The 111,608-nt window shown below is 47.8% G+C and overlaps 3 protein-coding genes and 1 long non-coding RNA gene across 4 annotated transcripts; 2 read left to right on the top strand and 2 right to left on the bottom strand.

Moving 5' to 3' along the window:
• Positions 1–6,644: 6,644 nt before the first annotated feature.
• LOC144178510 (uncharacterized) lies at positions 6,645–19,056 on the bottom strand. Its single transcript, XM_077706424.1, has 5 exons — positions 18,912–19,056; positions 18,629–18,825; positions 15,864–16,137; positions 11,827–12,014; positions 6,645–7,009 (listed from the first exon to the last, which is right to left on the bottom strand). The coding sequence occupies exons 2-5, from the start codon at positions 18,794–18,796 to the stop codon at positions 6,728–6,730; spliced, it is 912 nt and encodes a 303-aa protein (XP_077562550.1). The 5' UTR covers positions 18,797–18,825; positions 18,912–19,056; the 3' UTR covers positions 6,645–6,727.
• Positions 19,057–19,192: 136 nt separating this feature from the next.
• Positions 19,193–46,391, top strand: LOC144179713 (AP-4 complex subunit epsilon-1-like). Its single transcript, XM_077708156.1, has 17 exons — positions 19,193–19,444; positions 19,509–19,577; positions 19,645–19,768; positions 22,817–22,890; positions 23,356–23,477; positions 25,167–25,332; positions 26,526–26,689; positions 27,909–27,982; positions 28,971–29,096; positions 33,644–33,756; positions 36,092–36,231; positions 36,708–36,820; positions 36,940–37,034; positions 39,853–40,077; positions 42,014–42,109; positions 45,771–45,873; positions 46,387–46,391. Exons 1-17 carry the CDS (start codon positions 19,322–19,324, stop codon positions 46,389–46,391), a joined length of 1,932 nt encoding a protein of 643 aa, XP_077564282.1. The 5' UTR covers positions 19,193–19,321.
• Positions 46,392–46,579: 188 nt separating this feature from the next.
• LOC144178509 (uncharacterized) lies at positions 46,580–59,480 on the top strand. Its single transcript, XR_013324020.1, has 4 exons — positions 46,580–46,718; positions 48,046–48,139; positions 50,504–50,569; positions 59,129–59,480. It is a non-coding gene; the product is annotated as an uncharacterized LOC144178509 (long non-coding RNA).
• A 35,719-nt stretch (positions 59,481–95,199) lies between these two features.
• LOC144180310 (uncharacterized) lies at positions 95,200–101,526 on the bottom strand. Its single transcript, XM_077708679.1, has 2 exons — positions 100,447–101,526; positions 95,200–96,368 (listed from the first exon to the last, which is right to left on the bottom strand). Exons 1-2 carry the CDS (start codon positions 100,529–100,531, stop codon positions 95,398–95,400), a joined length of 1,056 nt encoding a protein of 351 aa, XP_077564805.1. The 5' UTR covers positions 100,532–101,526; the 3' UTR covers positions 95,200–95,397.
• Between the last annotated feature and the right edge of the window lie 10,082 nt (positions 101,527–111,608).

Raw genomic sequence — 111,608 nt, 5'->3', positions numbered from 1 at the left:
GACAAAGGGGTAGCCAAAACGAAGCCACAGCACCAGTGCGTCTTACACCCTGATTGTAGCAGCTTGTGAAAATTTGATTTGATTTGTGAATCCAAGCACCCTACGCCCCGAACTTCTAATATATATTCAGGAAAAAGAATCCTGCTAATTAGTCACTTGTGTCACTGCAAACTGTGTCGGGGAATAAAAGAGGGACAGATTGATAGCCAGTTGTGCTGTCTACGTCAAACATTTTTTTCATTTCCATCTATGGGACTAGCTCCAGTATGGCCGCTTCCCCATTCGAGACAGACGTATGAGGTAAGCTTGCTGATGATGATGATGGTTGGATGTTTATGGCGCAAGGCCAACTGGGGCAAAGAGCGCCAAAACAATAGTCGTATATGAGGGGTGAAACCTTAAACACTAAGTAAAATCAGCAAAAACAAAAGTAAAATCACAAAACGACAATGAGCATGGCTGGTGTATAGGGCCAGGGAGTGATCACGCGTGGTTTGAAATGAGGTCTAAAAATTGAACTTCTTCTAAATATTTAAAAACGCACTTGATAGAAAACATGGGATTGTCAGAGAGGAAAAACGCTGGGTGTAGTGGGACGTGGTCTGTATAGCTGTGGGAAGTGTTTGCGTCGTGTTGTGTGAAGTGCGTTGCATTGAATGAGTATGTGAACTACAGATAGGGCCTCTCCACACCTGCCACACTGGGGTCTTGAAGACCCCGTGAGGAGATACGAGTGTGTGACATGTGTGTGCCCTATCCGTAGCCTAGCAAGGGCAACTTCTGTGTATCTGTTGCGTGTGTCAGTGGTGTATGGTCCCAAGCGTGGTTTAATAACGTGTAACTTGTTATCTGTTTGTTCACTCCAGTGTGTTTGCCATCTGTTGCGAAGTTGGTGTCTGATGTGTGGCATCATGTCTGTGTATGGCACTGTTGCTATGTCCATTGTATTCAAGAGTGTAGCTGCAGTGGCCATTCGATCTGCGGTTTCGTTCCCGGCAATTCCAGAGTGCCCTGGAACCCAACAGAAAGTTATTTGAAGGTTTGATGCATATGCAGACATGATAGCCTTAAAACCATGATTGATGACAAAGTTTTTAGAATGCTTTCCTGATGCAAGTGCTTGTACAACGCTAAGAGAGTCCGTGTACACGATGGATTTTACGATTTGATGTTGGACTATGTGATTTATTACCATTAAAATACCGTATGCTTCCGCTGTGAATATACTGCTACAAAGGTTCATTGTTTTACTGACGTTAAAGTTTGGCCCATGCGCAGCACAAGCCACAGCAGTTGCAGTCTTAGACGCATCGCTGTAAAACTCTTCACAGCGGTACTTATGCTGCACAAACAAGAAATGCTGCAGAATCGCAATCCTTGATGACCTGTTCTTGCTTAACTGCATAAAAGAAAGGTCACATGACACAGGGCAGAGATGCCATGGTGGAATTGAATCAATGATGGGCGTCTTGTGAATGCCTGAAAACGAGACTTCTAGCTCAGAGGCTTCTTCTCGCACTCTTAGATGAAACGGCATGGAGATTGATGGACGATTTAAAAAGAGTTGCTGTGAGGATGCATCATTAATGGTCGGAGTAAAAGGATGATTTGTCATAGACATGATTTTTGAGGCATATAAAACGTCCATGTACACCCTCTGGTGATCTAGGGACCATTTATTGCATTCTACATAGAGACTTTGGACAGGGCTAGTGCGAAAAGCACCGCATGCGAGGCGTAGCCCTAAATGCAGCACCGGGTCCAGCATTTTTAGTGCCGTTTTTGTTGCGCACCCATATACAACACTGCCGTAGTCCAAGCGGGATCCCACTAGGGCGCTATAAACCCGAAGAAGGAGTTGCCTGTCTGCACCATATGACTGGTGGGAGAGAACTTTGAGAATATTCATAGTTTTTATGCATTTTTGCTTAAGATGTTTCAAGTGTGGGACAAATGTTAGCTTGTTATCGAATATTATGCCTAAAAACTTGTGCACCTTTTTGACAGGAATTGAAACGCTATTCAGAGTAATATCTGGGTCCGGATGGATCCCGCGCTTTTTGGAGAACACAACACAAGAACTTTTTCCTGGATTGAGTTTAAAACCATTCATGTCTGCCCAGCTGGCAAGTTTTTTAACACCAAGCTGGACCTGACGTTCACAGATTGACATATTACAAGATTTAAAAGATATCTGTATGTCGTCTACATACATAGAGTAAGAAATGGTAGGTGGCAATGCCTTCCCAAGAGAGTTCATTTTAATTATAAAAAGAGTACAGCTTAGAACTCCACCTTGCGGCACGCCGTTTTCTTGCACATGGATCGTTGACAGTGCGCTACCAACTCTCACGCGAAACGTTCTGTGGGACAGATAACTAGCCAGAGTGTTGAGCGTATGGCCCGAAACACCGAAAGACTTCAGGTCACCGAGGATCCCGTAGCGCCAAGCGGTGTCGTAGGCCTTCTCGAGGTCGAAAAACACAGTTACGACATACTGTTTATGCACGAAGGCATCCTTAATATACGATTCAAGAGCTACGAGTTGATCATTCGTGGATCGCCCCGCCCTGAAGCCTAGCTGCCTGGCAGCCTTCGAGAAGACCGTTGTACTCAAGGAAGTACACGAGCCTGCGATTTATCATCTTCTCGAAGAGCTTGCACAGGCAGCTCGTCAGGGCAATAGGACGGTAACTTGAGGGGGACGACAGGTCCTTTCCCTCCTTCAGGAAAGCTACAACTATAGCCTCCTTCCAAGAGTTTGGAATGTGCCCCGAAAGCCAAATCTTGTTATATAGGTGTAAGAGTGTTAGAAGAGTGTCTGCGTGCAGGTGTTGTATCATTGTGTATGTGATGTTGTCTGGGCCTGGAGCTGAGGGTTTACACGTGCTCAGAGCAGCCCTCAGCTCATGTAGTGAAAACAGGGAGTTGTAAGAAGTCTGTGATTTGTTGTTGTCGTGTAGGGACTTCTTTTCACAACAGGCTTTATGTTTCAGGAAAGTGTTCGTGTAGTGTGCTGAACTGGACACGTGTTGGAAGTGTTGTGCGAGTGTGTCAGCCTGGTCTTCCAGAGTGTCCCCTGTTGTACATGACCAGGGGCAGGCTGTGTGTCTGTTGTCCTTTGAGTTTGCGTATACGTGTCCATACTTTCCGTGTGTCTGTGTAGGAGTTTAAGGTTTCCCGACGTGGGGTACCGACGAAGGATACCCCACGCCTTGTTCTGGGCCTCTCGCGCCCGCCTACAGTCCTCATTCCACGACGGCCTCCGCTGGTTGCGCGGGGCACCAGAGGCGTGGGGAATGGACTTTTCGGCGGCGTCGAGGATGTGCGCCGTGAGCAGTTGGGTAGCTTCTTCAACGTGTAGGTGTCCTATGGATGTGTGGTGTAGTTTGGATGTCTCTGTAAATGTATTCCAGTTAGCTCGTGCTTCATTGAACCTATTATGGGAAGATGGACTGCATGGGCCTTTACCTATGTATGTTAGTGAGGTGGGGAAGTGGTCACTGCCATATGGGTCAGTGCCCACACCCCACTCGAGAAGAGGAAAGAGAACTGCAGAGCCAATCGCCAAGTCAAGATATGAGTATGTGTTGTGTCCTATGTTATGGTATGTAGGCTGTTTATTGTTGAAAAGGCATGCTCCTGAAGATGTAAGAAATTTCTCTATCAGGCGACCTCGGGCATCCGTGCGAGAAGAGCCCCAAAGAGAGTTGTGAGCATTAAGGTCGCCTGTAAGAATGTATGGTTCGGGCAGCTGGTCAACCAGTGCCTCGAAGTCAGAGCTTGAAAGTGCAACATCAGGCGGAATGTATATGGAGCATACCGTTATTAACCTATTAAATATTATTGTTCGAATTGCCACAGCCTCAAGGACAGTGTTCAGAGCGACAGGGTGGCATGCTAAGGATTTCCGGGCAATTATGGCCACACCCCCAGTGCGTGCAGCCATCCCTGTCCTTTCTGTATATCAAGTAACTGTTCAAGAAATTTGTGTTCTTGAAATTCAGGTGTGTTTCCTGAACACACATTACACTTGGCTGATTGGCATGCAGAATCTCATACACGTCATCAAGATTATTCAGAAGGCCTCTGCAGTTCCATTGAACAATATTTTCTCTTCCCATTATGATGTGTTCGGAGCTACTGGAGTGTGACTATTTATGTAGGGTCTTTTGGGGCTTGGACTCTTGGAAGGGGTTTTCTGGCCTTCTCTACTGACCTGGACGTCGCAGCCCGTTCCTTCCGCTGGGATGGAAGCCGGAAGGGCTCGACGTCCATGTCGTCATCTGAAGGCAAGGGGGTGCCCAGTGGACTGGGCCCCTTGATTTGGTACTCTGTCGGGTGTTTGCCTGCGCCGCGGGCGCTGCTGTGGGCCCTCCCGTCTCCATCTCCCTGCACTCAGGTGTCCCTAGGGCAGGTGAAGAGGAAACAGTGAGAGCGGCAGAGCTCCCAGCGGCGATCCCAATCGCCACATTTGCTGGAGTCGCCACACTGGGCGAGTCCTGACACCGCTGGACTACCGAAGGCAGTCCAGCAAGAGACGGGGTCCCCGCAGCCTCTACAGGTGTTGTAGAGGCAGCAGGTGGCTGCTCAGCTGGGGGCTGGGACAGCAACACATCAGCAGCAAGGCTGCACTGTGTGGCTGTGCTGACCAAACGCCGCCCCAGCCCCCGGCGGGCAGCGTCTGCATAAGATGTGGCCAAAAGCAGCTTGTGCTTTCGGCGGGCCTCAGCAAAGGTGATGTTTTCTGTTACTTTCATCTGTAGAATTTCTTTTTCGGCTTTGAATTTTGGGCAGGTTCGCGAATAAGCAGCGTGTGGGCCACTGCAATTCGGGCACTTCACTGTGCTGTTTGGACAGTCATCCGACGAATGGTCAGACTCTGAACATTTAGGACAAGTCAGCTTTCCTCGACATGATAAGAGTTCCATGGCCGTATCGTTGGCATTTGAAGCATCGCCTGGGATTAGGGACATATGGTCGTACATTGCAGCTTAGGAAGCCCACTTTGACCTTTTCAGGTGGGGTTGTGAAATCAAATGTTAGGACAAGATGCTTTGTTGGGATTTCTTCATTTGCTCTACGGATTACAATTCGTTTGACAGAGGTCACTCCTTGAGGTTGAAGCGCCTGAAGAAGTTCCACCTCTGTCTCAGACTGTAATTCCTTTTCTGAGATTACACCTTGAGAGGAGTTGAGAGTTCTATGTGGAGTCACAGTAACAGCCAGGTCAGCCAACGTGGTCTGTTTCAGGAGGTTTTCGCTTTGATTTTTTCTTTTTACTTGAACAAGTAGGTCACCGGATGAAAGCTTCTTAGCATCATAGTCTGAGCCGACAACAGACTCAATGCATTTGGCCAAAAGAATGACTGACTTCTTGCCAACAGGGGTGTCCCCTGTGGAATGAACTACAAGATGTTTATAGAAATGTTCTGCCTTCTCTTTAGCAAGTACTTCGGTGCGGCCTCTTTTGGGAGGCCGATCATTGGAGGGGGGGGTTTGAGAAAATATCATACAGTATGTATAAAAGCAGGGAGACGGGGGTACTTTCTCCTTTGACGTTACCCTGGTAGTCAAAGAGGTCCCGGAGCTCCCTGCCTGGTAGACAGGCAGGGAGCCCATCGGCCGGAGCTTGACCAAGGCTCCGACGGCCACCGTTAGAGGTTTCTACCCTTCACCTTAAAAACACATCACCACGGTAGGTCACAGCTTATGTTGGGGGGCTCGGGGTCCGCGGTATCGCCAGTACCGTCACCATGAATACTCAAGGTGCCCCGTGCGGGGTGAGGTAAGCTTGCATTTCAGAGCAAACATTCCTTGGCGTCAACCTAAAAAGGATTGTAGACTCCTGTGTCCACCATATACCTGCTTAGAAAAAGGTCACAATTACCATTGCATATTGGCCCAGGGGCAATAGCCAATGGTTGACAAGCTTAGCAGACAACACCTGAGTAATGGCAGAAGAGTGCGGGTCATCACCACGGCCTTTTCGTTTCTTTTTCATCCGTAATCAACCTCATCTGTGTCAAGCTCTACATCGCAGTACATCATCCCTCAAATCAACGTCCCGTACATTATCCCTCCATGATGCCAGCCATCAACCTCATCTTCGTAAGGAAAAATTTAATGTCTTCCTGAATATGGTCCAATGACTACAAAGAAAAGTTATACAGCTTTCTCAGAAAACTTCCTTGTTTGAAGAATTAGTCTTGACCTTAACTCGACTGCCTGTCAAGGGAAGCCTTTCTGCCAAAAAAAAAACAAACTAGGCTAAGCGTCCATTTGTAGCGCAGGTAGCGCAAACAAATGGACGCGAGTTATCAAGTTGCGTTAAGTAGTCGAACATTTTACAGGCATGCAAATACACTCTACTCCACCGGACCTTTGTACGTTACAGTTGTCAACGAAACAAATAACTGTACTTGGCTACTGTTAAGTTCCTCCTACTTAAAAAAATGACAAACTGAATTGAGAAATGAAACTGAAATGACACTAAAAATGAGAGGCCCATTAATTTATTACTCGGTTAATGGAGCTGATTGCAGCTATGTTCAAATTTGACTCGGTTCTTTTGCCTGTAGCATTTTTAAGCAAGTTTTTCAGTGCTTTATTTAACACTAAATAAACGAAATGAGCAAAGACAATCCTGTTGGCACCACAGTGTATTTCAGTGGGCACAAACATTAAGATGAGCACAAGTCAATGCACTAAGCCACTAAACACAACGTCAAGCTTCAACTGCTGCTGGCTGGCCTCCGGCGGTGGCTGGTTGGCCTCCGGCAATTGCTGGCTGGCCACCAACGGTTGCTGGCTGGCCTGCAACGGTTGCGGCCTTCGAAAGTAGCTCCTGCCGTGTGGTCTCTTGCCATATGCACTTCAGAATGTCCAATGCTTCAGATCGCATTTCTTTGGGCTCCTTTTCGTCGAGGACAAGATCTTGCAGTTTCAGAAGGAACTCCTCCAGCTCTTGAGGGTTGTGTCGCACAAAAAACTTGACCCTACTCTTCAACTGCAAAACGGAACAAAACACGAGTGAGTTAAAAAAAAATGCACACAAAAAATATCTACTCGGCAGCAGTCATGGGCCCGTTACCAGCAAAAAGTAACAGTGTTACAGTTGCAGTTACCAAAGCCAAAAAAGTAACTCTGTTACTGTTACAGAATTTTAGATGCAAAGCATCTCTTGCTCTCGGCTCTGTCGTCCGTCTGTCGTTCGCCCGCACCTCTCCCCCTCTCCCCACCAGCTGTGCGATAGCGCGTGCGCTTCTCCTCTCCCTCTCTCCACGCCAGCTGTGTGATAGTGAGCACGCTGCTCCTCCTCTCCCCCTCTCCACACCAGCTATGCGGTAGTGCGCTACTCATCACCGCAGCTGTGCGATAAGCGCGCATGAGCGTCTCCTCTCTCCACTCCATCTGCTCTATATAATAAACCCAGTCCGCGCGCCGCTCCCTCAGTTGCTGCTTTGGTTGAGTCACGCTGCGCCGTCCGGAGTTCCGTCATTTTCCGTTATTTGGATACCCAATCTCGTGAATGTTTCGGAACCTCCGAGATGCTTTGCATCAACTCAGGGTTCCTGCGCGGGAAGGTGGTGTCATTTTTTTTAAAGTAACTTGTTACTGTTACAGTTACTGTGGAAAAGTAATGCCGTTACTTTTCCGTTACAGTATAAAACTAAGCAATAAATCACAAAACAAATGATATAGTTAATTTCTTGTTAACGTACGAAGGGGTGCAGGTAGACAAAGGTACGCGTGGTAAAACCTAAAAAGGGCGCGCTCAAGCCCAACACCAACAATCGTTCTGCCCGCCTCATCTTGTTGCACCAACCTCTTTTACTTATGCACCCTTAGTGTTGGGAAATATTTTTGCATAACTCACTCTAACTTAGTATGAGTTCTTTCTCAAAAGTTGGCACCGAGAGCTTCCCTCTTTTCAAAGGTCTACTTTCCAGTTTTCTTTTGTTTGTTTTTGCAAGCTCAAGACGAAGGAATAGTTTTAGACATCCTCTCTAAGACCGACCTCCGACCTCGGTCTCCTGCACGAAAGATAATACACCCTTGTAGCGTCCTTCTTTCCTAAACTGCAAAAGTGCAAAAGCAACCGTGTTGCGGAAAAATGACAGGCGGAGAGATAAAAGTCCGAAAAAGGAGAAAGCACAATCTGTACATCGGCCTTCATTCTGTGTACCTAATGGATATTTCCTATCAAAAGAAGTAACCAATGGTATTTCCTGTTACAGTTACTCTGTGAACCCGCCGTGGTGGCTCAGTGGCTAAGGCGTTGCGCTGCTGAGCACGAGGTCGCGGGTTCGATTCCCGGCTGCGGCGGTCGCTTTTTTAATGGAGGCGAAAGGCAAAAATGCCCGTGTGTACGAGATTTTGGCGCACGTTAAAGGAGCCATGAAGAGAAAACAAAAGTTTGTTTTATTCGAAAGATTAGGTGTTTCATAGTACCCCAAGCGCTTTCCCGGAAGCAAATGATGCTTTATTCACTGAGAAATAAGGCAATTTAAGCCAAAATTTTAAATCTCCCGCTAAAATTGCACATTCCGTGACGTGAACAATGGCGTCATACGAGCCGGTCCATGAAACAGATACTTAGTATGTCGACTCCATATAGCACCCACACGCGGGAGTCGACCGAGACGGCGGCCATTTTAAAAATACTAGTAAAACCTAGTGCACCCGCAGCCCTAGTCATGAAATCGCCTGATCCAGAGAACAAAACTCTTGCAGAGGAGCTCGGGCTTGCATTTAACAACCTCACACCACTTGAACGCTCAATGCTTCTAAGTGCACGAGCGGCAAGAGTTGTGGGAAACGCGGTGGACGGGAAAACGACCATTCCGCGATAGCCACAACAGACGAACGCCCAGCCGTTGGCACCGCCGCCTCGTCAGCCCTGTCGCGACGGACGAATACAGACTGGTACGTATGTGCCGTATTTTCAATTTCAGTAGCAGTATCGCTTATGCCAGTTGGCCGGTATCGTGTATGGAAAGCCGTTCGCTCGAGCTCTCTGCTCCGACCAGAAAGATTCAAGCGTCAATGCGCGGTGTGTACGGCAATTTTTTTCCCCAAGGTCAGAGCGCTTTTGACGAAGTCGGCGACGAGTGCCAGCATGTCCGGGTCCCTGCCGTAATCACTTCCTAGGAAATGAAGCGAGCACACTCGTACTTCCTTTAGCTCTCTTTCTCCTTCGTTTGCAAAGTTCACAAAACGTAGCCACTTGCTTCGCCGAGGTTCGTCGTTGGGCAGCACATGAAAGGAGATCTCACCGACAGGGATGTCGCACTCCCTCGACGATTTGCCCGTACTACATGGGCATTTCAAAACACAAATTTCATTGTAAAGTACTCGAACAAACTGAAGTTTTCAGTGGTTGTAAACTGTAAACGAGCTCGTAACGACAGCAGCAAGCCAACACGACCTCCATATTGAAACCTGTGCGACGAGTGGCACTATCTCGTTGCTGCTCTGTGTTCCTTACTCCCCTTGTTTCTATTTTTACCTTTGCTGGTTGGCGATATGACGGCCAACCTCCTGTGAAGGGATTACGATACCAAGCAAGGTCGCGGCTGTGCGTGCTGGGACGGTTCGTTGGCCCCGAAGAGCCTTGTACCCGAAAATTCGTCTGCGCGACGGTGGTGACGGCGAGATGTCGAGTTTGGCTGGCGGTAGTTTCGTACGCATTGGCATACACGCTTGCGTGTTCGTTCGGAACTTCAACCGTTTACTCCACCGTTCTTTGTCATAAAAAGAATGTGCAGTATGTTTCACGGGCATTTAGCTCGCTATGCAAACTGTAAGCCCTGCCTAACATGCGTTTGCTTTTGCCGGCCTCCGCCAATCGCAGAGCATTCTCGAGTGACATCATAGGTTCTGTTGCGGAAAATGAGCTGGTGGGTCGCATGGTCATTTCCTTTTTTCCTAATTATGGAGCTTATTTGAGCGAAGTTTGCGTTATAAGTGGTGTCGTTATGGTTCTAACGAGGCAATCTTTCGAATGAACCAAACTTGTGTTTTCTCTTCATGGCTCCTTTAACCCAAGTGGTCAAAATTAATCCGGAGCCCTCCCCTACAGCGCCTCATCGCCTGCGTTGCTTCAGCGCATTAAACCTTACAATTAATCAATCAAGTTACTCTGTGAAAAATAACAGTGTTACAGTTATAAGTTCCTCCAACTTAAAAGTAACTAGTTACAGTTACAAGTTACTGAAAAAAGGAACTAGTTACCGGTAACGCGTTACTAGTAACTAGTTACAGCCCAAGACTGCTAGGCGGCAACTTGGAAGGCTGCTAAGGTAGTAGTGTGCCCACATCATTCCTGCCAAAATGACAGATATGAGCCAGATTTCGACAACTGAGGCATGTGTTATGAGTAAAAATGTGGGCACCAAGTTTTTACCTGCGTGCATTCGTAAAGAACCAAACGTAAGTCCACATCTGTTTTCCCATTTCAATTACAGTGGCGTTACGCGTAGAGCAGAATAGAAGTCGGAGTCCCCAGGTGGTAAAAATTAATCCGGAGCCCTCCAAGACGACGTGCCTCATCGCCTACGTTGCATTGGTACGTTAAACCCTATAATCAATCAATCAACGAATATTTGTTTGCACATCCGTATTCCAAGTGTCTATTTCTAAAAAAACTATTTAAGATAGAAATGTCCTGCCTAGCACTGTTCTTTCCACCCCTACGAAATGTTTCCTGTTGCACTTTGACCGCTTTTACACACAAGCACAACATGACCTGTGGCTGTTTCCACTGAGTGTGCGGCTGTAATCTGCTGTGTTCACTGCTAATTGTGTATGCTGCTGTTCCCGCCAAAGATTTTATTTTTTATTCTTTATAATAACGGTGTGTAACAGTTTATAAACGGTGTGTTTATAACAACCATGGTTTAGAGGGAATGTGGGCTTTTAATAAGCAAATGAATAAATAGGGCCCCAGCATCTTTATCGCAGCAGACGCAAGCGGCAATGACGTGGGGAGCTGGGGTGCTCAGCACTGACCGTCGAGATAGACGGGGAGAGTGTGGAAGCAGGCAGCAAGCCCGCCAAAGGAGAGCGAGGGCACCAACAATACGAAGGGCAATTTTATATAAGTGAACTGACGGCAATCTCCCACCTTGTTGCATCGAAATTGAAATTATTCCTGAAATACATTAACTTCCCACTCAAACTGAAAACCGAAACAAATTTTTTTTCAGTTTCGCTCCTGAATGAAACAATAAATAACGTTGCGTTTTTATTTTAGTTCCAGTCAAAAAATATCGTGTTCTTCATTTTTATGTTCTGGTTTTCGTTCTGTTCCAACATCTTGGGTGAAGTACCAGAAGTAAAGAAAAGACACGAGTTATGCAAGCTAAACGGGATTTTTATCATGTGCAATTATAATTGTCACTGTGATCCTGTTTGATGGTGCTTGTTTGTTTTTTTTTCTGTTACACTAAATGTCGCAGGCGGGGAAGGGGCAGACATCTTCACATCAGACTGGCTGCAAGCTTTGTGACACTTATTCAACCATGTTAAGTACTGCCACTACTGCTGTTCGAAAGCAGGTCAGTTGATGCTTCCAGACATCTCATGACCGCAACAATAGAAAGCAATTACAGATAAGTCTCAAGCAATGCCCGATGACCACAGTTGTGAGAAGGGAATGAGACTTCTGGTGCCACTAAATCCCCAAGCAAGCTTGCCCTCCATGCACACAGATTCACAAATCCAGATTCCGGCTTCATAAGAAGCACTCAAAAGGGCATGCACTGCCTGCTTGCGGTTTCGGTTGAAAAAAGAAAACAAGACAAGAAAAAGAATGTTGCATACCAGTTGGAAACAATGTTTCAGGAACAACTGCTTGCGACTTTCCAGCATGTATGTGAGGTACTTCCAAGTGGGGGCTCTGAGGGGATTTATTGGCTTCCCATGTAAGAGGCATCGAGTGTAGAAACCGCACAAAAGGATGGCGTTGCAAAGCACTGCTTGAGGTGACGACACGGCTTTCTCTTCAAATCCTGTAAAGCAAACAATAGTGAACGAGCCACCGACAATACATAGCCACTGGTTTAAGCCACCATTTACAAAGCTTTTTCTCCAATTAAGCAGCTCGTTTCCCTTAGCCATAGCATCAATGCTGTGTTCTAAAACCACAAAGGCAATAAATAAACAAACAAACAAACAAACGAAAAAACATAGAACAATTGGAAGCAATGACTGAGATAGCAGTGACTAATTACTCGCCTTTAAACGCTACGAAGGCTTTTTTCTCAATCGTTTCAGAACACACCTGGAGTGTCCAAACAACACGCCATAACAATGCGTGCAACGGGTGGAAATTTAACATGGCAACGCCCCTCAAAATCCCCACACTAGACCATCGCTGGTTAGTTTTTCAGCAGACCACAGAAGGAGAACGTTTTGCCTGGGAAAAGAAAATCCCGCAACCAATAAGGCTTGCAGTAATGTGATTGGGTCGAGCAGCTTTCGGAGCAGCCAAACGTAGGCTTTGCAGCAGCAAAATCCGCTTCTGGAGGAGCCAGAACCAGCATTAAGATTTGAGAAATATTCTTCGAAGGGGAGGAAAACAACCAACAGGACCACCAAAAGCTGCATCCTGGGCACACAGAAATGTTTAAACAAGCAAAATGCCTGCGGTGCAGACGAGTTTCTGCCACACAGATATCTTTTAACAGTGATTATGAATGCCCTAAGCACCAAAACCCTTCGTGCAAGTGTGTACATTCACTACATGAGCCAACAAATCACGAAAAAACCTGACTTTTAATTAAAAAAATGACTATCGGGATAGCATTCGATTCGGTAGGCTACAGAACTTCTCATAAAACCACTACCAACGAAACACAGTCACACAATGCGGACAGTTTGATGTACATACAAAAAATTAGAACATTTTGAAGCTAAAAACGACTACATAGCAATAAAACACATTACTAGATCCACTGAAAACGCCTTTGAACTTGTTTAAGTAAGCAGAACTTGTTATGATACGAAACAGGCACTTGTGCTAAATCCATGTTTCTCAAAATAAATATGCTTGAAAGTAGTACTATCGTGACTGGTCTAAACTTTTCTTTTGTGCCATTTTGTCCAGTGCTGCCGCCATTCTTGTTTTATCCTCAGCTAGAAGAGACTGTCTGCTTTCGACATCACTGAAGCTCTTATGCTGTGGCTAATTAGTAGCTCCGCATTCGTGAGCATTTTTTTTTTTTCGGTCTTCACCTTTTGCTGAAGCCTCTCTCCCAACGTGACTAGGACCAGCCTTGGTTGGGTCAAGACACCGCTGCTTAGCTGCCTGAGCTTCTTCAGCTGCAATGCACTCTCAGTATTTTTTGCTCGACGTTTGTACTGCTCTTACAACCTCTGGTGTCACATTGAGGCGACTTGCATCTCCTTCAAAGCGCTTGGAGAATGGAACGATGTGCCTGATGCCATTAACATTTGCATCGTCAACCGAACCTTTTCATTAATGTGCCGGCGATACTCACTGAAGCCCTTGCCCACATTTGCATTTCTATGTGGAATGCAAAGCAACGCCTTCACTTGCCTGGCCAAGAGAGGTAATTTGGTTTTTTGTGAGCCTCCTCCTGCTCAAAATCTGCTGCTAATACTCGTCAATCCGTGTAGGCAGATCTGGTTCAACATGTTCAAGCTGGAGGAGCGTGTATTCATCCATCAAAGTGAAGACATCGCAGGGTTTGATCCCTTTCGGCAGCCTGGTGGCTAGAGCCTCCTCAAATGAGCGCAAGAGGACTCCTCTTCCCTCAACTGTGGGCTTAAGAGCAGGCTCTGCAAGATGACATTGTCGAATGGCAGCCGCGACAGGAGGTACTCAGTGCATTTTATGTGAAAGGTTCTAGCACCCAACCTAAATGTCTGTTTTGTAGCGTAAGCTACACTGGCCGAGGTTGAGCAATTTCGCGTGTGCCGTTAAGGGCCGTTCTGCACAAGCGCGAGGAACATTGGATTGGCTTGGATTGGATTATAGTGGATTGTGTTGCGTCATAGCCGCGGCAGACGCAATGGCGCCGGCGCGTGCCCAGGTGTGCGCCTAAATTGTGCAGTAGCCAAGTCTGACGCTGCACTGGAGCCGCTTGATAGCCGTTTCGCATGGCTCGTGAAGAGCCGTGCTGAGCATGCGCAAGGAGAAGTGACTGGACAGGACTGGACTGGATTGCTAAACCCTAGCTCACGCTACGTATATCCTGGCATTTCAGAGCTAAGCCACTACTAATTTTTCTCTGGGTTCACAAGACGAATTTGCACGCTACATGTCATCTCCAACTTCTCAACTCTCGCTTTCCAATTTGCAGGGGACTAGGTTTGCAACAACGGCAACTCTCTGGCTTTCTTTGAGAGGTAAGCCTCTGTCTTCATGAAGCACCCCCAAAGTTTGTGAACGACTGCCACCATGCCATCATAGAGTAGGTAGACCAACGGCTCACTTCTTTGAAACCAAGGAAAAAAATCAGTAAAAACTTCGACCACATTCTTCACGAAGAGTAGCTTTGCAAAGGAAGTTTTATCAGAAAACGCTTTCCTCAAGCGCTCTTGTAGCTGTCCTCCTGAACGACATGCTGAGTAAGACAAGATGACTTTCTTCAAAGCTGGAAACAGCTTGTTTTGTCTTTCTTGTCCTTGCATATTTTGCGCAAACGCTGCCATGGAAGGCTTAGTGTTACTGTGTAGGGCCTTTACAGCACAACTCGCATTGCTGTGAAGCTGCACTAAGGGAAAAACCGCGCCTATTATCTGCACGCCTACCTTGCCACTGAAATTTTTGGTGTGGGTTATACGCGCAAAAATACGGTAGTAAGAGATTCCTTCCTCTTGAACGCCCGTGGTGTAAAGAGCACTTCTCCCACCAGACCGTGCCTCATCAAGGAAGCCCGGTTTAGCGCAAGATTGGTGCAGATTGCTTCAAATGTAGCAGGATGTAGCAGGATTTACCTCTCGGCACAGTTAGGCACGACTGGCGCAGCTATCACATCACTGGGCTTGCAGCAGCGCTGCAGACGGGGCAAACAGCCCCGATGCAGAAATCCATTCCAAGTTAAATTTTCAGGCACCAATAGCTGGAAACCTGCTGAAGGGACCTTGTAACTACTGCCTCGGGCTTAGATAGAATGCTTCACAAGTCCCCGCCCCAAGTTGTTGCAGCCATGAACCATGTTATACTTCCACGTAGTGTTAAGAGTCCAGAAATAATGCATCTTTTCAAGCAGTTGCAGCCCTTTCTCAGTGTTCGCTAATCTTTGTAAATTGAAGTACCTGTGAAAGGTAGCATAGGTCCCAACAGCATTTGTAGATGAGGGTAGTGTGATGATTTTTTTTTCCCCTCCCGTCTCCTCTATGCGAATGTTCTAGGTAATCAGCTATGTTAAGATGAGTGACAGTGCCTGACACACTTGGTGATCCTGACGTCACGACATTATCACAGCACTTACTCACAACAGGGTGACATTGGCCAAAGCATCCCCCCTCAAGCTCTCGCACTTTTTCATCAAGTCATTCACACTGAACTCTTTCGAAGGTGCTCATGCCTGCTCCAAATGTTAAAAACTGCCCTCGCACAAGCAATGCTTCTTGGCGACATAGTGGATTACGGCAGTTTTTGTTTGCATAAAACTGGTTTGGTGCGCGACAAAAAAAAAAAAAAAAAAAAAAAACGTAATAGTGAGGTTTTAATGTACAATTTACTAAATAGTGAGCGTTAAAAAAAATGTAAGAATGCTTGTACTTTGTTGTGCAACCCTCCAGGGATTGTTAAAAGGGAGAATAAAAAAAGAAAGGTAGGGGGGGGGGGGCACAACCAGGCCACCTCCACAAGAAACAACAGTTGTTACCTTCGAACTCCAGTTGCATTCTCGTCAGCAGTTTGGTTCGCAACTTGTAGCCATCAACTTCCATCTCCGCCATGAATACCAGCGCACGGCAGGCCACCTCAGCTTGCTCCGGCCCCAACTGACACACCTCGTACATTCCATTCGCAACTTCGTCTACATCCTTCTGCAGCTTCACTTTGTCCAGAAGCAGACCCAGCAGTATGGGGTATTGCGAGTCTCCGAACGTGAGGTTCTGAAACTGCAGGCAAACTCCCCTGATCACGCCATCTTCTTGCTGAAAGGGAGTGCACACTCATTGTTACCATAAACTCACCCAAAGCAAAGCAAAAAAATTTAAAGAAAAAAAAAAACCCAACAAAAACACCACGAATCAGTATTTTTTTCCCCTGCACTTACTCATGTCATGTATTTCAAGCTTATGGCATAAATCCAGAAAAATCACAAAGGGGCCGCATATCTTGAATCAGCGGCCATTTCGTTTTTATAAATGTAGGTTTTAAGAAATATTCTGCGCAATAGGGGGGTCCGGATGCCCCCCCCCCTTTCCTCCACGATTTAGGCAACTGCTTAGAACAGCACCAATTCAGTGTACAAAGTAAAAAAAAAAAAATCATATGCTACAGGCAGGCTTCGCAACTTATATTTTTTTAACAACGTAATAAAGAGGCAAGAATGCATTTCAAACAATTACACGCTTCAAATATACTGAAGTTGCATTAAGAAAGACCATGATTTCTGGCAACCTCAACAACTACAACTCTGCTTTGCTGCGAGAGTGTTGGCACGTAACCTGGACAATTTCCACAAACGCCATAAAACTGAACAAGTACGAAGCAGGGGCACATGGGTGGCTCTCAAATGAACATTATGGTGTCAAAGCAGTACGGACCAGAAATTATCATGTCATGTTTTTTTCACTGCTATGAATGGCTACCAGCCCACTAATCATAAAATGGCACATTAGATGGTCAACTGCAGTGTAAATAAGTGTTTTTGCTGCTGTGGCGTATGTTGATTCATGCGCACGTTGAACACTGTGCGGGCCAGGTTCTTGTGCCCTTGCATGTGGAGCTTTTTTGCCTGAAGAAAGCGCTTCATGCTTTTCAGCACTATCCATTCCTTGTGGACGACGCATTAAATGTACAAACCCAGCTAATCTCTTTCGACGGACAGCCGAAGGTGACATTGGTTCCAACAAAGACACCACACAGATAGTTACTTCCACAGACAGCAACGGCACTCGACTGGTCTGAGACAGAAACGGCGATTGGCTGGAGCACTTGATGGAACCCGCCAATTATGGCGCAGTAGCCGTCAGCACCAGCTGCGTGATAAAGGCTGCATCCCAGAACCATAGCTACGTCAATGCTACCTTGAATGGCAAGGAGGATTCGCAGGGAATCAAAAGAAGAAAGAAGGATCTTTTTTGCATGTTTGTGTGGCCCCTGCATCCCACAAAGGTGTAATATTTGGCATATGTTGTCATAAACACGTACTCTAGCAATCGCTATTTAGGGTGAAACATATTCAGGGCACCTTTAAATGTGCTCCAATACTGGTGGTAACTAACCCTTTCACATTTTTGGTCAAAAAAAAAAAAAGAAGTGCACACCCAACACTTTTCAGGTTGACTAGTTAACAAGCTTAAAACTGTCTGCTGCCGATCACATCACTGCAATAAAACAGTGTGCAGCTAGCTGGGCTTGTTAATATAGGTTACCCTAGGTGACAAAATGTGCAACTTGTATGTTCTGCTCCCATAAAACTAGGCCAACTGTGCACGTGTGCAAGCACGAAGGATCTGACGCTAGGTGCCTGCCTCAAAAAGCATGCGGTACTCGTATGTCTACTGTGTGGATGAAAGAGGTGTACAGGGTCCCTTTGAGATATTGCTGCTGCTACATCAGGCAAACAGAAAGCAGTTTACATGACTACCTTAGAAAAGCCCACATGCACTGTAACGTCGCCAACAATTGTCAACATTGTTACAGCGTGCCAGTGCAGTGCAACTTTACCTGTGGCTGCACTCGGATTTACGACGACTGTGTACTCATCGTACATACTTTTAACTGGAGGATAAGTGAAATCTGTATTGGATTTACAAACGCGCGTGATGGGCAATGCAGGCAGTACTGGGCCATCCACATCATTACTCAACGAGATTATATCGTTTTAGCTAAGTGACGTTTGACCTTGAGATGAGTATAACACTCTTTTTGTTAACGTTTACAGTTACAAAGACACTATTTTTCGTTTGCACGTGGACTTAAAAGCGGTTTGCGAAGTTATACGCAACACTATCATTGGTCCGCTCTCTACCCCCTCCCCTCCCCGCCTTCAAGGTACAAACGAAACGCAAAGAAAACAATAACACAGCCGGCGTAATGCACGCCGAAATTGTGTAAAAGGCGCAACTAAACGACTACATAGTGTTTCTCCGCTCAGCAGGCCGCATTCTCAAAGGCGCCGAGAGGCCGTTAAGCCAGTGAAACCAAAAAGTGCTCTCTACGGCCGCTCTTTCGAAAGTCACTGGAACTCTTGGCGACGATGCCGGCTTGATATATCACTAAGACCTGGTGAAAGTTCCCTAGACACACAAACGACTGCGAATTCTACACGCACATTTACGTTACGTCGAACAGAAATACCACAAAACCCCGCCATTCACGTCACTCATGCAGGTGCGAATCAGAGCCTCAACTTGTATAGAAGGCTCTGGTGCGAATGATAACGAGGCGCCTCCTTGGGCACGCAGTGTAACTTACGACAGGCACTTTAGCTTTGGGGAGAATCGGCGATTCTGGTTTGCTTATTACTGGCTTGGCATCTCCGTCGGGTCCAATAGCAGTACTTGCTTCATCACCGTCTTTCGGCCTCCTGAGTTGATGTCGAACCTCTGGAAAGGCAGCTCTGCCTCTGCCGCGCCCGGCCATGTTTGATACCGACTCTAGTTTTGAGCAGCCTGCAAAAATTACAACCAAACACAGTTACAATACAGATAAGATCCACAAGACGCTGCCTAAAAGATTGCCATGCGAAAAATAATACCGCTGCAATGAAACTTCGATAGCGGGGTTCCTTTCTCACACTTTTTCAGAGAATGGATTTTCTCTGTTCTGTGGCGTGGATTGTCTTGTTCTAAAAAGTGTTTTGGGATTGTCAAAAGTAGCCAATTAGTGTTCTAAATAACTTTACAAATACGTTGACCGTAAAACATATTTGAGCGCATTTGCACATAAAAAGTTCTTGCACATAAAAGGTTGTTAAAGAGTGATAAATATTATAGAAGTCTTATTTACGAGAACGGAACAGACAGACCACGCGCTTGGCGCTTCTGCAGCAGCCAACCACAACAAACATGTCAGCTGCCAGTGCCTGCAACTTTTCTTGGTGTGTGTATGTGTGTTGTGGTTTCTTTTTGCGTGCAGAAATGACGTCTGGATGAATTTTACCGCACGATGTCAAAAATCGTCGAAAAAACTGTAAACTCTCTGCAGGCTTACGTAAGCCGAAACATATTGAGAGGGGAGTTTCTTCTGCATGAGTTTACCCTGGAGATAGGAGCAGCCCCATCTAAGGAGGTCGGTCGTAGTTTAGTTTGAAAGCATTGATGCAATGACTAATCGTTATTTGATTTTCCTGAAGGATGAGACGGCGATCATCTTGCGGAAACTGTCAACGTTGGAGCAAGACATGAAAGACTGTACCAAAACCGTAAGGATTAGCCTCACTTCCTTGTGCGTTCAGATCGACGAACTGAATCGCTTATTTAATTTTTCAGGATCGTTTGGAAGAGTGCCTTCTTCAAGCCATGTTTTTGGAAATGATGGGGCATCCAACGCCGTTTGCTTATGTTCACGCCGTCAAGCTTCTGCAGCAAGGGCAACTTAGCCAGAAGCTAATCGGTAAGGACGTATCCGTGCTGCTCTGTCAGCTATGACTCTATAAAATGGTTTTTCTTTGAATCCTGGTCACCCAAGTATATTAACCGATGCCGTGGGGAGAACACATTTATAGCCAATTCGAGGCTTCATGAACCAGGATCACCAGGCAACAAAAGCAGGGTTGTGAAGCAAACCTTATGTTGCAATCCAAACTTTTATTCAAATGCCGTCACACAGGCAGCGCGAAGCATTGCATACTGGTCTTTTGACCGCCATCTGCCAAGTGAAGCATCACACTCTGGCCCAAAGTGACGTACCATTGGAAACAAACGCAATGCGACTGCCTTTAGTGTAACACTGCGCAGACTGTTCTGCATTGATAAAGAAATTTGTTGCCACACATTTTTTGATGAGGGTGGTTCGGTATCGGGGTGATTTAGGGGCCACGTTTGATTAATGTTCAGCATTTGGCTAGACAAGCAAGTCTCACCCCTATATTATAATAAAATGTTGCATTTCAGACGTCTGTGTGGCCTAAGTGCTCAAACACTAGACTGCTTATATGCTCTCCCCAGCTCCTGGGTTCACCCATAGTGAACCCCCATTAAGAGCAACTTGAAGGGACTGCGAAAACATGATAGTCTTATCAGAAGTTTGGCTGATCAGAAGTGCCCTCCACAAAAGAATTGAGAACGTGCCCAAGTGCATTTAAAAATTTAATTGAAGATAGTGAATGAACGCGACGTACTTTGGGAAAAATGACAATGAGAAAGCCCTTATTTGACTCGGCTTGACAGAAAACTCTTAAAGCACACCTGCTTGGTTTCATCCAGTCTGTGTTGGGTGATTTTCGCTGTAGTGCAAATCGGTGTGCAGTCATAAATGACGCCACCTAACCCAATCAGCTTAGAAATCCTCTTCTGCCTGAGTGCTGCTGAAAAAAAAAATTGGGCCCATCTCCCCGCGAGGGGGACTCGAGTAAATACGTCGCATAGGGGGTGGGTGTATTGCGTTAACGTTTAGTGTTTGGGGAGTTGGTGGTAGTGAATGCGTTGTATCAGCAGCTTCTTGACGTAGTTTGAATGAGTCAAGGATATAAGGCGCGTTCGTAGCCTCCCATTCTGTGTCGGTTGACCCGCCGCGGTGGCTCAGTGGCTAAGGCGTTGCGCTGCTGAGCACGAGGTCGCGGGTTCGATTCCCGGCCGCGGCGGCTGCTTTTCTGATGGAGGCGAAAAGCAAAAACGCCCGTGTGTACGAGATTTCGGCGCACGATAAAGATCCCCAGGTGGTCAAAATTAATCCGGAGCCCTCCACTACGGCGTGCCTCATCGCCTGCGTTGCGTCGGCGCGTTAAACCCCACAATCAATCAATCAACCATTCTGTGTCGGCTTTGTGGCGCAGTGGGTAGAGCACCATGTACATTGCGTTCCGCCCGCACGGTCGAGGGATCGAAACCAGGCGCCGGATAGTATTTTTTTTTTATATAGTGGGGGAGGGGTGCAGACTACGACTACGGACGTCAACGCGGGTGACATCGTGAGTTACTGAAATGCTCTGCATTTAAAAAGGTTCCCTGAAGAATTTAAGCTATTATCTTTTGTGTCGTGTGTGATTGGTGCAGGCTCCATGCTAATGTCCTCGTCATGGTCAGGCATCTCAAGGATGTCTTAAGACAGCTATATTTGCCAACAGACACTGGCAAAAACGCTTTATTTACTGCAAAGCATTCCTTATTTCTCTTTTGCTTTCCCTCCGGTTATGTGAATGCCCTGCCAAGACGGATATTCGCTGTGCAAAATTAGCAGCGGTGGCAGTCCCTATGAAAGTTCATTTTAACAAAAGAATGCCAGTGAAACTGGTCATTTTAAGTGGTTTAGTTTTGCATTGAGTCTGTGGAAAACCAAACAAATGTCCCTAAATTGTTCTCTGAATCTGAAAGTTAGCCGTAACCAAGTTCATCTTACTGTTTCTATGTGAATTTGGTCATTGACAGTGGTTTGTTTTATTTAATGTTGCGGATTCTTAACCAAGACCCACAGTGTTGCAAAAACTGTGGATTAGAAGTGTTTAAAAGAGCTCCGTCGCAGGCGACGCTGCACCTGCCGGCAGATCGTGCAAACATCCATGAAATGGAAGTGACACTGCGGCCGACCTTGCGCTTTTTTGTACGGCCAGCCAGGAGAACCGGTTGGGCTGCGCTGGGCGTGCGTCTCCTAGGGCGGCGGCGAGGGCAGAGCATGTTCGCTCCGGCCGGCCGGCCACGTGAGGTGGCTCGCTGGCTGGCTCGGCCGGCTGCCACTTCACGTCAGCCTGGCCATAATGGCTGCGCTCTTCTCAATTTCGGTTTTGAAATCTCTGATTTTCGATGGTCATTTGCACCGCGGATACGCGTGTTTCAGCTGTTCTTGCAGTATTAAGTGCAGAGCACTTTAGGGGGTCGCCTTGTCGTCGTAGCTCGCACGCTGTACCCAAGTAGAGCCACACGGCATTCCGTTGTAATGGCTGTCGTCGCGGCGTAACCCAGAGGCTTCAAAAGCTGGGCGGTTTATATGTCATAAGCGTTCTAAACCCATGAACCGCTGGCGCTTGTCATACACCTCCCCATTGTTTAGCGCAAAGAAAAGTGTAGGTACATTTGAGGTGAAATATACTTAATTAACCGGCAGTGCCCGCGTTCATTTAGTTGGGAGCACTCATTGGGTTGCTTTTTACGATAGCAAGCGAAAAAAAGTGGCAGTGCAACGCCGGCACTTGCGGGAAGAAAAGCAAGCACAAAAAGAACAGAGCTCCCGCTGGCGCAGTTTCAGGCAGGGGGCGCGCGAGCACTGCAAAGGAGGAAAATTTGAATTGCATTGGGTGGCAGCAGTGAGCGGATAACGGCGCTACAGCCCATTATGGTGAATCACTGATCTGCTTTTCCGACAACTTTCACATTGAGTGGAACGGCTTTAATGTTTTAAGGCAGACTATAAGAAAATAACGTCTTCAAGAGGCTAAAATTTTGAGTGCCGTTGGCCTTTAACGGCAGCTTAATTAAGAAGATGGTGTGTGACATTCTTTGTTTTCAGGCTACCTAGCCACATCTGTGTTTTTGGACCCAAGCCATGAGCTGGTGGTGTTGCTAATTAACAGCATTCAACGGGTAAGCCAAGCACTACATGGCACTATGCTTGTCCTTACGGAAACAAACTTCTGTGCATGTGATAGCATGGGTGTACTTTGAGAACTGCCTTCATAGAGTCTTTTCAGCATTGCTCAAGGTCAGCAATAGTAATAAGTGCTCTCATTTAATTGGGCATGGTGGCTATGGTGACATTAACCCTTCGCAGTTCGTTGTCGGGTTAACGGAAACGTGGCCGTAGCGGTCCGTTTTCAGGCTACGCCCAACTTTGGTGTTCAAAGTTAAGTACCACGATTTTACTCAGTTTTTTCTCACAAGTGGTTAAAAGGACTGGCCGCTCCGGTCCGGACCTTTTACCCACTTTCTGGATTGGAACAACCGGAAAGTAGGTAAAAGGTCCAGACTGCAAGTGGTTAATGCGAGACTTATAGAACAAGTAGGCAAACAGTAAGTTTCCGTGCTCAACCGGAGTGCTACCTTTTCCAGGACCTGGCAAGCAAGGTATCACTGGCAGTTGTCATGGCACTTGAAATTATACCAAAGCTAATTCATGGTGAATTTGCGTATGCTGTGCAACCACTCGTCCTTGAGAAGACAAAGCACTACAGGTAATTTGAACACTAGCCTCCCTCGAGTGTAATGTCATTTTCGACAGATTTCAACTCACATGTTTCGCAATTTATTTTTTGTGCAAAACTTTGGCGTTTGTTGGTGATTATTTTTTGTTCAGACCTCTTACTTAGTAAAAGTTTAAAGCTTTGTTTTGTGTAATGAATGGTTGAAAAATTTTGTGAATAAGGATTGCTTGCTTCTTTAGGGGGCTATTCTTTGAACTCGGGGATCTCCTGACTCCATTTTCTGTCTGAAGTACTGAGGCCCCCTTAAACCCTGTATTTTCCATGTTTCCACTAGATACTGAAACGGTCCATCTTGCTTTTTTTTTCTGCTCATTAGTTTAGCATTAAAAAAAAAAATGAATGCACTAAAATTTTATCAGTGGATGTTCTGGCAGCATTTATTCGTTTTAAAATTAAAAATCAAATCCTTAGTTATAACCCTACGCGAAGCATGCACTCTGTTACTGTGAACAATTGGGGAAAAGTTACCATTGTATGTGGAAGCTTTAGTGCAGTACCATTTTTGCGGGGTTTGAAATAAAGATGAGACATTTGCTACACATTGCGTAACATTCTTTGTCAATTGCTGCTGTCGCCTTACGTATTTGTGCGTATTGTATTTGACCTTGTTTTTTCAGGCCTTGTGCTTGTTTTGTTTGCTTAGTCAACAGATCAGGATCCCTGGCAAATTTTTCTTACCCATTTTGTATAGTGTTCCTAAGCAGTAAGTAAAAAAAAAGGAAATAATGTGGTATGGCATCCTAATAACCTTGTTCAAGCTCCAGACTCTTGTTATGCCAAAAAAAAAAAAAAAAGAGAGGGAGGGCTGCTTTTTCGGATGAGGCTGTGAGATCTGTTGTTTCTTCTACTTAACTGGTCCTTCTGGTAGGAATAACACGTTTACGAAGTTGTAGTGTGATGCGTGGGTGTGCCTTTTTCTGTAGAAATCAAACTTAGCCAAGTGAGTTGTTTGTTTGTTCTATGCATGTATTGGGCTGTAAAACACACTGGATATTATTTTCTTACTGTTGCATTTACATGCAGAGGACATTGGAATCACACCATGGGGATTTAAAGCACTTTTTAAGTGCAGAGCTCTTTAGGGGTTCTCCATGTCGTTGTAGCTCACTGTAACGGTCGATGTCAAAAGACTGCCGGAATCAAGCGTTGCTGCGAGATAACGGACCCAAGTAGAGCCCTGCGTTTCGTTGTAGGGCGTCCCACAGGGGCTTCGAAAACGAGCGGTTTAAATAGTTATAACCCTTCGAAACTTGTGAAACACTGGCGCTTGTCATACATCTCCCTGTTGCTTAGCTGAAAAAAAAAAAAAATTCAGGCACATTTGGTGCAAGATATTTGTAATTAACCGGCAGCACCCACGGTCATTCAGTTCGGAACACATGTTGGGTTGGTTTTTGCGATCGTAAGTGAAAAAAAGTGTCAGTGCAAGGCCGGCACGTGCGGGAGGAAAAGCAAGCACATAAAGAACAGTACTCTCGCTGGCGCAATTTTAGGCAGGGGGGCGCGCGAGCACTGCGAAGGCGAGAAATTTGAATTGCATTGGGTGGTAGCAGTGAGCGGATAACGGCGCTGCAGCCCATTACGGCGAATCACTGCTCTGAACTTCCGGCAGCTTTCACATTGAGTGGTACGGCTCTGATTTTTTCTTTCCACATCTAGCTCTGCTGTCCGGCAAGCTGCCCTGTTAGCCCTGCAGCACTGTCACTCCCAGTGTGGTTCCTGTCAGCTTCCACTGACGGTGCTGCCAGTCTTGGAAGCTGGGCTTGCTGACTCTGAAGTCAATGTGGTCGCATCAGCAGCTCTCTGTATACAAGAGTGTGCAAGGGTAAGGGATGCACATTAGTGGCATTGCAATCACAAAGTGCCTCAGGTTTTTGCAAGCTATGACGTGCTCATTTTGGCATGTTCCAAACTTGCTACTGAGCTGTAGTGGCCACAGTACTCTGCTGCAACACAGAGGTGTAAAACTGGGCCTAAAGGAACGTTTTTCTTTACTGATAGGGGCGAGAAGGTTGCCTGAATTTATCTGCAACCATCTGCTATGGCATGCACTGATGCATAAGTGCAAGTACGAGGCAGGCGAACTTTTTTGGCTAACCCCTAGTCTGATGATGATTGATGATGATTAGTAGTGGTATCTCCTTGGTAGCGGATTGATGACGGGACATTTACCGAAAAAAAAAATAATATACCTATGTTTTATACTCTTCGTTTAATACTAGCACTGCTCTTAGGGCAGGCACAAAAATCTTATTAGGCACAAAATATTTATTTTTTCTGTTACAGGCGATAGCTGTCCTAGGCAATATTCACATCTCTGCTTTTCGTCCGCCATGTTTCGCAAATTAATTTTTTCAGGAGAGCACTTGTGGGGATGTAGCCTTGTCAGCTGGGTTACAATCACGGTGCTACCAGGACAGGGGTGTTTTTAATTATGGCTCAAAATGCAGTCAGAGTGAACCTATAACAGTATACCTTGTTAGAGTGAATTAATTTCTCGGTTCCCCACATTTTACGTTTTGAATGCACCACCTTTTTAAAAACAAATTAAAGAGACAGAATTTTGTTCCACCAAAATCAAGCCTAAATCACTGTACACGGGCCTGACTCAGTTCTCCTTTCTTAATTCAGCACAGTTACTGTCCGACTGACTTTGCTCATTTTCTCCATAATTGACCTTTGTGCAGTCTTTGTCCAAAGTTTCAAAGCCACAATGCATCTGAAATCGTCCGTTGCGCTTACCAAATGACAAGGTGCCCTCCAAAATGTGCTGTAGAATCGTTATTATTGCTTGCAGGATATTCTTTCAAAGCTGCTGCTCCTAAAAAAAAGGCTTCTTCCATTCCTTTCTGCATTTTGTCACAAGTGCCGTGTCTGCGAGCTTTTGATGAAGGCTGTACATCATACCAAAGTGGCCACTGTATGAGTGAAAAGATTCAAGTTATGTTTCAAATTTATTTTGTTTTTCTCTCTTTTTTTTGTTTTCTTTCTCTCTTCATTGTGTGGCTGCAACAAAAGCAACAGTCTAGTGGGGTCGGCCACCTGTGTTCACCGCTGCTTGAAGTTCTGAGTCAACTGCGGTTAAAAAAAGTGCACAGTGACTACGAGTTTGGAGGAATCTCAGCACCCTGGCTTCAGCTGACCATTCTCAGCGCATTGGGCCACATGGCGCATAACACAGAGTAAGTGTCGCCAATGTTTTCAGGGTTCTTCCTACTGCCTTGTTTTATCTTCCAGTGCTAGTGACGCTGTTGCCTTGCTTGCGCTTCTTGGCAAAACTAATAAACTTATAAAAAATAATCTGGGCTTCTATTCTCCTTGTGCATGGGCCCTGTGTGTAACTGTGTCATAAATATCGCAGTGCGCGAAAATATAATTGGCAAAGGGATAGTTCAGGTTTTGATTTTTTTGTCTGGATTGATGTTGGAATCCTGTTTTTTCTGCATCATGCCATCATGAAAGGAGATGAGAATTTTTTCTTCTGCACATTGTTTTTTATGCAGTGACAGGGATTGAAAATGTACTTTACTTTGCTGTTGCATTAATTTCTTCATAGTGGTGCTGCTGTACCAGCAGTAGACATGCAGCACACATAATATTTCATATGTTAATAATAACAAGCAGAACATAAAAAAATAACAGTTATCTTTGTGGGATGGTTAGTTTCTGTTTTATGCTCTCAAAAAATAGTATTGTTACATCATTGTGCAGTGATAGTAGAGTGTTGATATCACTAGGGCCGTACCCAGGAGGGGGTGGGGAGTTTCTCAAATATTTTCTCGTTTCGACATTTTGTAACCTGGTATTATACGTCACCGATGTGCATGATTCACATGCGAAAATAAGCCAATATAAATTTTCAGCATTGCTACCTATGTGTTTGCAACCCCCCCCCCCCCCCTTTCCTCTTCCCTCAAAAAATTGGGCCCATCTCCCCGCGAGGGGGACTCGAGTAAATGCGTCGCATAGGGGGTGGGTGTATTGCGTTAACGTTTGGTGTTTGGGGAGTTGGTGGAAGTGAATGCGTTGTATCAGCAGCTTCTTGACGTAGTTTGAATGAGTCAAGGATATAAGGCGCATTCGTAGCCTCCCATTCTGTGTCGGCTTTGTGGCGCAGTGGGTAGAGCACCATGTACATTGCGTTCCGCCCGCAGGGTCGAGGGATCGAAACCAGGCGCCGGATAGTATTTTTTTTTATATAGTGTAGGGGGAGGCGTGCGGACTACGACTATGGACGTCAACACGGGTGACATCGTGAGTTACTGAAATGCTCTGCATTTAAAAAAAAATTCTTTGTGCGGCCCTGGATATCATGAAGCTTGCAAAATATTGAGATTTTAATGTTCACGGAAATTTATTATAGCATTTTATTACTGCTACTTTATTTCATTCGCTTTCTAGGCAAATGAAGGATGTTCTCAGTGCAATAAAGGAGATTTTGGAATCGAGGGTGGTCAACCAAACGATCTGCTACGGTATGAAGCATGCTTTCCTGATGTCCTTACTGTATTTAGATACTTTTATCGAACCAGTGGCCAGTGCTTTTCATGGACACTCTGTTAATTACATCCTCTTAGGAATTTTACTAAATTTCACTTATTGCGTCATGACAATTGTCTTAGCATCGGCAATTGGATGAAATGAGCCAGTGTTGTGTTGAAGTTGTGTGCCAGTGTGGCTGGCTTTCTTTCAGTTGCAGCAATGAGAGCACCTGATAGCCGCTGTAAAAGAGCAGTGGCATTGATTATATGGGTTGATATCGCTGTTTAGTTCACTTCCTTTACTCACCAGGGTTTCCGGCCTGAAGTATGAACAGCCTGCGGCATGTATATCTGATTTTAATTTGAGAGTGCTGATTGTTCTGACTAAAAAAGCAGTAGTAAGCAGCTGTGACATAGATGAGGTTCTTAGACAAATGTCAAAGATCCGTGATGTCAGTTCGCGCATTTAGCTTGGTGAGCGGCAGCAGTGTGCTGGCATCAATCATGAACTGATGCACGTTGCCGCAGCAGCAGGTTGTCACCACTCACCAGAAATATGGGTGAAAATCGCATTAGAAGTTGTCACCTGCAAATGACAGCAGTCATCCAATGTATGCTGCGATGGTAGGCTTAAAAAACCCTTTAGTTAGACCAGGCGGGGAGAGCTTGGGTGCTCTAAATATCTGGGATATCTTGCTTTTGAGAACAGCACAACAAAAGTAAACTAGATCACTTAAAAGGCATCTTTTGTAATTTGCAAATCACTGATCGTCGTTCTGTGGCGCCAATAACACTACAGATTCTATTGTGCTTCCATTCACGAAGGCATGGTTAGTGTCATTCCTGTTTCAGGGCCCCCTTGAAGTGGCCCGTTACAAGAAGGTGCTTCCGTTTTCTGCAGCTCACTTCTTGGCTCCTAATGTCCTGCACCACAGGCTTTGTTGTCTCGGTGACGTTTGTGCACATCTGGCTTTCATTGCAGCTATTCTTTGGGAGTCGCTGCACACCATGTCAAAGGTTACACCCCATGGAAGCCCGCTGGAGAAGAGTGCCGTTGCCTGTATAGCCAAAATGCTGAATTCAAACTGCACGGATTTAAACTACTCTGGTAGGAACAAGAAAACTGTTTGAAAAGCATTTTATTTCTTACCTTTTTGAAATGTTTGCTCGTCAACATGGAGTGCTTAATTTGTTGGTCATTACTGGGACGTATGCCACACTGTCTCGCCTTGTGCATTCATGATGCTCATTTGACATTTGCGAATAATCCTGTGCAGTTGAGCCTCATTATAATGAACACTGATATAGTGAATTATCGGCTATAGTGAACTAATTACAAACTGTGGTTGGTCATGCAATATTTCAACGACACTTATTCTCTTATAACGAAAGTGAAACTGTGGGCACCACGCACACTATCGGATATAACGAATAAATATTAGACCAGTAGGCTGAGAAGCTACTTAGAAAATCTTTCAGCGTCCGGAACTACAGAAGTAGAAAAGACCCCTTTGTTCGTGGACACTGTTGAAAACTTCGTCCTGCTCAATGCTGTGAATAGCCACCAGGCAAAGATCGCATCCTTCCTCGAAAAAATAGGAACGCGGGCCTATTTTGTCAAATGAATTTTGCTCTGTCGTAATTTCCCGTTTCATGTTTCGGTTCATTGAGCTTGGAATGCCACGAGGAGAAAGATAAGGGTTACCTTGTTTAGAGTAGGTTTAAAGATTAAAATAATGCGTTTTTGTATCGAGGATTTTTGCGGTAGTCAGATCACCGATTGTTTATGAACTGATTTTCAGCTCTACTGTTGCAGTGAATATCGGATATAATGAGCTAAATTACTGTCCCGATACTACTCCGTTATAACGGCGTTCGACTGTACATCCCTGCATTGCATTAACCTGCTGCATATTTGTACACATGCTGTGCTGATATACACTATGCCTGTGGAGAGACGGGTTAAGAAGAATTTCAGGTCTTAAACCACAGAATGCTTCATAGGCAGGGTGTAGATTGGGCACATTAGGCCTGTAGTTAGTTAATTTTTCAGGCAGGCACATGTAAGTAGCTATAACGCACGCAGGCAAGTCACCATTCCTGACTTGCTTGTGGCGAACAAGTTGTGCGTTATAGGTCAGGACAGTCGGTAGCATAGTCAAACATTTTTCTTTACTGCTGATTCAGCTCTCATTTAGGGAATTAAAGCGTACCTATGTAAAGGAGAGCAAGAGAAAGAGAGAGAATGAATTTAATGGAAATCGGCGATTTTAGCGGGGTCGTCACGCTGGCTCGCTAAGCCAGATGATACAAGAAAAACGAAAACGAAACAGAAAAAAATAATTATAAAAATGAAAAGATGTTGGATGATACGCACAAAAAGTGGCATACAAAAAGTTTTTCACAAAACTCTGCCCAGTTCTGTGCTCCAAAGTAGCACCAAGAGAGGTTTGCTTGCACGTGCAGCGTAACTGGGACTCAACCAAGGACCCAAACACGTAAAACAAGCGTGCCACTGGAAATGTGTGGCATGAGCAATGCATTGATTGAAAGAAAGCGTCAGCCAACTTCTTCGTGAGGTTTTGGAAGATCTGCCATAGATAGAAACGAAGTTACGGGTCACAATCCTTATTGCTAACTTCTTGGTGCGAACTGTCCCTATCAAAGCTTCATTGGTAGCACATGTTAAATACGGAGAAGCCTGTGTGGTTATAAGCAAATATTGACTGCAATGGGAGAAACTGATGTTAGGGATGATGACAGTACTCACTTTGACGAAGTTGGTGATCCTTTCTGGCTTTCACATGTGCAAGGCTTTTCACGCGTGCAAAAGTAAACTGTGCGCACTGACAATAGATTTCCCAAACTTTCTTTAAAGGGGCCATGAAGACAAAATACAAGTTTGTTTTATTTGAAAGATTTTGTGTTCTATAGTGCCCCAGCGCTTGTCCGGAAGCAAACAATGCTTTATTCACTGCGAAATTAACCAGTTTAAGTTAAAAATTTTGATTCTTGCGCCAAAGCGTGTGTTCGAACGACGTTTGCGATGACATCGTGAGAACAGGTCTTTCAGCTAAACTTGGTGTGAAGCGGAGGCTTGCTTACTGTTAGTCAATGTAGATGGCACCACCACACCGCGGGAAGCCGTTTTCTGCCTTTGGTTTGTTTGTGACCACCTTTAAACCTGGCTTATTTTTGTTCATGGAGAAAATAATCGTTTCGTAAAGCATGGTGCTCGCTTGACAAATGTGGTTACGCAAGACACCGTTGCTTGCGTCAATCGGCCAGTGTCGTCTGAGACAACCCCGAAGCCCTGCAGTGCTACGCATCTAAACCAAGCTTAGTGCGCGCAGTACCAACAGCAGTACGCATCGGTACTTCTATGTTTACGTGTGCTTTCATAACTTCTACTGTTTGTCCCACTATTCTTACTGATATAAAAAGAATGTGCCCTAAATTTAAGCGCAAATAGCTCGTTTGGCAAGCTTATAAGCTCTGCCTAATACCGTATTTACACGATTATAAGTCGACCCGAATGTAGGTCGACCCCCAAAAGTTGCATCTTTCTCTCTCTGTGTCTCTCTCTCAAAAAAAAAAAAAGTGCCGCCTAGAAAGTCGTATCACAAAGAAAAGCTCTTCCGGCAGCCCACACAGCGGCTCTACCATCAATGATCGATGCTCCCACAAGAGCCGTGCGCTCGCGGTATGCGTGGTAGATGCTAAAAAATAAAAGCTTTTGTATAAGCACCCGGAATAACCATGCGCTGTGCGTTGAGCGGAAAGAACACATTCGCTGCGAGATGACAACCATCGAAGCAACCGGCAGCAGCCACTGCCGCGCGATACCAAAACAAACAACATGGCGGCTGAGGGAAGCGGCCGCCATGTTTTTTGATTTGGGCTACGTTAGTGCCGCTCACTGAATCAAGGGATTCGCAAATACTCATTTTGTTTATTAGGGACGAATAAAACGCTTCTTGACGCGTTTCTGCACGCGATTCGTGCACATCGGCGATGCGTGGGCGACTTTTTCACGCCCGCGTCGCCGATTCCGCGCGGACGGCAGCTTCTCGTTCTACGTCGGTATGACGCGTGACGAGCGCGGCAGTGGGAGGAGCCTGACGACTTGCCCCAATGGGGAGGCGCGCTCTTCATGGCAGCAGTTTGAAAGCGCTCGGGACAGCCGGCTGGCGCTGCTGGAGATGTTTAGGCTTACCACGATGGCAGATATTTGATTGGCGCTTTCCCTAGCGGCGCGGATGATGCTTTATAGTGTCGTTTTCGACCACATCATCAGCTCCTTTCTTGCACAAACGCCTTCGTTTGTGCCTTCGGTGATATCTTAAAGAGTTGTCAGAAGCAGTCGCTGGAGCTACGCGCATCTTTTCGTGGCTGGTGACGCCGCCAAGTTGCCGCCACTGATCGCGTAGCGCGCAGCATGCGGGTGGTATTTACAGCAGCGTCAGTGCGGCGCATTTTCGTGAGCAGAAAACGCCCCATGCGGTTCACACTTTAGACTATAACCATGGGAATGAGGGTGCAAAGCTGTCCACACCTCGTAGCACCCCAGATTTCTCGTTTCTCTTGCCGTTACTAGCGGTAGACTGTTCGATTTCGATTCTAAGTCGATCCCCCAACATTGGATTGTAAAATTTGAAAACAAGGGTCGACCTACAATCGTGTAAATACGGTATGCGTTTGCTTTTGCCGGCCTCCGCTAATTGCAGAGCTGGCTGGTATAACATCATAGGTTCTGTTGCGGGAAATGAGTTCGTGGGTCACACGGACATTCCCTTTTTTCCTAATTATATAGCTTATTTGAGCGAAGTGTGCGTTATAAGTGGTGTCAGCATGATTCTAACGAGGCAATCTTTTGAAGGAACCAAACATGCATTTTGTCTTCATGGCTTTCTCACCGTGATGATGCCCTTCTTGCTGTACTGCTGCAGGCTGCTCTGAGCGTAGCCTAGAAAAAGGTTAAATTAAAAGTGCTTGGCACAGGAGACTCTATAATTCTTTCTGCCATGCCAAATGTTTTGCTGAACTAGTGACACTGCACTTGCGCGTACATTGTTGGTGTGCAATTTGGCAGCCTAGAGGTCAACTTGGTTAAGTGCACAATAGGTGACGCCGCCACCTTGTAAAGCAGAAAATAATGGTGTGCATTCAACGTTAGATGTCCTTGTCTGAATTACACTTTGGTGTGACTCTGTGGCAATGATAGTTCAGGAAAGGGGCAGCACTGGTGCGAGGTTATTGCCGAGTCTATTTGCCACTATGAATGGGCAAACAATGCTCATAGCAAACAATTCTCACAAGCCACATAGGATGGCTGTGCTGCAAAGCTGCAAGGCATCCTGCAGTATAATGCGCATTCTATTTTGGCATTTTGGATGAATATGGACTTTTTAGCATTAATACAGCACCTGATGTTTCAGTGAGAGAGAAGTGATTGGTTTCTGGTGGCTTGGAATTTAGGCAGCCTACATTGAGTCTGACAATTGGACAGTCAGGTCATAGTTCTGTTTAATGTAAGCTCTGTTTCATGCTGTATTGCATTGCTGCTGAAATGCCTGAAGAAAGGTAAAGGTATAAAATGATAAAGGTGGGTATAAAGAAAGGCCTGATTGCTTTGTGGTGTCTCGCGACCAACAGGTGTTGACGTACTGGAGCGAGTGCTTGCCAAATGCTGCCCATCGGAAGCTGTTACCTGTCAAGAGGTCATCATCGAGTGCCTCCACCATCCTGATGAGAGCGTCCGGATCAAGGTGACTTTTTACTCTTTGTCCGATTGCAGCGTTGGTGGCATTGAAGACGCGGGATGTAGAGTTATTTTCATGGCTACGGCGAGTAACACATTGAGCATGATATGGTAATTCAGAAGTTAAGGGCCAACTGCACTCAAATTTCACCTCGGCCAAATTTACTGTGAATGTACAGTACAAACCGCCAAACCAGCTGGGCACTTGCTGGTAGCCCCATGAGATGTGTTGTTAATAAGTCATACACGTTCAAAATAGCTCCATTGCAGGCAATTGGTCTCCTCGATTTGGCTACACTTTCTGCACCAGTTGAGGCGGTGCAGGAATCTCGCACTCGATTTGCCAGTGCAGCTAGCGGCACCTGCACTTCGGCCCTCGATTTGACGCTGTGCTGCATGAGTTCTTCTACACTTCTACACTAGCCTCTGTGCGAGTTCTCGTCTCGTGCAAGGTGCAGCGTGCTTTGGCGCATTTTTTGGTGCGCATCGTAGCAGACCTAGCAGACAGCTCCAGCATGATACTTGTGTCAGTAAACGGAGTTGAAACGACAGCGTTTCCCGTTTTAGACGAGAATGGTCGTCACGTGCAACGAGATAGTGTATTTGTGTACGAAACACAAGGTGAGTGCAGGGTAACGCCATTTCGAGAGAAAAAAAAAAAAAAAAACGTGCTCACAAACACGGACCGCAGCAGACGACGTTTGTGCACTTTTGCCCTCGATTCGGCCGCTGCACGGAAAGCGCTAGTGTATGGCTGCACTCGCACTGAAAGAACTGGCACTGCACTTGCACGGCACTTTTGTGAACTAGAGCAGAAAGTGTAGCCAAATCGAGGAGACCAAATGCTGCACCTGCCGGTGGACCGCGCAGACAGCCATGAAGTGGAAGTGACAATGTGGCCGGCCGGGTGATTTTTCCTTCGGCCAGCCGGGAGAACCGGTCGAGCTACGATGAGCACTTTTCTCCTAGGCCTGCTGCGAGGGGGAAGCGTTTGGTGCAGGTTTCCTCGTGCAGGCCTGTCCCTTACGGCTGCTTGGTCGCCGGCTGGGCCTTCTGCAGCGTCACTTTAGCTTGGCTGCAATGGCCGAGCTATTCTCAGTTTCTGTTTCGAAATCACCGATTTTTGATGGCCTTTCGCGCCGTAGATATGCCTATTTTAGCAGTCATATTTTGTATCCTGGAGACTTTTTAGACAGACTATACGAAAATAAGGTTTTCAAGAGGTCGAAATTTTGAGTGCAGTTGTCCTTTAACAAGTTTATAAGTGCACAATGCCCATGATGTAAGCACCCGATGAGTCACAAGTTTCTGCGACTTGCAGAAAGTTGGTATTGAGGATGTTTATAATTAAACATGCAGTTTTTCATAAATCATTGCTCAATTGTTAATGCATTGATTTATATGCGTAGTTTGATGTAAACTTGTGCCCTTTGCGGGGGAAGAAAAGGTTGTGAGCACATTGTGAGCTATGTCCAGATTATTTTGAAAATTAGTTTTCAAGATCCCTTAGGATGAACAAACCACAAGTATGCTCACATTTAAATAAAATTGTGCAATTTGTAAAAACGAGAAGTGAGACTTCAAGTGAAAATCTGTTTACAGCGATTACTGCCCGTTATCAAAAAAATAAATTTACTGTAAACTGCTTTGAAACCAAAGAAATTTGAATGACTGATGCGTGTTATCAAAGATGATACATTATTCTGTTGAGCAAAAAAGCCTTACTCTATTGTCAACCAGGGAAGATCCAGGGTGGTCCCTTATGGGGCAGTATGGTAGAGCATATAGGTTGTGTTCACTGCTGGCAAAGCATGAATACAGGCAACCATGTGAGTGCGCCGCCACTGTTTATGCCGGGCTCCGCGGGATGGCGGTACTTGTCCATGCTAAGCACACGATTTCTGTTGGACATTCCAAACTCTACCCCACTGAACGCAAAGTAACGCCTCAACTCCAATGTGAGTGCGATTAATAACATCTTTGTTGACACCACCATTGAGAATCGGGTTGAAATGGGGCCGACAACGCACGCCGGTGTTTTTTTTTCTTTGGCGTGCAGGCGCAGTGGCACAAGCCTCCTCATGTCCGTGGCGCTTCTGCCATGTCTGCGACTGTTTCTAGCGTTGCCATGCGAAGAAATTGACAGCAAAACTTATCAGTGAATACCATCTATGCCTTGGAGCATGGCCAAAAACGGAGAGATGGCACCCATGTTGCCCTTGGATCCACCGCTGTTTGTCGAGTGATGCTGAATTTAAAATAAAGTGGCTAGGTACTTCTGTCCCATGTTGATTGTAGCATTTCATTTAATTTTGGTATCTCCTCTATTCTTCTTTGTGCAGACGCTTAACCTCCTGGTGACCATGGCAAATGCAAATAATGTGGCTGCCATCGTCAATCGAATCTTGAAGTATGCCTCTACAAGTGTGGATGCTGCCGTTCGCACCTTTGTGTGTGGCAAGATCATTCACCTTCTTAAACTATATCCTTTATAGCAGTTGTCATGCTTTTTCAAGAAAGCTGCCATTTCCACTGTCTTGCAACATTAACTTGCCTTTGTAATGCGAATATCTCACCCCAGTTTGCGAAATAGTTTCTAACAATAGAGTTGATATCTGCTCGCTATAACTCTGATACAGGGCCATGAATTTTGTGGGCGAGCAAAGCAGATAACTGAGTGGACCAACTCACACAATAGATTGCTTTTCATGCAGAAAACTTGACATTTTGTCAGGCTAAGGGAAGAAGTTTAATTAACTGATGTCGAGTGATGAGACATTAGCTGTAGCTGCCTAGCTCAAGCTTATGTGGGCTTTACAAAGATAAATTTCCTGGCTTGGTGAAGGATGATAGTCGCAACAGTTTGGGGTAAGAAGTAAGCATCGTGCATTATAAAACAACCTCCTGCAAACAACACCCTAGCTCGAAAATCAAGCAAATGGCCTTAGCGTTGTGCACATATTCAAGTCACATCGTGTGGTTTGCAACGACATTTGTCAACCTGCTGTTTTTGGCACCTGATCAAGTGTCGGAGGCCACTGCTCTTGAATTCGTCAACATCTTCAGTAAAGGTGGGTCTGTGGTGCTTGTAAAAGAGTTAGTTAAAAGGTGGGTCTGTGGTGCTTGTAAAAGAGTTAGTTGAAACTAAATTTGCCAATTTTTGTGTGTACCATGTCTTTACCCCGTACAGATGGGACGGTGTTGCCTCACATACTACCGGTGTTGCTCAAGGCAGATGTAGACCTCAGTGGGAGAAGCGCACCATTGGTGATGCTGTTAGCGTGGGTGAGTACAGCAGAACCCCGCTCTTACTGCGTTTTCTAGGCTGCTACATTGTTTTTGTCTAGTTCCGGCACAGCTCGCATAGAGTTCCATGTATTAAAATCCTCACTGTTACGTCGTGGCTCAGACTACGTTTCCAGATCATTAGTCGCAGTATGACACTCCGAACTCGCCTGGGCAACATGCGCGGACCGGCAATTTAGCATTTGACGAACCTTGGCCAGGCTTGGCTGCGGAACTGACTTAATGAAGTCACACGCGAAGCGATTCGTCACCGCTAGATGGCCCTATATTACTCTATGCTGTCACCATCATCACTGCGCTCACATTGGAAGTTTAAGTGCGTGTTTGCCATTAAAGGGACCCTGCAACACTTGCCATCGACTACTAGTAATGTGTTTTGGGATAAAGTCTATTGTCCCAGAAATCTCCTCCCGCAAGAATTATAAAAATCCGTTCACAATTAACGAAACTACGCGCGATGAGAAATCGCGCATAATCGTTCCCTCTCAACTCGACCACGGAACGCGACGAAAGCTGCGCGCTCTTTCCCGGAGAGGGAGGCGGCTCGCGGCGTTCTCTTCGGCGGCCTTCGATATATCACATGCCGGGTATTTTTCTCCTTTTCTCCGCAACGCGGAGGGGCCTATTTCCGGTCTGGTGCCACAAAAAAGTAGGCATCGGTGCCTGCTCGCAAGTGCGCGCTCGGGCTGGTAGGGCGTTTTTGAAGCAATAAACGTTTGTAGTCGAGTGGTCCCGTTGAAAAGGAAGTATTGAGCTCATCACTCAAACTCCGCGCGCACTACTCAAAACACAAAAGAAACGGCAAAACTGTGCCTACAGGTTCAGGCATAGAAGAGGTTCGTACACAGCGATGACGACGACGGAAATGGGAGAATCTAGCCGCCGAGTTGACCAGTGACAGCCGATCTGGCAGCCATGGCCTATGTGACGTCCCTTAGGCCATGCATAATGAGGACAACTGAAGAGAGAGCGGTTGGTTTTTCCGCGTCTTTCACATCGATTTGCGCGCTCACCGCTTCACGTGCACGTGTAATATTTGGCTCAGGTATTCCTGGCAGTGTAATCTAAACGTCGCGCAGGTTTACTTGTACTGCTCAAAGAGTGTTGCAGGGTCCCTTTAAAGCACCACCGCAAAAATAGCACACGCTCTCGTTGTCATCGTGCGCTTCAAGCTTTGAGAACACCGTTGAACTTGCAACCGCAAACTTTGTTGTGCCTCGATGGTGTCGTGAAAACGGGAGGCGCTTTCCCTTGAGGAGAAGCTTGACGTACTACCCGCAGTCGACAAGCAGCCGGCGCGGAAGAGAGGCGCCGTGCATGATGTTTTCCAGTGATCGCAAAAAGTGGCAACCCCGCATTCTCGCGTTTTTTAAGATTCGAAAACCAAAGTTTTAGAAATACATGGTTGCAAGTCAAAGCTACACTGTTTTCGTTCATTTTCGAAGGTTTCCTGACTGCTGCATTTTCCTGGTTGTCACATTTTGTTTTCTCGGTACGGTGAAACACGTACATACCTGCCAACTCTCCCGAATTGTCCGGGAGACTCCCGAATTTTGCCCTTATCTCCCGATTGTACGAAAGCTATCTTGAATCTCCCGAAAAGTGGCCGCCACAGTAGAGGCGTTTTTTTTTTAATCACGCGCGTACATCAGTCTTTATTGCTGTGACAGTTGCGGTGCTGCAAGAGAGCACTCGCCACTGTACTTCTAGTTTATTGTAACCTTACCGTAGAGTACCGCTAAGTATATTCTAGGCACTATAGACTGCTATAGAGTACCGCGCAACTGGGCGAAGGCCGGCCGCGAGACGCGCTCGCCACCGTACCGAAAGAAGGTGAGGGAAATGGTACCACAACTTTCGCGTCTCTCTGTCGTAGCTGACGTTCCACGTATAGTTTTGGCATGAAGCGTTGATGCGAGTACTTCAAGAGTGTCTGTGTTAATGCGGCGTGTTGTCAACTTGAAATTTGTAGCAACGCCGGCCACTTCGGATCGCCAACTGCCAATGGAGATCGGTTGGTTCGGCAGAAGGGGGGCATGCGCGCCACGGCGGCGGCGCGGATCGAGGCGGCCGTGGCCAACGTTGGCTGTGGCCGTGTGTGCGGAAATCTGTTGCTGCCGACCTCCGCAAGGATCGCTAGCTACCACCACTGAAAACAGGTCTTTCATGAATGCTGCAAGCAGGTCGTTTAGAGCACGACCGGCTATGGTTTAGAGCACGACCGGGTTTGGAGGAAGTGCGAGCGCATTTTGTACGCTAGGCCTTCGTCGCCTGCCTAGGCATCAGTTGCATGTTTTCCCGAGTTCAGTTGTAAGATCGATGGTGCTGTCAAAAGCAAAGAAGTACTTGCAAGTATTTCTGGACTCATACACAGCTGAGTTTCCGTGCTTCGCGACTTCGTGGAAAGAACAAAGCAGCTCAAAATAAACATCCAATGTCAATGTCCAGTGTCAATGTCAATGTCCTTTCCAATGTCCAATGACATCCAATTGACATCCAATGTCAATGTCCTTTCCAATGTCAATCTCCAGTCTCAGTAATTTGCAAAAAAAATCCCTCTTTCTCTCTCCCCCTCCGCCCCCTCCCCCTTGCTGCGGTCTCCCGAATTTTCATGTTGCTAGGTTGGCAGGTATGACGTGTGAACAGGGGCTGCACTGTATATCTCTTATGAGAAAAGCTGCTTCTGTTCAATGCTGGCGTATGTAGTCAAGAATCAACGCCAAGTGCTGAAGTCACAGTAGCATCTCGCTGTGTCTCGTGAAATGTAAGGGAAATCATGCCATTTGATTCTTAATAGGCATTCGGAGAAGTCAAGCCAGGAGGTGAGCCCACCTGCTCGTTCGAAGAGGCACTTCACAAACTGATGTCTCTCCTGGAGGCTTGCCAAGGCCAAATTCACCTCTGCCTATGCGTCCTGACGTCCCTGTGTGCGCTGTTGTCAAACTGGAAGCAGCCGCTTCATGACGACAAGGGGATTCTGGCTCACCTTGCTAACAACAGTGCATCGCCCCTCGTTAAGCAGGTACAGTGTTCTGTGACAAAGCCTCGATTAAAGGGACACTGAAGGGGGTTATAAACACTTCCTAATTACAGTAGAACGTTGTTACGAGAAACGCTGTTACAAGAGACACCTGCTTATAAGAGACATTTGAAAATGGTTTGGTTGTTTTTCCTTAGTTCACCAACTTAGCAACATCGCATATGAGAGGCATGGTTACGAGAGGCACTCTGTTACTAAGGGCAACTTCTTGGGGTACCTAGAGTACATTCTTCACTATTTAGAAGAAGGGGGGCCTTATATGAAGGACCTTGTGGGAAACTGCCCTGAAGATGAAGTCTGGGCCTGCATCCAAGAGACCGCAGATGTTCCAGAAACTTTTGGAGAGTTTGTGTCTGCAGATGTGGACCTTGTGTGTTCGAGGAGCCTACAGATCGTGTGATCCTCGCGCAAGTAAATGGTGCCCTAGGTGGTGACCCAGAGGAGTAGGATGACGAGGGTATTGTAGGGCAGAAAGTGCTGGCAGTTAAGGCTGACAATTGTCTAAGAGCACTTTAACGCTATTGCGAGGACAGGAACACTTGCAAAGTGAAGTGCTTTGCCTACAAAAGCTGGGAAGGAAGCTAATGCAAATCTGTTGTCCCTAAAACTACTATGAATCACTTTCTTACGACATAGTGAGAATTTTCTTGTCAACCTGTCTGAATACGCTTTGATACTGATTTATCAACAAAGTGGCTATGTTCGACTCCGCACAGTATTTAGAATTTTTGATTGCAAGAGACCTTGGTTACAAGAGACATGTCTCCCGGGTCCCTTGAGTGTCCCTTGTAAGTAAGTTTTACTTACTGTACTTCCTTAGGTAAGTTCGTTTACAGTCACCACTCTCCTCGTACTATGCGGTGATTTGGTGATGTACTGTGACGATGCATGTCCACAGAATTTTTTGTATGGTGAGTTGATCTGTATAAACTGTGCAACCACAAACAAAGACTTTCTATTAACCGTAAACGAAGTGAAGGCTGATATCCTGAGGACTGTGATAGCATCAAACTGCACTGCAAACCTGTAGGATGTCATTGCAGTAGTTGGCCAGTCAGGCGGCTGTGAACGGCTCATGTCTTTTTTCTTTATATTTGAGCTCTAGATAGAAACTTTCTTTGGTAGTGAAGTGAAGAGGTGCGGGTGTGTAGCTACGCAGGGCAGCCTCAAACCAGAGTCCTTCATTGTCCCTCCCAGCTGCCCCTCAGGCAGGTGTCATAGCAGTCAGAGGAGAAAAGTAACCCCGCATCGATGTCTCATAACAGAGAGATCTAATAGAAAAAAATGAAGCAGCCATTCTTCTTACCCAGGATGCTTTCTCTCGTATCTACTATCACAGTAGGCAGAAACCCGAGCAAGAAGGCTGCTACGTGACTAAGAATAATCCATTTATTGGCCCCTTTGATAAGGGGGACAATGTCAAAGGCATTCCCACGATGGAATAGCACGTTTATATAGACAATTTTTATATAGACACTTGTTGTATAGACAGAAGCACTTTCTTATATAGACAGAAGCACTCAGCGGTTGACTGTTGACTACTTTACCGTCTACTCGGGTAGTTGTTGTGCACTTGTAGGTTGTATCTCTTCCTAGTTGTGCTTGTTTTATATTATCGATACCTGGGTGAGACTTCATGGCAAGCTCGTTTTTAAAGCATGGAAGGCGTCATGTCTCCTAGCTATGTCCAAATTTCATGCTTCTAATTTTTGGCATTTGCCTGTTTGCAGGTGTTAAATAGTCACTGAGAGTTTCTGCACCCACCCCTTCCCAAATGAATAAAACGAAGGGGTGATGTTTAGAAGCACCCACGAGAAAACAATACGAAGGCTACCCGACTGACTATTGACTATTCCTCATTTTCTTAAGAGAACTGTTTAGTGTCTTCAATGAGCTTTTTTTCTCCTTGTTTTGTTAGAGGTCACAGGAACTCGTGAACTGGAACAAACTGCTGCACGCACACAAGGATGGCTTGGAAGCTGGAGATCATAGAGAAGAAGAAGCAAGTGTTAAGGCAAGTCCACCTGTCAGAATGAGAAACAATAACTGCAGAGTACTGGGAAAACAGCCTCTTGTAAGTTGAAGATAAGCATACAGACAATAGGAAATAAGCAGTCGTGTGGTCATACTGGTACGGTCTAGTCCACTTATAACAATATCCAAGTGCCAAGGAAATTCCAACATTATAACCGATCAAGCAGGCTGCAAAAAAAAAAAAAGACAAAACTGAGATCAAAACATTTTATTTGCATGCAAGCAAGGTCGTGCTACTGTTTATTTGTAGAAAAGATGCTGTAGTCAGTCAGGTTTGTTTGCTTCACGCAAAGATGGCGCACATCTTTTTCAAGGTGCTTCACCTAGCTGAGCGAAAGGTCCTCGGCGGAAACGAAGCCCCTGAGGGACTGTATCATGCATTGGGCCTCCTGCGAAGCCACTAACTGAGTAGGCTGCTCAATCGTGTTGTCAGAGTATCACTGTCACTGCTGTACACAGCACTTATCAGCGCAACGATTGCCTCTTCAGTGAGGCACTCGAATGTTTCCGAAACATTGGCTCTGGTGTCCCTTCTGCAAAAAAACGGAGGTGGTGGAAGAGATTCAAAGCGGTGTGCACGGGACACAACAAGCAAACGTGCAAGCGAGCGGCGTGAGGCTCGTGAGCGGGCACGGGAACGATGCCAGAGCGACGGCGCCAGGAGGGGGGTTCGTAAGGAAAACTGCTCTCCCTTTCCCCTGGCTTTCTTGTAAGTGGCACAGTCGACTCATTTTCTTTGGGGCGGAAGAGATGCATGGCACACCGTGGCTTGCGGCGCATACCGTCGGCAGGGTTGACGTGGAGAGCCAGCGGCAGCTCGCATTTTCGGTGAATTCCGTAACCGGATTTAATCGTTATATCCAATATTGTGGCATTGGAGCATTGTAATAAGTGGTTTATTTTCCCATGAAATGCATATGGAAGTGAACGGGGCCATAGTTGTTCATCGTTATATCCGGTATATTGTTAAAAGCAGCATCATTATCAATGGGCTCGACTGTACTACAGGAGGGGCTTTCCTCAGTCTAACTCTTAAATTCAGCCCACTATGGTTGAGGAGGGACTTACGGCATCCTGCTGGTATGCGCAAAGCTGGTGGTTTGAAGCCAGGTGGTAATGTAAAGCTGAAAAACAAACATCTGTGCATGCAACGTCAAGCTTATGTGGAAAGCCAAGGCTGGTATAAATTAGGCTGTAGCCCTTCCGCCACGACATGTGCCACCTAGGTGTTTCCTTGTCACGGCAAAAGCCCAAAATTTGTGGGTTTTAAATTCGAGTCAATGTATTGTGTTTTTCTGCGGATGTAACACTTGGTATACCCCTGCTCCACTAGCGTCTGAATGTCATTTGAACCAAATGTCATTTGACTCAAATGCAAAGTTGTGCTGCTCCACTGTGTTTTGAATTGAATTGAATTGAATTGAATTTTATTGACGGAGCGTGAACATGAAACGTGAATGGGTACAGATGCACTGGGAGGTCCCAAGCCATTTGGGGCCTCCCAGCCATTTGGCTCAAATGAGATTCGAGCCAAATGAGCACTTAGAGAGACATCTGAAGCTCTTGAATGCCATTTCTAGCACCCTCGTGCACAGCGTTCCAAGTCAGCATAAACACATTACTGGCGTACTTAAAACAAACAAAATATCCCTTATTGTGGGGCTTTGTTTACTTCTCCTTCACTTAAGCCGTGATATCAAGATGTAATAATCCCATACTCTCAGCACCTGTGCAAGCAAGCGACAAACCAGTGTGGCCAGACAGCACAAAACAGCACAAAAAACCTCAATTGTGATTCAGAATTAAGCAAAAACCGTGTCAAAGCTTACGTTATTTACAATTTGATATCATTTTAAGGCCTAGGACTGCTGCTAAATTTGATATTTGCATTATTGTGTAAAAACAGAACTCGACAGCAGCAGTGCCACACAGCACGGCGAGCAATTGTTGAAGCTTTCAAATGCCATCAAAATTGCAGTGGAGCACGGTGGATTTTGAAGCCCCATTCGATTCAGACGCGATTCCCTGCAACGCCTGCACCGTTGCACGGTGCGCTGCACCAAAGCACTCGATTCGCCGCTGCAGGAAAGGTGCCGTGCACCGCGTCGCTCGATTGCTCATGGTGCAGCAGCGGTGCCGCCGCGGTGCTGAGAACCGCTGCACCTGCTACGGAGGAGGTGCAGCGATTCGGTGCCGTGAGCGTTGGGGCATTGCGGGTTGGCAGGCGGCTACCGGCAGTTGCGGTGACCGCGTGAAAATGTCCGTCGAGCTCGAAGATACACGGGACGAACTTAGCGTCGCCGCTGATGCGTACGACGCAACCCAGCTGGCCGTAACATCCAGTTGTAGAGGACGACAGGCGAGGATGATTAGCAGATGACTATGCCTGCACCTCGCTCGATTGTAAACACGCAGGGGCGCTGCTGACGGTGCAGCCATGATGCACGGCACCGCGGAACCACGCTGCTGCACTGCACCGGCACCACAGAACTTTCTCTGCAACGTTGCCGTGCACCCCTTCTGAATCGAATGGAGCTTGAATGGCATTCGAAGCCCCTCATTTGAGTCAAATGACATTCAGTTCGAATAACATTCGGACGCCAAGTGTAGCAGGGGTATTAAATTTATGAATGTGCACCTGTGCGTGCAATGCCGATTATACAAAAAAAGAATTGTGGGTAACTCCTCTTCAGGAGGAGTGGGAACGATGACAGATGTATTCGTTGTAGTGCACAGATGCACACCTACGCACACTTACGTGGATGTGCACACCTGTGACGGTATGCCGTGACGGTACGTCGTGACAAATGTACAGACACAGAAATTTCTCCTCTGAGCCAGGCATCATGTTCTAACATGAAATCCTGCTTGTCAAGGAAGGGTGCACATGCCAATGGCTTAAGTGAGCTCCGCACTATTCAGCGATCTCTATCGGGGACCTGCATCATTCAATCTGGCGCTGGGCTGGCATTCGCAGACCGCCGCCATATTCTCGGAAGTGCACTCCCCCATGGTTCTTCCCCAGATGATCCCCCATACCATGACCCCCAATTCCTCGCCACGCTAGGCGCTTTTTCCCTTGAGAGCGGTCTGGCGCGAGTAGTGTGAGGTGAGGTCTACACCCAGCTCGGTACCTCAAACTGGACCATTAGTTCCTCCATTGGAAGCTGCATGGATGCCCCTTAAAGATTCAAGAAACGTTTATTCCTTCCTTGCTGCTATTTCCATTTCCCCCTCTGGCCAACCGGCCTTCCCTTTCCCAGTAAAAGACTTTGCTAGTACTACTAGCAGCCCTCAATGTTTTTTTGGTGCTTAACTCCTACATCTTAGTCAAAAAGCATATTGAGTAGGCTCAAGTTGAAGGAGAGGCTTCGTGGCATTCTGAAGAATGCCCTCCTGAAGCCAGGCGTCTGTCATATTGTGTAATAAAAGCACTTTTTGAAGCTGAGTCAAATAGGGCATCATTGCCCTTGAGTTTCCCCTGCCTTGTTTTCCAACAAGAGGAACAAATGTATTGTGGGTGCTTATTCGCGTATTGACCTGTAGTCTGCATTTAAAGAGCTCATGGAAAGCCTCCCGTTTTTTTATTTCTTTCAACACTCTTAATGGAGGTTGTCTGTTACAAATGTTTGTCACTGCAGATTGACACAACATTGTCCTTTCTGGATGGCTTCGTGTGCAAGGCCCTTGAGGCTGGGGCAATGCCTTACAAGCCACGAGCTTACCCCCAAGTGACGTTTGGAGGCAAGTGCACTTATCCCAGTCAACAAGTGTTTGATCGGGGTTAAAGCTGCTTTGCAGCGTTAACCCACTTCATCATGCGAACAATTTGTAATGTGTGATGGGGCTTTGGAAGCAAAAAAAATAGCAAGAGAGGGAAATAAGATGTCTTGATGTGGGAATCACGTTGGGGTGCTGAAATGAAGACATTTCAATTCAGCATGTTTTTTAAAGGTGCCTTAGTTTTGTCCCAAATTACAATCCATTCAACACAAACGTGTATTGATGTAGAGTCAGTTTGCAACCCTGAAACAAATTCAGTGTGGCTGCTTTAGTGCTCCTGTAACAATTTATATTTGAAACTTTTTTTGGAAAATTTTATCTATTCCGCATCTGTTTTGTTTGTTCTTGAATTTGCAAGACAAGGTCGGATGCAATCAATACCTTTTCATATACGTCAAATGAGGGGGAGAAATAAAGAAGAGCAGTTCCTTGGCAGCCCATTCCAATGTTCATTGTGGTTTCCTTTGGTTCCAGGTTGATTTGAACCATAAATCATCGCAATAAAACGTACCCCAATTGGGCTCAAAATTTGTTTTACAAAAATGGATAGCAGTGAGCCAATTTTTCAGACCTGCTGAGTGTGCTTGCATAGCTACGCCTGTGCTGGCATTGTATTACATCACTATATTTATACCATGCACATGCACATGAAGTTGCTCGTTCCTTATTTCAGATGTGATGGTCGGCTCTGCTGCCACTTCACGTTCAGATGCGCGGGGTTCATCCGTAGCTGGCTCAGGGTCGGATGTGGGTGCTTTCTCTACGGACTTCCATTCCCTCGCCTCTGACGCAGCGCTTAGTGAAAGGTACGTGCATGTGTTATGGTCATTGCATGTGGTGATTGTTACCTGTAATCTGTATTGGGCAAAATTTAAGGGAAACTGCTCTCAAAAGGAGGAGATCACACTTCAAAGCCATCACTTGAGACTGTCACCGACAGGACACATCTGGTTATGCGATTCATTTAACACGGTGCAGAGCTAGGAAGGATAGTTGGCAGCAATGAAATAACGTACGTTTACAGGGATGCTGTATACGCCTGGGGTATGGTCCGTCAAAAAATTTAAAAATGCTCCCACCTTTTGAAGAAGAAGGTGCTATGAGACAGCCTTGTGTGCATTGATTCTTCGTGACTGTCAATGGCTTCGGGAGTCCGTATCGTGTTTCAAACGGCCTGTGATTTTGCTGGTGACCTCGCAGTTGTAGCACATACTGGGACTTTTTTTTTTTTTTTTTTTTTCACGGAGAGAGCTCAGGACTTGGGTGTGAGCGTGTCGGACGCCCTAAACGCATGAAGAAAGCACTTCTTTCATTGATGCCTAATATGACAAAGTTGTCTGAGTTCGGCTCGGACATAGGCTAGCGCTTCGTGCAATTTCCTCGCGTGTGAGCACACTCGTCTTGCAGCACGAACGAACGTTATCACGAATGCTCAGCAGAAATTGAGTGTAATTCTGGCTTTATCAAAAATTGGCTCAAAAATGATGCAGTGCGAGTCTTTCAAGTTGTATAAAATGCTGAATTGGTGGTTGTTTTATGTTCCTTGAGGCCGGAGATTTGAACGCTGCATTAGTGTGCAGCGACTGTTGCTTTATTGTAATAACGGAGTACTTCTAGCGACCATCAGAACAGGTGCCCACTACCCAACCAGAGCAGTTATTGCCCTGTGACATCACCACCACTGACTTGTTAATTATTTCAAAATGCCCTAAACGGCAGCTTGGAAGCAACTGCGCTGTAGTCAATCCCCCACCGGCCTGGTCATGACTATAATGACACGACAAAGATTTTTTTTCCTGCTCTATGAAAACTCCAGATTTTGCTGTTGTCATCTTTGCACAACGAGTGAAAAGTTCACAAATGTTCTTTTACATTGCAACATATTTAATCTGCTGCTGAGCACGAGGTCGCGGGTTCGATTCCCGGCCGCGGCGGCCGCTTTTCTGATGGAGGCGAAAAGCAAAAACGCCCGTGTGTACGAGATTTCGGCGCACGTTAAAGATCCCCAGGTGGTCAAAATTAATCCGGAGCCCTCCACTACGGCGCGCCTCATCGCCTGCGTTGCGTCGGCGCGTTAAACCCCACAATCAATCAATCAATCATATTTAATCTGTGCATGTTGTCTGTCCCCAGTACGACAAAGACAGGTCTGTGGTCAACCCAGGGCCGAATAAAAAACAGGATTGCTGAACACCAGATGTCTAAGCTTGAGGACGACAGTGTTTCGGTATGTGGCTTTCAAACTGTTTGTTTACATGTAGCCTATACTGCATTGGCATGTCAAGAAAGAAAACAAGAAGTTGTACCTAGTTTTGATAATCACACAGCACATTTATTTCAGGGAAAAGCCGGCCATCTATCTCTTGCAGCCTTCTATAGCACTCTTAACTCCAACAATTTCTGACCGTGATTGGCTGTTCGTAAAATGCATGTGGTGTATCCGTGAAACAGGACATGGTGATGATGACCGAAAGATGTTGTAAAAGAGGCTGCAGCAGTGCAGTTTATGGAAGAGTTACTGTAAGGATTTGTTGTGGCACTTTTAAGTTCTAGGCTTCGCCTTGCTACCCCAGGAGATTTTATGCGTGCAGTTGTTGCTAGTCTTATATTTCCTGGTCTCTTTTGTTTGTCTGCTCAGAGCAGCATTGAACAGTCCCTGGGTAGCCCAAAACTGCTCATGTGGTAGAACTTCTATGGGCAAATAAAATATGAAGCTGCTGTGGAGAAGTTTGGAGCAGTCCAAAATGACAAATAAAAGAGACCTTCTGTTTATGAGACAAGCGCGTTGAAATTTCCGTCAGGTTATGTTGGAGTCAGAAGGTGCTGTACTAGGTTTTCATTCAGGCTAGTACTTTGGAAAAAGTGCCCTTGTTACTGAAAAAGAAAAAGCAATTTATAGTACAGTATGAGAGCACGATGTATCCGTAGTTGTATCTAGTTGGTATTAAAGATTGGCATGAATGTATGGCATCATAGATTTGGCAAAATGTCTTTTTCTTCATGAGAGAAATCATTCCCACCACTTCACAACAGAAGTCCATCTCAACAGTGCAGTGCTATATAAAATACCTCCAGAGCTTGTTAGATGTGCAGCCGTGATCAACTCTTTCCCTGAGAGTAAATCCAGCATCCAAGTGTAGCGGGAAAACATGAAATGACAAGATCTCTTCTGGGGTCAGATAGGCTTCCGCTGTTTGGCATCCTTACAAAAAGACACTTCTTTAATGAGGTGTTTGCTGGCTGAAGGTAAAAATGTTGTTCGTGCCATTTCACTTGCTTTTTTCGTGGCCCCACATTTGTAAATTGCGTCTGTTGGCGGTGTGGCACAGTGACCAGTGATACCCAGCACAGAATGTTTCGTTTTAGAGCTGCAGGTTTCATGGGTAATGCGTAGGCTTGTGTGAATATTTGGGCGCTTCGAATATTCGAACAAATATTACAGTATTCGAATTCGCTTCGACTCGAATTTAAAATTTCCGATATTTCGAAGTATTCGGGGTGAACAAATATCAAAACTGTGCTCAAGTTTCAGTTTCGTTAGGCAAGCCGCAGTGCCATTGATATCAGGCCTACATCTTGACTACATGTGGAGCCAAGACAAGCTAAGCCACATTCAGAGCATTGTGGTAGCCTTCTTACGCGCGCCTGTTCGTCACGGTTGTCGAGGCTCCTGTTTCATTGTTTCAAACAATGAAATGGTAACGAAACAATTGGTTTGGTTACAGTGTGACATGCGTGCAGTGAGCAGGGGCTGATTGCACTCCGCTCTTGAATTTCAGTGGGCATCAGTTGCTTCAATCAGTCAAGTGACATGGCAAATGCATCCATGGGTGCCAACCCAATACGTATAGAACTTTTTTATGAAGGTCCCGCCAGGCCCGGAAGCTCAGTGTCTCAGTGACAGGAAGCTCAGTGACACCTGACAGCTATTCGAATTCGCTTCGAAAGTATTCGACCCCAAGGACTATTCGCTTCGAATTCACTTCAAACTAAAATATTACTATTCGCACGAGCCTAGTAATGCGGCCTGGTAGAGCTGCTTGGTTGATGCCTAATGCATAAGACATCAGCTTGTAATGGAGTGGTATGCTGTGTGTGTAGCCGTGTGGTGTCAAGACAAGGCAACTTTAATTTTCGTCTTTTACACATAAAACAAATATCTGTATTATGGTGAATGCTGTAGTGAAGTGGTTCGGATGTACTGAAGCTGTGAAGCTGTATATTGGAGCCTGTAACGTGAAGCAAGGTTATCTTTTGTGGGTGTCTTTGCTTCTCCCATCTATTTGAAAACAGCTGCCATGATTACTGACCCCTGAAACCCCGAAGCTTTGCATCACAGTAGCAAGTTTGCATAACGACTGCCAGAGCTGAAGCCTTCGCAAAGCAGGGGTTTCGTAAGCAGTTACATCTAGGCTTCAAACCTAGGATAAAATGAAAGCACCTGTACAATGGTTAATTTAATATAGAATTCATTTGCATGTATTTTGGCTTAATCGAAGGTCGTAATATTTGAACCAAGTCATCTTGGTGTTATGGATATGCTTGTAGCAGCCACTGTAAAACCAAAACATTCGGCGACATATTTTTGCAGAGTTCCAAGCAAGAGGATGTTGAGTTGATGAAGGCAATTTTCTCAGCTGCTCCTGTCGTGGAGGAGGTACGTCCTGAATTTCGCATTCTTCAAAGCAGTGTCTTGCGCCAGTCTAGGGTATTGAAAATTCTTAAAGGAGCCATGAAGAGAAAACACAAGTTTGGTTCATTCAAAAGATTGCCTCGTTAGAATCATACTGATGCCACTTTTAACGTAAACTTCGCTTAAATATGCTATATAATGAGGAAAAAAGGGAATGGCCATGCGACCCACTAGCTCATTTCCCGCAACAGAACCTATGATGTCATACCAGACAGCTCCGCGATTGGCGGAGGCCGGAAAAAGCAAACGCATATTAGGCATGGCTTATAAGCTTGCTGAACGAGCTATTTGCGCTTAAATTTAGGGCACATTCATTTAAAGCAGTAAGAATGGTGGGACAAACAGTAAAGGTTACGAAATCTCACGTAAACGTAGAAGTACCGGTGCGTACTGCTGTTGGTACTGCGCGCACTATGCTTGGTTTAGCTGCTCAGGACTCAGGGGCTTTGGGGTTGTCTTAGATGACACTGGGCAACTGATGCAAGCAACGCAAGCAACGGTGTCTTACGTGACCATACTTGTCGAGCGAGCACTATGTTTCACGAAACGATTATTTTCTCCCTGAACAAAAACAACCCTTGTTTAAATACGGTCAAAAACAAACCAAAGGCAGAAAACGGCTTGCTCTGGTATGGTGGCGCCATCTAGGTTCACTAACGGTAAAGAAGGCTTCCCCATCAGCTGCAGAGCAGTCGGTTAATGTAATGTCATTGCAGGAGATGAAAACGCACGATTTAGCAGAAAAATCAAAATTTTAACTTAAATTAATTAATTTCTCAGTGAATAAAGCACCGTTTGCATTCGGACAGGCACTGGGGGCACTATCAAACATGAAATCTTTCGAATAACACAAACTTGTATTTTGTCTTTATGGCTCCTTTAAGAGGGGTTTTTTTCATGAAGACCTCATGCAACCACTGAGACATCAATGGATCATTTGATTTTCGTCGGTCCTGCCATGGCCGATGCATATCTCATTCACTCTTTCCAGTCGTCTGTCGTACGTTGGCGGACATTGGCATAGTGTACCATCGTTCAGCTGTTGGATGTAGGCAGATGAGACATTTCACCCACTTATGGGACTTTAGAAAGGGGGACATCTAACGGGAATTCTCTTTTTGCATGGAGTACCTATAATGGTAGCCAGACAAGATACTGTACGTGATCGGAAAGGGTTAATTAAGACTAGGGGTGCGCAAGAAGAGAAGTTTCAGGCCAGTCTGAATTCAAACCAAATATGGTTCAGTTAAAATCTCAATGTCAAATCAAGTACCAGATAGCAACATTTGTGCTTTGAAGAAACTTCCTGGAAAAAGGAATGCAAACCTAAAAGTCTGGTCCCAGATTTTTCATTCCCATTCTAGCGTAATACAAATGCAGTGTGTTAAGTTATTGTAAAATACGTAATGCTTATAATATAGCCATATAAGAAGGCCATATTTTTTTAATGTTTTCAACAATTTGGCGGGTTGAGAGATGTTGTGGCAACACACATAGGGTGTGGGTGATAAGTGGCTCTACCCGCCGCGGTGGCTCAGTGGCTAAGGCGTTGCGCTGCTGAGCACGAGGTCGCGGGTTCGATTCCCGGCCGCGGCGGCCGCTTTTCTGATGGAGGCGAAAAGCAAAAACGCCCGTGTGTACGAGATTTCGGCGCACGTAAAAGATCCCCAGGTGGTCAAAATTAATCCGGAGCCCTCCACTATGGCGCGCCTCATCGCCTGCGTTGCGTCGGCGCGTTAAACCCTAAAATCAATCAATGATAAGTGGCTCTGTGTTATCAGCACCGGTGTTATCAGTAAGCCATTAATGGCATGCCCCATCTTGGCACTGAATATTCAGATGCCACTCGGACAACTCACAAGTGCCTGGGGTTGCTTGTGAGACAACTAGCTAGTGAGACAACCAAGAGAGAGAGACTTTATTTGATGCCCAAGATAGGTTCTGAAGGGTAGACATCTGGGACAATCTCCCTCCCTCAACTGTCTGCCAGAATTCCTTGGATCCTCGCGGCGGCTTGGACCATACGAACTGCTTTTAGTTGTGCCTCCGGTGTGGAGCTGAGCAGAACAGTCTCCCATTGTTCTACAGCCCTAACCTAACCTAGCCTAACCTAACCTAACCTATTACATCGGATTTGCTATTATAGCCGGTCGTATTTTTTTGGAGCTCATGCCAGGACCATATGTGGTGTAGGTCGGCTCTGCTGTTGCACAAAGTGCAGAGGTTTGAGTAAAGGTCTGGGTAGCAGCGGTTGAGGGAAACAAGGCTTGGAAAAGTGTTTGTGTGCAACCGTCGCCACGTGACTGCCTCTTTCCTGGAAAGAGTGTGGTGGGCCAGTGGATATTTGCATCTGGATAATCTGTAGTGATTTAATATATCCCTGTATGTGTCTAGCCTGTCTTTGTGAGATCGAATAACGTGTGCTTGTTCTTGGCTTTCCTGCGAGGTCTCGTGTGGGGATGATGGTGGTTGTGGTGGCGTCGTAGGCAACACAGCTCGGTTGACCAGAGCTCGAGCGGTTGCGTGGGCCAGTTCATTCCCCTGTAGGCCGCATTGGGCCGGAGTCCATATCAAAAGAAGTTTTCTTTGGTTAGTGGTCTTCTCTAACAGCGAGGCTGCTGCAGGGGGATCCTGCCTTTCGAGAAGTTAAGAATGGCGGACTTCAAGTCGCTTATGATTGGTGTTGCTCAGGTAGAATTTATAGCAAGGGCTATGGCCATTTCCTCGCCCTGAGTGGGATCTTTGGCCGGCGTAAATGCTGACGTCATTGTGACTCCGTCATTGCTGACGGCTGCAATTGCCATGGCGTTGAGACAAGAGATGCCAATGTAGTAGTCGGCAGCGTCAACGCACACAATCTCCCGTGGCTCACAATTGGTTTGGAAACGTTTGTCGAGGGCTCGTGCTCTAGCTTGTCTTCTTTCCACGTTTAGCTCTGAATGCATATTTCTTGGCAGTGGCGGGATGCAAATGTATTTTCGCCATTCGTGTGGGAGGTCAACTCCATTTTGGAGGGAACTTCCGCTTCGGATTCCTGGTTACTGCAGAATGTGTCTTCTCGTTTTGCTTTTAGATAGCCGTTCTAATTGGGCTGTTTGTTGCGCTTCAATTAGTTCTTCAATTGAGTTATTGATGCCTAGTGCTTTGAAACGTTCGTTCGGCGTGGTAACTGGTAATCCCATTGCTTGTTTATAAACCTTCTTAATTAAGCCATTAATTTTTACTTTCTCATCATTTTTGAGTTGTAGGAAAGGAATGCTGTAGGTGATTTTACTAATTACGAAGGTTTGTACGAGCCATATGAGAGTGTCTTCCTTCATACCTCTATTCTTGTTTGCCACTCTGGAGATGAGTCGCATGGTGAGCTGAGTGCTCTTCTCGAGATGAAGGATTGTCTCTTTGTTGTGACCATTAGATTGCAGTCGTAGGCCGAGGATTCTAATGCTGTTTACAACTGGGATCTTCTGGTTGTTGGCGTAGACGCAGATGTCGGGATTCGATGGGTCTCCCTTCTGTCCCCTACTGGTAGGCCGGTAGATGAGCAACTCAGATTTCTGAGGAGAACAGTCCAGTCCTCGTTCTCGAACTTAATCTCGCACCGTGTCTACTGCCGATCCACAGAGTGACGTCATCGGCGTACAGGCTGTGGTGAAGGCCTTTGATGTTGCTTAATCTCTCAGGCAGGCCTAGGAGTGAGACGTTGAAAAGAAAGGGGGAGAGCACAGACCCTTGAGGTGTACCCCTACCACCCAGCGCAAAGTCACCCGACTCAAGGCTGCCGACGAAAAGGGAAGCAGTCCTGTTTGTTAGAAAGTCTCTGATGTAATTGTATACTTACTTCCCCGGGGTGATCTTGGCAAGCCCCTCTAGTATCGCTTCGTGTCTGACGTTATCAAAGCATTGGTGAGGTCAAGAGCTAAGATTGCCCTTGTGTCCAAAGGAGAAAAAGTTTGTCGCCGTCGATTATTTCATGCTTGATTTGTAACATCATATCCTGGGTTGAAAGCTTCATTCTGAACCCTATCATAGTGAGTGGATATAGGTCTTTGCCGTCCATGTAGTTGCTGATACGATTAAGAACGACGTGTTCGAGGAGCTTGCCAATACAAGATGTTAGAGAGATTAGTCTTAAGTTGTCAATGTGAAGCTTTTTCCCAGGTTTAGGTATCATGACTATTTTTGCAGTCTTCCAGATTTTGGGAAGGTTGCCTCTCAACCAGCACTCGTTCATGAATTTAGCTAGCGCAGTGAGGGAAGGCTCGTTGAGGTTTCTAAGCGTCTTGTTGGATATGCCACCGGGTCCCGGTGTCGACTTCGTCCGCAGCTTTTGAACAACCGCACAGAGTTCCTCGACGGTGATTGGTCGGTCAAGTAAGGTGTTCTCTGGTCCGGAGTAGTCCGGGAGCTTTACGGGGCGATTGGAGCCGACGTACTTGTCTTTGATTATTTGTATGAGCTCAACATTTGTCCCGTTGTGCACGTGGAGGATTCTGTTTAAATTTAATTTCTGCACGGTTTTACCCCACTCAGGATTCATAAAGCATCGCAGAATGTTCCATGTTTTGGGGAGCCCGATCTGGATGTCCATGCATTCACATGTTTCGTACTATTGCTGGCGCGAGAGTAGATTCGTGTATTCTTGAATTTCGCAGTTTAATCTAGCTACAGTCGAGTCCCGCTACAACGAAATTGACGGGACGTGCGAAAAGTTTTGTTGAAGCGAAAATTTGTTGAGGCGAAATCTGCCCAGAAACGAAAGGCCAGAAAAATAGCCCCGTATGTTTCCGCATCATTGGCAGCATAATACAATGTTTAGAAAAAGGAGTGACGCGCAATAACGTCATGTTTATTCCGGTAACAAACATACCAATGGATACCTGTTTTTTCACTGCAGGCAAAGAAGGTGTTACGGAGGGGGGTGAAGAAATGTAGGCGCAAAACGTATTGCTGTACAACAAGGCGTGTCCACCGAGCTCATTACTTGCAGATAGCTGCTAGGCCATCGGAAGCCCCCCTCGCTTGTGGCAGGAGCGGTGCCGTTATCTTATCCTCTGACAGGGCACGGCAGCTACTGACCTTGGCAGGCAAGACGTGCGCGCTTGCATTTAACATGACCGCGCGCTCGCGACTAAGATAGGATGACTTGGCTTCAAGACCAAACACGCAAACATGATTTTTGCTCTTGGCTATGAAGAATGGTAGAAGAAAAACGGCAAGGACAGCTGCTCACAACGCATATATGACGGCGCCGCGCCAGCAGCGGATCACATTCGTGCGATTTCAACTGGATACAGATTGGCTGCAGAGGCTGTAGCTCCGGCTTGGCGAACCGGGCCTGCGCCTCATGTAAAGACGGCCAGCCACATCGTTATCACCATCAAACAATGGCGTCCTCCTATGAGTTGTTTTTTGTTTGTTTTGGGTGGCGGTGTGGGCGCACCGCGCATGTTTTCGGTGAAACTAAGCGTCCTGAATGTATGAAAAGTTACACATAGCTGGCGCTATGGTTATTTTATTGCAAAATAATTGTTCAAACCTTGCCCAAATCATCGAAAATTTCGTTGAAGCGAAAGCAAGCCTGTCAAATGGTTCGTTGTGGCGAGGACTTTGTTGCATTGACTTCTATGGCTAGCTGACGGGGAATTGGAAATATTTCGTTGAAGCGGAAATTTCGTTGAAGCGGAGTTCGTTGTAGCGGGGTTCGACTGTATTCGTTTTCTCAGGGTGCGGTTGTGTTTTTGCTTCTTGAGCCGTTTCTGTAATCCCTGTTTGGCTTCCCACATGTGAAGTAGGCGGGAATCAGCTGTCGCAAAACCCGGTTCCTCTGGTATGGTTCTCGTAGATTTCTCGACGTGCGCCTTCAGCTGTGCTGACCATGTGTCGATGTCGGTTATGTCCGGCATACCACCGTCGTGCTCACACTCAGCAAGTCTCGGGGTTCTGAAGTCCCATTCGACAACCTTGATTTTGTGCCCTTTGGGTTTAGCTGGGCCAGCACTGATTTGGATGGATATAATGAGGTGGTCACTCCCCAGATTTTCCTGGGTGTTATTCCAGGCGACCTGAGATGCGTACTTGGTAAAAGCGAGATCCGGAGTGGTGTCCATGCTGATGCTGTTGCCGTACCGCGTGGGGTGAGCGGGATCAGTTATGAGAGACAGTCTTTCTTGCTGAGTGGTTTCCCAGAGTTGTTTGCCCTTGGGTGTGTCTCTGGCGTATCCCCAAGCCGTACACGGGGTGTCAAAATCACCCACTATGAGTAGGGGTTGCCTCTTTGCGGTGTCTATTGCCTTCCGGAAAAGAGTTGAAAAATTGTGCTTTTTTCGGGGGTTACTGTAGACGTTTAGGACAAAAAGGCTTTTGTCCTTTTGTCTTCTTCTCGTGGGAAAAATTTCTATGAGCATGTGCTCAATCAATGTGATTCTGATGATGTGTTGTATTACAGGAATATTTGTCCTGGTCAGCGTGCAGACTGTGGGTTTTTCCTTGCTCTCATCACCCGTATTTGAATAGAAAGCTTTATAATTCAGTAATTGGGCTAATCATCCAACTTCCTGCAGTGCTATCACATCCTGCAATTCAGCGACGGAAAGGTTTCCAATGTGCTGTTGGATGTTGCCTCTCTTGCGACAATACGGTGTAGCCCTCAATAATGTTGGTGCTGTTGTCGTTATTCCTATCCATGTTGAAAGTTGTGGTTCCTACTGACGCTTTAACAGTTTATGGGCTTTCGACTGATGACGGGCGAGCGTAGGGTTTGTGCGTCTTTATGGGGCTGATACTTGCGCTCGACTGTGCAGGTAGCGATATGTTGACTACTGTTCCTTCTAGCGCTGTAACCAGACTCGCTAGATCGTCAATTTGAGTGTTTAGTGTCTGTGTTAAGTTCGATGCCATAGCTTCGAATTTACTGCTTATTTCATTGCTTAATTTCTCGCCAAGGCTCGTACCAGAAGTTTCAAGGGCATGCTTGAGATTTTCTTCAACTCTCGCTTCTAGCGCTTCCAAGCCCAAGCTGTGTCCACTGTGCGGTTCCTTGCTCTTGTTTCTTATTTTTTTCGGCGGAGGCAGGTTTGCGTTTGTTAATTCAATGGCAACTTCCATTTGTATGAATTCTTCTGTAGTGTTTGACAGGCCGACGGCATCTGCTGCGGTTTGTCTGCGAGTATAGGCTGGTTGTTGGCACTCCTCGTATTTTTCGTGTGCTTCTGGTGTGCTAGTGGCGGTTTCTCTTTTGAGACTACGGATCTCTTGCTTGAGCTTAGCATTCTCTCTAGTGACTTGCTCTAATACCTGCTTAATTCTAAAAAGCTTCTGCCTTAAAAGCGTGCTTTCAGAAACGCTGGAGCTATCGTGTTTGTCCTTTTGTGGTGTATTTGTTTTCTCATTTCTGTTGTTTTGGGAGACTGTTTCTGCCCGCCTTACCCTATTTTCACCGCTGTTTCCACTGCCATTTTCGCTGTCGCATTGGTTCCTCTTGTGGAGCTTGGTCGAGGAAGGTGATGGTGATTTGGTAGCGTGAACAGTCTCTGCCTTCCGAGGATTCCGGGAGGTAGACCGCGACGCAGGCCTGTTTATTTCTCGACCACCTCTCCGTGTTTTTGATCGGGAACGGTGCCGTGCGCTGTCGTCCACACGTGCACAGTTGCTAGAATGTCCCTGAGACGTGCTTCGGGAAGGTCTTGACTGCATCGTAGAGGACCGTCCCTGGGTTTCCCAGTCCCGCTCCAGCGCCTTGCGTCGCAAAATGCAGGGCTCACAGAACCACTTGGGACAGCCCTTGCTGGCTGTCAAGTGATGCCCTTTGCACAGGGCACAACACGGGCTACACGGGTGTCCTGGTTTGGGATTCTGCCCACCGTGAGACTGTCAGCTGCGAGTGTTCAGATTCGGGCACACGTCGGATCGATGACCCATGGCCTGGCAACCGCTGCAGAATGGCACTGTCTTTTTATAGAGATAGCACCTGACTTCTACTCCCTTGTAGTAGACGTAGAACGGCACTTTGTGCCCCAGGAAAGTGATCACGACAGTCCCGGTGGTGCTGAGGCACCGGCATGAGAGAAACTCGAACCACGGGAAGTATAGGTCGTCTAAGACTTGTTCCATTGTGTAGTGGTTCGGTATGCCGTGGATCACCCCCTTGGCAGAGTCGTATGGGGCGAGCTTGTAGAGATTGATTGGGTATATTCGGCCCCCAATAGTCAGTTCTCGGATTCTGCTAAGGGCTCGGGTGAGTGGCACTGAATATTCAGATGTCACTCGGACAACTCACAAGTGCCTGGGGTTGCTTGTGAGACAACTGCTTTGTCAGTTGCTTGTGTTTACCTCAAAGTATTTCTTGCCTGCCTAAAGCTTTATATTCAATAAATTCACAACAGTTGTTTTGAGTCCAAATTGAAGATGACTAGAATGCAGAAAAGTAGTTACAGTGAGGAACCAAATAACGATAGACATGATGTTTTCATTAAAATGTCATTATTGATGTTTCTTTTTTGTTATTATTATTTTTCTCCTCTCCAGCCTGTTGCAGCTCCTGCTCTAACATCCAGTACTGAAGTTGCAAATGCGGAACCACTGACATCGTCTGAGGAAAGAAAGCCAGCTGTCTCCAAAAGGGCTGAGCTTTGGGGGATTGGGCTGAAGCACAACAGCTGATATTCCTCACAGAGGCTGTGCATAGAGCGGTATAGCTTGTATTATATAAGCCTGTATTGTACAATGCTTGACACGCAGTGCTTTGTACATTTTCATCTGGCTATGCTGTGTTTACTAAGTGGACAGTTGTTATCGCAGGAGAAACCCCTCACGGTGGCCACCTGAATTGCTCTGGACTGTACAGGACTGTAATACAAGGATGCCTATTGTATTGTTATGAGGCGAGGATGCTGTGTAACACTATTTACAATGAGGAGGCCAAGCCACCGCTAGCATTCAGCACAGCAGACACCGCACCAAGTCTCGTCATCTTCCACGGACACTCAGCTCTCAAGCTCCTTCCTCCTCTTCTAAGAGCAGCCACCTCTGACCGTGGCCCCTTTAATTAAGCACCATGTGGCATATCCTCCTGGTGCTGGAAGCGTCGTCCCGGCTCTAAGATAAATCTATATCCGGCGACTTGTATGGCTTAAAGGGGCCATGCAGACAAAATACAAGCTTGTTTTATTTGAAAGATTTAGTGTTTTATAGTGCCCTAAGCGCTTGTCTGACAGCAAGCGATGCTTTATTCACTGAGAAATTAAATATTTTAAGCCGAAATTTTAATTCTGCTAAATCATGCATTTTTATGACGTCGACAATGATGTATGAAGAGCTATGAAAATCATGCGTTTTTATGATATGAAAATCATGTGTTTTTATGACGTCGACAATGATGTATGAAGGGACAAGCTCTTCATGTATGACAATGAAGAGCTTCTCCCATCTTACACACAGCCATTTGGTTATCTTGTTAATCGCCCACTTTTATAGATGGCGCTGCCATACTACTGAAGTGCCACTGTTCGCACTTTGCTTCTGGCCGGACTTCTATACCTTCCGTATTTTTATCAGTTGAATCTCGATGGTACGATTCTGGGTGATACGAATTTCGGGATGATACGAATTTCTGAAAAGTCTCGGCGAAATTGCATTGCTAGCAATGGGAAAAATTTCGGCTGTTCCGAACGGACCTGTGCGGCCGGGCGGATGATACGAACGAGCCGGCGAGGGGCCCGACTGCCGAACGAGCAAGTGACGGCTCTCTCTCCCCTCTTTGTCGCTCTTTCTCTAGAAACGGCCGGGCTGTTGTTTTCTGCTTGCTGACACCGCCGCGAAACCCCGCACGCTTCTCGCGGCGTGGCCGGGTGCGCCCGCGAAGTTGTGTGGCCGCTCGAGCGACCGCTCCTAACCGCTCTTTAAAATGCCGCTCAAGGCAGACGCTAAGTTGCTTGTGCGGTAAAGGAGGTGATTACGCATGCGTAAACGGTACTATAAAACATCATCCACGGCGCTAGTGAAATCGCCCATGAAAAATCTGCCGGGGTGCTAAGCCTAACCATCTCCGGCGGAGCTAAGCCGGCTGTCTCGAGCGCTTCGCAAGTCGTCAGGCTCCTCCATCCTGCCGCGTGCGTCGTGCGTCATTTTCTGGTTGAGGTAGGAGCTACCGCGGGCACGAAATCGTCGATACAGGCGTGAAAATACGGTGCGCGCAAAGCCGAGGTGCGTGAATCGCGTGCAAAAACGCACCATGCGGTTCACGCTTGACTTGCGGCGTGTAGCGAGCTTGGGCACCGCGAGTGAGGTGACGAGCGCGAAGCGTTACGCGCTCCAGAAAGGACTGCTTTGCGACATGGGGGTAAAAAAATTCAGAAGAAAATCGTGAATTTCTTCAGGCGAAAGTAAGAAAATAAATTCACGAAAACTTTTTTCAGCGCTACATTTTTTGGGCTGTATTGGTTCATACGAATTTCGGATGATATGAATATTTTTCGCGGTCCCGCGAGATTCGTATCATCGAGATTTTACTGTAAACCGCATGGTATGACTCGACAAACATGGTCATTCAAGTGACCGTGCCGCGTATGTCAGTTGAGTGTTGTGTCAGGCTAGTTCAACGCGTGCAACGGCAGCCGGCAAAGTGCCGCACAACTGCTTTGGTGTTTACGTGTTCGTTTATAACTAATTGTTCACCCCACAATTCTTATTGCTATAAAAAAAATGCACCCTAAGTTTAAGTGCAGATAGCTCTTTCGGCAAGCTTATAAGCCCTGCCTAATTTGCGTTTGCTTTTGCCAGTCTTAGCCAATCGCTCAGATGGGCATATGACATCATAGGTTCTGTTGCCGGAAATGAGCTATACTCGGATACAACTCAAGAAAAGTGCGGCTTTTCCTCATCAAAGGACCCCCTTCCAGCCAATGGTGTCGCCGTATCAACGTGACGTCGCGGTAGACCGCCTCCACGCCGCGCTCACGGAAGAAATCACAAAACATGTTCTTCCGCGCTTCCGGACTTCTACCAAAATGGCCGCCTCCGCTGTTCGCGTCAAACCGTCGGCGTCGTCGGGCCCTCTGAGGACGATTTTTAGTGCCGTTCAGTCGTATTCCTTGTTTGCGTGTTGTGTGCAGTGTTCTTAACATGCTCGGTAATGACAATCGCTACGGTGTTTTTTCTTCTGCTTTGTGAGCGCTCGCGTTGCCGGTAAGCAGCCGCCGCTGCAGTTACTGCAGTACGCTGTATGATACGAAGCTGTCGTCGTCATCCTGTGCGGGCGTTTGGCCTTGAGCGTGAAGTACCGTTCTACCGTTTAGTCCCTCCTGTGCCTGTGCTACCCACGTTATCGCACCAGTGTCTGCGACAGGGGGCGATAACTCCTTGTTTATTTCTCGTAGATTACGCCAGCAAGTTATTAACGCCATGGACAGTATGCACGGGCCGAAACGCAAGCCACGCGACGGCGCGCGCTGCATTTCGTTAAAGCATATATGTCGAGCCGTGTGTCCCAAGTCCATGTCGGGCGCAAGCGTATTTGCCCAAATTGTGATCAAGTTGCCAAATACAAGAAGCAGAATTTTCGCACTTTTTGACCGTGAATGCGTACGAGCTGTAGCTTAGCTACGTGATGGGATTTAATATGCCACCTTTTCTATTTTGTTTCTCGGTTACGCTGAGATACCATTGTTAAATGTGTTAATTGCAACAAGTATGTTTTTGTCGCCTGTTTTTTATTGGAGTGCCTTAAGTTGTTGTTTCGGACAAAAACCTTTGTGAATTAAATACGAATAGGCATCTGCTTTGAGTTTGCATTGTCTATGATAATTAAGATTCCACAGGAGTGTTACCGCTGTAAGTTCAATTTCATTGTCCCGTTTATTCTTTGTGAATGAGCTGTGGTTCCCGATAGTGACATTGCATTAGCTAGATTTCACCGGTATGACCAGCTGCAACAATGCATGTGAAGACATGAAACGCAGCACTGAAATCAAATAAACCACCTTTCAGCTTTTTCTACACATGCGCATGCATATTGTTCACCAAATCAAATTCTTGCATGAGATGTGCATTATTGAAGCTATATAGACACTGCCCGCCTTGTGTTTGTCTCTTAAGTAAGAAGCTGCTGCTGCAATGGTCATCTGCATGCACGTGCTCTAAATTCAAAATAGAGCATTCAGGGTGGAAAACAGCTCAGCATTTCATCCATTCTCACTGTTGCGTCACAAGTGGCCGCTGCAGCGAGAAGCTCGCTGCTCCAAGTCAAATAGCAAGCTGCTGCTTGTCACAGCACTGTTCGCAACTCAACTCGTGCAATGTCTACACATATATTAGGAGTGTAAATCACAATGACAGAACATGAATCGATGCCCACTTCATAACGCAGGCAATGAAGTCTGTTTGAAGGGTTACGTAGTGATCTGCACTGATTGATGACATGTCGGTTGAGTTGATGCATGGAACCACACATATGGTACACATCGCTGCACTGAAACTGGTCAATGCATATCATACTTTTCTTGCTACGCAAAGGCAAAATCGGATCATATGTTCAGGAGGAAATTTATAATCTCGCCAAATATGCACATGAAATGATTCCCATACATGGGAGGATCGATTGAAACCAACCTTGTTTCCCCTTCCCAAAGCTTTGGGGATTGTTTTTAACATTGTGATTCTGCATTTTATCCAGTGGAGTAGGCAACAGATAAAACCTATTTATCCTACGTCCTGCATAAGACAGCAGATAGCTAAATAGAATCAAATTAGAAATAAAACACCAAAGCAACTTTTCTTGTCCTCACTGCTGTATCCTGTCAGATTTGGCTCAGACAGCTAAACAGACGCACTGCTGAATTATGCATAGCAAATGAAACGAGCAATAAGACACTTAAAAGATTTATTTGTTCTCAATGTTCTACAAGAAGACAACTTGGCTCAGCCAGCCACACGGACACACAATGTTCACTTACATGCTTCCACGTAGGCATTTAATTTGCAACTTTGTTTCTGCATCCAATACACGCATAAGTGTCCAAACAATGTAAGAAACGTGGGGTGAAAACTCGAGCTAGCGTCTTTTCCTGTAGGTGAAACTTGCCTTTAAAGGCCTTTTATACAGTGTCGCACAAGGAGCCGTAGAGCCACACACTGCAGATGATTCTGCTTGAAGTGAATTTGCGAACTCGCTTGACTCTGCTTGCACACACCTCATGCTACACATGCGAATAGCCATCCTCCCTGTGCAGCGAAAACTATCGCATAGTGCAAGCGTGGCCCTGCTTCCAGAAAATAGTTTGGAACAGTGTGGGTTTCCTCTAGCTCGAGATGTACAATTTTCTTTTATGGATACGTCTGCTACGCAGTGTCTTGTCAGGACTGCATTCATTCGGCCTAATTCCTGCACCACACTTGCAACAAATGAAATCAGAAACCAAGCACTGCAACAGCCTTTTCTGATTCTCATAGCTACATATCAAGGCAACCAGTCCTGAGCCAGCACCACACAATACACCGCTCGGTTCACTACAGCAAATGATATCATGCATCGATTGTTGAAATAACTTGTCACCCTCACTGTCATACTGGAAAATCCCTGTCGACTCTACAACACAGCATACAACATTCAGTAATGGCAAATGAAATAAAAACCAAACACTGCAATTGAATCTTCTGATTCTCATAGCTGCATATCAAAGCAATCAACCATGAACAAGTTACGCTGCACACTTAGGCTGCTCAGTTAACTCCAGAAATAAGTCTTAATAACGCACACAAATAGCATGTCTGGTCTTCTCTGCTGTCTGATGGAGTTTCTTGCTCCTGCAGCTATGGAAACACACCTACTTAAGCTAAATTGCGCACTCCACACTAACTGAAAGGGGCAAAGGCGGCACTGGCGAATAGCTGGCCGCCTTACACATCTTCAAAGGACTCGATACCAGATAGGTCACTGTCGGAGTCCATGTCATCTTCATCCAGATGGATTATAATAGGTTGAACATGCGCACTTGCTCCACCGTCTCCCCTGAACTTTGTTTCAATGCTGATCACATGCTGAACTGCGTTTGCCCAATGTTGAGCTGTTACCTTGGCAGCTTCTTCCCTCAGGAGCACCTCTACATCTGCCAGCTCAAATGTGGCATTTCTCGCTGCGACACCTCGTTTCATCTGCGCCCATATGAGCTCAATGGGATTGAGCTCACAATGGTAGGGTGGGAGAGCACAATACATCCTGCCCTTTCAGCTGCACCGTCAATACGATATTTGATGTACCGTGTCTTTACACAGGCCACAAGGCTGAGGAGCTCCTTTTTAAGCATTTTTTCATCCCAAGCAAGTCCTTTGGACGTCAGCCAGTCCTGAACGACCTGTTTGCGCGAAGACGTCGTAGGCACTGCTTCTTCCAGCCGCGAGTGGTACGAGGCATTGTCCATGACAATTACACTACCTTGTGGCAGTTGCGGCAAAACGGCGCCAAACCACCTTTCAAAGCGGGTGCCGTCCATCTCCTCGTGGTAGTCGCCGGTCTTCGTACCCCGAAAGATATCCAGGCAACCACTGACGAAGCCGTCCTCGCTGCCGATGTGCGTTACAATCAGGCGCTGTCCTTTCCCTGACGGCTGCTTCAAACCTGTCGTCAGACCACGCATGAAGGCGTCGTGGTGGGAAGCAACCGTCGTGTCCGTCCAAACAGTCGATAGCCTGTGTCCCGCATTCACCCAGGTTTCATCAAGGTAGAAGATTTTTCGACCTTCCATCCTGTACCCGGCGACGTCGTAGAGGTACTTCTGCTGCCACGCGACAATGTCGTCCCGCTCGATCAGCAGCGAGTTCCGGCCCCTCTTCTCATACCTGAACCCGATGTCATTCAGCAGGCGGCGCACAGTCCATGGCTTGAGAGGAGTAACATCGCCGCTAGCGTTGAAATCCGCAGCAATTGCCTTCACTGTCGGAATCTCATTGCTGCGAAAAAAACGATGCACGGACGACCGCAATGCGCACTTCGTGAAGTCGTCGTACACTTCTGTGCGTCGTCTCTTTCCGGCGCTTCGCTGGCGCTTTCGGGAGGGCGTCGCAACATTTCCGTCGTTATTTTTCATCTCCTTCTTCACGTCCGTCACCAAGCTCACGCTGACTCCAAGAAGATCGCTCACGGTCGCCGCCGTTTCTTCAACGCTGCGCTCTGGGTGAAGATGCCGTAAACGAACGTACGCGTTCCGGATCATCTCCCGGCCGCAGCTGCAGATGACACGGCCGCTTTTGTTTTTCTTGTACCATCGGCGTGGCGTAGATGGCAACGCACCACAATTCTCAGTCGAGAACGATGAAGCACATTCAGATGCGACTTCTTCGGGATCCATGGCGGGAAATGGGGCCGGCAATGCATAAAACCAGAAGCTGCCAGAAGTAAGCGGCTGAGGGAAAACCCGGAAGAGCAGAAATTCACCATCAGGAATATAATGTAAACTCGCTACTGCAGCTGACGATAAATTCTTTCACGCATTGCATTAAAACGGGCACATAAAGAATTTTAGCTAAGGTTTTTATCTCCGCTCAAAGTGAAGGCGCCCTTACGAACTACTTTTCGGCACGGACGCATTAAGGAAAGCGTGGCTCCGAGCGCTGCCTGCAGGTGCAATGCGGTCGGCCACGACGTCACCTTGATAGAGCGACACTATTGGCTGGAAGGGGGTGGTGGAAGTGGGGGATTAGGCGACGCCCCTTTTTTCTTGACTTGTATCCGAGTATAGTGGGGTCGCATGGCCATTCCCTTTTTTTCCTAATTATATAGCCGATTTGAGTGAAGTTTACGTTAAAAGTGGTGTCAGTATGATTCTAATGAGGCAATCTTTCGAATGAACCAAATGTGTTTTGTCTGAGTGGCCCCTTTAAGGCGTACCACATGGACAATGTCTGTAGACGAGGTACAACTTGACATGGAGGGTGAAACTGGAGAGATGTCATGGTTCACATTTGTGACTTGACGGTCAGCGCGATAAGGGCCAGTATACCGAGGCAGAAGTTTTTCACACAGCCCAACTCGGCAGGCTGGGGTTTAAAGGAGAACAAGGGATCAAGGAGCAAAGTGTGTTGTGCGGGGCTGATTGTCATAAACTGTCTTCTGATGGCTTGAGACCAAGAAAGCCGGGTACGAGCTATCTGCCAGGCATAGCCAGCATGAGCAATGGCATCTTGGGCATGTGCCTAGCACAGAGACTGGTGGGCTGCAGACGCTGGCAACAGGGTGTCCAATGGTAGCATGGGCTCACAGTCGTAGTGAAGGTAGAATGAGGAGGAGTATTTAACTGTTTCGTGACGACATGAATTATAAGCAAAAGTCCCATTTGGGAGTGTGGCGTCCCAGTTGCGAGGATTGGGAGAAGTATAACAGGAGAGCATGTCGGTCAGTCTAGTTGTTTGCGGATGATAAGCTGTCGTGAGTTTGTGCTGGGTGGAACAGGATTTAAGAATGTCTTCTACATCTTTGGACTGAAAGTACCGTCCGCGGTCAATTAGTAACTGTCGAGGCGCCCCCGTTCCGGAGAATAAGGTTGCGAAGCAGAAAGTCAGCGACTTCTGTAGCGCAGCTTGTTGGAAGTGCACGCGTGATTGCATGGTGTGTGGCATAATCTGTTACGACAGCCATCCACCTATATCCAGACATGGACTCTGGAAAAGGACTGAGCAGGTTTAAGCCAACCCGGAAAAAAAGTTGTGCTGTGATATCGAGTGGCTGGAGCTGGCCGGCTGGAAGCGTGGCCAGCATCTTTTGGCGCTGGCACTTCTCGCATGCACTGACCAGTAAACAGAACGGTAGATGCCCGGCCAAAAGAATCGGCAGCGCACGTGGTCATAAGTACAGAAGAGGACAAGATGCCCAGCAGTTGGCATATCATGAAGCTGTTGAAGCACAACTTAGCATAGATGTTGAGGGAGGACTAGCAGGTCTGGCCCTTCAGGATGGAGTTCCGACCATACAGAATGCCATCTCGTAGCACAAACAGGCATTTGAAGGTGTCGGGTGAACCGGAGTTCAGCTGATCAATAATGTGGGGTAAAACAGAGTCACAACGCTGCTCGTCCCTAATCTGAAGGAGGCCAGATATGGAACTCAAGGTGGCGTTATCGTCGTCATCACACATCAGGTGGGTTGACAGGGTGGTCGGCATCTTGATGCAAGCGACCGGACTTGTGTTTCACATCAAATGTATACTCCTTCAAGTGTATACTCCTGCAATGCCGAGTGATCGAGCCGTCCCACAGGGTCTTTCATAGAAGAAAGCCAGGAAAGCACGTGGTGGTCAGTCACGACTGTGAATGGTCGGCCATGCAGTTAGAGGCGGAACTCGCAGATGGCCCACACAAGAGCGAAGCACTCTCGCTTTGTAATGGGCTATTTGTGCTCGGTTATAGAAAGTTGGCTGGCATATGTGATTACACGTTCCTTGCCTTTTCGCTGCTCCAAGACAGCCCCTATTCCATGGCCACTGAAGTCAGTGCAGACCTTACCAAGTATCATAGTATCATAGTATCATAGATAACAATATCATAGATAACTGCATGTTGAGTAAAATAATGGAAGCAGCTGCTGCCTTATAGAAACCAAAGCTGTTCGTAATTGGTCGAGGGGACCTTTATTGGGGCAAAAAGTTCTGCCACTTAAACTAGAAGTGAAGTATACATGGGTTAAGCTACACAATTGAGTCCCAAATAGGATTTAGGGTTGTACCTGGCCGGTTTTGCGCACAAACCGCTGAACCTCGAAATGGGCAGGTGCTTTCTGTTTTTTTTTTCTCAGTTACTAACTAAAGACATTATAAAACTGTGCAACGGAGCTGTTACAACCTACAGCTATGTTTAACGCCTGTCTTACCGTGGTGTTATACGGCTACCACTTCCTTTGCCAGTTGTTTGTAGCCATCTTCCACTGCACAGCAACCATGGGTTCTATTGTAGATTTCCCCACCCACAATAGGACAGAGAAAAAAAACGGCATAAGGCTTCAGTTTGGCACGTCTTGTGTCTTAAACTCCCCCTCAGTACCACTCCCCCCACGGATTGTCAAAATTTATTCCTTCCTCCACCTCCTGGGGCAGGTTTCCTTGTTGGCGATAAGTGGCAACCTTAACCAGAAGACTACCGTCTTCTGGTTGAGGTTGCCACTTATTAATTGCCACACACAATTAAATATCAATTTGAGAGTTGAGGCTTTGTCACCATTTGGGACTTTCCTTCCCCCCTTTGTTTCCTTCTCTACTTTTTTTTTAATTTGCACCCTGCGAGCTGAAATGCGACTGGCATGCCTTTTCAGCGAAGGTGGCAACGCTAACAGGATTTTGACAACTCGCCCCGGCGTCACTGGACCCAAAGTAGGGTACCCTACCCAAAGTGGCATGTACGACCAGTGGACAAATAGGGTAACAGAATTGCTGCTGGGGTGGGACTAGAAATAGAGGAAAGCCACTAACCCGACGGTGGGATGAAATAAGAAAATTTGGGGGCAAGGATTGGACTAGGACACCACGAGACAGGAACGGCTGGAGGTCAATGGAGAGTGTTCCTGTCGTAGGCTCAAACAGGCTTACGCTGGTGATGAATGGTTTCAGGAGCGCTTACTCGACAGTCCGCTCCGACTGATTGGGATAATACAGGCGCGAAGCAAAATTTAAGTTCAAAGTTAGGTTGGCTATGCAATCTGTCTCGCCATTCACGCCAAGGAAATCAGCAGCTCTCCGGGCCTTACGTATACCTGCCCTGTACTGGTCTCGGATGCGAGTGGTGCTCCTGCCCAAATACCATTAGAAGCGACCATTCTTTCATCACAGTGATCCTGAATAGGCTATGCCTGAATTGCCTCCTAGACCTTCGCGAGATCTGCCAGGCCCACTGACCCACTGAAATGAGTTCAGAGAATCTTCTTTGCAAACTCCATTCCTAGGAGCTAGCGCTTGTTCAGACGCGGGCCTACATCGACGCAACAGACGGTCCCACATTGGTATTGGCGAAGGCTTAGCAAAAGGCCGTTCTACAAAGCTAAGTGCCCGGATACCTCAACCTGTTACACTAGGGATTCAGCCATTGGGCGTCAGTTAGGCCTAGCATGGCCCTTTTTATGAGGGGGGGGGGGGGGGGTCGAAATCCGCACAGCACTCCCAACTGTGAAAAATGCTGTACAGTGGCACGGTTCGGTGCACAACAGCTCCTGTGGGACGGTGCAGTGTTCAGCGTTCGCAGAGAATGCTTCCCGAGGACACTTTCCCCGCTACGACCGGCATGGGTCCATCCATTCGCAGCTGCACGTCACAGAAAGCATGTGCTTGACACTTTGCTGGACTCCATCAGAAAATCGAACTTTGAGCACTGCCTTTAGTTGTCTTTCTTTCCACTCCTAACCTCCCTTCGTCCATTCCTTCCCAACCACTTCCAAACCCCTGTCCGAGGCATCGAGTGATGGAAGGAAGGCTGCCCGCATGTTTTATTGTTTATGTAAATAAACGTGCCCACTTCGTTCGACTGGATTAATTTGTAAAGATTACCCTCTTAGCACGAAAATCTCGGTATGTCTGACTGCTAGCCCAATCAATGCGTGCCCAAATTCTTCAGAAATGTTACTGGCAAGTCTGCTGGCTAGTGGGTCACTCACTCACTGTTAATTTGTGGGCCACACTGGTTACTCGCCAATGATGACCAATCAGTGACACACCCGGGGGCCAAAGGCTGGTCATTATGGCGTACAAAATACTATACTCGGGAAGAAGTTAAGAATGACAATAGCTCATGTATACAGTATCATTCCGCCTAAGCGACGGACCCAGATGTCAACGGGCGCGCGTTTTGAAAGCAACGCGTGATATCGTCTGCCTTTTCTCACGTAGCTTGTTTGTCGTCGCTGCAGTAGTTTATAAGCATATTAAGTACAAAAAATCACAGAAACGGCTCGTGTCATGTTCAAAATATTCCCAGTAACACTCTACTTGCGCCGCGCGGAGTAACATCTGGCTGCGGTGATGAAGCTCAAAGGCAACAACGTAGGTGGGCGGCTAAGGTTTTTAGGTACCTATACATGAAGGGGAATAGTTAGGAATTAGAATAGAAGGTAGGGTGAGGGGAATCAGAGGGAGAGAGGAAGTGGAAAGAGATTTCAGCGGGAGAGGTGGTTTTATGGGGATGGGGAAGAATGGGAGATAGGGGGGGGAGGGGAGGGGGAACAGTGTGGAGCGGGAGGATTGGTTTCGGAAGGGAACGGAGGCGGGATGGGAGGATTTACGGAAAGCGTGATGGAGCGCGGTGCGGAAATAGAGGTGGCAAATCGCGAGAGAAGGGGGGAAAAGGGACAGAGAGAAGGGAGAAAGGGGTACAGCGTGAGGGGCAGGTAATAGAGTTTCTCAATATTAAGCTACTGAAAAACTGTATGGGGCATGTGAAGGGAAATGGAGTGCCGCTGTGGCAGGGGCCACAGAAACGCTATCGCCTTCCGACACCCTTTGCTCCGCGAAGCAAGAAATATATATACGCGGCCGTTTTTCCTTTTTTTTTTTTTTAATGCGCAAGCAATAAATGGCCATAGTGCGAAAAGGCCGGCGTCGGCGTTGTCGTCCGGGGCCGAGAAACGGCTCGTTTAATTAATGACCGTTCTGCTAGGCAGTGTAGCGCCACTCGGAAGGCGGAGAGTTGCAGCTGTGGCTGTAAGTGCGGTGCTCGGCGGAATATCAGGCACCGCTCCGCTGACCTGGCACAGCGGCGCAACAGTTACAATTACTCGAAGCGCGAAACTGCTTAACACTAGCAACATTCAGTTGGGCATTAGCGCTTTCGCGTTCACAACTCGTTAGAAGTGCTCGCGTGTCATCGTAGTTCTTGGTAGCGATATTTGACCTTTGCTCAACACGTAAGATGCGTTTCCGCAGGATACGGGCATTTTTTGCCGTAATGCCCTGGGCAGGTTGTTTCAAGGCGAGACGGAGCGACTCTGGCGTCATCGCTTGCGAAAAGTTCTCAGCGATTGCTGTGGACCGACCCAAATAATACCTACGATCCGTTGCACACAATAGACCCAGAAGTGTCGATTTCGGATGCCAAGCGGTCTGTGCAAGCGAGATGAAGCTGTCCTGCATCGAATACGACTGAATGTGGCTTACACTAAGCATTTCCTTTTTAAACTACGTCGAGTTTCCTCACCTCTGTGCCCTACCTGTACAGTTCGCGAGGACCTGAAACTCGTTCTCTGCGCATGTCCTCGCTACGAACTCGAGCGTACATCGACAAAGCTTTCTCTGGGCCTGCTCGCGTCCGCCCAGATCTCTTCGAGTCACTTGGGCCTTGACTTACAACCGGCATGGCAAGTCGCGCAACAACAGTGCTCTTAACGTTCCTCCGGAGCACTGGACTTGTCAGTGAGCTATGAGCTCTCATATACAAATGACTACATCGCCTGATTGTGTGTGTGCTTTTTGTGTGCGTCTGTGTGTTTGAGTATTCATGTGTAAGTGAGAGTTTTCATTAATTTTCATCACACCTTCACCCCCATTTGGTGTAGCAAGTCGGGCGCCCCGCCTGGCTGACCTCACTTGCCCATTAAAGATGTTTCGCTCTCTCAGCGCAGCTGTTAAAGGGACACTGAAGTGAATTTGTCAAGCTCCCGTTTTTGCTTGCACTGCGTAGACTGGCTCAAATTAGCGCACTTTTCATCGTTTATTCGGTTGACAAATCGGTAATTATTTTACAAAGCGCGAAAGAAGAAAAACTACCATGCGCGGTTTGCGGCGGCCGCATCAACTAAAGCTGTGACGTTGGGAGGAGGGGGCACCGTGATTAGACGATGCCCAAGGTGAGCAACCAAACAAGTTTCGGTTTCGGTTTCGGTTCTGTAAAACACAACCGGTGGCGTTGTTGGATGGGCATTCTCAATAACTCAGTAATCATCGTACCGCGCTTCTGCCATGTTGTCAGCTGTAAAATTCATAAGATAAGCCTCCCAGGACGGCTTGGAATCGTAGCATTCACTAGCCGAGGCCTACGCAGTGCATGAACGCCCTCCGCGTACCCGCATACGCCCAAATGCCATGCGCTTTTCCCCCATATTTGGAGCTTGCCTCACTCATGCCTGTATCGTAAAAAGCGTGTTCGCACCAGGCCAAGGGTCTGTTCATTCTGGCTTGTGCCCACTGCCCGCAAGCAGTCGGTGCTTATGGCAACAGCACGCCAACGAGAACTCGCTAGCGCGCCAGTGCCAGCCTGCGCGCGTTTTGTGAACTTGTTCGTGGAGCCATGAACGTTGCGGCCCAAAAAAAGGTGAACTCAGTATAGAAAACATCGGCGGAAAACGAAAAAGTTAACTTATAAAAAAAAAAAGAACGTACCAGCAGGGATTCCAACTCGCGACTTGCAAAACACTTGCGGTGACATACCTAGCGCTCCATACCACTCGGCCACGGGGTGAGCGCCGCTGCCCTTGGAAATATAAGGTAGATATTGTATAACCAATTTACACTTTTATTTATTTTTGGCATTTCAAGCAACTTAGGTGACTATTTATTGTTTTGCGCTCGTGCAATAAGCATCCCCCAAGTTTCTACAATATCTCACGTCTAGCAATTGCATTTTTTAGACGGAAAAGCGTTCGCAGATGCGTAGTCGTGCTGCTGACCGCTGTGCTTGTTCGCCCAGCGCAAAAAAGTGCTTCCCGCACCATAGTTTTACGCTGTACGGTAAAAATATCAGTTGATTTTATTTCCTTAGTACCTATATTGACTTCGCTGACTCTTCTCCCGCCTTCAAGAGGGGCGTACCAGTCAGCGAAGCGTCGCATGTGCGCTTGTGCAGCGCTTGTGTGAAGCGACCTTGGCTTGGAGCTAGATACAGTGTACAAACTAACCAAGTAAAGAAAGGTAGATTCTTCCATTCACAAACGTGTCCTGGCTTCGTTTCAACTGAGCGAACGGATTGCGACGACCCGTCGGCGGCCGGCGTACGAAACGCTGGGCCGACTGACTCTGTCCGAAGGCCGGGGAGCCGTGCAGTAGCGCAGCCAATTGCGAGCTCGGCTCCTCGCGACGTCACACGAAAACGCCGCAGAAAATGGGCGAGCGTAAAGAGAGGAGGACAGCATTTTCGAATTAATTTTTCTACTAAATAAAATCGCGTAAACGCGCCCAGAGTGGTCGAAACATGGCCTGGGGACTCCGGACTACAATTTGCGCTAGTAATCCCGCAATGTTTACATATCACTTCAGTGTCCCTTTAAGGCTACATCGACTGGATTATTCTCTGCCCGTCGTCGTATAGCCCCCGGGAGCGGAAAAACTTCTTCACAATTCGTGACAAAGGGAGAAAAAGCCCACTCCCCTCAATCCGCTCCCCACGTTAGAGGGAGCGGAAAAACACCGCCCCCCGAAATTTTCATCTTTTCTGCTTTATTACTAGGATATTACTCGGGCGAAGGCTCTATTTTTATTTTCTTACCGGCAAAGCATGATATCCCCCCCCCTTTCCAAGAAAAAAAAAAATGAAAATCTGGCTGCGCCGTTGTATGGTTTGCATACAATTTGCCCTCTCATCCATTTCAAATGCCTTCTTCACTTTTCGAAAACGGGAACGTGAGAATGTTATCTGAAATGCCTCTCTTCCTTTAGCTATTTTCTAGTTATTAATGCGTTGACTGTGGTTGTTATATATGATTCGTTATAGTAGTTAATTTTCGCTTCGAAGAAGCAGATATATGTTGATTTGCTGTTGGCGGTAGGATAGCTCCTGTGCAAACACCGAAACATCGTGCAAAACGTTCCGTTGACGCGTGGGGACGACGCGGCATATTCTTTCACGTTAGCATCCCGATTGGACAGCCTGGAGGCAACTGATCGATGAGAGCGCCGTAGGCATGGCATGGAATGGAATGGAAAACGTTTTTTTTATTATTATTATCGCGTTGAGTACTACCGTAGGCGTTGGGTGGACATCCTAGTCCTGTAGTCCACGCTCTGCTGCGGCGGCCCGGTCGCGCGTCACAAGAAACTCCTGATCCGCGAGCTGGCCACTGCGCAGCAAGCTCTCCCACTGCTCAAGGGTGTGTGGTTGGGGGGGGGGGGGGTGTTGGCAGGGGACATCCAAATCAAACGAGTTGTTGTATTTGGGGTGCTGGGGCAATATGGACAATGAGGAGGAGGGATATGCGGTAGGGGAAGTCCAATGGAGGAAGGTGTGGTTGTAAGTTTCGGTCTGGAGTCGTCGCCTAATGTGTGCGTCGGCCACACCTATAGGAATGGATGTGGGACGGTAGGGCCCTGCGGGAAACCCGGTAGTGATGAAGGATGTCGGAGTAGTTTTGCGAGAGGGGGTGCAGGACCGGAGGGCCGCTAAGTGGTTCGTCTTCTTCCGCTTCTGGGAATTCCGGGTGGGTAAGGTTGCGAGCAGCGGCATGCGCCAGCTCAGTCCCAGTTAGGGATGTATGGGCTGGGATCCATACTATGCGGGTCTGTGGCAGTTCTGGTCGTTGATGGAGGATGGTCGCTGCAAGGCCGGTGATATTCCCCGTTGCAAACCGTCGGCAGTCTGTCTGTGAGTCGATGAACACAGTAACTTTGGTGGTCGGGGCGTGCATCACCGCTGAGGCGATGGCCGCTTCTTTAGCTGTACTTGTAGAGACGGTAAGAAATGTTCCTGTTGCCGGTGTGCTGCTATTCGCCCTGACTACCGCAGCCGCACGTGCATGCCGGAAGCGGCAGCTCGCGGCGTCTGTGTAGTATGATTCGGGGTCTGTAGCATATCTCGCTGTAAGAAGCCGTGTGCGGTGTCGCTTGCGACCAGCATTGTAAGACGGGTGCATGTGTTTTGGAACTGGAAGCACCCGTATGGCAGCTCGTTGGATCGCTGTCATACGCTGCAAGGTGTCAATTGTTGGAAGGGAGTAAACCAAAGTGCTTAGCACATATCGCCCAGTAGCAGCTAGAGGAAGTCGTTGATGCTGACTGTTGGTGTGAGCTTCAATTAGTTCTGCGAGTGTGCAAGTCCTGCAAGTCCAGCTGGAAAAGGCGGTAAGTTGATGTGAAGACTGGTAGCCCAAGAGCTGTTTTGTAGGCTTTGCGAATCATTATATCTATTTTGTTGACCTCCTTGGTCTTGAGAGCCACGTAGGGTGTCCCATAAGTTATTCTGCTGATTAGCATGGCCTGAAGAATTCTGCATGTGTACTTGTCTGCTTCTTTGAGTCCATGACGGCGGGAGCAGACGCGTTGAACAAGATGAGAGCTGGAACACAGTCAAGCCTAGGAAGCAATGATGCGCCACTTCCGTCATGGTGGTATAGGGAATTCTCAGGATTCGGAGCGTTTGCACTGTGGGAATGACTGTGAACTTTATGGACTCTATCGGTTCTGGAGTCGGTGAACCGGTCGCCCTCGTACCCGCGAGCGCATAATGAGAAGGGCAGGTTTTGAAGGTGCGCACGTTAAGCCTCACGTTTGCAGGTATGCCAGTATCACCGGTTATTTGGAGGAGAGAGACATGCTTCCACATACGATGTTTAGTGTTAGGCCCCATTTGTCGATCCAAGATGTCCATTTACAACTGAAAGAGCTCTTGAGTAAGTCTTAACCCAGCTCCATATTGGCATTTGACGTACAGGGTGCGCTTGATAACGTCACCCATGCACCCATTCTCAACCGGTTGCAAAACCTCAATTGTGGATCCGCCGCATACAACTATGTGCGTGCGTTTCTTACAGATCGCACCGTCACTTGGGTCCTCGTGTCTCTGGCAAGTTCGGCACACCAGCCAATGGTACCCCCCCAAGGCTCTGTGATTTCACCTGTGCTTTTCAAAATCGCTCTATCGGGGTTACAGGCCCAGCTCCATTCTATAGAGGATGTCTCCCACGCACTGTACGCGGACGATTTAACCCTATGGATCACCGAAGGGTCCTCACGCTGGAGGTATGTCACGTAATATTTTAATATTCTTTAGCGTGGTTGCGTTAGTAATCATGGACTGAATAAAAAAAACATAATTTAGGCGTAGCAGAACATTACCGAACTTTGAACCTCCGGATAAGCGAGCGTATCCGGTGGCTTTGCAGAGGCTATAGCAGCGTATAAAAAGTTCGAGCCCCTCCCTCCCTATCTCATTCTATTGTCAAATGCAATAAAGAAGTTGAAAGAAGACAAGTCCGAGGGCTAGTTTAAAGCACCAAGCGGGACGAAACCCGGAAGAGCACGTTTTGCGCCGCGCAGGGGCATAACTCTCCGACAGAAATTTACTGTTGCGCGATGTGGCGTCGCATTTTAACAAACCCCCGAGCTCGCGGGAGGCCTTGCGGCTTCGGGATTGTCGGTTGACGCTGCAGGACGAAGAGCTCGAAAGTGATAGGGACAGTCAAAAAACGAAGAAAAAAGGGAGGGACGAAGGACGGGAATAACAAGAGAGGAAAGGGTTGCCATGGGAACCAAGGAGCAAGAGGAGGCTGTCCGCTCCCGGGCCATCACATAAATTGAGAGGCCGTAAAGGCAACGTACCAGCGGGGACCTATCTGCGGCTTTGCTTCGCTTCTTCGCGTCGTGGCCACTACTGTTCTGGCACGGGACCCGTATACCAAGAAACAAGACCCCGTCGACATGTATGAGGCCGCCTTGGACGGGAAAGGACGGGGTTTGGAAAAAAAAAAAAAAAAAAGAAAGGCGGGAAGGAGAAGGTAGCGAAGGCTAATCCTCTGGTGAATTCAGCTTCGCAATCACGCCGCAAGACGCCGCAGCGAGACTTAAAACAGCGCGCCGTCTTTTCGGCTTCTGCACAACCTCTGCCTCCTGATTTTTTCCTCTTTTAATGCCTTCTTTTTGTCCAATGCTGGAATCCTTGCGCGGGGACGAATACAGATGCTTTAACCCTAAAACTTCGTCACTACTTGATGTCTCCATTTATTTTCGTCTTCTATTGTTTCTTCCTTGGACGCCGTTTGGCTGAGGAAACTCGGCCGGTTGAAAAGGCCGGAAGGTTTATGTGTGTGACGTGACAACTATATGGCCGCTTCAGCGCGAGGTCTCGTATATACGCGCGAACTCTCGGGCTTCCAGCAAGGCGCTCTGTTTACGACGTAACCGTATATAGCGCCAGCGAGGGCGCGTGCTGCGACTCACACAATTCACAGAGCGAACGTTTAAACGTGACCATAACTTTCGCTTGAAACCGGTTTTATGTTTCGCACTTGTTAAGGGAAGGGCTGCAGAAATAAGCAAATGAAAAGAACTAGGGGCAGGCTTTAAAAATCCTTACCGAGTCTTGTGTAAGCCGACGAAAGGACTTGCAAAGTGATTGATACGTGCCGCGGGCTCGTAAACCTATTAAAGGTTGCAAAAAAAAAAATACAGAAAAGGGTCATGTCTTTTCATCTGATTGAAAGCTGAACACTACAGGGGCGCATTCGCGGACCAAACTCTCACGCGCTTTCATGATATGATGGGTCGCAGCCCTTGCATGGCTTCTGGCCGCTTAGTGAGGTTTAGTGCTTGTTTAGTCGCATTATACTTTTCCGTTGCGTAAACCACGTAAAAAATGAGACAGAAAAGGGTCATGTCTTTTCATCTGATTGAAAGCTGAACACTACAGGGGCGCATTCGCGACACAAACTCTCATGTGCTTTCATCGATATGATGGGTGGCAGCCCTTGCATGGCTTCTGACCGCTTAGTGATGTTCGTTTGGTATCATTGCTTTTCCGTTGCGTAAACCGCGTAGGCGATCATTCTTCAGACTAACCCTTTCCTTTGTGCTGTACTCATATCTACCCCTCCCCCGTTTTTTTTTTTTTATGTCCTCGACAACGCGAGCGAATAAAGTTGCTCCTGTCCTTATAAACATCTCGTAGGGAAAACACGCGCTTGAAATATTTGGTGATTACGCTGCTCGACTTTCACAAGGCCGTTTACAAGCATGGTCGCTGGCAATCTGATCTGTTCCTGGAATAGGGTGGTCTAGGCTGGCACGCTGAATTATATTTCAGCAAATGGTTAACAGAAAGTACAAGTAATGCACTAAGGTTGCTTTCAGAAAGATGAATGGTCATTTGCTTATTGAGCGGCACTCCAGAGACTCGAGCGTACAGTAAAATCCATTTAGTAGATTGGAGCCCGAGAAATATAGGAGAGCTAACACCGGCAACCATAACGACGTCGAGAGTTGATGGAAAATATCTTACATGTATACGCCGGGTGTTGAAAGCGGAATGGATGTGAGACATGTTTACGGGCTCTGGCGGCTGCCGAAAGGAAGGTCTCAACAGAATAGAACGGGGAGCCACGAACAATTTTTGAAATGGGAGCCGCTTATATTAAAAAAATAATAATGATAAAATTCGAAATTTTAGTGTCGCAAAGACTATGCGCACAAAGTATAGCTGTCGCCAGGCGGGTAAACAAATGGCCGCGCTTTTCACCATGCTGCTTTCTTGCGCGTTCATTATTCTGAAGGCGGAACTTAAGAAAAGACGTCTCTTTCGCGGCGACCGCTTCTCCCCGCGGCGGCCGAATCCGAATCGTAAGATCGCTGCCCATTTTGCGAAAGTTTACGACTCCGGGGAACCGCTCGGCCCAGTGCTAGTCTAGGATTTGTCGGAGTGTAGCTGGAGCTTGGTTCTGATTGAACGCTAGAAATTCATGGGGCGCGTCGACGAACGCGCGGTCCAGCGCACCCGGATAGATGGCCGGCCTTAGCACGGGACTGGCCGACCGCTTTCTTTAACGATTAGTTCATCGGGAAGGGGACTGGAACGGCAGGACGGAACACGGGCGGTTTTATGGCCCTAACGTGTGGTTCGTCCGAAAGGCTTCTTTTTTTAGTTCTGTTCGATTTTAAGGGAACGAACATCACATTAGCCTGGGTTCGGCACTGAGATTATAGTAGAAGACGAAAGACAAAATGAGCATTTTGTTTGAATAATAACTTTTAAATTAATAATGGATATCTTACGCGCCGAAGAACCGGTTCGAAACGGTTCCTTCCATTCGTTCTGGTTCTGGTTCAGTTCCAAAATGGCGGGAACGTACGAATTTGGTTCGGTTCTGGGAAATAATTCGGGTTCGATTCCGGTTTTTGGTTCAGTTCCGGTTCCGGTTCGACACCCTGACCAAAACCCCTGCTAGTCTCTTCTTTCTAGTCAAAATACAGGGCCAGTACATTTTCATTGCAATCACGTGTAGTCCGACGTACCTAAGTGGTCCAGCGGATTGGGTTGGTGTGTTACGCAGACAAGATGTCTGTTTCAACGCAGTGGAAGGCTCCTGATTAATTTTGACAACGTGGGTATCTTTAAAGTGTGCTGAAGTCTCCACACGGGCGTTTTCGCTTTTCGCCGTTATCTGAAAAGCTGCCACCGCGGCCGGGAGTCGAACCCGCCTCCTCGTGCTCAGCAGCACAACGCCTGTGGTACCGGGGTCCTAGCGCCCGGCCGCGGCTCCCAAGAAAGACACCGAGTCCCAGGAAACCACACCTTTAGTCTGGTCAGAACCGAACCCGTCCTCAGACGTCCGATCTCCTCGAAGCCCAGGCACGCACTGCCTCAGTCCCTGGTCTCGTTCCAGCGCGCACACGCTGCGAGTACCCCGAACTACCTCTCTCTCCTCCTTTTCTGCGCGCAGTTCCCACACGCCTTAGCCATGTGCACCGAGCCACTGCGGTGAGTGCGGTGCAAGTGGCAACACGTTGTATAACCGCGAGCTGTTCAATGAAGTACAGTCATTGCTGACACCGAAAAGCTATGGACATATTACAGTGAAACCTCGATATATCGAACAGCGCGGTGCCCGCGAAATAGTTCGATATAACCATAATTCGATATATAAAATCACGTAAAAAACGAGTCATAAACTGGTGCAAATCAATAAATGAACGAATTTTGCCGCAAATACTTATTTGGTGCTTCAAAGTATTTATTCTTTTGGCTTAAAGTACTACAGCAGGGTAGCCTGGCGTGTTATACACGACTTCCTCAACGTAGTCCAAACGTTCCACTAGCGACAGGCCGGTGCCTTCTATAGCGCTGCAGTAGCGATGCGGTAGGGCCAAAACCGCTGAAGCCTCGGTAGAAGTCGGAAGCGGGGCACTAGCAGCGCTTGCGGGTACAACCTCGGCTGCGTCTTCGTTTGTGCGCTCAGTAGTAACCTCCGCTAGGATCTCCACATCCGTCAACTCCGCCGTCGTTCCGGTGCTGTCGTGACCGCCAAGCGCCAACAAAGTCATCAATGCACATCATGCTTCGTGGCTCAGCCCCAACAAAGCGCTCCAGCTGGCCCCAGGTTTCTTCAAGCTCGCATTCTTCTTTTGCACCGTTCAATTCTGCTTCGGTGGAACCGATGCGCAGCAGCCGGGAACGCACATCGCACCACCACTATCCTCCAGGGTACTGCGGGATAGCTCACCGCCTGTCAACAGAGCGCGAGCGGTCTGGGCAGTCTGGGGTGGCGGAGTTCGATATACCCATTTCATGTCCGTCCCAGTTCGAACTAAAAAATTAAAAATGCATGTGATTTTCCCCGTGATATAGAAAGTGTTCGATACAGGCAATAATTCGATATACCCGTGTTCGATATATCGAGGTTTGACTGTATTCAAGCCCCGGCGCCAGCCTATAGCAAACGCGAGACGACATACAACTTCTCTATGGTCCAAAGAATGCCTCCTCGGAATAACCTAGCGTCACTTATTTAGTGACTCTAGAATAACCCATGTGGACAATTTAACGCGAACTTCGCTCAAATAAGTTATATAATGAATGATGACGAAAACGGAGTAAAGGGTGCGACTCATCATCTGTTTTCCTGCACACAACTTGTGAGTCTATAAGTCAAATTTACGGGGTTGGCTGGTGCCGGCGAAATCAACCGAATACTGACGTGGGTTTGGGAGCTTAATAACGTTATTTTGTGGCGATAAAGGTGTCACCAAACGGCTACATGCATTAACGTAGGGGAAATCAACACGAATCCGAGACGACCGGTACGAGCGGTTTTATAGAAGCGCGTGGGGGAGGGGAGGGGGCTGTGCAATCAGGCAATATAGAGTGGCAACTTGTAATATGGAGAGGATTGCGAAATTACGCATAAATTGCACCCGCTGTTTCTCACAAGAAACTGGAGGTTCAGGGTAGCTCAAGTCGTTCGAGGCTATGCAGTCGAACCTCGCTATAACGACGTAGTATCGGGAAAACAAATTAGTTCGTTGTATCCAATATTCGTTATAACAATATGATCAAAATCGGCTGTAAGAAATCGACAATCTGGCTCGCGCAAAAATAATTGTTACAAAAATACATTTTTTAGGCTTCCAACCCACTATAAACAAGGTAACCCTTACCTTTCTCCATGTTGCATTTCAAGCTCAATGAACCGGAACATGAGTACGTGAAATTGCGACAGAACAAGGTTCACTTGGCAAAACAGGCCTGTTAAATGCAGAGCATTTCAGTAACTCACGATGTCACCCGCGTTGACGTCCGTAGTCGTAGTCCGCACCCCTCCCCCTACACTATATAAAAAAAAATATTATCCGGCGCCTGGTTTCTATCCCTCGACCCTGCGGGCGGAACGCAATGTACATGGTGCTCTACCCACTGCGCCACAAAGCCGACACAGAATGGGAGGCTACGAACGCGCCTTATATCCTTGACTCATTCAAACTACGTCAAGAAGCTGCTGATACAACGCATTCACTACCACCAACTCCACAAACACTAAACGTTAACGCAATACACCCACCCCCTATGCGACGCATTTACTCGAGTCCCCTTCGCGGGGAGATGGGCCCAATTTTACGATAGTAAGCGAAAACAAAAGTGGCAGTGCAACGCCGGCACGTGCAGGTGGAAAAGCAAGCACAAAAAGAACAGAACTCCCGCTGGCGCAGTTTCAGGCAGGGGGTGCGCGAGTACTACTAAGGCGGGAAATGTGAAATGCGTTGGGTGGTAGCAGTGAGCGGATAAGGGTGCTGCAGCCCATTATGGCAAATCACTGCTCTGCACTTCCGACAGCTTTCACGTTGAGTGGAGCGGCTTTAATTTTTTTCTTTATTTATTTGATGAAGGATGTGATCTTCGTCTGGTGGATACTCACAGCACTGAGCAGGATGGAGTTTTCCACGGTCCACGAACAGAAGGGCCTTTATACTTCTGCACTTTAGGACTACGGGATGTTTTTCCAAGTAGCTTTTCAGCCTCCTGGACAAATTTTTCTTCGTTATATCCGATATCGTGTGCTGCTCACGGCTTCAGTTTCCTTATAAAAGAATAAGCGCCATTGAAATAAAGCGTGACCATCCAAAAATCATAGTTAGCTCGCTATAGCCGGTAATCCGCTATATCAGTGTTCGTTATAATGAGGTTCCACTGTACTTTTTTTTGGCCGCTGCCCCAAGTGCGCCATAGTCAGTGCCCGCGTCACGTCATTTGGGGGCGCGGTGCATGAGCGGTTACATGTGCAGCTTTCCCGCTCATGGCTGTCCTTTCAACAGTGATTACTCTGTTGTTATTTAGCGAAATGTGAAGTTTTTTTGCGCAGCTAATATTAGGGGTGCCAACATACTGCCGCGAACCATACATTGGGTTTGTTTATTTGTGTTTTGCTTTTACCGCCCGGCTGCGCCGGTCTGTGTTATCTCTGCGCCAAGGGAAGCGCGTGTTCCATTCTTTCTTTCTGTGCCGCATGTGTTATCTGTTGTGATAGGGAGAGCATTCCGATCTAACGTGAACAGCCCAGAATAATCTTCTTGGATCTACTATGTTCTCGATGCGAATCGACGTTTCGAGAACCGCGCGCGCCAAAAGATAAAAAGCCTGCAGTGCGGACGCCGGGGCATTCGATTCGACGACACTCGCCTGTGCAAGTCACTTTGTTGACCGCTGCTTCGCCGCCTCTGTATTCTTTTGAGTTGTTAGGGGAGCACAAGTTCGCTCCAATAAACGTGTTTCTCATTCAACACCACTGCATCGTCCTTGTCTTCGTGACATCTGGTGGAGGTGCGGGGTACGCACCCTTCATGCCCACTACAACCTCGAAAAGCCGCCAAGCCAGTCCAACAAGAGCCAGCCCCCGCCTGCAAGATTTACCGCCCGAGTTCGGTCTTCTGCCAGAAGGGCCCAAGAGAAGGAACGCTGCAACCAACACCATGGTGCAAGAAACAACGTCGCCAATCATCCTGCAGCAGCCCCGAGAACCGCCATCGTTCCGGGGAGCCCCCGCTGAAGACCCCGAAGAATGGTTGGAGAAGTTGGAGCGCGTCCGCATCTTCAACAGGTGGGACGATGAAGAAACGTTCCGGCATGTCTTCTTTTACTTAGAAGATGCTGCTCGAACTTGGTTCGAGAACCATGAGAGCTCTTTGACCGACTGGACTCAATTCAAGAGGGAGTTCCTTAAGACCTTCACTACCGTGGTGAGAAAAGAGCGAGCTGCGCTTTTGCTTGAAACTCGAACGCAGCACCCCAACGAAGGAGTCGTGATTTTCGTTGAGGAGATGAAGCGACTTTTTCGTCGTGCGGACCCTGAAATGACCGAGGAAAAGAAGCTCAGGTTTCTAATGCGAGGAGTGAAGCAAGAGCTTTTTGCTTGTCTAGTCCGTAACCCTCCGAAGACAGTGGCCGAATTCGCGTCTGAGGCGGCCGCGATGGAGAAGACGCTAGAAATTCGAACCAGGCAGTACGACCGCCCTGTCAACGCGCTGTTCTCGGAGACCATCGGTGCTGCAAATGGAAGCTCCGATACATTGCGAGAGACCATCCGAGCAGTGGTCAGGGAGGAGCTTCGGAAGCTTTTTCCAACGACGCCGCAACCTCAAGTGGCTTCCCTGACCGACGTAATCCGAGAAGAAGTCCAAAACGCACTGGGAACTTCTACGCCGTCGGAAGCACCCCGCGAACCACAAGCCATGACCTACTCCTCGGCTGTTCGTCAACCCCGCCCTGCTCCAACCCGTCGTCAAGAGGCTGAGCCATACCGCCGTCCAACGCCGCCCGCCCGACGCCCTGTAGACCAATACCAGACGCCAAGGAAGACCGACGTGTGGCGAACGCCCGATAATCGCCCGCTGTGCTACCACTGCGGAGAGGCCGACCACATCTACCGTCGCTGTCCCTACAAGAGGCTCGGTTTGCGAGGGTTCTCCGTCGACGCCCCACGCCCCCGATACGGCCAGCGCCCTGCTGAGATCGAAGAATACCTCTCCAACACCAACCGAGGACCAGCCCGCTTCAACCGTTCACCGTCGCCCTACCCGTCTCAGTCACCAAACCGCCGCAGCACTGCTGACTTCTCACGTGGAAGGTCCCCCAGCCCACGCGGGGGAAACTAAAAGCAGCAACTTCGGGAGGTAAAGTTGCACAACGGCGGAAAAATGAAAACCCTCCAACGACGCAGCGACTCGCTGAAGACCATCATTCACGACATGCCCTCTTCCCGACGACCCGACCTAGCCCTAACGAGACTCCTGAACACGACGACAGCTACACGGCACGACGCGTACCCGACCTGACCAAGACGTCCGTTGAGAAGACGACGACAACGACGATGCACAGTGCCCGACCATCAACACGTACAAGCAGAGATACGACGCCCCGACGAACCCGCAACTCGAGGACGACTGCATCTTACGTCAAGGTGTCCATCGACGGCTTTGACGTAGTCGCCCTCGTAGACACGGGAGCTGACTATTCGGTAATGAGCGGACCATTTGCGTCTAAACTGAAGAAAGTTATGACCAGATGGGACGGTCCGCACATACGCACAGCAGGAGGCCACCTCGTGACGCCAAGTGGAACGTGCACATCGCGCGTCACCATAGACGGCACAACGTACCCTGCGGAGTTCGTCGTTCTGCCTAACTGCTCCCGCGACGTGATTCTCGGAATGGACTTTTTGACGGACAACGGCGCAATAATTGATCTGCAGACCAAGTCGATAACATTTTCCTCCAATCACTCCACGACGCCGCAGCCGAACCCCGATCACCGTGCTGCTGTCAGGATCGCCGACGATCACATCACCCTGCCACCCCGCGCAAGCTTGATGATCGCCGTCTACTGTGAGGATGCTGCTTCTGACATCGACGCTATCGTAGAGAGTGATCGAAGGTTGCTTCTCGACCGCGGTGTCTCCGTCGCAAGAGGCATTGCGAACTTTAAGCAACGCCAATCTCACGTTTTGGTCACTAATTTCACCGAAGAGTACCAGCATTTAAACAAGGGAGCTGCAATTGCGTTCCTCGAAGAAACGCAAGAAACAAGTGATGTGATCGCAGTCGCCGACTTTGAACGCCCACCCGTAGAAACATTCAAGCTCCCGCAGCCATTCGACGTGAATACGGCGCTACCGCAAGAACAACGGAAAAAATTATTGGCTTTGCTGCGTCGCTATAGCGAATGTTTTTCGTCGAGCGCAAAACTACGTCAGACCCCTCTAGCGAAGCACCGAATAATAACCGAAGATGGAGCCCGACCTACCCGACAGTCACCGTACCGCGTCTCTTCACACGAACGGGAAGCCATCCGGACTCAAGTCGACGACATGCTGAGCGATGACATTATACAGCCATCGAAAAGCCCCTGGGCTGCGCCCGTCGTACTCGTAAAGAAAAAAGACGGCACATTAAGGTTTTGCGTTGACTACCGGCGACTGAACAAAATCACGAAAAAGGACGTGTACCCCCTCCCCCGAATCGACGACGCCCTCGACCACCTCTGCCACGCGAAGTACTTCTCATCGATGGACCTGAAGACCGGCTACTGGCAAATTGAAGTGGACGAGAGAGACCGAGAGAAGACTGCATTTATAACCCCAGACGGCCTATACGAGTTCAAGGTGATGCCGTTTGGGCTGTGCACAGCACCAGCGACGTTTCAAAGAGTCATGGACACTGTGCTAGCTGGCCTTAAGTGGCACACCTGCCTCGTATACCTCGACGACGTAGTGGTATTCGCCCGGACTTTCGACGAACACCTTGCAAGGTTGGAGTCTGTACTCGAGGCCATTCGTACGTCGGGGTTGACGCTGAAGCCTGAAAAGTGCCGTTTCGCATACGGGGAACTCAAGTTCTTGGGCCACGTCGTCAACGCCGCGGGAGTCCTACCTGACCCGGCAAAAACTTCAGCCATTGCGAACTTCCCAAGGCCAAAAGACAAGAAGGGCGTGCGGAGATTTCTCGGGCTGTGCGCATACTACCGGCGCTTCGTCGCAAACTTCGCACGCATTGCAGAGCCACTCACGCGCTTGACGAAAGATAGCACCCCTTTCAGCTGGGAAAACGACCAAGAAAAAGCATTCGGCGAGCTGCAAAAACGCCTGCAAAGCCCGCCCGTGCTCGCTCATTTCGACGGAAATGCCGAAACGGAAATGCATACGGACGCCAGTGATATAGGCTTGGGTGCCGTCCTTGTCCAAAAGCAAAGCGGCTGCGAAAGGGTAATCGCCTATGCTAGCCGTGGTCTGTCGAAGGAGGAGAAAAACTATTCTGCCTCTGAGAAAGAGTGCCTGGCTATTATATGGGCGATTTCAAAATTTCGCCCATACGTGTATGGAAGGCCATTCAAGGTTGTAACAGACCACCATGCGCTGTGTTGGCTCGCCAATTTGAAGGACCCCTCTGGCCGTCTTGGGCGGTGGAGCTTGCGCCTGCAGGAGTTCGACGTTACAGTCGTTTATAAATCCGGCAGGAAACACTCCGACGCCGACTGCCTGTCCCGCGCCCCCGTCGACCCACCACCACAAGACTCTGATGAAGACAGCGCGTTCTTCGGGATCGTGACGGAGAGCGACCTAGCCGCCCAGCAGCGTGCCGACCCCGACTTACGCGTCATAATCGAGTACCTCGAGGGATGCAACGTTGCCGTTCCTAGGACCTTCAAACGCAGTTTACCAGCATTCAGCCTGAGAAACTCCGTCCTTGTGAAGAAGAATTTCAGCCCCGGAACAAGAGCGAATTACCTTCTCGTCATCCCCGCGGACCTTCGTGACGAAATTTTGGAAGCGTGCCACGACGACCCGTCTTCTGGACATCTGGGCACAGCCCGCACTATCGGAAAAATCAAGGCGAGGTACTACTGGCCCGGCCTTACCTCTGACGTCACCCACTACGTCCGGAGCTGCCGTGACTGCCAGCGACGAAAAACGCCGCCGACAAGACCCGCCGGACTTCTGCAACCGATCGCCGTCCCATCGAGACCATTTCAACAGATTGGAATGGACCTTTTAGGCCCGTTCCCTACGTCACGATCACAGAACAAGTGGATTGTCGTAGCGACAGACTACATGACGCGCTACGCAGAGACCGCCGCTCTTCCGAGGGGGACTGCACAAGAAGTGGCGAAGTTCTTTATAAGCCAGGTTGTGCTGCGACATGGAGCCCCGGAAGTCCTAATCACAGACCGCGGAACGGCATTTACTGCGGAGCTGATGCAAGGAGTATTACGCTACAGCAACACGGATCACCGAAGAACGACGGCGTACCACCCCCAAACGAACGGACTAACAGAACGTCTGAACAAGACAATCGCAGATATGCTGTCAATGTACGTTGACGTTGAACATAAGACTTGGGACGAAGTGCTCCCGTATGTCACGTTTGCGTACAACACGGCTATCCAGGAGACGACACAGCTGACGCCGTTCGAGCTTGTCTACGGTAGAAGGCCGACTACGATGCTCGACGCCATGCTTCCGCACGTAGAAGACGACGACCTCAACGCCGACGTCCACGGATATCTTCAACGTGCGGAGGAGGCCCGCCAGCTCGCTCGAGTTCGTATAACGGACCAGCAGCTGGTGGATGCGGGCCGCTACAACCTCCGACGCCGAGACGCCGAGTATCAACCAGGGGATCGTGTGTGGGTTTGGACTCCCATCCGACGACGCGGACTCAGTGAGAAGCTCCTGCGAAGGTATTTCGGACCCTACCAGATTCTACGACGTGTTGGCCAACTTACCTACGAAGTGATCCCCGATGGTGACTCCGGCACATCACGACGACGCACGCGGCCTGAAGTCGTCCACGTGGTTCGCTTAAAACCTTTCTACGGACGATGACGAACTTTTATTTTCATTTGTTCGTACTGTCGCTTATGTTAGCATCGGGTCGATGCACTCTTAGAGGGGGGGGTAATGCCGCGAACCATACATTGGGTTTGTTTATTTGTGTTTTGCTTTTACCGCCCGGCTGCGCCGGTCTGTGTTATCTCTGCGCCAAGGGAAGCGCGTGTTCCATTCTTTCTTTCTGTGCCGCATGTGTTATCTGTTGTGATAGGGAGAGCATTCCGATCTAACGTGAACAGCCCAGAATAATCTTCTTGGATCTACTATGTTCTCGATGCGAATCGACGTTTCGAGAACCGCGCGCGCCAAAAGATAAAAAGCCTGCAGTGCGGACGCCGGGGCATTCGATTCGACGACACTCGCCTGTGCAAGTCACTTTGTTGACCGCTGCTTCGCCGCCTCTGTATTCTTTTGAGTTGTTAGGGGAGCACAAGTTCGCTCCAATAAACGTGTTTCTCATTCAACACCACTGCATCGTCCTTGTCTTCGTGACAATACTTTGTGCAGAGTTTCAAGTCTCGCACGTTGCGCGACAAGGTTCCTGAGCCATGATAACTATCCCATAGAAATGCACGGGGAGTACGATTTGACAGCGAACTACACACAAAATATTCAGAATCCTGGAAAATACTTTTAGCGTTTTCATCTTCACGTTGACTTCTTGGCCTATGCCAAATATCACTTTCTTGAAGTGGTTTTGCTAGGTTCCTGAAAGGTCAGAATTTTGAGCGAGAGAGCTGGGTATGAACTTGAAATCCACATCTTAAAACATTATTTCCTAAGAGATAGCAGCAGCTTCTTTTGTCCAAAAAACTTGCATTGAGGTACGAGATTACCCATGTTCCAATAAATATAACCTGTACGTTATGCCAATGGCCGCTTTAAAGGAAACTACTTTAAGTATCCTGATATCGGAGATCACCCGTAATACCGAGACGAGCACCAAGCAGGGCAGTAACTTCTTTCTCTACGCTAGAGGGTGTCACCGCCTAAGTCGCGGTGTTCCACAAACGGTAGGATGCAAAATAACGACGATGATGACGGCGACGACGATGACGTCCTCGATACGTGTGGAACGCGGCCCAAAATCACCTCTAATGCATCTTCTTTCTTGTCACAGTCAAGGGGACGGCAAAACAGAAAAGAAACTGAACGAACCTTGCCAGAAATGAAGACGTTCGAGAAAGAAAGAAGGAGGCGAACTTGTCCCTACCTAACTCATGCGACAGAACATATTAGCGCAGCTTATGTCATCAGCGCCGCGTCGACTTGGTGATGCGGCGGCGGTATATCATTGATTGTCCTCTGACACAGGGGACCCCTGCGGCTCACCGAATGCTGCTTGTCGCCCGTGCCAGCGCTCAGCGTGAGCTGCCCTGTGCGGAAACAGGGGCCAAACGTAGCTCAAGATAAGGGAACCGGCCAGCTGCAACCTCTTTCGCCCGACGCCGGCTCCCCGTGTTATCCGAATCCTTGCTCCTCCGCTTCTTTTTGCTTCTTCCTCTTATTCTTCCTATTTGGCTGCATCCTGATGACTTCGGTAAGCAGGTGCCAACTGCACGGGGAAAACTGCTGGGAGGGAGAAAGTGGAGGACGGTCTGGGAACTACTGCAGGTCCGAGGCAGAAATTGTGTCTTTGTGGCCACGCATCGATCTCGCTCTGGCGCATCTTCCTCCCGTGATCGATAATTGTAGCGCTGTTATTTTTTTTTTCTTACACGTTGCGCAGCTCCCGGTGAGGTGGCCGGCCACAGCGACTTCTTTCCTCGTCGCTGGTGTTTGTGCGTTTCGTTATCGAGAAGCTAAGAATGCGCGGGCGCTTCTGACCTTTCCGTTAGGCAATATCCCCTTCTCTGTATGTCTCGTTCTTTCCTTTTCTTCTGTACAAGGCGCATTCGTTTCTTACTGGCCGTGATCATTCGAGAGTGAGTTGCAGGACAATCGACTCTTGCGCAGCGTGTGTGGGGTTTCTTTCCCTATCTTGCTTTTCTGGAGAATGTAAGAGAAGGTGGAGAGCTTTACTTTCATTCTTCGGCGCTTACGTTCGAAAGACTTGCAGAATCAATAACATTTTTTTCTTTCCCTCCCGAGAGAGTTGCAGACAGATCTTTACCGCATTATCGTTAAAGTTGTCAGAATTCTCGCCAGTGCAGTTTAGTTTAAGCGGCATGTAAAAGGGGGGCTTTTCCCGCAATGTCACTACAGTGAGTACAGGTACATTTCGTAAGCCGACCTTCTTTTATAACCTTACACTTCAAATTCTCTAACATTCTCAGCCTTGTTTCCTTCGTCGGTTTTTACATGACCAAATAAATTAAAACTGCAGCGCTTTGAAAATCAAAATGAGCCTTTTTATGATAATTACGGTAATTACCTGCTTCTCAGCCGCGGTTTTCAGACCTAAGGACAGACATCCGATTTTTTTGGAGTGCATGTCGTCTAGCTCATATGAAAGCTAGTGCTTTATATACTACGGTAACCGCAACAGATTTCTAAATACCGTATTTACTCGTTTCTAAGCACCCCGCTTTTCCACGATCGCGATGCCCGAAGTGAGGGGGGGGGGGGGGTGCGTAGATTCGAAAAACATTAGCACCGCCCCCCCCCCCCCCCCCCCCCCCACACACACACACACACACTCACACACACTTTTTTTGCGGCGGTATCTCGACGAGATGGGAGCAAGTAGCAGTAGTAGTAGTAATAAATTTTATTGAGAGAAGAGTGGCCTTGTGGGGCCGTCGATGGAGTGGGGCTTTATTCGCAGGCCCCATCTTGGCCAGCACCTCCTGGCCACGGGCTGCCAGGTCCGCGTAGACGTTACTGGAGGGGCTGGACCGAAGAGACAGATAGACAAATAACTTTTATTTTTGAGGAACCGTGTTGGTGTTGTAGTTGCGAGCCGCTCCCGCGTAGGGACAGGAAGGCCGTGGCCCTCCGCCCTTTCGCAGGCCCTCTGGACGGCCAGGAGTTGGACAGAGAGGTGGCCGCTTTCGAGGGCTTCCTCCCAATCCTCTTTGTACTTAAACACAGCGTCGCGTATTGCAGGGCATTGCCAGAACATGTGATCTAACGAGCAATACGCCTCTCCGTAGTCCGTACAGTGCGGGTCAATGTTGGGCGCAAAATGACTAAACCTGTCTCGCGAAGGGAAGGACCCCGTCTGAAGCATTCTCAAGACCGACGACTCAGACCGAGTAAGCGTTAGATGAGGGGGTGGGTAGATCATCCAAAAGAAAGGATAGTAAAAGGATCTCCCATCGCTTTTGGGGTTGGGGGGGTGGGGAGGGGGGGGGGGGGTGTATGGGTTTGAGCCCAATACTGTTCATGCTTTACATGGCAGGGTTAGAAAAGAAAATTGAAGAAAGTCAAGTAGGGTCTAGCCTAACCCATATGCTGCAAGGCGAAGTGGTACAACAGCATATTCCGGGAATGTTATACGCAGACGACATTGTTCTTTTAGCGGATAACCAAACCGATATGCAGCGGCTAATAAATATTTGCGGCCAGGAAGCCACTGACCTCGGATTAAATTTCAGTGCAGAAAAATCAGAAATAGTGGTTGTCAATGACGCTACCACCGACGTAGTGTCTATCCAGCAGGGCGAATTACCTAGAGTGAAGGAATATAAATATTTGGGAGTGTGGATAAACGAAGGGGATAACTACTTAAGTACTCACGAGGAGCAACTTAAGGTTAAGGGAAAGCGAAACGCAGCTATAATGAAGCATAGAGCTCTGTGGGGGTATAACAAATATGAAGTAGTAAGAGGAATGTGGAAAGGAGTAATGATTCCGGGTCTCACGTTTGCGAATGCTGTACTCTGCTTAAAATCAGACGTTCTATCAGGCCTTGAAGTAAACCAGAGAACGGTAGGACGTTTGGCCTTAGGCGCGCATGGAAAAACAACTAAAGAAGTAGTTCAAGGAGATATGGGCTGGGCGTCGTTTGAAGTTAGAGAAGCTCAGAGTAAAATATGCTTTGAGATGAGGTTGAGGGCAATGGATCAATGAAGGTGGGCAGCTAAGGTTTTTAGGTACCTATACTTGAAAAGCGTGGACACGCAGTGGTTAAGAAAGACTAGAAGGCTAACGATGAAATACGGAAAGAACAGTGGGGAATCCAAAACAGCCAAGGTAACCAAAAAAGAGGCAAGGCAGATTGAAACGAATAAATGGAGGGAAAAAATGGAAGCTAAAACGTCGTTAGAGATGTACAGGGCTGAGAAGAGGAACATCAGAAAGGAAAATTTCTACGATAATTCCCAGGGCAGTGCTTTGCTTTTTGAGGCTAGAGCAGGTTGCCTGCGAACTAAGAGTTTTTTGGGGAAGTATTCACAAAATGATGGGGTATGTGTGGTCTGCGGAAAAGAAACAGAAACTATGCGGCACATCGTGTTAGAATGTGAGGGTATCCGTCCAAATCTACATGAAGGGAACATTGGGCTTGCAGAAGCCCTAGGATTTAAGGGTATCACAGAGGAAGTTACCTTCAAGGCTGTCGAGGGGACGGAAAGAAGATTAGAATGCTAGTGGACGAAAAGCAGAGAGGGGAATATTGCCTAGGACAGTTACCACCTGTAACAGAAAAAAAAAGTATTTTGTGCCTAATAAGCTTTTTGTGCCTGCCCTAAGCAGCGCTAGTATTGACCAAAAGTGTAAAACATATGTATATTAGTCCTTTTTGGTAAGATGACATGTCATCACCCCGATACAAAGGGGAAACCAATAGAAATCATCATCATCATCATCAGGGTAGTTGTGGTGTTGGTGTCTTTAGTGCTGTGCATTCCGATATTATATGTCTCAAGGTTTGTGCCGTTGTAGTACAAAAAGGGCATATGTCCGAGTATTGTTGGGGATACATTTTATGTAGTAGCGAGGAGTAATGTTTCATTTGGCACACATTTAAGAGAAAATTTGTACAGACAGTGAACCAACTGCTTACGTCTTACACTAAGCATCACCTCACTACCACTCGGGTCCTTTGTACCGTTCGAGCCGCCTCTTTCTGTATCCCATAGCAGGTATTCTTCCGTTCCGTCGAATAGTTTGTAATTGAACACTTCATAAATGACCTGGCCAGAATATCATCTCGGACCAGCTAATACGAGTCCTAAATCCACCTTGCGATGTTTGCTGATGAAAGGGGATGCTAAAATTCGCATGCAAACTTTTTTTTCCCATTTTTTTTTGTGAAAGTAGGGGAGGGTGCTTATAATCTCAAAAACACGGTAAACAGGCAGAAATAATTTTAATTTTGCACTAAAATTTCTGACATCTGAAAGGGGGCGATATGTAGTCTAAACGTGACTTTACCTTACGTGCTCAAACAATTCCGTCGACTTCAACACGGGATTCAAAAACCGCACGAAAGAACAGCAAAGGTTGCACAGTATTGTTGCTTTAGCTGAGGACAAGTTTTTAATTAAACACCTCTTTTAATCTCACGTGCAGTTAAAAGTGTTGCAGCACAGCTCACTGTAAAGGCTGCCAGCATTCCTTATGGAGGGACACGTATGGATGGCAGGTCTAAAAATTGCATTTCAAAAGTTCTAGGGCGCTATCAGCAAAATCGTTTCGGGTCAAGATGCTCTTTTGAAATAGAGAAAACAGTTGCTAAAACTCGGTTGTCTGTCCTGCCCCCCTCTACACCCAACTAGGATTGATTGATTGACCGAGGAATTTAACACACCGACGCAACGCAGGCGATGAGGCGCGCCGTAGTAGAGGGCTCCGGATTAATTTTGACCGCCCGGAGATCTTTAACGAGCGCCGAAACCTCGACACACGGGCGTTTTCGCTTTATGCCTCCATCAGAAAAGTGGCCTCCGCGTCCGGGAATGGAACCTGCGTCCTTGGGCTCAGCAGCACAACGCCATAACCACTGAGCCACTGCGGCGGGTAATACCCAGCTATGCCTGCACGTGACATGCGACTCCGAAATCTTTGTTCTCTCGCGTCTGCAAAAATCATTTTACTAGTTGGCGGAGCCCCGCATATGGAGAAGTGTGCATCTATGCAGATTAATACTAGCAGCTTTTTGTGTAACAGTATGGAAAGTTGCGCGAGTTCGTGTTGATTCATCTTGAAAACAAGCGCGGAAAAGACGTTGACCAAGAAAGACATACACAGGACAACAGGAGAGTTGCTAGTTGTGCGTCGTCCTGTGTATTTCTTGTCTTGGTCAACGTCTTTTCCGCGCCTGTTTTCAAGATGACGGCATTTTGTGATTTTTCTCTTTGCGCCATGCAGTTACCGGTGTGTGCATGCCATCTAGGAGCTCACATTCACAAGCTCGTATGCTGTTGTATAGCTGCTATGCACGTAAGGCAGCCCAAGTGTCACATCTGCGTCCCGTGCCAGCGCGAAATCATGACGAAACGGAATTTTACGGAGGAAGCCTTGTCGTCATGAAAAGGAAGAATGAAGCAGTGAAAGTCATTTCCGCATCAATGGCTCATTCAGAGAAGCCTAACCTAGGTGGTTTCCTATGCTAGCAGGCAGAACAAATGTCCCTCCATAAATCCGCCAGCATGCACAGTGTTCGTGATGACAGCGGAAACACACTTTTATTACCTCTGTGGCCTACAAGGTGGACCTGCACGCCCGGGAATCGCATCACAATGACGTTTTTGCCACACTTCCGTCGAAGACGAATATCGTGTGTGTCTTATTGACCAAAAGCAGTGTAACAGCTGCCGTAGGCAATCGCAGTTACCACAAAGCACGGTGTCCTCTCTTCCCGTGCCCATGGGTCCTCCTACCAGATCCTCGGGGTATCTGTGCAACAGATGCTGTCCCCACCGCACGTGGTGGTCTTGAGGAGGAGGCGCGCAGGTCTCTTGCAGAGTCCCGTGAGCCGGTGGTGGAGGCAGGTACCAGGACATGCCCGCACGACCGGCGCGGGTGTAGTCGTAGTCGGAGTCGCCATGCAGCACGCCCCACCTCCAGGACACCCGTAGTCCGAGTCCACGTACTCGCAGAACCACGAAAGAAAGCTCGGCACGCAAGTGCCAGGGCAGGGAGAGCGGAGGTCATCCGTAGGACTTGCGGTGTCGTTTGAGGCGGGCCAAGTTGAAAAGCTGGAAGTATTAGTAGTTGGCGCAAACGAAGATTCACCAGAGGAGGATACGTTCAAGAAAAAAAGCTCACTGGCTGTTGAGGTTGTCATTAGTGTCGGATTTGTAACTTCAGTGGGATCTGAGGAATTCTCTTGTGGGATGTCGGTTGTGCTGATGGTGGAAGTTGTCTCCGGTTCAGTGGCGTCAGAATTCCGTGTGGGAGGCCTTACAGAAGGCTGTGGGGAACCATGAAGGTTCGAGGTTTGCAGAGCTATTGCCGCTGAAGTGGTTTCATTCTCTTCTAGGGTATTAGGGCCATACTGTTCTGTAGCGTTTGCTGACGCCAATTTTCCCTCGCGATCCCTGTACTCCGCAGCTATAGCCGCTCTGATGGCTTCAGACAGGACTGCGGTCAAAATATTCACGTATATACTCCTGGGCTGCCGCGAGCTTCCTGGAGTAAAGTGGGCACGGCTCGACGAGGCTGATTCGCCGAAGTACGGGTACGCATTGTCGACTGTTCTCAGCAGATGGGGAACGCGAAACTTGAGGCAGCACAACTGGAGGTCCACGTTACACGGCGAGACTTTGGAAACCATCTCGCAGAGCTTTCTTGCTTGAGAAGCTGTTCGGCAGGGGCGGCCGTTGCAACCGCCGCCCTGGAGGTAGCCTGCACAAAAGCGGAATCAGGAACGTATATATAGGCTGAAAACTGGTCCCGTGGCACACACCATCAAGGCAAACATGCGTAGACGAAACTGAAGGTATGCCGAGAATACATGCCTGAGTTATATGCACGCACGTTGATATCGCGATTGATTGGCCGATTTGTTCATTCATTTAATTCTAGCTCCGGAGCTTATTTTATACTAGTGCCGGCAATTCGGTAGAAACATTGGCAGGTCCTATGATCCTAGTGACTCTCCGGTTGCGCTTATAATTATTAGGTAGAGATATTTCCTGCAAACTCTTCCGCTATGAGATGTTTGCGAAGCTATGTAGCGAATATTACTGGAGTGGCGAAAGAGACGGATATCATCTCCATTTTGTCGCCTCCATCTTGGTGGTGCGTGCAGCGGTCTCTTCTTTTTTTTCGGTCGCTTTACTGAGAGTGATGAAGGTCATGGCACGGAGTGTAATTAGGATTAATAAATACATATTACAACAATGACAAAGAACAGAAACATCACAACATAGTTAACCGGACCTGTTCGGTATGGTAACCACTTTATTCTGAGCCATTGGCTGCCTCGCAAAACTATGGCTAACATTTGACCTAGGCGAATGTAATCGTTAGTTTCGATGGAACGCCATCATATGCCGGCAGACGGTGTTGCCATCACTTCGGTTGAGTAAGCACAATAATAAGAGACTTACTACTGCATCGGGATTAGATTAAAGAGTGGCCATTATGTATGGATGGCAGAAAAAGTCGAGAGCAATGCTAATGTGTACGTAACCATTGGGTTTAAAAAGAAAGGTAGGAAAAAAACCGATTAAAGGGGAGCGCCAGTGGATTTTTCTGGTTAGTTCTCTTTCTTTGTCTATTAGTGAACTATCTTATCTTTTTTTTTTCGGTCAAATTCGGAGGGGATTGCTGTGCTCATGGGACATATATGTAAACGCTGAGTGCGGACGAGATATCTTGGATGGGTTTGCCTAATCACTGGATTAAAAGAAGGACAGATAGCTACCGTTTAGAGGTCACTGTTCGTGTCAGTGACCAAGTTTAAAAAGTATCCAAAATCAGGCGTGGCCATCAGTTGCTATCAGGATAGGGGCGAATGGGCGTCTGCAACTATCGGGGCGATGATAGTCTAGTGCAGGGGTTCTCAAGCATGTTGGTCCCAGGGAACCCTGCTAAGTTCCGTTAAGTGCCAAGGAACCCCCCCCCCCCCCTCCCGCCATTTTTCATTCCGTTCATGCTACATTAACGTGCAATAAATTCAAAAGCAAGCAAGGGTATCGTTTTTTTTTCCCCGTCGACTTTTACGCGAATGCGTACGCTAGCGGCAGCTATCTCCAAACAGGAGAAATGCGCATGGGGGTAATATAAGGCCGAGATTCAAGTGCAATAGTTTAACCACGTGGCTCGTTTTCGGAGTCTGGCTGGCTACAAGCTGCTGGCGAGATTTATTGCGCAGCTCGCGCGTTTCGGTTATGCGCCGAGATGTGCTTACTGACACTCGGGTGTGAGTAATGGAGGTTCCTTAGATCGATCGCACCTCAAGTGCACCATATAAGACTTTGCGACTGCGGAACCAGGGAAAATTTATCAGTGGCTCGCGGAACCCTGAGGGGGGGGGGGGGGGGGGGGGGCCTGCGGAACCCCTAGGTTCCGCGGAACCCACTTTGAGAAACCATGGTCTAGTGGGTGCCCGTGATGCGGGGCACTATGGTGTGGGTCAGTAAACACCGACCAGATAACAAGCAGGACTTGGTACGACAGGCATTTACGCGGTCGCAATACGCATGCGACGTCGCTTGCTTCCCCAGTTCAAAAATGTCGGCACGAGCTTGTCAGAACAGATTATGCGTGGGCCCTTGGTAGGGGTACAGCGCTGCAATAGGCAGCCAGCCGGTGTTGGTGCAGTTAGCAAACGTACCGCCGTTCGTAGCGGGCGAATAAATTACAACAGTGAGAATATAAACTGCGTGAAACTGACAGCTTAGAGGGGAAGAGAAAGTGAGGCGGTCATATTTCGTGCGTTTAATTTTGGCGTTTTCGCGCTGCATGCTGCGTGTTTCACTTTCTTCCCAGTGAAACGCTTGCGCCGCTAAAGAGCCGGCTACAACTCCTAAATGAAATCGCAATGAAATCATCGCTTAATGAAGGACGAACGCAATGCGAATGTTTTCTTTTAATGGTCAGCTATTCGGGAAGTCGTGTTGACGTAGTTATAGCACTCGATGACTGCGCCCCTGAGCACACGGTCACTAGTTCAATTTGCAGTGATCTTTTCACGTTAAACGAATATGTAGTGATCCATTATGATGCGTCTCGCTGCCCAGGTCGCACGCTCCGGACCAACGTCGTGTTAGCGCTAATTTAGCTTAATAAATGCGTGGTTACCGTACTTTGTAATCAACGGGCGCTTAATGCATACATGAAATTCAACAGAAAGCCACTAACCCTGCCGCGCACGTGCGTTTCGTGCTAAACAGCAGTGGGAACGGTCCCACTGTGTGAGCAGTGCGCAACGTACGATACAGACCCGTACGACACAGCGACAGCTCGGAAGCGTGCCAGCGCTCATCTGAAAGCCACGAAGGCTCATGCATCATTCCTAACAAGCATTTTAGAGCAATCAGCGCTCACGGGAAGTCAGCGTGAAACACTATGGTGGCAGAAAGAAGAGACATCAGGGGGGCGAAGGCGAAGCGAATTGAAAACGCTAGCTGAACACATGCGTGTTGCGCATTTTTTCAAGGAAGAGTTTCTTTTCATTTTTGAGAAAAATCACCACTAACTGTGAGGCGGTAGTCATCCGGAGATAAACGCCTACCAAGCTGCTGTGCTCACCGACACTTGTTTCTGGTTCTCAAGTTCCTCATCCGTAACGCTGTCCGAGACCCAGCGTCAGTTACTCGCGCAGGTACTCGTGAGAACGTGGATTCGCACTTCGTTTCCAACCGTACAACCATGCATATGAGGCGCAACAGGTATATACTATCTTAGAACGGGAAGCAAGTGGGCTGGTTGGTGGGCGTTAAAAACGTGGAAAACAGCGCGAATTAACGGTACGCAGAGTAGAAGACGCACACTAGTAGAAGACGGTTGTTAGCGCCGTGTGTGCGTCTTCTACTCTGCGTCCTGCTAATTAGTGCTGTTTTCCACGTTTTTAACGTGCAACAACCAGCAGGCTGTTAGTCAGCGCCGTGTCTGCGTCTTTTACTCTGCGTCCCGTTAATTCGCGCTGTTTCCGACGTTTTTAATGAGCACCAGATGTCTATAGGCATCCATTTTTTCTTTTCGTCCCCGAGCCCTTGCGATGCGGCATTATAAATCCGTAGTTCAGAAGGGGCAATCAGAAACGGATACGACTCGCACCGTGCCAACGGTTCATCACGGCGATAGAGCAGCCGGACCTGAATGTTAAGATGCTCGCGCTAGCCGCCAGATGGCGAGCGCAAGCGTGGAATCGGAATCGCGAATAGCGACAGGAACGCTACTGTGCCGGAGACTGCCGGTATGGTCCGAAAGCCCGTTGAGCGCTCGGCCGTCACACATCACCTGACGCCTCAAATGCGTTGTTTTAACATTTCCGCTAGGAATTTTGCGCCGACAGGAGCGCTTCAAGGATCATAATAGCCCTGCGGTTCTCGCCGCATAACAGGCCAGCCACATGACGAACGCTCACACGTCGTAGTCGCCTGTTTAACTGTGAACGCACCATCGCTGCCTATAGCGCAGTGTACAAAGATCGATAGACCTAATGCGTGGAAACTTGCCAGCAGGGAGCGAGTAAAATACTGGTCCCTGGAGAGTAAGTGCATCAAAGATCTTGTCGCGCCCAGTGTAGCTTACAAAGGACAAGCGACTGAAAACGAAATCGAATGAAACAGCGAGATACAACCGGAAGGCACATCAAAAGATAGCAGGGAAAAAAAAGGGACTGGTAGAGTGTCAATCCCGCCTTAGAAAAAATTCTATGACACCGGCGTTAGGGGGCCGGATATAAACATTTCGGCGGGGCCCCTTACGTTTATGTGAAGGGGATATTAGATGTCATCCCAAATGTACTCACTTCCTAATGCACTGCCCGTCGTCCAACAGACAGCAGCAGCCAGCAGGGAAAAGAGCCAAGCGCGCCTGCAGCTCCCACGAAGCATGTTTGTCTCTTCTGCTGCTTCGCCGGCGAGAAAATCTAGACTTCGCCCCCTTTTTCGGCGGCCGCGCCACGGGAAACGAACGAGCGGCGACCTCTTTTACCCTTATCTTTTGTTGTTAATGAAAAGATATCGCTATCTCTAATGGAAGGCAGCTCATGTCGCAGACAAAATGGGAGGCGGCGTTCTCCTCTATGCGCCTCTTCCTCCCAGAAATAGAGAGAAGAAAAAAAGGAAGTTGGGTGGTAGGCGGCCAGAGAAACGGCCCTAACCCCGCGAATGGCATATAGTATCCGATTCCTCGGCCGCCGGGCAAGACAGCGATATAGGCGCGCATTCATCTCCCTTGCTTATTTTCCCTAGCGCGTGTTGTTTCTCGGGCGCCGACTCGTGTTAGCGGATGATTCGGTGAACCGCGTCGGCTCCCGTGTACGCTTGTTATGGTAGCCCTTCGGGGTATGTACGAACCGACGAACGCTGACCATCACCGTACAGGGACGAAGCCCCGGACGAAGGCGGGCACCGGCAGATGAGCAGTTCGGGACTACGTATGCAATGTTGCTCTTTGATCTCGGCCGCCCACAAGAAAGCCACTCAGGGAAATGACGCCGTTATGATGCTGTCTATTTCTGCCATGCTTTCCGACGAATGCTAGGCCTAGTACTACTACTGCATTTGGCTGTGATAAGAAGGCGAAGGTTGTTTTTGGACGGCCACGATCACCTCCGCGTCTTCTCGGAAACATTGCGCACATGAATTGGAGGACACGCACGTGACGCTTCAATCAGAAAAAATGGACGCGTATCTGCTCATTTCGTTGCAAATGTGGACGAAAGAAGATAGTCGACTGGCGCCCCTGCCATGTAAATGCCTCTCTCCTCTTTCCCGCTCATATCTCGTGCTGTTCCTCTCGATCCCGTCTTCTTCCCAAGGTAGCACGGTAGAGGTTTGCTCAAGTCAATTTAAGTTTACCGCGTTCCACTGCTCCAATCGGGTGTATCGAAGCCAGCGCGCTGCCGTACGGCGGAGACGCGCGTGAAGCGAGGCACCCTACTAGAGCGTTTATAGAACCAGGTTGCCCTACTACACGAGCGTTCTAAGGGGAACGTGGAATCTACGGACTCGAACCTTTCGTCGCTGTTGCTGTCGCCGTTTAATTTCTTAAATGCCGCCAGCAGCAATAGTAGCGTGGGCAGCAGCAGGCGACGGTTTTCTGCAGGTGATGTAGTATTCCATTTGCTTCGCAAAAACCAAGCATCCATGAATTTTTTAATAAAGGAACATGGCAGGTATAACTTATGTATTGATTTTCTGCTTTATGCATGTTTGCGTAATGTCTTGTTCTTGTTCAACAATGTTGACAAGTATGAACATTGACTTTTGACTTAGACGTTTAGATTTGACTGTGGGTATATAAGGCAATTGCGCAGGTTTTATTTCTCTTTGGCCGGGTGGCTGAATCGAGTCACAGACAGACAGATAGACAGACAGACCAAAATTTCTGCGTTTAAGTAGCCCAAGAAAGACTATCGCCTTCAATACCACTGGTAGTAACGGACACTTCGGCGGGTAATGCCAACGCCGGATGCAGCGATAAGCCACAAAAACAGCTCTTAATCGCGAACGAAAACAGCGCATGGCTTCGAAAGGAAATCTAGCTGATTAACTTGACCCAGATGCAACTAACTTGATCGCTGATAGCCCTTGTGCATGGATTTGATAGCAAACTGACTTTTTGTTTTTGCCAGACACTTTTTTCTTCTTACCGCGATAACTACAGCAGTTCTCCGAATCGGGAGGAGTCCAATCAAAAGTTTGCTACACCCTAAAGCACGAGCCGCGTCGTATCTGGTACTTATATTTTCCTAGTTCCCTTCTAAAAATCTTGTCTCGACTTTCGACCTAATCTTGGGTCCATGTCAAGAATGTTCAGCCCTAACGCGGCGAGCGCTTTTCCAGCAAGCTCAATCAAGGCGCCCCACGGAAAGTTGACGGTGATTCGCACGCCAAGCACGTTCGCTAAACGGCTGTGTGGAAACTGGTCATCTACTAAAGTGAGCCTCTATGTTACCCCTAACCTCTAAGGATCATTTGGGGAACTCCAGCCGGTAAAATATATGATATAAAGAGGACCATTAGTAGGTAAATAGGCCTTTCGTTGAACATACAACTTCTGGTATACCGAGCTGAGCTGGCAGACAGTGGTTGCTTGATGGTGTAACGAAGCCAAGTCTACATTGCCAATCTAATCCGTCGAGACGGGAAAAACCCTCCCTCCAGCTGTTACTCTGAGGAATTCGAAAAAAAAGCACATATAAACGTGGAAAATACAGGAGAAGGGAAGAGAGTTAGCTCGCTGCGTTCCTGGTTGAGCGCAGTGCTGAAGTGACTTGAGAACTGATGGAAAAAGAAAGCAATTGGGAGTGCTTTGGAAGCCGGCGTGCTGCTGAGATGTTTAGCCCTTGAAGGTTCAAGTAAGTGACGTAATGCAAGTGAATGTTCGCCAGTGTAAGCTCAATCATCAGCGCCACTGCTGGCGTGGAAGTTGAAAAGTGGCGCGTATTCAGCGACGACACTGAGTACAGAGGCATGATCGCCTACCTGTGCAACTTGAGTGCCACCAGGGAGAAGAAAAAAAATAATAATGAAAAGGAAAAGAAACGAAAGGGAAAAGGGGTTTCAAAGAAACAAACAAAAGGGGAAAAGAACACGCAAAGTGTCTAAGGAAAATTAAAAAAAAAAAAAACTGCGGTTGATTCCTCTGTCATAGGAATCGGTAAAACACGAAAGTGAAATTTGCAGCGAAATCTGCAGCTCAGCATGATTTGCCGGTCGGCGTCTGTCCTGTTGGTGTGCTTGGCGAGCGACGTCCTGCTGGCGGGTGGCTTCGGCAGAGGTGTACTGGCGTCATTTCCGTGACGGCTATCTTGGGGTATCCCGGCATAAAACACTATATAAAACCGGATAACGAGCAACCTTAAGTATAACGTACTGATGATGATGATGATTGCTATTGGTTTCCCCTTTGAAGCGGGGTGATGACATGTCATATTACCAAAAAGGACTAATATACCCATGTTTTACACTCTTGGTTTAATACTAGCGCAGCTTAGGGCAGGCACAAAAAGCTTATTAGGCACAAAATACTTTTTTTTTCCTGTTACAGGTGGTAACTGTCCTAGGCAATATTTCCCTCTCTGCTTTTCGTCCGCCAACATTCTAATATTCTTTTCGTCCCCTCGACAGCCTTGAAGTTAACTTCCTCTGTGATACCCTTAAATCCTAGGGCTTCTGGAAGCCCAATATTCCCTTCATGTAGATTTGGATGGATACCCTCACATTCCAACGCTATGTGCCGCATAGTTTCTGATTCTTTTCCGCAGACCACGCATACCCCATACTCTTTAATGCTAAAGGTTGCTTCCCCGCAAGAACAACCTGTGTGCAGGGGTGCACCCTTTGCACGCCGCTTGCTTCGTTGTACTGGCGTCATTTCCGTGGCGGATATGACGTCAGTGAAATGTTTGTGTATCCCGGAATGAAACAGTTTCGTGTTAAAAAAAGGTAAAGCACGGATCGGAGGGGGTTAATGCTGAAGGAGGAATAGATGTGAAAGAAGAACCTGCCATCGCGAAGCCAACAGGCCCACGTAGGGGCCGGACAAAATGCGGAACTTATTGAAATCACCGATTAGATTTGGGCAAGGGCAGGTTAAACTCGGTTGATTAAACTTAATGCTCCTTTGGTGTATTGCGGGGGATACTAGCGACATTGAGTACAGAGGCATAGGCGCCAGCCAGTACCACCGAGGTATATATCCGGTAGATACTAGTGACTATCACCACTAGTGGATACTATCACCACCGGCCTGCGTGAAACTCAGCGACCTCTGAGGTGAACTCTGGCCATCTTGTACCAGCGTCCCATCCTCTCGCTGGCTATTACGCTTGAGTAAAGTAACTATTCATCGTCGCGTGCAAGGTAGTTTGAAAACAACCTGAAGCGCACGTGGAGCAAGAAAATATTGATTTGAGAGAGTCGTAAAAAAATACTTGCATAAATCAGGCGGGGAGTCGGACTTCCTCTCAAACTAACCTTTTTTCCCGTTCGAGCTGTACGTAATGTAGTGCACACGAAGCGAACCCCATCAAAGGCGTTTACTTTCGAAAAAGAGTGATGATTACTTCAGCGGCCTTGCATAGGTTCGCTTGGGGATTAAGGCCTCTGCTGGTATGCTTGAAAAAGAGGCAGAAAAAAAAAAAAAACTCTTTCCGAGCCATTAAAAATCGCGCTGTTTAAAAAAAAATGTTCAAGTATAGCAGTTTCTATCAGAACACCACGTGTTTGCTCGTTAAAGAACCCGCCATTAGCCGTTACTTCTGAGGTAAAAGATCGAGGTTGATGACAAATCCGCAGCGATCGCTTGACAAATATTGGTAGTTCCACGAGCCGTTTAGAAAGTCATCCAGCCAGAAGAACAAAGAACTTGATTTTTTTTTAATCAAAAGGAACTTGTTATCAACTTTGTAAATGTTTGTCAGCGAAAAAAAGAAAAAGGGTCGTAGCCATTTCGGCACTAGGCAGGCACATTAACAGTGGAATGTGTTTTGGTAGGGCTATGCCAATAACGATATGGTCTGATTGTATTCGAAAAGAATGTTCCGGAAGCATTTACTACGATTTGAGCATACTTGTCTGTACCTAAGCATAAAAAAAAAATATTGAGGTAGAAAGACAGCCGGGCGGTAAACGAACCTGGTTATTACTTTAAAAAATTAAGCAACAATTTCCAGTAAAAAGTAAAATAAAAGTAATTCACGTTGCTTGTGAACTAAGCATCCAAAAGTTCTTTAGAGTGGCTGCAGCTATGATTATAGCGTGGTACAGTTAATGACAACCTAATGTCCCTTCATTTCACATGTATGTTGAAGTTTTTCTTTTTCTTTTTCAAGCACAGAACTTTTTTTGAAATCGCGCCGGCCAGACAGGGAAATTATCTTATCGTTTCCGTGTTTTATATATTGTGGGAGGTATTCTTCTGAGCGATTATCCTTTAGAAAAATGAGCGACAAGGCCCGAAATCTGCTTTGCAGTCATGCCATTTCCTGCGGAGTAGTAAACGCGGATGGCAAGCGAGACAGTCCACCCATAATTTATAAATAGAGAAAGTAAGTGAAGCAATTGAGCTTGCAGGAAGACGAAATTTTTTTTTCTTTCATCCGTGCTAATTTCCCCACACATCCGCTGTTAGTTTTGTAACAATTTCACTGCAGAACGTTCAAAGAACCACTACTCTCTTTCTCCTCTTTCCAGCGTCTATCGTGTGATCTTGCGGTACTGTTTTCGTCGCGTATTTTCTGGCGAAATGTATAGAAGTGAAAGACGTGCAAATGTTTCGCAATGAGAGCTGCAAAGATTGCAAAGCGTGCCTGTGCCTGTCGGTTTCTCCTACTTCATCTGTTCTTTTGGCGCGGTTACATGCAAAGTACTCATTAGCGTATGCACGTACTTAAGTACTTTATTTACACTGCCGCTCATTTGCTCAAAAGCACCCGCGCAAGTGTTATCGAAATTTTCTGATGCTTCTCCAGACGTGGATATATGGTTAATTAGGGAACTGTCAGGGTGGCGGCTAAGACTTAACCTGCTCTCGTAGAAAGTTTTTGTTCCCTCTTGTGTTTCCCTGGTCTTGCAGGGCAGATAAGAGCAAGCTTTTACATGCAGTCATACGCAATGGCCCAGAAAGCGACAGCCATTGCATGCCAGTCTAGCTCCTCCCCTACACACAGGTGCACACTAACACAAAACTGGAACGACAAACCGCTAAACCACAAAAAATCAGGCATGACCGCACAGTGCTCGCAGAGATTGGCATCCGAACTTCCTTTATTGAAGGATACGCTTTTGGAGATGTGTTTTTTTTTTGCTAAAAAATTTGAAGAAGCAAGGTTTAGGAGAACTAAAGCGCTATAGGATGGGTGAGTGTGTTTTTTAACTAGGGAATCATCGTACCAGCGAACATGAACACAGGGACAAAGCTTGTGAAGGATCTTACAAGTGACAACTTGCCCGGTTCAGAATGCGAAATGCAGAAGGTGTCTGTGGTGGCTGTGCAGGACGCGCACCAGGTGTCCCCACCGCCTGAAAAAGGTCGGTAGAAAGTGTGGTGTGCAGGTGGTGTTCTCGGCACCTGAGAAGCTCTTAAAGATGGTGCGTAAGGTGAATGACCCTAGCACCAAGCCCAGTTGTGTCATAAAGCGCACAAGCAGACTTAAGGATTGTGCGACGAGGGTGGTCTACAGGATCCCCCTGTCGTGCGAAATGTGCTACGTTGGACAAACAGGCAGGTGCCTCAATGTAAGCCTTAGAGAGCACCATGCAGCTGTGAAGGAGGAGTTGGAGGAGAAACACTTTATTTGCAAACTGGGTCTAGGGGAGAGGGGTGGCGGAGGATGCGATGTTCTCCGCGACCTGGGCGGCCCGGTTGGTTAGTGCCAACTGCACTTCCGGGTCGGAGCTCTCCAGGGCCTGCTCCCAGTGTAAGGGGGAAGGAAAAGGGGGAAATGGGTCGTGGGGACATTCGCAAAGGGAATGGTAGCGCGTATCTGTGAACGCGCAGATGGGGGCTGGCCACCTGGCTCATCGTTGCCGTAGGTGCGTGGGTTGCCCTCCGAATTTCTCGCTGACACGCATCGTGTACAGGTCTTCCTCGCAAATAGACCGAGGATTCGTTGAGGCCCTCGAGATAAGCAGAGAAGTTGAAAGGTGCGTCGGCGCACCGTCCTTGGCGCAGTCCGCAAAGGAAATGAGCTTTTTGCAGAGGGATAGCTGGTGGCGCATGGGCGATGGGTGATTGCCGTACACACGTGTCCGATTAATTTACGCCTTGTGATGTGGGCCGGCACTGCGGTGTGGCTTTGCGATGTGAGCAAGTGTGACGTTTGCGATACTGTTTTGTTTGTGTTCGCTGTGTTTTTATGATAACACTTCTCACGTAACATGAACATATGTGTTTTCCGTGTTTCTGTGGCATAAACTGAGTTGAAGTCTAGCGTGTGTTTCGTCTCTTTTTTAGCTAATTGTCCCTGTAATAATGTTCGCTAGTACGATGAATTTCCTGCTTTAGAAAAAAAATTACGCCCACCTCCCCTCGCAGGAACCCTGGTGTGATGCGACGCTGAGGGGGGTTCGAGCGCAAGCGCAGAGCAACCGTCGACCGAAAGGCCGCCGGAGAGCGGCACACCGGTTATATGCGCAGCGCGCCCGAAGGAGAGGAGACCGCGGAAGAGAGAGTACTGCACATGCGCCGGCGCCAGTGTGTCTGCCGCGGCTATGACGCAACACAATCCAACACAATCCACTTTAATCCAATCCAATCCAAATACAATCCAAGCCAAGCCAAGCCAATCCAATCCATTCGAATCCAATTCAATGCCCCTCGCGAGAGAGCGGCATCGGAGAGGAGAGGGGGTGAGCGGCGGAGAGCGCAGCTCGCGCGGCGAGGAGAATGGGGGAGGGGCGGACGACAACAACGCCGACGACCCTGCATGGATAAGGCGAGTGAATGAGATGCAGTCGCATCTGAAAAGTTCTGTTTCTTGATCAGTTCATGCGAAGGTATGCGCAACGTGTTTAGGGACATAAACACTACCTTATTTTCGCCTAAAATATCAATTATCTTTGAGTGTGATTTTAGGCGAAAAACTGTAGTGGGAGGAGAGAAAAAGTTCATCTTCTGCAAAAACGAGTCTTGCGTCGGCCAACGAGGACACTTATAAACTACTGGACTATGTCCTGCGAGGGTGGCAATGACGCTATTATTTGTTGCATCCTGGAGCTCCTCTGTGCTACTCAAGCGTTGTGCTGGGCCGAATTTGTGCGTATCGATTCGATCGTAAACGTAGAATACGCAGTGGATTCAAGGTGTCCCATTGTTTCGTATAGAGCTTATCGGTGTTCACCCGGAGAGCGGTGGGGGGCATATTGTTACGGAGAATTATCAGCATACTATTGACGGCTTGGATTGTAAGCGTGCGCTTCTCCTGTGTTAGGCCGAGACGTGTTGCGTATCGCTTAGTGCCACTACGTCAGCATGAAGGAGCCTACGTCCCTTCACTAGGTAGCAGAGTTCTTCAACACGCGAGCTAAGCCGATGAACTTTTAAAAGAGACCTGCCTGTTGTAAGCCCACTTTTCTGCAAACAAAGCCAGCGAACCCAACTGGAGATTGTCCCTAAAGCATAGTGGCCGTGCGCCGAAGACGCGAACTTTGGTCCCTTCAGAGACAATCAAGGAGCCTTGGCGAGCATGTACCGCCGTATATATAAACAGTCTTCGCGCTTTGTCCCCCCGCAGCAAACAGCCGCCCACCCTCTTCCCTCCTTGACCTTTGGCGGCACGCACGCAGTCCCTTTCGCGGTCTATTTTTCGCCACTGCGTTTGAGAAAACCGCCGAGCTAATTAAATCTCCCTACCTCACTATCGTCGGTCGGGTGTGCACTGGCGCCTCCCGGACAAGACGTGCGGCAGGGGGGCGAACAAGACGGTCTTCTTACTAAAGAAACTGATATGAATCGCGCGGGCATCGCTGTTATGGGCGCTTTGTATTCGCCTCCCCTCCAATTTCGCTCTGTCCTCGGCAGGCTTAATCCTTCTACTAACACTTCCCGCGGCAACCAGGCTGCACGGCACATTCACGGCAAGGTTCGTGGATGGAGAAAGGGGGAAGGGAACTGGGGTGGAGAGGAGAGGCGACCTCGTACTCCCGGTAGCGTTTCTTTTCCGCATCCCTCGGCATCTGGGAGCCGCAAGCGTAGCGTGCTGGAGAACCGCTTATGTTGCAGGTTGGCGCGGAAAAGAAGCCCCCAGCGCGCTGCTGCGCTAGCGAGACCAGATTCAATTCAAGGGGCGCTAACTAAGCTTTTTAAGCCGGCTGGCGACAGCCTGGTAGCCTCCCGCGCACGCCGAGAGACAAAGCGGGGACCAGAAACAATGAGAGACGGAGGAGGAGGAACCATGGGGAAGGTGGCAAGGCAGCACGAGAGAGAGAGGTCGCGATGAGCGGGGATGTTGTTCTTAATAAACAAGCTAAAAGAGGGAGAGATAGGAAAGGGGGAAAGGGGTATATGGGAGGAAGAGAAGGGGGAGAGACGCGGACAAGTCACCGCCAGGAAGCCCCGGGCCCCGCACGCGCTCTAATGGCCTTTTCTCCGGGCTAGCCAGAAAGTATGCGGGGCCCGGACCGGGGCACAAAAGGCTCCTTCTCCCTCGCGCTCGTGCCTCTTCTCTTTGGAGCGGAAACTTGTTTAATTTCGGACGCCCCTCTACGGAGAATTTACGGCTGGCGAAGCAATAAAGGCGCCGACGGTGGTTTTGGTCGCGGTCGAGCTTCCGCAAACGCGCGCCCGTGAGCGGCCCTGCTCTCGCCTCGTCCGCCGCCCCCCTCGCCCTGCGGGTGGCGTCCGAGATCGGCCCTTGATTTATGCGATAATACCAGACCGCGCGCTGCTTTGCCCCGAGCAAATACCGCCGCGCCGGTGTCAGTCCGCAGGTTCTCTCGCTCTCCCAACGCGGGACCTTTGAAAAGTCGCTTTATGCTTTTCCGCGCGTAGGGCTAACGTCACGTACCGCCTGTTAGAGTCCCCGTGACCTGGCGTCGCCCATTATGTGTACCGTTCCACCCTCACACCTTAATTGGGATGGAATGAAGCGGCTCGTTTATACTTCGCGGTTTAACGTGCGGCCGTATCTTTTCATCGCTTTTGCAGCTATTTTCTTTTGGAAATAAGGGCTGTAAGAAGCGACGCACGAAGTTGCGTAGATGTTGAAGAACGTACGTATAGTTAAAGCTGCTAAAAAGCGAGCCTTGCTGCACAGGCGCCGTGAATGCGAGGAGGAATAAAGAACACCAACGAAAATTTGGGTCGAGGCCTAAGGATTGATTTGATTGATTGTAGGGTTTAACGCGCCGACGCAACGCAGGCGATGAGGCGCGCCGTAGTGGAGGGCTCCGGATTAATTTTGACCACCTGGGGATCTTTAACGTGCGCCGAAATCTCGTACACACGGGCGTTTTTGCTTTTCGCCTCCATCAGAAAAGCGGCCGCCGCGGCCGGGAATCGAACCCGCGACCTCGTGCTCAGCAGCGCAACGCCTTAGCCACTGAGCCACCGCGGCGGGTGAGGCCTAAGGAAAGAAATAGGAACACAAACAAACAAAAAAATAGCGCCTGTTTTTATTGTTTTGTGCGGTAGGAGAAAAAGCTTGCCAACCAGGTCACAAATGTTTCAAATTTGCGACGTTGTCACTGCAGGTGTACTGTTTGCGCCAGGAAAGCGTTCCAGGTTCAGGCAAATAAAAATGTACAACATCCAGGACAGCGGGAACTGGTGCTTGGGAAAGCACAAAGCCGATCAGTTAAGGAAAAGTGGATTTCGAGCTTAAATTCCCAATTATAACAACTAGAACGAAAGAGTGCCTGATCCGGCGGCTTTCATTCTTTAGTTGCCGTTTTTGTCCGTTCTCGCCTGCGTTTTTTCTGCCTTCATCCGCCACAAACGTTAAATGCGTCCTACCAGCCCCGCACAGTTATTTCCGCACGTGTGCCTTTATTTGACCCGAAAGACGACCTGAGGTCGGCTTCTCTGCAGAGCTCAATCGCACAGTGGTTGAGCTTTGTACGTTTAAATATAGGGGCATAAATTTTCTCGCGTTATGTTTGTAACACTGTTTCAATGTGAACCCTGAAGACTAAGATTGAAAAAAAAAAAAAAAAAACCGCCGCGGTGGCTTGGTGGCTAAGGCGTTGAGCTGCTGAGCACGAGGTCGCGGGTTTGATTCCCGGCCGCGGCGGCCGCTTTTCTGATGGAGGCGAAAAGCAAAAACGCCCGTGTGTACGAGATTTCGGCGCACGTTAAAGATCCCCAGGCGGTCAAAATTAATCCGGAGCCCTCCACTATGGCACGCCTCATCGCCTGCGCTGCGTCGGCGCGTTAAACCCTACAATCAATCAATCAATAAGATTGAAAAAAAAAGAAATACTGTCTGATATTTTTGTAAAATAAAAATTCTTACGCTGGCAC

This window comes from Haemaphysalis longicornis, unplaced genomic scaffold (assembly GCF_048455015.1).
Source record: "Haemaphysalis longicornis isolate Haplotype H1 unplaced genomic scaffold, Haemaphysalis longicornis Haplotype H1 scaffold_4, whole genome shotgun sequence".
Lineage (NCBI taxonomy): Eukaryota > Metazoa > Arthropoda > Arachnida > Ixodida > Ixodidae > Haemaphysalis > Haemaphysalis longicornis.
Note: the sequence above shows the minus strand (reverse complement) of the source record. Positions and strands in the feature narration are given on the sequence as shown.

Excerpts from the sequence above, each read along its gene's own strand:
- LOC144178510 (XM_077706424.1), bottom strand. The coding sequence starts at position 18,796 with ATGGCCGGGCGCGGCAGAGGCAGAGCTGCCTTTCCAGAGGTTCGACAT. Across the intron at positions 16,138-18,628 it reads CCAAAGCTAAAGTGCCTGTC|CAAGAAGATGGCGTGATCAG; the intron begins GTAAGTTACACT and ends ACTCCCTTTCAG. Across the intron at positions 12,015-15,863 it reads AATGCAACTGGAGTTCGAAG|GATTTGAAGAGAAAGCCGTG; the intron begins GTAACAACTGTT and ends TTTGCTTTACAG.
- LOC144180310 (XM_077708679.1), bottom strand. The coding sequence starts at position 100,531 with ATGCTTCGTGGGAGCTGCAGGCGCGCTTGGCTCTTTTCCCTGCTGGCT. Across the intron at positions 96,369-100,446 it reads GACGGGCAGTGCATTAGGAA|GCTACCTCCAGGGCGGCGGT; the intron begins GTGAGTACATTT and ends GCTTTTGTGCAG.
- LOC144179713 (XM_077708156.1), top strand. The coding sequence starts at position 19,322 with ATGTCAAAAATCGTCGAAAAAACTGTAAACTCTCTGCAGGCTTACGTA. Across the intron at positions 19,578-19,644 it reads TGAAAGACTGTACCAAAACC|GATCGTTTGGAAGAGTGCCT; the intron begins GTAAGGATTAGC and ends TTAATTTTTCAG. Across the intron at positions 23,478-25,166 it reads GAGAAGACAAAGCACTACAG|CTCTGCTGTCCGGCAAGCTG; the intron begins GTAATTTGAACA and ends TTCCACATCTAG.